Genomic DNA, 125,111 nt, shown 5'->3' on the forward strand with positions numbered 1-125,111 from the left:
GGTAGAAAGCATGGACTAGCAATCTGTGGAGGTAGCGTACAGACGGGTGTCGGATGTGTGAGTTCTTGTCAGCCCCGGTGGAGTGTCTGTTTCCAGTGATCAACTTCCAAAGCTCTGTGGGAAGGTTCTCACACTTGGGAAGGGAGTGGTCTTCTAGGTCTTGGAACCCCATGACCCTCCCAATGTCTTTGAAGTTCATGTTGTACTCTCTTCCATTGACCTTGAACCTGATTTTTCCCCATCTTTGTCTCACATGCGCCGTATCGTGGTAAGTGACCACAAGAGAGGAGAGGAACTGACAAGTGACATCTTTGTAGAAAGGATAAGCCATAGTGAGGAGCTTCGGCATCTTCAAATGTCCCAGCATTGCCTCAATATCATAGTCTAGACCCAACTCATTCAGCAAGTCGAGGTCGGCGAACCTGGTTGGAGCCCAGGTGGCTCCATTCTTCAGATGATCATATAGCTCCTCTACAGATGGAGTTTTTGCTCTGTCTCGATCAACAGCAACCCCTTTGCCCTTTGACATCTTGGCTTTCTTCGTAGGTGCCGGCTCATCATCACTCTCAGTTTCACCTTCTTCATGGGTGGGAACTGCTACACTTTTCCCTGCCCTCTTCTCGTGTTCTTTCGATTTCCTTGCAGCCAACGTCTGCTGTCGCACAGTCCTCTGCGTCCCTGAGCCGGTTGGCTCGCTGGTTAAAGCTTTTCCTCTTAGTGCAAACTCTTGACTTTCGGCTTCTTGTCTCTCAGCTTCCAACCTGCCCTTTGTCTTCTTAACCATTTTCACCTGAAAAGTTACAAACTTGGAAAGGGATAAGTAGATGGAAGTGAAGAAAAAGAAGACTTTGCAAGCGAACATTTTGCAAGAATGAACTTAACAAATGAATTTTTCAGTTTAAACTCAAGTTCAACACAATACAAAAATGTAACTTCTTAACGCATCTAGTGCACCCGCAAACACACCCAATTAAGGTCAAATTCGAAAAACCCTCAAATCCATGAACCCTAATTTTGCCAAAGTGCAAATTAAACTCAATTTCACAGTTAATTCAACAACCCAACATGATAGATAAACTTTCCCTAGTCTATTTCACCACAATCTAGCAAGAAAAGGACCAAATTTCGACTTTCAAATTCTAGGGTTCATGGACCTACGAATTTGAATTTTAAAACTCAATACCTTGCTCTGGATGAAAGGAAATGGTGAATGGGTGGTGAGGAATAGACTACAGGGGCGAAAGCTTGGATTTAGAAACAAGAAGTAGTTGATTTGAGTGAGAATTGAGAAAGTTTTGGGGATTTTGGTGTGGATGCGTTTGAGAGAGTTTGTGAGTTTGTGAGAGGAGGGGAGAGTGATAGAGTTGGAGTCGCAGGGTTGGGGTAGGTTTAAGGTCGTCCGGTTCGGTTTAGGGTGGTCTAGGGTCGGTTTACTTGAATCAAACCGGGGTTTAGAGTTAGGAAACTTACCTGGACCGGGTCGGGAGCGACGTGAAGGTGTCGCTGTGAAACCTCGCTCCGCGTCAGTTTTTGAGTGTCCGTTCCGTCGAAAACGCGAGCGACGTGAGGGTGTCGCTCCCATAACGTCGCTCCCAGCTGGAGCGACCCTTCGACCTCGCTCCGAGACCTCGCTCTGAGGCGATTTTTCTCGAGCCCACGACGAAACCGCGAGCGACTTCTAGGTGTCGCTCTCGAAACCTCGCTCCCAGCTGGAGCGACTTTGAGGTTTCGCTGTGAGACCTCGCTCCCACACACGACTCCTGCTCAAAAATGAATCGATCAGGTACCTGCATACAACTTCTCTCTCTTTTTTTTTTTTTTTATGCAATAAGATGAAAAATGAAAACACCAATGCAACATATACAAGGATACGCATGGGACTTCCTCCCAAGTGAGCTTGTTTTAAGTCCCGAGCTTGACTTTGCCTCCTTTTTAGATTAGGCCGGGGTAGGATCAGACAGTGGAGTTGAAACCCCATCTTCCTCTGGTGCAGTAGCCATGTAGAGCTTAACCCTTTGTCCATTGACTGTGAAGTCTCTTCCATCAGTGCTCCACAAAACTATTGCTCCATATGGTCTAACCTCCTTGACCTTGAAAGGACCGGACCACCTTGACTTAAGCTTTCCTGGAAACAACTTCAGCCTAGAGTTGTAGAGAAGAACTTGGTCTCCTTCTTTAAACTCTCTCTTCAGGATGTTCTTGTCATGGAAAGCCTTAGTCTTCTCCTTGTAGATTCTTGAGTTCTCAAAAGCATCCATTCTTATCTCATCAAGCTCGTGTAGCTGAAAGAGCCTTTTCTCCTTGGCACTCTTGATGTCAAAGTTCAGCAACTTTATTGCCCATAGTGCCTTGTACTCAAGCTCCACTGGCAGATGGCAAGCTTTCCCATACACTAGGTTGAAAGGTGTGGTGCCCAGTGGTGTCTTGTACGCTGTCCTATAAGCCCAAAGTGCATCGTCAAGCTTATTGGACCAATCCTTCCTTGTAATCCCCACAATCTTCTCCAGAATAGATTTGATCTCCCTGTTAGAAATCTCAACTTGGCCACTTGTTTGGGGATGATAAGGAGTTGCCACCTTGTGCTTCACACCGTTCTTCTTGAGAAGTCCCTCAAGCAGTTTGTTAATGAAGTGGGAACCTCCATCACTGATTACAACTCTTGGGACTCCAAACCTTGGGAAGATGATGCTCTTGAACATCTTGATTACAACTCTAGCATCATTGGTGGGGCTTGCAATGGCTTCCACCCATTTGGAGACATAATCAACAGCCACAAGGATATATTTGTTGCCAAAAGATGATGGAAATGGTCCCATGAAGTCAATACCCCAGACATCAAACACTTCAACTTCAAGGATTGGATTTTGAGGCATCTCATTCCTCTTGGTGATGTTTCCTCTTCTTTGGCAAGAATCACACTTCGAAACAAAGGCTTGTGTATCCTTGAACATGTGTGGCCACCAGAATCCAGCTTGTAATACTTTTGCAACTGTCTTGAAGGTGGCAAAGTGTCCTCCATAGGATGATCCATGACACTGTGCAAGGATCCCATCAATCTCCTCATTTGCAACCACTCTCCTATAAAGCTGATCTTTGCAGAGAATGTAGAGGTAGGGCTCGTCCCAGTAATATCTTTTCACATCCTTGTAGAACTTCTTCTTGGCATAGCCTACAAGATTCAAAGGTTCTCTTCCTGTGGCTAGGTAGTTAACCAAATCAGCATACCAAGGTTCTTTCTCCTCTGTTGCTTTGACCTCTTCCAGCTTCCTACCAGTCTCACAAACTGCTATCACTGCTTCGATAGCCATGATCTGCTCTTCAGGAAGTCCTTCGTCAATAGGGACACCAGACTCTATCCTCAACCTGGACAAATGATCAGCTACTCCATTCTCAACTCCAGGTTTGTCCTTGATCTCCATATCAAACTCTTGGAGCAAAAGGATCCACCTCAAAAGCCTGGGTTTTGCATCTTTCTTGGCCAGAAGGTGTCTCAAGGCAGCATGATCTGTGTAGACAATGACTTTAGACCCAACCAAGTAGCTCCTGAACTTCTCAAAGGCAAAAACAATTGCCAGCATCTCCTTCTCTGTTGTGGCATACCTCATTTGAGCATCATTGAGGGTTTGGCTGGCATAGTAGATCACATGGGTTTTGCCATTTTTCTTCTGCCCCAGAACAGCTCCCACAGCATAGTCACTGGCGTCACACATGATCTCAAAAGGGAGATCCCAATCAGGTGGCTGGACAATTGGGGCACTAACGAGTTCACCTTTCAGCTTCTTGAAAGCTTGTAGACATTCCACATCAAAACTGAAGGTAGCTTCCTTGCACAGCAGCCTGGTCAAAGGTCTAGTGATCATGGAGAAGTCCTTGATGAACCTCCTGTAGAATCCAGCATGACCAAGAAAACTCCGGATGTTTTTCACTGTCTTTGGTGGAGGCAGACCAACCATAACATCGATTTTGGCTTTATCCACCTCAATCCCCTTCTCTGAAATCTTGTGTCCTAGCACAATCCCTTCTTTGACCATGAAGTGACACTTCTCCCAATTCAGCACAAGGTTGGTGTCTTCACATCTCTGTAGGACCCTGCACAAATTTGACAAACAAGCAGAAAACGAAGATCCGTAGACAGAGAAATCATCCATGAATACCTCCACAACATCCTCAATCAGATCAGAGAAAATTGACATCATGCACCTTTGAAAGGTAGCTGGAGCATTACATAGACCAAATGGCATCCTTCGATATGCAAAGGTGCCATAGGGACATGTGAATGTCGTTTTCTCTTGATCATTGGGATGTATGGGGATTTGAAAAAATCCTGAGTATCCATCAAGGAAACAATAGAATGGGTGATTTGCAAGTTTCTCAAGCATCTGATCAATAAATGGTAGTGGAAAATGTTCCTTTCTAGATGCAGAGTTTAGTTTTCGGTAATCAATGCACATTCTATGACCTGTGATGGTTCTTGTTGGTATCAATTCATCCTTGTCATTCTTGATCACAGTGATACCACCTTTCTTTGGTACAACATGCACAGGTGATACCCATTTAGAATCTGAGATAGGGTAAATAACACCAGCATCTAGGAGTTTAAGAATCTCTTTCTTTACAACATCCTTCAGGTTAGGATTTAACCTTCTTTGATGCTCGATAGAAGTCATTGATTCATCCTCAAGATGTATCCTATGCATGCACAAAGAGGGTGATATCCCCTTGATGTCATCTAGTGAGTAACCTATTGCCTTTCTAAATCTTTTAAGTGTTTTCAAAAGTTCAGATAGCTCATTTTCAGTAAGTTCACTACTCACAATGACAGGGTAAGTTTCATTAGGACCAAGGAATGCATACCTTACACCATGGGGAAGAGGTTTAAGCTCCACTTTAGGTGCCTTAAGTTCACTCCAGTCATCCTGCTGGTTGTCCTCTTGTTGAGTGACTGAGACTTGTTGGTGAACCATCTGTGGAAGCTCCTCGTACTGGTCCTTACTGAAAAACGCCTGGTGTGAATCCAGCATCATCCCATAGGCAGTACTCTCCAGGTTCTCAATCACCTCAGCCTCTTTCTCTACAGTTAAAGCATGCTGTAGAGGGTCCTCTAGTGACAACTCTTCAAGGAGTTCATCAGCAAGGGCATCCATCTCTTCGATGTAGAACACTTGTCCTTGAACTGTTGGCCTCCTCATTACTTCCTTGATGTCGAAATGCAGAACGTGCCCTTTACCCAGATGGAGATCAATCTTGCCTTCTTTCACATTAACAACAGCTCCTGCTGTGGCTAAGAAAGGTCTTCCAAGGATTAAAGGATCTTGAGCTTCTTCACCCATTTCAAGCACCACAAAGTCTGTAGGGATCTCATAATTTCCAACCATCACTGGGAGGTCCTCTAAGATACCTACAGGGTACTTCACTGAACGATCAGCCAATACCAGAGAAAGTCTACACTTCTTGTACTGAGTGAAACCCAGCTTCTTAGCAACAGATAGGGGCATCAAGCTGACACTAGCTCCCAAATCGCAGAGACATCTATCAAATACCATAGGCCCAAGAGCGCAAGGTAATGTGAAGCATCCAGGATCTTCTAGCTTCTTTGGAATGACCAGCCTCTGAATGATAGCACTGCACTCATGAGTGAGAATCACCATGCCCTCCATCTCTTTCTTCTTTGCAGCTACAGCATCTTTGAGGAACTTGCTGTATTGAGGGATCAGCATGAAAGCATCTATAATGGGCATTGTGACTTGGACTTCACTCATTTGCTTGTCAAACAAAGCTTTGTACTTCTCTAGCAGCTGCCTCTTGAATCGACCTGGGAATGGAAGCTTGGGTTCATAAGCAGGAGGAACAAAAGAGTTTTCACTTGCAGGAGTGACGACTTCACCATCTTTAACTGTTTTCTTCTCTTCTCCAACCTTTCCTTTTCCTTTTGCTTCCACTATCTTTTCCAAGATCTCGTCATTGATCTTCTCATCAACAATCACCACTTCATCATCTATGGTGATGGCAACCCCCTCACTTTGTTTCTCAGCATCCTTGGTGAGAGTTCTCTGAGGTAACTCCTTACCACTCCTGAGAGTGATAGCTTTCATGGTTTCCTTGGGGTTTTGCTCAGATTTTCCAGGTAGAGAACCTTGTTGGCGATTTTGTTGAGTGTTCATGGCAGCAAACTGGTTCTCCAAAGCTCTGAACTTGTTGTTGAGCTCATTGTAGCTCCCATCAAAGTGGTGTCTCTTGGCTTGGGTTGCCGACAAAGTGCAGCTGCTCTTGGGTAGCTTTATCAGCAAGGAGGATGTCTATCTTATCCTGTAGAGCTTTCAACTCCTTCCTCGTTTGCTTATCCTCAGTTCTACTGCTTCTGTCGTGGTCTCCACTGTAGACTGCATCACTCTTAACCATGTTGTCAACCAGCTCCTCTGCATCCTCCTCAGTTCTCCCCAAGAAGAACCCATTACTAGCTGTATCCAGTCTGGCCCTGTACTTAGGGAGAGCACCACGGTAGAATGTGCTCAGCAAGCTCTCCTTAGAGAAACCATGGTGTGGGCATTGAGCTTGGTAGCCCTTGAATCTCTCCCAGGCTTCACTGAAACCTTCCAAGCCCTTCTGTTGAAAGCTGGAGATCTCTTTTCTCAGCTTAGCAGTTCTTGAAGTAGAGAAGAACTTCTCCAAGAATGCTTTCTTGCAGTCATCCCAAGTGGTAATGAAGTCGCTGGGTAGAGACTTCTCCCACTGACGTGCCTTATCCCCCAAAGAGAAAGGGAATAGCTTGAGTTTTAAGGCATCTTCGGACACACCATTGGTTTTTGACAACCCACAGTAGCTGTCGAACCTGTCCAAGTGATCAAATGGATCCTCTAGAGCCAAGCCATGATACTTGTTGTTCTCGATCACGTTGAGGAGTCCTGACTTGATCTCAAAGTTTTTGGCTGCCACAGCGGGTGCTCGGATTCCCAATCTATGACCATGAATGTTGGGACGGTCGTAAGTGCCAATGGGGCGAGCTGCTCGCTGTTGGTTAGGTGGACCATTGTTGTTAGCGCCATTGACGCCTGCATCTTCTTGATGAACGTCTCCCATGTCAGTGTTCAGTCTCTGCAATTGAGCCTGATGTTCTTCTTCTCTTCTCTTTCTAGCACACTCTCTCTCTAAAGCTCTGATGTCTGCTGCTCTTGGAACTAGGTTTGATGGACCCCTGCTCCTCAAGTTCATACACCTGTAGATTAAAGGGAGGTGAAGAAGAGTCAGTAACAAAAGAAAATAAAAATGACTTAGTCTCAAGCAATTGACTAAATCTCAATGTTCAAATCTACTCAGAATTTGGCAACGGCGCCAATTTGATGTTAGGAGTTTTCAAGGCTCCTAAGACAAATGTTGTAGTATAAAAGATTGTCGAACCAGTTCTGAGAGATATCAAAGCACCGAGAATGCAAGTAATCACTTAATCTAAGTGCAACCAATGATTTAGATGGGTTTTTAAACTATGACTAATTAACAGGAATAACTAAACGATACTTTCTTAACTATTGGAAAAGAGAACTCATGGATATAGGGATTAGACCTCGGGTGATCAAGTTTCGAACTAAAGATGGCAAACGATCAATCAATCTATTAACCTTAAGCTTAGACACAATCCTAAACAAACTCTATGTCTAGATGAATGTTCATTTACTTAACACAATTCAAACATCAAATGTCTTTGGTTGAATATATGAAAGCAATCATTACTAACAAGTCTATTAGCTATCTTAGCATCTCTAACAACAAATGTCTTTGGCAAAGTATGCTAAAAGCTTAGGAGAGTTGTCTCGGGCACTTCATCGAACACCTTTCGGGTGAGAAATGCCTAAGGATCAACAACTGAGTGGCCAACTCAGAAGATGCTTTATGTTCACTCTACTAGCAAGGAAATATGAATGATCTACACTAAAACATCCTAGTTCTAACCTAATCACCCTTAATCTCCCTAACCCATGAATTCAAAAGGTGATTACTCACTAATCTCCATGATTCCTCTTAAACCCATGGTGGATTTCAGATTAATCATGTAGAGAAACACAGAAAATAAATAAGAACACAGAATTTCAATAATAAACTGATCAATTGATTCAAAGAGATGACTTTCCAAAGGTTTTTGGTGGTTTTTTCTAAGAACAAAGATGATCTGCCTCCTGGTGGCTTACAGAGTAATAAAACATAGGTTTAGAAAATAAAAACGTGCATAATGAAATGACCAAAAGGCCCTTGAGAAATCACAATTTCGAGCAGAAATAGAACACGCAGCGACCTCAGCCCGTCGCTCCGACAAGTCGCTCCAGGCTTCGGGAGCGACCTCGCTGTGTCGCTGCGAGAGGTCGCTCCGGGCTCGTTCTCGCGTCTCTGGGTGATGAAAACGCGAGCGACTTCTCCCTGTCGCTCTGGTATGGTCGCTCCAAGCTTCGGGAGCGACTTCAGCACGTCGCTCTGGAAGGTCGCTCCGAGGTCAAAAATGTGTGTCTCCGGACGTGAAAACGCGAGCGACCCTGTGCAGTCGCTCTGGATGAGTCGCTCCAGGATGTGGTGCACAGCGACCTCATACCGTCGCTCCGAGAGGTCGCTCCAGGCAGTGCTCGTCCAAAGACCACTCTAATCACCTCCTTTTGAGCTCCAAATGCACCCAAATGTCTCCAGAAACTCCATGTGGTACTCAAATACCTGATAGAGACATATGTATGCAAAATGCAACCTAGACATGGCTAAATCCTAATCTATATGATGAAAATGCACATGAATAAATGGATAAGACAATGTAAATATGCAAGATATCAGTTTATCCACCTCTCTCTCTTTGTCGAGAGGAACAAGGGATTTTGTGTCTTTTCCGGTGAAATCGAGCTTCCCTTTTGGTGTAACCTCTTCGTCCGTCCCCTTGCACCAAATTTTCAAACACCACATGTTGGATAGATAGATATGCATCATAGAAAAAAAAGTTTGTAAAAATCACAAGACAAACTATGGAGAAATTCTAGATTGATGAAGAAGAAAAGGCAATTTTTTTTTTTTGATATTTTGACAAAGCAAATTGATCAAAACACATTTTTGGAAGTTGAAATATTTTCTTAACTGAAACTTCCTTAATTTTCGAAGAAACATGTTTTATTATCCATAAAATGCACATTATATACTGTGTAGAACCATAACAAAATCTTGTGTTTAGATTTCGCGTTCCCGAATTTTTAGAATACTTCATAAAAGTAAAAACTGCATTTGAAACAAAAGTACTTATCTTTACATTTAGTAGAATTCACATTTTCCATATTTAGAATCTATCTTATTAATTTAGAATCCTAATTTTATCTACTATTGAGAAGTCATAATAAGACCATTATATTAGTAGTATAACAAAATAAATTTATAGTAGATATCAATCAATTACAAAGATATTAACGTTTATATAATTTTGACAAAATAAATCTATTAATTATTTTAGTTCTTAAAAATCAGTACCAAACAGCAAAATTACAATCTCCTAACAAGATTTACGTATATTATATAAATATTGTTTCTGAAATATATAATTTACACCAACATTGATATCAACACTATTTATATAATTCCCTCACGTCGTAAATACTATAGTACTAGGTTAAGATCTGCGCCTTGCACGGAATGAACATTATATATATAAATTATTTTATATATTATATATTTATAACATATTATAAAATTTTAAATATATATTGAATAATTAAAAAGTCATTATCTACTATTTATATAATTAAATTGGTGCGAACATATAAATAAATTTTATAAATCGAAGAAATATTTTTCTATTTGATAAGATATATAATTAAATTTAAATGATAGTAACATATATATATGGTATATTTTAATATTAATATTTATTAGATGATGTTTTTGTTCATTTTTTTGTCATTTGTATTTGTTATAACAAAAAGTCTAAATTAGTGATAACAAAATTTTCACTGTGGGATTAATGGTTTAAGTAATTTATAATATTTTAAAAAATTAAGTTGTCAATATGTTTTCAAATTTTTTATCAAAAAAATGTTCAAAGTAAATTTCAAAATTAAGATATTTATGTATTTTTATATGGCATATAGTTTAATTTAAAATGATACATATATTTATATATCTTTTATTTTTGATACTTATTTAACGAGACTTTCAACTTATATTATTTTTTAATTATTTGTATCATGTCATAACAAAAGTTTTAAATCATAGATCACAAAATTTGAATGTGAAACTTTTAACAGTTTTAGTAATTTATACTCGTTTTTAAAAATTCAAAATATAATATATATTTAATTTTTTTTAATTTTTATTATATGGTTACTATGATTGTTTAATTTATTTTAATAGCTTAAAATTAAACAAATATAATTATAATACACACTTATTTTTATCAAATCTTTATTATTCAAAATCATTAATTGTCATATATACTTTAGCCACATTAGGCAATTCCGTCATCTTATTTAAAGAAATAATGAAGCACATTAATAATGCATTTATTATGGTTTAATAAAAAAGTTTATTATATATTTTGATGGACCAACATATTTCTCTAAGGATTTTAAGAATCATTCTAGTGATGACACATGACTATAAAAAAATATTGCAATATTTTTCAAATAATATATAGGAGATACAATTTTAATATCGTTATTAATAACTATTTTTGTAGCTCCATAATGTTTATAAGTACCAAAATAAATTAAACTATTTTGCATTTGCAATATGTAACACAACATCATACTTCTTTTCATGTCAATAAAAAATATAGCTCTAACAAAAAATAATCCGCGCAAGTGCGCATGTAAAAATTCTAGTTTTAATTAAAAGTAGATTGTTCGTTCTAAAAAAAGTAAATTGACTTATTTATTCTGAAATTCGTTTTCTACTAACTCACTTTTCGTAGAAGACGAATTCTACGTTAATAGAACATAATAAAACAATTATTTATCAAGCTTTTCAACAAAAAAATATGTTATTCTATATGGGTGTTTTATTAATTTTTTATATTTTTAATCATTTTTTTATTTATAAAACTATTTATTTATTTAATTTTTAGAAATATAAAAGGTAAAATGGAAATAAAATGGACAAAAATAGTTTTATACCAAAAGAACAATCATCCTAAATTTTTGTTTCGTTTTGACAATTTTCCCAAAAAACTATCATAATTATACTATTTTGTTCTTTGAAAATTTATAACTACCACGAAGACACATCATGATCACAACAAATACAATACAAATATTTTTCATTTCGTCATTTCTTAATTATAAAATGTGGATATATAATCTTTATAAAACGATAAATGGATATGTGATTCAGTTCGACTCGTTGAAAGTTGAAACTAATTAAGGCATCAGTGGAATCAACTGTAAACTTCCGACAGAAAAAAATCAATGGAAGTTCTTCTTTCTTAGTATTCAAAGTTTTGTTAGGGAAAAATTATTAAATTTTTTGTGTCTCCTATTCTTACCACTAAGTTTGATCAATCTCATATATATATAATAATATGTGTACATAACGTCTTAAATATTCGAACATTCCTGTGGTGGATATTAAGTTTTCTCCAACTTAAAAAAAAACAAAAGAAAAGTTTAATCCAACTTTTGCATCATAGCTGACTTGTTTTATAGATCATGAAGACGACTAATTATCTGCCGTGGACGTGAAAAAACCTCAAACCATTTAGGATCAAGCTTAGTGGCATGAATTTACATGAATTTTTATATATACTCGGCCATAATATTTTGGCTTCACAAAGCATGTTTAATCTGCGTTTTGCTCGAATGACGTGTACGTATTTACGCAATACTAATATTGATGATTAGTGTTATATTATATAGTCACCTAGTTTGAATAATTTAGATACAGCTTGCGCGTTTGGTTTTCTTCTATCTAAATTAGGCGTGCATGTATGAGTAATTGTATATATATATTTATAAATTGGCCGATCGACAAATATCTGAGACCAACCAAATTGATCTTCATTGTTTGTAAGAGTCAAATGACAGATAACCTAATGATTTTAAATGTCAAGACTCTTAACTTCCTGCAAAGCACCTACTAATCTCCCACTATATCCACTTGCTAATTTAAAATTACGATAATAATGTGCAAAATCGTAGAAATACAGCTTTTTTTGTTTCCTTTTTCTTTTTGTAGAAATACAGGTAAAGTAAGAAAAAAATGTAAAAAATGTATACATGTGTACAAATGAAGAATTTTAATTAAGTAGCCTGGGGATCCGAATTAGATTAGATAGTTCTTTTATTATAAAACCCTCCCGCGTAGCTGAATATATAGACGAACAAACATTTATCAGATACTCTGATACTCACCGCGGCGAGGCGGAAGTGATCAATAGAGTTATACAGTAGAACAATTTTTGTCTGTGTTGAAAAATGAATTGCATAAGACGGCGAGTAATATCACCGTGGCGGTTCTCTGTAAACATCTTTTTCCACTGTTTACAATTACCAGCAGCTGTTGTCGTATCTTCTACTTTTTATGATACAACTATGCTTTTATTGAAAGCCTGTTACAAAAAAAAACTATGCTTTTATTACAAAAACTCGTAGATTTTTTTCTGGAGTAAAATGTTAAATTTTATACGATTTTTTGTTTGAGAGAAATTACATAGAAATAAATAGTATAAAATGAACAATGACTATCACAACACCGAAAACAAAGAACCACATCGAAAATATAATTTTTCTGCCACAGTTCCTAATGAAAAAATAATGAGAGGTTTCTAGAGGATGGTTCCCTCTCTGCGCCATCAACCACCACTACTAGAAATCTGCTCCACCCTCCACCTCCGCCGCTGGACTCTTCTGATCCATCCTGGAGCTTCATAACTTCCTTCCTTATTAATTGTTGCAACTGGTTCTCCCTCTACTCGATGTACTGTTGCTCAAGATACTACTTTCTTGATGGTTAAAGAAACTTTTGATACTAAAATGGTTGATTTATTTCTCCCATATCCCTCATGCTTGGCTAAAGATGATATACCACCTATTGAAACATACACCACTACTATTGATGGATCTGTAGTTAACCCTAAAACTAAAGATTCTACTGTTGTTGTTCCATAGCTCTTTACTTCTCATGCGAAAGGTGGGAATCTCTTTATTGTCCAACCTAACATTCGTCTCCGTTGAATACAAATACTACTTCTTCGATTCTATAGTCAACCTCCTCTGTAGGGACAATGACCGCTATAGAGGCGTTTCATCATGTGTAACATCCCAAATTGTGATATATGGAAGGGATTAAGAGAATTGATTTGGCTATTTATGTCACCAAAGTTGACTTACCTTTTCCGTCACACATCCGTTTAGAACTCCAGAGTTAAGCGTGCTTGAGCTGGAGTAGTGGAAAGTTTGGTGACCGATCATGAAATGATTCACAGTACCGTGTGAGTGAGACTAAAGCACGTGAAAAGGTCATGTGGTGATTGCATGATCAGTAAATAAGATTTTTGGGCCTTCGAAAAATTAACGCACCGACCGTTGGAACGCGATGGGGCCCACGGGCTGAGTGAGCGGTCGTGGGTGGCCATTAGCTGTGGACAGGCGGGGCATTATAAGTGGTATCAGAGCGAGTTTAGCCATCTTGGTTCTGATCTGAGAGGTGTCTTGAGACATGTCATGGGGCACAACAAGGACGTTGCATTCTTTGAGAGGGCATGAATTGTAATATCCCGAGTTGTGATATTTGGAATGGCTTAAGAGAATTGAATTGACTACCTATGTTATTAAAGTTGACTTACATTTTTCGTCACACATCTGTTTAGAACTTTAGAGTTAAGCATGCTTAAGCTAGAGTAGTGAAAGGATGGGGTGACATATCGGGAAGTGATTCGTGATACCGTGTGAGTGAGACTAAAGCACATGGAAAAGTCATGTGGTGATTGTATGATCAGTAAAAAAGATTTTTGGACCTTGGAAAATTAACGCATCGTCCGTTGGAACAGAGTGGAGCCCACGGGCTGAGTGAATGGGCGTGGGTGTCCCATTAGTCGTGGGCAGGCGGGAGCTATACTGTATTTGATAATATTGTAGTTCCTTAAGGCATTAGTGTACTAAACAGGAAAGGGAACAAGATATATTTCTGCGGGTCAAACAAGGCGGGGCTACAGGTACTTACTCAAATTCTCAGCCCTACATGCAAACCAAATGAGGAAAAATCAGAAACTAAAACCAGAGTAGACAACTTGAAAATGTGCGTACAACTTAAGGATAGTAAAATTAAAGGAATGAAAAGGAATGAGTAGGAATAATTGTTCCTCCTCAAAAATAATGAGGAATAATTTTGCTTTGTTATTCTCTATAAAAAAAAAGAATGATAAGGAATAGAAAGGAAAATTAATTCCTTATAAATGATATATTTTTATGGGAACCATACGGAATTGAATGTTCCTTCTCATTCCCTTGGTCACCAATCACACTTACTTTTTAACATACAGTATGAAAATTCAAAATGATTATATGGACATGTAAGGCCCAACAATGTTCGTTAGCCCATTTACATTTTTATCGTGAGAAGTTTCTCCGCACACTTGCACGGAATATTTTACATTTGTAATTGTAAATTTATAAGCTAATGTGTTCATCCACTTGACCTTTCAGCAAATTTTCATCTGCAGTAGCCAGATCATCAAATTTGTCTCTCAAAGTATTAAAGTTAGCTTGCATAGTAGCAAACCGGATCTGAAGATGAACTATTTCAAACACCTCTTTCTAGCTCTGCGATGATATGATTCCTCTTCAAATTATGTGACTGAAACGGTCAAAGAGAAACTAAGATATATTCATTAAAGAGAAAAATCATGTGCCTAAAAAATATTTTGGATAAATACGATTGCAAGATAAATCATGCTGCTTTTTTTTTTTGTCAACTGAATCATGTTGCTTACTTTTCGCTTTTGTTGTGTTTTCAAGACAAATGATGTTGACAATTGAAAAAGGTTTCATGTATTGTTTTTTTCACAAATCAGAATTCAGACATTTGAATCCAATTATATTTTCTGACAAAAATAATAAATAAATAAAAATTGGATCTAAATGTCTGAATTATGATTTATGAGAAAACAGTACATGAAATATTTCTCAATTATATAAGCTTTTGCTCTTTTTTTTGGTATTTTTGTTGTTATATTTGTTCCTTAGGTAGATTCATATATGGTTTTCATGTGATATGACAATGTAATGAAGCATCCATGCTCTGTTTAGCCAAAACTATATATCTATTCATCGCAATTGCTGAACACACGGTATCTTGATTCTACGGTTATAATAAACTTACATAACTTATCTTTTAAAGAAGCATGCAGTTATTTCGGGATGGGGACAATTTGATGAAATTCCAATGAAGAATTTTCACCAAAAAGTTATCTCATGTCGAAATAAAATTAGTTCGTGGAGAAAGCAAAATCCTACAAATTCTGCTATATTGATAAAGAAGTTAAGAGATAAGATAGACTTGGCACAAGATGATGAATTTACTACAACAGAAGAATTGGAAGAATTGAGAAGACAACTGATTTTGGCATTCCGAGAAGAAAATACTTTTTGGGAACAAAAAAGCAGAGATCAATGGTATAGATATGGGGACAAGAACACAAAATTTCATCATGCCATTACAAAACAACAAAGAGCCCAGAATCGAATAATAAGTATCAAAGACAAACATGGGAAGTTCGTAGAGAGTGAAATCAAGGTGGAGAACATAGCTGTTCAATACTTTCGAGACCTCTTCTCTACCTCTTCGCCGATAGAGCTTGACACCTCCCTCCGTTTTATCTCGGAAAAGGTGTCCAGTACCGACAATAGGTTACTTTTAAAGGAACCGTCGGAACATGAGATTATAAGAGCTCTCTTCGACATCAACCCGGATAAAGCACCCGGTCCAGATGGTATGACTAGTAAATTATTTCAGAAATTTTGGCGGGAGATGCGGCAAGACATTATTAGACTTGTCCGAGATTTCTTTGCGACAGGTAGCTTCGACCCATTGTTGAACCAGACGAATATTTGTCTCATCCCGAAAAAGAAAAAACCTCGAGACATGACCGAGTTCCGACCTATTAGTCTTTGTAATGTTAGTTACAAGATTATTTCTAAGCTTCTATGCAAGAGACTCAAGAGAGTTATCCCTCATTTGATCTCGGAGACAAAATCTGCTTTTGTGGCAAAACGTTTGATTACTGACAACATTCTGATAGCACAAGAAAACTTTCACGCCCTACGGATGAACCAACGATAGGGAAGACTTCATGGCTATTAAGACAGATATGAACAAAGCTTATGATAGAGTGGAGTGGAGCTTCCTAGCCGCTTTGATGCTAAAGATGGGCTTTGATGAAAGACTGGTTGACCTCATTATGTGTTGTGTCACGTCGGTCATATATCAAGTCTTAGTCAATGGACAATCGAGAGGGTGAATCCTACCTAGGAGAGGATTGAGACAAGGAGACCCCCTCTCACCCTTTTTGTTTATCATGTGTACGGAGGCATTGATCTCACTTTTAAATGGAGCGGAAGCAGATAAGAAGATTTTAGGTCTCCGTGTTGCTAGGGCAAGCCCACGGATCTCTCATCTTCTTTTTGCCGATGATAGTCTTTTTTCTGTAAGGCGGAACTAATCCAATGCAAGGAGATCATGGACATTCTAGACATATATGGGAAGGCATCAGGACAACGACTAAATACGTCCACATCATCGATGTTCTTTGGAAAATGAGTCGAGTATTCTCGGAAGCAAGATATTAAAAATGTCTTAGGTTTCTCTTCAGAAGGCGATATGGGGATGTATCTTGGATTACCGGAACAAATCAGTGGCTCGAAGATGAAAGTGTTGTCATTTGTACAAGATCGATTCAATGGGCGAGTCAACACTTGGTCATCGAGACTCCTTTCTAAAGGAGGAAAAGAAGTTCAAGTCAAATATGTGGCTCAAGCAGCACCGACATTTGTGATGTCGTGTTACTTGCTCCCACAAGGCATTACTGATAAATTAAGGAGTACGACGTCTAATTTTTGGTGGATCTCTAAACAGAACAGTAGAGGCCTACATTGGATAGCATGGGACGAGATCTGTATCCCTAAAGATTCGGGGGGACTAGGCTTTCGAGATCTTCATGACTTCAATATAGCTCTTCTTGCAAAACAATTGTGGAGACTAATTCATATCCAAACTCCTTACTAGCACGTGTTTTAAAAGGGAGATACTACAATCACACCTCTCCATTAGAAGATCGGCGTACATACTCACCATCATATGGATGGCGTAGTATTATGGCAGCAAAACCTCTACTCATATCGGGTCTACGGAAAACAATTGGTACGGGTCGAGACACGAGGGTTTGGAGTGAGCCTTGGGTTCCAGATGAAGTGGCTCGACCACCTAGACCTGCTGACCACATTGTATACCCCAACTTCTTGTTCAGTCCTTTATTAGGAATGATACCAAGGAGTGGGATACACAGCTTTTACGGGAGTTCTTTCACCCAGATGATGTCCCTTTGATACTTGGGCTAAAACCCTCTCGCTCTCATGCTCCGGATGGATATGTTTGGAATCACACAAAATCAGGAGTGTATTCTGTTAAAACCGGTTATGACCTTCTCTGATCGATCAAGTTGAGTCTTTCACATGAAGACGTTATAGAACCAAGTATCACAGGCCTACAGAGCCATGTGTGGAAGCTAAAGGCCCCGAGCAAGATGAAACATTTTTTGTGGCAGGCTATCACGGGATGTGTGGCGACGGCAGAGAGGCTCATGTATAGACACCTGGGCACCGATAGGAGTTGTCCTAGATGTGTTGGCCTAGTGGAGTCGATTAATCATCTTCTTTTTGAATGCCCTCCAGCCTTTCAGGTTTGGGATTTATCGGACTATCCTTCCCTTCCGGCTTACTTCCCGAGTACATCCATATATCAAAACATGAACTTCCCATTTTGGAAGAAAAAGAGGTGGCTCCGCTGAGACCACAATTCGATACCTTCCCATGGATCTGTTGGTACATTTGAAAGGCGAGGAACGACAAACTCTTCAATGGGAACGATGTATCCCCAATAGACACTCTAGGACACGCGACTCTTGAGACAGAATATTGGAGAAAAACCAACGAGCAGGAGGAAGCAATTGAGGATCAAGACGTTCCCCATGCTTCGGAGGTTGAGACAGTGCCCTCTTGGATGCCTTAAATCCCTACCTGCCAAATTGATGCATCATGGATCAATAATGGCAGCGTCAGTGGCTTAGGGTGGAGTCTTAAAGATCAAATGGGCTCAGAATATTTCGGATTACGGGCGTGTCACAGGAGCCTCTCATCTTTGCGTGCTGAGATGGAAGGCTTACTTTGGGCAGCCTCTTGTATGAGAGACAGAAGGATAACCTCGATACAATTTGAGACTGACTGCTCGGACTTAGTGGAAATGACTACAAACCCCATAGATTGGCAAGCCTTCACGACAGAGATCGAGGCGTTCCAGAGGCTACATAAGGACTTCGAGGATGTGAGTCTATCTCATATTCCTCGGAGTCGGAATGGCCGAGCAGACGCGTTAGCAAAGGAGGCAAGGATCAAAAGCTATATTTTCTCCCATATAGATCAGACCCGGGTAGATGGAGATACTCCTCGGAAAACCGGCTCGTCTATTCTCCACTTGATCTAGTTTAGATGGGTAGACGATTAAAAAAAAAAAAGAAGCATGCAGTTTTATGATTATTATGTGCAAGATTGCATGATTGCATCATCCGTTATCCTGATTTGTGAACTTTTTTTTATATATGCATTTACATTCCGGGATAAACCAAAATGATGCTGGGAAAAAGGTATAGAATTTCAAACACTTTAACAAGAAGTTCTTCTCTTATTATTCACCCAAAGCTTTAGCAAAATAATTCAAGTCTAAAGCTAATCACTCTCACAATCCGTTATTGATTCAACAACATATCCATCAATATATATATAGGACTAGATAACTCCTAATCCTAATAGAAATAACATTTTCAATATTTCCTAATCCATTTAGACAAACATAAAAAGTTAGGATTAGGATAACTTGTGTCTCAAGCTAACTCCAAACTTAAACCAACAGAAGGTAACTAACTAACTATCACCAGCGACTTTGTTCAAACATTTCTAATCGTTGGATGCGATTTAGGGTTAAAGGCTTCTAGATCATAGTTATAACATACGACGTTTTCCAATAGCTCGTAGTCACATAATTCGAAGGAGCTATTAATGAATTTTTGAGAATATTTCCAGATATAAGTTCTTTGAATGCATCACATAAAGTTCTCCTTCAACTTATTGATATAGGCTTTCATGTACATGAAGAGATCTCTTCAAATTCCAGAAGAATATCACCCTTTAAGACTGTTCCTTCATCCCCTTTTTCTCATTTGAAACTCTGTGAGATTTACATCACGAGTGTCCTTTTTCTCAGGCTTGAAACAACGGTTGATTCGTGAAAGCTTTGTGGAGGGTCTGGAAAAGCTTCCTTGATGAGGTTTTCACTGGTCGCAAACATTTAAGCCATAGCTCGTTTATATAGTTCCATCATTCAGAGAAACCAAAGTTTTCTTCTCCTAAAATCTGAATGCTTGTTCATCTCTCATCCAGGCACAAGTCGCAATGCTTCCATCTCCTTCGTCCCCACAATCCCCATCGTCGGCGTGATCATTAATTATCACCACATATGAATTTTATAACCATATTGCCTAAACGGCTAAACCTACAAACAAAATAAAAACAAATCTCAAAACCCTTTTTCATCGAGTTCGAATCACCACAAAGGTTAATTCACGCAAAATCCCTCTCCCCCAAGCCTCACGATTTGATTCGATCAGTTTAACAAAAAATTAAAATCCCTTTTGACTCTAGTCAAAACTGAAACCCAGACGTAGGAAAAAAAGAAACAAAATTTATTTGAAGTTTTTGCTGGGTGATGTTTTGAATGAAAAGGATTATGTTACAGGTAGAGAAAAACAAAGTATATATCCATGATTTTGAAGGTTAATCGATTGGTGACCATTTTGGAAACAAGAGGAAGGAATAGGAAAAAAAAAACATAAAGAATAAAATTGAAGGAACTAAAAAGAATGGTTGTTCCATCTCAAATTTGACAAGGAATAATTTTGTTCTTTACGAATGGTGATTTTTTTTAGGAACATTAGGGAATGTGTTTGCTTTTCGTGAGCTTTTTTCTTTGTTTGATTCAGTTTAGTAATCACGTACTGTAACTTTCATTTCTTTCTAGCCAATAGTGCTGGAAAGCGGACCGAATATGTCCGGCTTAATTCCTTGTACCTTGTTCACCATTCATACCTGATACCTGTTATACTAGATTTTGATACGCGCTTTAGCGCGAGATAATTTTTCAAGGAAAACTTTATATAATCGCATTTTCTCTTAATATAAGGTAGGTCTGAGTATAAAATCTGTAATCTTAAGGTCGAACCGAACCCAAACCCAAAAATTTGATTCATACCCGATTTGAAATGGGGAAATTACCATAAATAGCACATTCATAATACCACTTTTCATGTTTACACTAACCACTTTTACCATCACTTTTAATGAAGGATAAAAGACAATTATACACTTAGGGTTAACTAATCTAGACTTAGGATTTAGAGTTGAGAAGTGGGGTAGGATTTTTGGAATGTGAAATTTAGGATTCTAATAAATATATAAATAAATACTTTAAAAATATATAAAAATTTGTAAAAAATAGTTTCAAACAAAATTTTCGTTTTTCAAAAAGAAATTTGAAAAAAAAAACATTCGAAAAAAAACTTTCAAAAAAAAATTTATACAAAAATTCGAATTTGAAAAAAGTATAATTCGAAAACATAAAAAAAAATTTTACTTTTTTATTATTTTATTTTTTTCATTTTATTTTTATTTTTTATTTATTTTTTTATTTTTATTTTTTTATTTTTTTATTTAAATAATGATTTATTATATATATATAAATAACAAGGGCATAAGAGTCTTTTGCCACTTAATGAACAATGTATTTTTGAAAATGTCTCTTTAGTAGTGGTAAAAATAAAATGTGGTACCATGAAAGTGGTAAACATGTAATTTCCCCTTTGAAATGTAAGAAATGTCATAATGGATTTTCTTATGGTGGTACAAAATATATACAAACTCTAAGTGTTATAATCAAACTCGAATAGATAACCTGAAAAACCAAAAAACTTAAGAAAATATGAAAAACCGATCAAAATGTCCAAATTAATCACAAATATAAATAGGTACTTCAAATATTCATTTCTATATTGAAATAATATCTAACATATTTGAATTTTAAATAATTGACTTAAATAGCTAATTATATCTAAATATTCATGTTAATAATAGCAAACTATTAATATTTATTTTATCAAATAATTTTAGTACTCAATCTATAAGAATTATTATTATATATATTAATAAATAAATATTATTGATTAGTTACTTAAATTTAGTATTAGGCCCTGTTCGTTTGTACATCTCGAAGATGCATCCAGATGGTCCATATAGATGTCTTAACCAGATGCTCCATCTGAGTGTTGTTCGTTTCTTCATTTTGTTCATGCATCCAGATAAATCATCTGAATGCAACTATGTTCGTTTGCTTTTCATTTTTTAACTTTCATCTGCATCCAGGTGGACTTGTTAATAAAGTGACTAAAATATATTTTTTTACGTTTCGGCGGAATAATAGAATTTTACGATTTTGGCAGAAAATATTTTTGCGGTTTTTGAGGAAATGTGTTTTTCGCGAAAACGTGCATTTTTATGGTTTCGGCGGAAAAATAAGTTTTTGCGGTTTGAACGGAAAAAGTGTGTTTTGAAGTTTTAGAGGGAAAAGTGTTTTTGACGGGAAAAGTTTTTTTTCATGATTTTGCAGGAAAATTTTTTTTTTTGCGATTTTGGCGGGAAAAGCATTTTTGCGGTTTTGGCGGGAAAAGAAATTTTTTCCGGTTATGACGGGAAAATACATTTTTCCGGTTATGGCGGGAAAATGCGTTTTTCCGGTTTTGTCGGGAAATGCGTTTTTCCGGTTTTGGCGGGGAAATGCGTTTTTCCGGTTTTAGCGGGAAATGCGTTTTTCCGGTTTTGGTGGGAAAATGCGTTTTTTCGGTTTTGGCGAGAAAATGCGTTTTGCGGTTTTAGCGAGAACATGCGTTTTTCTGGTTTTAGCGGGAAAATTTCATTTTCCGGTTTTGGCGAAAAAAATTCCGTTTTCCGGTTTTGGCGGGAAAATTATGTTTTTCGGTTTTGGCGAGAAAATGCGTTTTTAGTTTTTTCCGGTTTTGGTGGGGAAATTGCGTTTTCTGGTTTTGGCGAGAAAATGCTTTTTGCGATTTTGGCCGGAAAATATTTTATGGAGTTTTGGCGGGAATATGCGGTTTTTGGGTTTTGGCGGGAAAATACGTTTTTGTTTTGTTTTGACGGGAAAATGTGTTTTTCGGTTTTGGTCGAAAAGTGCGGTTTTACTGGTTTAGCCAAAAAATGTGTTTTTATGAAATTGTGTGTTTTTTGTTTTTTTTTTGCAGAAAAAACGCATCTTGCAGTTTTGGCGGGAAAGTGTGTTTTTCAGTTTTTGCGAGAAAATGCATTTTTGGATGTAGCATTATAATGCACAAAACGAACATCAATTTGCATCTTCACCCAGATGGATCACCTGGATGAGCAAACGAACAGGACCTTAATATAATTTGAATTGATTATTTTCTTTAAAACAATAGATTGGTTATTTAGTTACTTAGTTTTAGGCTAGAGTATATATTTAATAATAATTAAATTATGTATAAGTAAAAATAGTAAAAAAAAATCTTATTAAATGTAATGGTCTAACCTAAGTTATTTGTTAATAGATAAAAAAATGCTTCTATTTTCATAAATTAAAATATAAATAATTAAATTATGTATAATGCGCGGATGCTTTTAGATTATAAATAAATTTTGATATGAATTAGTATTTTGTAACTGTTGTGCATTATTATGTTACAAATTTTTATTATATCGAATAACAATTTTTTTTTAAAATTATATCATTTATGAGTTAATTTATTTAAGTTTTTTTTATATACACTCTTATGCAATTCTCTCTTAAACCTGAGTCTTTTATCCAGACCCAAAAACCAATTCGAAACGACCCGAATTCGAGGTTCGGTTGAGGAAAAAGTACATACTGTGTATTTTTTGGACCTACGGATCTCTATTCGAGTGCGGGTCCTATCCGAGAATCGATTGGGTAACTAAAGTACCCAAAATATATTGTGCTGTTAGGTATACAATAGAAACTCTATAAATTAATACTTTATAAATTCTTAAAAACTATATTTATGTATATTTTAATATGAATAATAGTCCAATGCAAATTAAATATGATGAATGTTGAAAAATATAAAATATACAACACCAAATGTAAATAATATATATAACAATTATTCATTAAAATTTTGATACACACAAAAAAATAAAAATACACTTATGCCGATACGTGATTCATATTCCAACAGTTTGAAAACCAAAATAAAATTACTCAATATATAATATAATTTTTTTTTTTAAATTCCATATAAATAATTATTTCATACTGAAATTTTAAAATATAGACCACTATTTGTACAGTATAAATATTTATTTTTGTGTACATGCCATTGTCGGACTTAGATGCAAAGAAAAAAGGTTTTACGATCAAATATAAAATAGGAGGAAAAGAATGAGAGGACAATCCTCTCACCCTTCTTAGAAAGTGAAATCAAGATGCAACTCAGGCAACTTTTAGATTAGAAGGTATCGAAACTTGCTTCTCGTTTTATTACATTGTTCCACCCAAATATCATATGACAAAACCATTCTTGGAAGTCAAAACCCTTTAAGTTTCTTAGAGCACCACCTCCGATGGATGATTTTAGACTAGAATCCTTAGCAAAATAATGTTAAGATATTTGGTGGGGTTTACATTTTGTTAAGGATTGGATACTTAAAATTCTTAATTAAAGATTGGTTGTTAGTGAATCCTTACATTATTCGCGTATCCCACGACACGTGATGATCCGCGATTGGTTCCGTTTTTAATTCTTTTTTTTAAACGAATAAAAATAATAATAAAAAATTCTAAAAAGTTTACCAATAATTCCAAGCCACCGAGAACACCATTGAAGGTGCTCTTAGTAACTGATGGTATGAAAAATACACAGCAGAGTAGTTATGGCATTACAAAAAAGAGAGACTAACAATTAACAACTTTGTCACCCTCCTTAACAACTTGAGCATATATCACAAAGATAACGAACATGTCCCAAGACCCGAGCTCGAACAACAAAGTGTACAATCAAATTCCGAAAATCCAAACCAGACAACTATCGCAACACTTAAACCCACCTGTGTTACAAAATCAATATAATTCTAGTGAAAGAAACTATCACGACTTTGGTAACTAACCGGAGCAATTTCAGTGAGCAAAAATTAAGATCGGTATTAACAACCATACCTTGGTTTGATTTGGCACCGACAGAGCCAATTTTTAGGAGAAAATTTTATGTTTACCACATTCATGATACCGGTTTTCATCTTTATCACTACTAAAGGGACATTTTCAAAAATAATTTTTTCATTAAGTGACAAAAGACTCTTATATCCTTGTTAACTATATATAATAAATTATTATTTAAAGAAAAAAAAGAAAAAAAATAAAAAAATTAATTTTTTATGTTTTCGAATTACCTTATTCAAATTCTAACTTTTCTATAAATCTTTTTGGGAAATTACCACAAATAGCACATTCATAGTACATTCATAGTACTACTTTTCATGTTTACACTAACCACTTTTACCCTCACTTTTAATGAAGGATAAAAGAAAATTATACCCTTAGAGTTAACTAATCTAGACTTAGGGTTTAGAGTTGAGGAGTGGGGTAGGGTTTTTGGAATGTGAAATTTAGGATTCTAATAAATATATAAATAAATACTTAAAACATTTATAAAAAATTATAAAAAATAGTTTCAAACATAATTTTCGTTTTTCAAAAAGAAGTTTGAAAAAAATAAAAAAGAAAGAAAAAAAAGAATTTCAAAAAAAAGAAAATTTAATAAAAAAATTCGAATTTGAAAAAATATAATTCGAAAATGTAAAAAAATTTAGTTTTTTTATTTTTTTTATTTTTTTATTTTTTATTTAAATAATGATTTATTATATATATATAAATAACAAGGGCATAAGAGTCTTTTGCCACTTAATGAAGAAGGTATTTTTGAAAATATCTCTTTAGTGGTGGTAAAAATGGAAAGTGGTACCATAAAAGTGGTAAACATGTAATTTCCCCAATGTTTTTTTAATTTTATTTTTCAAAAAAAAATTATTTTTTTTGAAATTTTTTTTTGAAAAACGAAAATTATGTTTGAAACTATCTTTTAAATTTTTTTATATTTTTAAGTATTTATTTATATATTTATTAGAATCCTAAATTTTACATTCTAAAAACCCTACCCCACCCTTCAACTCTAAACCCTAAGTCTATATTAGTTAACCCTAGGGATATAACTGTCTTTTACCCTTCATTAAAAGTGAGGGTAAAAATGATTAGTGTAAACATGAAAAGTGGTACTATAAATGTGGTATTTGTGGCAATTTTCCAATTTTTAGTCGGCATCATTATTTTTTGTTGGAGAAATTGCCACAAATACCACATTCATATTACCACTTTTCATGTTTACACTAATCACTTTTACCCTCACTTTTAATGAAAGGTAAAAGATACTTATACCCTAAGGTTGATTAATCTAGACTTAGGGTTTAGAGTTGAGGGGTGAGGTAGGTTTTTGGAATGTGAAATTTAGGATTCTAATAAATATATAAATAAATACTTAAAATAGAATTTTTTTTACAAAATAGTTTCAAACGTAATTTTCGATTTTCAAAAAGAAATTTTGAAAAAATAAAAAACAATTTCGAAAAACAATTATAAAAAATTATAAAAAAGTTCGAATTTGAAAAAGTATAATTTGAAAACAATATTTTCTTATTTTATTTATTTTTTGTTTTTTATTTATTTAGATAATGATTTATTATATATATAGATAACAAACGTATAAGAGTCTTTTGACGTTTAATGAAGAATATATTTTTAAATATGTTTATTTAGTGATGGTAAAAATGAAAAGTGGTACCATGAAAGTGGTAAACATAAATTTTCTCTCATTGGAGAAATTGCAACAACTTCTGCTACGATTATAATCTCTTGAGTTTCCTTTTCTTGCTCTATCATTTGGCTCGACAACTGTTGGGCTGAGGAATCTGTGGAGATTATAATGTCTAAATGAGGCACTATGCGAGACACTTTGTATGTCTGAATGGCTGTGCGTAAGAAGAAAAAGTTTTTTTGTAAAGTTACCAAAAGATGGGATTTATAAGTGAGAACACCTTCATCTGGCGAAAGAGATAAGTCTGCGGGTCGGTGAAACAGAAAATGAGCTAGGGACTGGTCTATCGGGTTTGTATAAGTTTCTATGTCCATGAACCCCACGTACCTGGATGAGAACAAAAAAAAAGAGATATCAAAGACAAAATCTACACGATCTGATTACCAAAAAAAAAATCTACAGAACTTAAAGACGAGTTCACAACATGAGAAAAATGCTCTATACTATGAATTTACCGGGAATATTGCCGTGAAGAATGAAGCGGAAGAGTTGATTTCAGAGCCGGCCTGCGCAGAGTTACGGAACTTTTTTTGACTGATTGGGTCTGGAAAGGTTGTTTTTGGGAGAGATTCATGGTCCGCAGATTTTGCAGAAGATTCTATTTGATCCTCTCTTCAGTTTCTGTTTAGGGTTCGGTTTACACATCAAAACTTCTGTTGATATTCTCATGGCAAGCATGGTGATGATAATGATTTTGCATCCTTTGAAGATTTTCTTTCATTCTCTTTTCAATTTCTGGTTAGGGTTTGGTTGGTTCTCAGATTCTACAGATCTCAATCGTCTATAGCTGCCTAATTAAAAGGACTAGAGGCATTGCCCCCGTTCTTGCGCGGGGTTGTAGAGAGAGTTCTTGTTTCAACTCAATAGTTGTTAGGGTTATTATAGTTGTGAATTTTGCGTTTTAGGTTGATCACTATTTTTCAAGTTTTTTTATTGTTATAAGGTTAGAGTTGTGATGATAAATTGTGTATGCATTGTTCTCTACTTATGAAGTACTAAATTGTGTTAGTAATGTGATTGATATAGTTTGTGGTGTTATTTGTTGGGTCACTGAGACTTATTGTTTGTTTGTCTTTTTAATTTGTTTCTTGTACTGTTAAGAGTACATAAATTATATTAAGGCTGTTGAGAATACTTTTTGTTTCTCGATATTTTTTTCTCCAGTTTAATTGTGTAAGTTGTGTGTATTAAGTAATAATTTTTATTATCCTTAATATGTGTGTTATATGTTTTTTTATATATAAACTTGTTGCTTTTACTGAATCTTTAAAATAAATACCTGAAGATTTGTAGAAATAACTATAAAATGAGTGATAATTCTGAGTATTTGGGCTTTAATGGGTTTTAAACGAATTTATGTATTTCTTATAAGAAGACAACAACATTGACATGTTGACATTGGACATGTAAGCTATTTTCATAAGACAAGAGGAGTGAACAGGTGGAGATGTTGTTGTCGTCTTTGTGTCTGTCGAGATTGTGTCATGTATCTCCTGGTGTGGATGTCTTTGTTTCTCTTTTATTTGATAGGTAATATGAAAACAAAAATCATTTTAGTTGTATTTATCAGAGTTCGTAACTTACTCTACTTTATTTGTTTAGATAATTTCACTGATCTTGGTTGTCGTCTTCGTCTTCTTTGTAAGCATTTGCGAAAGTAAGTTTGTAAATTGTTAAATAGCTGGCCGTGTACTTTGTACTTGTTTAGCTGACTCGATGTATATGTCGTTGAGTTTTAGTTGAGGTGATTGGTTCGGTATATTTGTTTTGAAGTTTATTTGTAAGATTAGACAAAAAAGAGAGGTGATCATTAATGATTTATCTTTTTTTGGGATTCTAGTTTTTGGTGTTTTGATTGGTTGGGTTGTTGTGGTTTATTTTAAGCTGTAAAATAAAGGTTTGTGTAAAATTAGTTTGATAAGTAAGAGAGATAAGTAGACGACCACATATCTTGGGTAGGAAATATTTTTGATTATTGATGTTAGCACAATATAGACAGTAGTATAAAGGGAATTGTGTGTTGATTGTTTCTTACGGATCTATGAGAAGACGAATAACGATTCAAGTTGTTTCTTTGGTGAGGTCAGAGACGTGGGCAAAACGGAATTGCCCAACCACATCTGCGAGTTTAAATATCAGTTATGATATCGAAACATAATATAAACCAATATGCAATTTGATAATATACCTTGGAGTTCTAGGTTTGTGTTCACAATAACTTGGAGATTGTCGAACAGTCTAATAATGACTGGAGATTGATCTCATGAGCACCGGTGATGACTTCATCAATAATAGTTGGTTAGATGAAACGAATGAGGAATGGATGATCAATTATCTTGTACATGCTTGAGCACCTAGCAACCTCAAAATGATCGATTTTCACAATAGAACCGGCTTTCAAAGATAACATGTAATGATTAGCACGTCCGGCGGGAATAAACCCATGAATCACGGAATCTGAAAATAATATTATTCAACAAAGAATCAGGAAATCAATTAAAAACAATCATGTTAAAGAAGTGTGATAAAGAAGATTAACTTACCTTTTCATCAAGAAATAAAACCGTGATTCCCATAAACTCACTGTCTTTCTTGAAATTCAGAGAATCCCAGAAGCAGAGGAGGCCAGAGATTGTGCTCTGACTACTACGACCAATATGGAGAAACCCGAAGATTGAGTGATGGACGCCGGGAACGCTGGTTTGAGGAACTGGAGAGGCAGAGAGAGACATTTTCTGGAAGATGGTTAAAGTTAAGAGGAATCAATGAGTTTTGTGGAGATGCAGATTGGGTTCATCAAAGATGAAAATCATATATATAGGGTTTACAGAGGGGATACAAATCAGGAACATTTATGATCAAGCGATATAAGATGGAGAGATGAAGAGTTCACCGGTGAAAAATAGATTACGAACAGGCACACAACGCAACTCTGTAACTCAAACTTGTCTGAGACAATGATGAAAAGAACCCTAACTCATGTTAAACGATGACGGTTTACAATATGAGAAAACTATAATTGTTGCAAACTTGAGTTTTTTTCATATTACGTGATGAATCTCATTTAAAAATAAAACTCATTATACACTTGTAGGCCCGACCCTCAGAGGAAGCCGAAGAAAGCAAGGGTTCCGACTTTCATAAATATATATTAGTTGCGGCCATCAATGTACAAAGTATCTTTTAGTTTAGTGGTATAAATATTGGTATTTATATCTCAATAATCCGGGTTTGAGTCATGGGTTTGACACTTTTTCACAGTTTTTAATATCCACAAAAAGCTAACATGGCGCGCTGAAGAGTGAGCAAAGTATCTCGTTATAATGTAGATTTTTCCAAATCTAATGCTCGTTTGGCATTAATAGCTTCGTCCTGGTTTGATTAAGTTGATTCATCCTAACCTAATGATTTCGATCTGTTATTTTGGGCCTTTACTGAGCCTGATTTATATGATAAATCCTACTCCAACAGATATAAATGTTTGAAAATGATATGTGAGTAACACTGGTGAACATTGTTAACATTCTAAACTGTTCAAAATGATAGATTTTGTCATGTTTTTGGTCTGGTGAATTCGGCAGTGCTTCAAAAAATAACATGTTATGTTATTTGTATGTTTCTTCTGATAAAAAGATCGATTTTTGGATTAAAAGAGGAATATTCTTAACAAAAGTTTATTTTCATGAATGAAGATGATTGGCAAATTTTCCTAATCTTGTTTGTTTTGATTGATTCACCTTAAGTTTCATTTTTATATGACTTTTCGTTTATTCTTAATATCACTTGTATGTTTTTTCACTAGATGATTTGATGTCATTTTATTTTTCATTTCCTATACAAATATGACCTAAATATGGAAATTCAAAACTTATGTCATCAATATTATATCCAAAATCTCTTTTTGGTTTCTGAAAAATATGTGGGACACAAGAGGGACCAAAATACGAAACTTTATCATGCATTAACTAAGTAAAACATATCCAAAATAGAATTATTGGTCTACAAAACAATGCGGGGGACTGGGTGTCGAACAGAGGCAGAGATTGGAAGTTTGCCAGTTAAATATTTTTGTGAGAACCGAAATTTGCACTGTCGATTTCCGTCTGAATTAGGAAACTAGGAAAACCCTAATTTCCCAGAGGTCCTGGATATCTGCTAATACCACACGCTAAGCAATAAGAACACGAGATAACAACGACAAAATATAAAAATCGTAAAAAGAGAGCAAAGAGAAGTCTTATTCTGAATTTACGTATGAGCGTTTACAACAAGGTATAAGCCGGCTCGAGAGCTGTCGGCGAGATTCATAGTTCTAGCAACCCTAAGACGGCTAAACCTAATTGAGTCGCAGCTCGAAATAACAAAAACGGAAAGTTACCTATTTGCTCTGAAAAAGTCTCCCTCCATGTCTCTCGCCTAGGACTCCTTATATACTCGCTCCTAGGTCGGTTTACGCTTTTCTTCTTCTGCCCTTAAGCCGTCATAGCATAAAAATGGAGATATTCTATTTTTTTCGATCTTCGTAATTATCTTCAGAATTTTGTATTTATCCGCGAAAACTTGACATTTATCTTTCCTTGCGAACCAAGCGTAAACCATCATGCGGCTTATGGGCTGTTGATTAAGAAATCGTAAGTTGGGCCTCAAGTTATGTCTTAGGTCCCTTTGGGCCGTCTTCTAACTTGAAGTGTTTATTACGGCTTCTTTCGATAAAGAACAAACTTTCCGCGGTTTTTACCGCAAAGTTTGATTGATGACTGAGAATGGCGGAAAACATGAAATGGGTTCGCTACGGTCTTCGGGAGATAGCATCAAAGGATAGACGAGAATGCATGGACTAGTGTCATATCGACGTTTCGGAAGAGCTCGGTCGCTACGTAGCGACCGAGCTTGGCTCGAGCTCGGTAGCTACGTAGCGACCGGATAGTGTGCATGTGCGGTAGTCGCGTAGTGACTGAGCTTGGTATGTCCGTGTTCCGATCGTCATACTCGAACCTATCCGTAGCTGGTTTGGGTACGTTTCCGTTGCCTTGGGACAGCTCGTGTTTAGTGGTTCGATTGATATTTGAACAAGATTTTACCGCAAGGCTCTTCGTAAAGATTTCTTTACGAAGATTACTTGTTTAAAAAACGTTCATGCCGATTTTTACGGACTTTCAGACATTGATTCTGTTGTGACCGATTTTGACCCCAATAATTTTCAAGACCTTTTCAAAACAACTGATCCAGCATAATTTTATGAGTTTCTGTGTAAGGTACAAACCTTGATAACGAAAGATCAATGACAAATTCTGCATTGAGAACACGAGGAGGGGTGAGACTAGCTTTCTATAAAATGCATTCGTAAAAAGCACCCAGACCAGATGGAACGATATCCTTATTCTTTCGGCATTTGTGGTCTGTTTTTAAAAATAAATGGTAAAAAGGATTAATAATTTTCTCAGAATGGGAAATTTGATAAGCAATGACAAATATTAGTTTGAACGGCGGGACCAATTCGTATGACTTAGGTAAGCCTAATCAATCTTTACAATATTGGATATAAAATAATATCAAAATATTGTGTCAAATATTTTGCCATATTTAGTTTCAAAAACACAACTGGCATTTGTTTCCAAAATATTGACTGCATATAATTGGAACTCAAACCCTTTGGATCCTATTTAATCATTACCATTTTGGATGGTGAAGTATCACCTCCGATCCATCTCTTGTTAAAAAGGATTAATTAAAATAGTGGGAACATGACTTTCCATCTCAATATGGACTAGTCCACAGATTTTTGGTCTCGACGGCAAAGAAGAAAAATATCAAGGTAATTACCATGCCTTACAAGTCAGTGATTTGATTAACCCTCGTGACTAATACTTGGAAGATGGACATGATAAATTTTCACTAATTGATATAGAAAACTTGGGATGCACCATTGAGCCAAAACATGTTCTCAATGGACTGAATGTTAACCGCTAATGGCCTTTGCATGTAATAGGGATGGGCATAAAATCCAAAACCTGTGGTCTGAATCAAACCCAAACTAAAAAACCGGACCCATTATCTGATCCGAAATATAAAAAATATTCAAACAGATCTTGTAGGGTGGTACAAAACGTATCTGAACACAAAGTGTTATTAACCAAACGGGTAACCCAAAAATCATAAATTAATAGCTGATATGTATATATATATATAAGTATTTAAATAATCAGTTCAGTGTTTATGTTGATACGATGTATAAGAATAAATATTTGAATTTAAATGAATACCTTAAATGCATAATCAGTTATAAATAAGTTTTTCATAATTTGCTCGTTTAAATAATTAGTCTACTCTTTCTATAAGGTAATATGCATATTGTTTACAAACAATATTTGTTTTCGTGCAAGATTTAACATTTTATTTTTATTTTATCAGTTTGATGTGTGTTGAATTAATTTCTATTCAATTTAAGTTTTTTTTTTATGTTTTTCTTTAAATTTTTGTTTTTTTATTTTGGATATATCCGAACCTAACCAATATAACCCGAATCCGAACAATATAGGATTTTTTTATAGATTTTAGGATGCAATAAAAATTTGAACTGAACCAGAAGTTTTATTATCCGAACCCGATTCATACCAATAAAATATTAGAATGAAACCTAAAAAAGTAAACCCGAAAATATGAAAATCCAAAATACCCGATTTGAACCCAAACGCTGAGGCCTTATCATGGAAAGTTTGATTCCCTCATGATGTAACAGCATCTACGCCTCCACAATCTTGATGTCTGTCTCTATAATATTTCCTTTTCTTTGTTTTCATTATTCTCTCATTAAATAATTGTTAATGTTCTAGTTTGCCTTTGTATATTATAGATAATTATCCTAAGTCGTTTGTAACTTTGAGAATGAATCACTATATATAGGGATTTGCCATTGGCATTAAGATACACAGATTTTTTTATTAATAAGAACCAGAAAGCTTTCTATTTTCCTTAACTTTCGATTTGATTAACTTAATCGACGTAAGAAGGTAACAAACGCTAGATCAAGATGTCATCGTTGTTACCCGCCATCTGGTTGGTATCAGAGCAAAACATCACTTCCACCACCATATCGCGCACACACAAATAAACACAAGCAGAGATCAAGCAACAAACTTTAACTCAGATGCAAGAACTGATAACCCATCCAACCCTAGCTATACAAGCATTGGTAGCCAACCGTGACACAGCTCCAACAGCTAAGCACAATCACAATGTTGACTCCGATGATTATAAGAAACAAACCTGTTGGCAGTTACTGGTAGAAACCAAGGTGGAGCACAAAACGTTCAGAATAACATGGAACAATGGGAGCATAGTTTCAAATTCGAAATCCCAGAGATTCATGGTAGTCAAGTTGCAGACAAACTACTCAATTGGATCACCACGGTCGACGATTTCTTAGAATTCAAACACGTCCCTCTTGAGCGTTGTGTCCTAGTGTTAGCAATGAGATTCCTAAATAGAGCAGTCGCTTGGTGATCTCAACTAAAAGCTTCAAAACTTCGCTTGGAAAATTTTAAGATTGATTTGTGGGACAAATTGAAGAAGCATATAATGAAAACGTTTATACCTTACAACTATGATGCTCTAAGGCTCCAAAATTTATAAAATCTACGACAAGGTAGCCGTTTAAGAGAATATTCCACTAAACTCCTCCTACTCTTAAACTGTATTGATCTAGAAGATACGAAATTCAGATTAAACACGTTAAATCTATTTCATCCTTTAAATGTTGCAGAAGCTCATCAACAAGCATTAACCGTTAAATCTCAAACAAGTTCAACTTTTCCATTTGGATTAATTCACGGCAACCACGTAGTCAAACATCCACCGTTAATACAACATCATCAGAGACAGCCACAGTTCCACCTTAGATAGCCGTAGTACCAAACAAACCTAACTGCACAAATAGAGCTGGAACCCTTCGTTGTTTCCCTTGTGGTGAACCGGGTCACCTGAAATCTGTGTGACAAAAACGTAATTGATGGGAGAACTCTTGCTCGATGAATTTAGTCGCGATGTGGAACTTGAGTTTCAAGATGAAAATCAAACACCAATATATGATGAGTCAGCGGGGAATTATAAGCTGATTCAAGGGTCTCTTTGATGTTACGGCGATCTAACACTACATGCACTGCCTAAACATACTCATTTACGCTCTATTTTGAATCTCGTTGTACAGCTGCAGGAAGAGTTTGCAAATTCATTGTTTACAGGGAGCTGAGAGAACGTAATTGCCACATATGTCGCTCGAAAGTTAAAACTACAGGACAAAGAACACCCACATTCCTATCACCCTGCATGGCTTCACCAAAATAACAAATTTTGTTAAATAAGTGCTCATTTGGTTCTTCTCAGGTTTCATCGATACATACAAAGTTTCAGCAATACAAACGTGGACACAAGCTACAACACTTTCAGAGAATCAAAGTTATCATGGTTTGGCATCTTTTTCCCGTTATTTTGTTCCACACTTCAGCTCTATTATGGCCCCACTTACAGATTGCATTCGAACAGGTACATTTACTTGGACAATACCCGAAACAAACGCTTTCAACGTCATCAAGGACAAGCTCAGTTCAACACCTATTATTTTACTGTATATCACTCACATTTACTGTTATAACATCCATATATGTTTGGATGAGAAAATTATTAAATTGAATATTCTTAATAGTAACTATATAATTTAGAATTGATGAGATCATTGAGAAAACTTATGTTCTGTTTTTTGTTTATTATACAATTTAATCATATATTGTTAAAGATAATTAGAAAGCAGTTGTTTTACTAGTTCTTGTCTCGGGTTGTGATCGGTTTCTCTGTTTTGTTATCATCCTCTTGACTTTAATGATGATGTATGTTAAAGGTCTGATTTGGGTTGTTTTCTCAGCTAGTTAGGGATTTGATTTTGTTTTCGATCAGAAGGTTGGAGTTCGGCTCAAAGTGTATGATAATTCTGTTGAGTTATATTGTTTTCATCTTGCCGCTTCCTCATCCCTTGTTCCATTTGATCTTCTTCTAGATAGAGTTTTTGTATTCCTTTTCAGTTCATCCTTCTTTAGCAATGGCAATGTAATATTGGTTTGGTAGTGCTTGAGAAAAATTTTATTTATTCAATCTTATCGACTTTTTGGATATACATCTCCAATGCCATTCTATTTTTTCTTCTATAATTTTCTCTATTATCAGCTTGCCCTATGGCCCCAGTTCTGCATCCAGAAATGACCCCAGTTCTACATCCAGATATGATGGTTAGTGATCTTATTAATGTTGAATCAAAGGAGTGGGATGTTGGGCTACTAGAACAGTATGTAGATCACGTGGACATACCGATGATCTAGAGTTTGGCCATAAGCCTACTTATCGTCGTGATACATTATGTTGGCGTTATACTAAGAACGGTCAATACATAGTTAAATCTGGTTACTAGGTGGCTCGAAATATACTGAAAAATGATGAAGAAAAGGATGTTTTGGAGCCCAGTATAACCAAACTTCAAGCATTTCCTTGGAAAATAAAAGCACCTCAGAAGATATGACACCTTATTTGGCAACTGATGACATGACATATGGCGGTCAAGAGGAATCTGGTCTGCTGAAACACAAGACAATAATTATTGTCCAAGATGGGGAGAACCAGAAGAAAATGTTACTCATGCAATCTTTGAATGTCAACCGGTTTTACAAGTTTGGTCTCTCTCAACAACTCCCATCTAGCCTTGACAGATTCCCGCTATCGAGCATATATGCCAATATGGATTACTTTTGTTTGGAGGAAACATCATATTGGAACCAGAATTGGATATGGATCCTTATCCTAGATAATTTTGTATATCTAGAAGGCTTGAAACGATAAACTATTTAGAGGAATAGATAGGGACTCTTTGGAACTTGTCAGATATGCAGAACGTGAGTGTCAGGTTTGGTCTAATGCAAATGAGGCAATACCAACGTCTCCACAGGTGCAACTTATTATGAAACCATAAGTCTTCAGCTTGGGTAATATTTATAAGGTGGATGGGTCATGGACCTCTATAGCGCAATCTAATGGATGTAAATGGGGTTTGGAAGGATTGTTCAGGGAAGATCCAACTTATGGGGACACAAAACGTGAGACGGCGAGAGGTTGCTTTGCATACAAAACTAGAAGCAATGAGTTGGGCTATGGAAAGCATGCTCCAACATTCGACTTGCCAGCATTTTGGGAGGGATTGCAAAGATCTAATTGCAATGATAAAGGAATCACAAGCTTGGTCAAACTTCGCAACGGAATTGGAGGTGATTCAGACTCTTTATGTATACTTTTTGGACTTCAAGATATCTTATACTTTAAGAGAGCAAAACAAAATTGTTGATTCTTTAGCTAGGACTACTCGATCTTTTAATATAGATCTTTGTTTCATTAGTTGTTGTTTTTTCCGACTTGGATATCTATGATACTTCAAGTTTGAGTAACAAAATAGTCGATTGTTGTCAAAAAAATATATATACATATAGTGATTCTATTATAAGATAAGTTTTCTGAGTAAAAAAGTAATTCTATATTATATTTTAAAATAGAATAACATCATTAGAGTAAAAATTATTTTGTAATAGAATTACTTTATTTTAAAGCAAATTATAAAAACAAATTGAGTGACATTTTTTAATGGTCTTATGTTTTAACTTCTTTGTTCAGTGCTTTTCAGCTTTTTTGTCTTTTTGGAAAATGTTTTCAAATTATTGATGACTATTTTAACATTTTGAGTTTTGATCTTTATAGTTATAACCTGACAAATCTGTTTTGGTTTTACTTATGCGATTTTATTGTTGTTTTGTTATGTTTTATCAAGTTTTTTCGGTTCTGAAAAAAAAAGTGTCATCGTCTTGACTTTTTTTGTTAAATGTATTGATTGTGATCTATCTTTGTAATTTTCTTGAAAACGCTGTGTTATTAATTTTCAAAATTCATTAGAAACAAAAAAAACTTGGAGTGTGTAAATTGTGATATTAATATGCTAATTTAAAGAAAAAAAATAAAAATAAAAGGAAACGAAAAGAACGTTGAGAAGACCAATAAAGAAAGGATGGGCCCAACAAAACAGAGGCAATGAGTGCCCTTTAACACGTATCGTGTCTCCAGCTGTTCCCCCACACTCTTTCGAAAAACGCACCGACGATGGCATTTCCGTCATTATTCTAACGGTCACACGACCCCAACGTGGCTCGCTTTTTCCTAGTATTATTTTTTTAAAATTCCCAAACACTCCTTTCTCCTTGTTATATTTCATTCTCGTCTCTTCACTCTCTTTCTCTATACAGTCATCATGGCTTCTCCCATTACCATCATCACACTCATCTTCCTCTTCCTCCTTTATTCAGCAGAAGCCAAACGCACCTACATCGTCCGCGTTAAACACTCGGATAAACCGGAATCTTTCTCAACTCATCACGATTGGTACACCTCGCAACTTCAATCCATCTCCACCGATCCACAGTCACAGTCACAATCGGAATCTGAATCCCCTCTCCTCTACACGTACACAACCTCCTTCAATGGCTTCTCCGCTTTCCTGGACACCGACGAAGCGGAATCCCTCCTCAGGTCCGAGTCAATCCTGGATGTGTTCGAGGATCCTGTGTACACGCTTGACACGACACGAACTCCGGAGTTCCTGGGTCTCAACTCCGAGTTTGGTGTTGCTTCAGGGTACAGTGGCCACGCCTCTAACGGTGTGATAATTGGAGTGTTGGATACTGGTGTGTGGCCTGAATCCAAGAGTTATGACGATTACGGGATGCCAGAGATTCCGTCCAAGTGGAAAGGAGAGTGTGAATCTGGACCCGACTTCGATCCGAAGTTGTGTAACAAGAAGCTGGTCGGAGCTAGAAGCTTCTCCAAAGGCTTTCAGATGTCTTCAGGCGGCGGTTTCTCGACCAAGCGTGAGTCTGTTTCTCCCCGTGACGTCGACGGACATGGAACTCATACTTCCAGTACAGCCGCTGGATCCGCCGTTACGAACGCCAGTTTCCTCGGTTACGCCGCCGGTACGGCGAGAGGGATGGCGACGGGAGCTCGTGTGGCCACTTACAAGGTCTGTTGGAGTAGCGGCTGTTTCGGATCTGACATCCTCGCCGCCATGGATCGAGCCATTCTAGACGGCGTCGATGTGCTTTCTCTCTCCCTCGGCGGCGGATCAGCTCCTTACTACCGTGACACCATCGCGATCGGATCCTTTTCCGCTATGGAGAAAGGCGTCTTCGTCTCTTGCTCAGCCGGAAACAGCGGCCCCACTAGATCTTCAGTTGCCAACGTCGCGCCGTGGGTCATGACTGTCGGAGCCGGGACTCTAGATCGTGACTTCCCTGCCTACGCGAATCTCGGGAACGGGAAACGCCTCGTCGGAGTTTCCCTTTACAGCGGAGAAGGGATGGGGACGAAACCGCTGGAACTGGTTTACAACAAAGGGAACAGCAGCTCCAGTAATCTCTGCCTCCCTGCCTCCCTCGATCCCACCACCGTGCGTGGCAAAATCGTTGTCTGTGACAGAGGAGTGAACGCTCGTGTTGAGAAAGGAGCTGTTGTCAGAGACGCTGGAGGTTTGGGGATGATAATGGCCAACACTGCGGCCAGTGGTGAGGAGCTTGTTGCCGACAGTCATTTGCTTCCCGCCATTGCTGTCGGGAAGAAGACAGGTGATCTCCTCAGAGAATACATCAAATCGGATTCGAATCCAACCGCTCTTCTTGTTTTTAAAGGAACGGTTCTTGATGTTCGTCCTTCTCCTGTTGTTGCTGCGTTTAGCTCTAGAGGTCCAAACACTGTAACTCCAGAGATCTTGAAACCTGACGTCATTGGTCCTGGAGTTAACATTTTGGCTGGTTGGTCTGATGCTATTGGTCCTACTGGTCTTGACAAGGACTCGAGGAGGACCCAGTTCAACATCATGTCAGGTAGGTACTTCACGGCCTTTGCGTTTCAATTACTGATTATCTATCTATATGGCCATGAAGAAAAGATCAACATACATATTTTATTTATTGATATTATCAAGAGGGAGTTTTGGAAATTTATTTTGTTTTTTTAACATGGAAAGGGGTTTGATGTTTGTTAGGTACGTCCATGTCATGCCCACACATCAGTGGTTTAGCCGGTCTTTTGAAAGCAGCTCACCCTGAGTGGAGTCCAAGCGCCATCAAGTCAGCGCTCATGACCACAGCTTACAATCTTGACAACACCAACTCTCCTCTCCGTGATGCTGCAGATAACAGCCTCTCCAACCCACACGCTCACGGCTCGGGCCACGTAGATCCTCAAAAGGCTCTCTCGCCGGGTCTTGTCTACGACATCTCCACTGAGGAATACATCAGGTTCTTGTGCTCTCTCGACTACACTGTAGATCACATTGTGGCGATTGTGAAGCGACCAAGTGTTAACTGCTCCAAGAAGTTCTCTAATCCTGGGCAGCTCAACTACCCAAGTTTCTCGGTTTTGTTTGGTGGCAAAAGGGTTGTGCGCTACACCAGGGAGGTAACCAACGTGGGTGCACCCAACTCGGTTTACAAGGTGGTAGTTAATGGAGCTCCTAGTGTTGGGATATCGGTTAAACCATCGAAGCTTTCGTTCCGAAGCGTGGGAGAGAAGAAGAGGTACACTGTCACGTTTGTAAGCAAAAAGGGAGTGAGTTTGACGAACAAGGCTGAGTTTGGATCCATCACTTGGAGCAATCCGCAACACCAAGTAAGAAGTCCCGTGGCATTCTCATGGAACCGGTTTTGATTACAAAACACACAAATCGAACATCCCTAGCGATGTTTTCTACTTTTAAGTTTAATCACCGTTGGGGGAAATTTCAGTTCCTAAAATTGGCTGGGTTTCTGCTAAACAAAAACACATCCTGAGCCATAAGCAATGTGAATCGTTCATGTTTTGTTTGATTTGGTTTGAGTGTATTGTGGGATGTGTAGAAGAAAAAAACGTTGTCAAGGAAAAAAACGTTGATGTTATAATTTATGTATTCCGCGTATTATTGTTTTTCAACTGTTCTTATGTAATTGTCAACTGTCAAGCAACAAGAAAAGTAATGTGACATCCATCATTAGTGGAGACATGAGTGGAGAACATGCGCTCAATAAATGATCACATGAAGCCAACATGTGCAGTAACTGTAATGATGATGTATTAAAAACTCTTCTAACGGTGGCAACGTCAATGATGACGGAAATGTTATATAGTATTTCATCTGTTTCGCAATACATCATGTTTTGGTTTAATGCACAAAAATTAAGAAATTTTTTCTTTCTAAAAGTAATTTTAAAAATATAATTTAAAAATCATTCAACCAATTACAAAAATTTAAACTCTAATTACTAAACTATTATCCAAATATAAACTCTTAATCATGAAATGTCTATGATTGCATAGAAGAAGTTAATGATAATCCTGACCATACCCCACCTTCTAAATATTAAACTCTTAATTTTAGTTACTAAACCCAAACTCAAATATAAACCTTAAACTCAAATGTTAAAATCAAAAAAATACATAATATTATGTAACGATCATAGTATAATTTTTATAAGTTCAAAACAAGTAATGATATTGAGAAGTTAAAAAAATTACAAACTATATTTCTAAACAAAATATTTATTTTTTTATTAACCGTCAAATAGAATGGAGCTTGCTAAAACAGTATAGTAATAGAATATATCACACAGTAAAATATAAATACGGATTGTTTTACATTCTATACATATAGAATAGAACACAATAACAAAAATTGTTCATCTTCTTCGATCAACTTTAGGTAATTCACAGAGACAAAAGAAAAGTACTGTAACAACGAAGCAGCGGCGTGAGATGAAGCGTCGATGTGAAGGAAAATATGTTTGGGTTGCTCCCTCACTGTTTGGATCTGTAATAATGTTTTTTCTCAATCAATTTCAGAATTGGGAACAATGGTGGCGGTGGACGATTTCAGAAGGAATAAACTTAGAAAAGACCGACGATCCGACGCTGACGACGATATAGAACAAAACGGTGGATTCGAAGAGATGGAGCAAACCATCGACGGTAACCACGATTTACTTTTGGGGGTTAATAATAATTTTTTTAAGCAGGTTGCGCTGGTTGATGCAAGTGATATTACAGTAATAATAATAATAATATGTATATATGACGGCGTGTATATATTTAGTAGGTTAAATAGCTAGTATGTGAATTATGTTTTTTTGTGTGGCTATATGCCCAATTTTCCGTTATTATATACCGTTTATGAACAATTATTTAGTGGCTGAAAGAAAATGAGAGGTTCCTTACTAATTAAGGGAAGTAAGTTTTTTTAGAAAAGAAAAAAAAAAGGATATGGTTAAGAGAGAATATAAGAAGATAAAAAAGAGGGTATTGACTTGCACACAAGAGTCCTCCTATTTTACAAGAAATCAATCTCCCACACGAATTGGCATGTTACTAAATTTCTCATATATTCCTTCATTTACTTTTTATTAACAAGTTATTTCAGATTTTAGGTTTTGGAGATTTTGACTCAAGAAACATTCTATGATTTATTATTCAGTTCCCCCCACGCGTCAAGTATTTACTGGATACTAATAAGAGTATTTGCTATTTCGACGAACTTACAGTAATATATATACTCCAATAGTAAGAATATTTTGAGACTCAATACCAGCAAAAAAGGTATTATGTTGAGACGTGGTGCTTAAAAGTCAAACCGTACGTTGCCAAACATTTGAAAAACTGACCAGTTATGGACCATTTCTTCTTGTTCTTTTTTTGCTTTCTTTAAAGTCAAGAAAGTGAATGAGAAAGGTAACCCATGCATGATATACGACTATATATATATGATAGAAAATCCAAAACTTTAGTTTGTTCGTAAAATTATTAAGGAAAATGAAAGCTGTGGTGAGTAAATTGCATTTTTCTTCGACGGAGGAGGTGATGGTGGTGAGACGAAGGCCACACGTGGTTAACGGCGGTGGCTTCGTGGTCACAGATTGTAGAGAGAAGACTATTTTCAAGGTTGACGGTTGTGGAGTTCTTGGCACCAGAGGAGAGTTAGTTCTTAGAGATGGTGATGGTGCTGATTTGCTTCTCATCCATAAAAAGGTAACTTTTTATTATTATTATTATGCCAAATTTGTGATGCTGAACTTTCAACTTTTTCCCATGAAATCTCGATTATAGACCAACCCAAATGATTAATTTATGTCTTTAAGTGAATTTAATGATTGAATAGATTATAAGCTTTTGAAAGACAGGTAATGTAGACTTATAGACAGTTATGCAAGACAGCAAGAGCTTAACAAACAATGACTAGTGAAAATATATTTGTGTTTTATGAAGCCGATGTGTGTTTTCTTTTTTGCTAAATTGTAAATGTCATTACTAGTAATGAAGGTTCGGTTACAAAATGAATCTGAAACCACAGTCTGCTGAGACAGCCATTTGATTTTAAGGAGTCGCAAAAAATTTTAAAAAACTCCTAAAAACCTAGATTATTAAGTCCAAGCTTCTATCAATAAAATGCTTGAAGTTAATATGACATAATAGAACAAGAGACAACAATATGAGACTCCCTGTCCGAAGCGCTTCTTGCTATAACTGGAGCAATCGTGAAGAAGTAAGAGAAAAGCTTGAAGGAGAGTTCAGTCGAGCATTCACCGAAGTGGCTCCAATCAGCTGCAACGGAGGTGTCTGGTTCCCACCCCAGAACACTACTGGAGGAGGACGTCAACCAAACAAACCCAAGCTTTCTCGACAGTAGATAAAAGTACCAACCCAAATCGATGCTGCTGACAATGGATACTCGGGTTACAGGTCAAGCGTAGGCGGTACAAATTGGCTCCCCAACCGGCCAGATGTGTGTTTTCTCAGCCATTAGTTATAGGTCTTAGACCATTTCCAATGGCTTACTCTATTTTTTACTCTAAAATAGAGTAACTTTATAATAGAGTTTGAGTTTGCTCCAATGGTACTCTATTTTAGAGTAAACCTATTTTTCACTCTATTACCATTGGAGCATTTTTTACTAACTCTATTTTAAAGTGGAAAATAGAATGGGATTAGAAATGCTCTGACATACATATGGACTATTTCTATATTTTCCACGTACATAACGTCCCAATAGGAAAACAACTTTTTATATAGATAAAACTGATGTCATTAAAAAACAAATTAATCTACTTTTTGTAGAATGTGATAGATTTAAGTCTATGAAAATGGAGTTCAAAATAAATAAAATAGCAATATACTACATGAATTGCTTTAACATTGAACCCAAAAATTGTAGTATAATATTAATTAAGGGACCTATCAAAAACTTTTTTTTTGGTTACTAGACACGCATTTGTGCGCCATCCCTCTTAACAGATATACACGAATCGATATATTAAAGAAGTGGTGCGTCAAGTTAAAGCAACCCTCTTAATAGATATTCCACTAGATGGAAAAAGTTGATTTGGAGTTGTGTTGTGGAATCTTGTTGTACTTTTTTTACAAGTCTCATGTGTTTGATGGTGTAGGGAGGAATGGTGCAGGCTCTAAGCATTCATAACAAGTGGAGAGGCTATAGTTACGACTATCAAGGAAGCCCTAAACCGGTTTTCACATTGAGAGATCCTAAGCAATCTTGTTTCTCCATAACCGGTTCCATCCGCATCTTGGTCCAACCGGGGAACTGCTACTTTGATGTGAGAGGGTCTTTCCCGGATAGGGATTGTAGCATCGTGGATTCAACCGGAAGTGCGATCGCTCAGGTAAAAGAATGGAGTGGAAACAAAGATATATACTCGGTGGTGACAAAAGCTAATGTTGATAAAGCTTTCGTTTTCGGAGTAATCGCGGTTCTTGACTATATCTATGGTGAATCTACAAGTTGTTGATCGGTTCATCACTGGCATCATCTGCAACTTACTCTTTTCTATACTCAATCTGTGTAATGTGCATGGTGTTCCATGTACGGTGGTTTGAAGACTATTATGTCGTTTTTATTAAATAGTTACTCGACTCTGTAAATATTTTTACATATTTTGTTTTGTAATAGTTCAAAAATCATTACTAAGGTGTTATATAGATTATTACTCGTATAATTAAACTTTTGTACTCTTAGCCCTGTGTTGTTGGTGATTGGAACTTAATTTGACAACCATACATGCCAAATAATATGAAGATGATCTGAGAAAGCAAAGGTTCAAACGGAAACCACAAGATTCATAACACTCATGGAAACAAGTTTTATCTGAGATGTGAATGTTCTTAGAAAGATTTGAAAGCAAAAGGAAGAGAATGCAAAGTCTGATTGATTCAAAGTTATCAGTCGCGTTCGCTAATGGCAGTTAAATGCTCCTCGATCTCCTCTGTTTCAAGGGAACGGAAGATGGGGTTATCAGCTCTCACAACTCCAACCTGCGAAACCAAAACAAGGCCATGAACATGACTTTCACAAGCTTTAACAAACATACATTGACATGATGCAGCTCTTCTATTCCTGAATACAAAAAGGAGTGAGGAACTGATACCTCAATCTCAGTTGCCTTGAAGTCTTCTTGAAGAACAGATTGCAGAGCGGATATGGCAGTCTACAAAAGAATTGAGAATAACTCAAAAGTCAAATATAATTAACCAAATCTAGATAGCAACAGATGCTGTGTTTCCCCATCTAAAACTCTAAAAAGAGGAGGACCAGCAGTGAATTTACTACCTGCACTGTTTCGTCATAAGTGAAGGCAGGGTTTTCTTTCATTTTCTTCTCCAGGAAATTGATTGCTTCTTGCTCTTTCATACCTGCACTAGTTGCCTGCATCATACCAAGTCTATTATTCCACCAGGGAAGAAAAACATCTAACATGATGTAACATATCTACCATCTAATGTAACTAAAATAATATAAACATTGATAGCTTATCTCACTCAGTACAATCTATTGTCAGATACAATGAATTATAGATGAGTTACAGTAATCATGTAGATAGGAGTAGTCTAGATATCAATATGCCTGAAGAGTGGCATTACCTTGTGACCGTAAAAGTGACCAGCTGGGTCGCACTTGTAAAGCAGGGGTCCTCTCTCTTCGTCCATACCCAGCACCATGGCAACTAAAGGAAAACAAGAATGAGTCCTAAATCTCTAGTTAGATATGATGCAAAGAGATTGGAAACTTACCTACACCAAGAGGTCTCATGTAAGCATGTTGAGTGTAAACCTGTGACTTGTCTGCAATCCTGTCAGCACAAACGTTCATGGTTAGTAAAATTTTAGTTACACATAGAGAGGAAAAGGGAGAGTATACCATTTAGCAAGGATGTCGGCAGGCATCTCGTATCCGTATTGGAACCTAAACTCAGCTGCCTCATTCCTTGCTTGCGTGACCAAAGACCTTGAATCAGCTGCAACATTCCATTATAGTTTAGACAAAACACTCAAAAGAGAAGCCCGTAGAGATGGATGGATGGATACAAACCTGTCATGCCAGTGGCTAACAAGCCAAGGTACTTGGTGACAGGGAAAAGGTGAGATACGCTTGACTGATCTAGAAGCTTGTCCTGCAAACAAACACAAATCGAAAGATCCCCAAATCATCTGGTGCCGTAGATCTACGACCTAAGCAAGCTCTTCGCAGTTGAAAGAAACAAAACGAAAGGGGAACTTACGGGAACTTTCTTCTGGGTAACGACGCATACTGAATCTTTTCCTCGAACACCGATGGATGTGATTCCAGCTGCTTTCACGGCTTTGAATGCATATTCGACTTGGAAGAGACGCCCTTCCGGCGAGAATATTGTGATGTGGCGATCGTATCCTCCGCCGCTTCCTCTGCTCATCTTTCTTCTCGACCTTCGATTCACTAAAACCCTTTGCGATCTATTGAAGACTGAGGAGGAATACAAGAAAACTTTGCCTTCAAGACAGAAACATGTATACCCGAACTTTTCCCAATTTCCTAAACTACCCTTGAAGTAAAACAATTTGCATTTTTGACACTTTTTTTTTATCTCTTTTTTTTTTTTTTTTAGAGAAAATTAAACTCTAAGGTAGTTTACAAATTTCTATTAATACTTTGGGTCACTTTCAGCTACTAGGGCAGTTTCTTCTAACAAGCTCTCTTTTCTCCACTTGTTTCTAACTAATTTAGTCCATCTCTAACTACTAGTCAAAAAGACCCAACAAGTAGAAGGGCGGGAACCGCTCACCACCGCACATCTCCCTCACCATCGGACGGCCCATAATGTTTCTGCCATATATGACAAGACAGATATCTGTCAAAATTTTCAATCTTTAGATTAACAATTTGACTTTTCATTTGTGCGGTCCAGATTTTACCAAGTTCCCCACATCTTCATCTTCCTCGTTTTCTTTCTATTTTTCTTTTTTGAGGAAGAACAATCTCACCACAATCAGCACTTTTGTATCTATTTGGCCACAAATATCAACTTCTAAACTCGTGGTTAGTTTTTTTTTTTTTTTTTTTTTTTTTGACAGCAAGAAAATTTACAGACTCATTTAGACTCTGTAAACCAATGTGGTAACTCCGCATCCATGTGTACGACGAAAGACGGTTGTGTCCGAGCACTACGTGCCAAGCGATCCGCCTTTATGTTTTCCGTCCTTGGAACATGAACAATCTCTGAGTTGGTAAAGCTTCTTCTCAAAAACTTAATGTCATCCAGGTAGCTTTCAAATGCCGGCCATTCTTCTGGTTCCGAAACCATCTTCACCAATTGAGAACAATCCGTTGCAAATGTGACCCGGTACTGTCGTAAGTTCTTCATACACTCCATTGCCCAAATTAGAGCCTCCAACTCCGCATGAAGAGGTGAAAGACTTGCCCTTACATTCCTTGCCCCTAACAAACCCTCAAACTCCGGAAGCGTGCTGAACCAGCCTTGTCCTGAGAAAGAATCCTTGTCTTTCCAAGAACCGTCAATGAAACACCATCTTCCTGTAGTCTGTGAGTTAACTCTGAACTGCGCTTCAGGGGCCATCCTGGAATCATTAACAATTTGTGCATCCGCCCAAAGTGTTGATTCCAATTCAGCTAAGTTTAGCGTTTCTCTCGGGTCAACATCAATATTACTAAAAACTTTATTATTCCGACCCTTCCAAATGTACCATAGAATCCATGCAAACTGATGATCCTCCATTTTTGGATTAACTCTCCAAAACAGATGATCCATATTAGTAAATATCGAGCCCAAGGGAAAATATTTGGGTTCGATGGAATCTTAGATAGTGCCCACACTTGTCGTGCCGGAGGACATTCAAAAAACACATGATTTATTGATTCCTCCGGATCACCACACCTTGCACATCTTGTATCTCTTTGTATTCCACGTGATTTTAATTTTTTGGTCACTGCTATACAACCTGTCAACAACTGCCATAGAAAATGCCTTAACTTTGGAGGACACTTCACTTTCCAGCAGAATGCCTTAAGAATATCCATGTTGGGTCCATAAAATTCTGGTTGTTTCTCCTTATCAGGATATATCCTTTCAATTTGATACCCTGATTGTACCGTGTATCTTCCATTTTCAGTGAAATGCCATCCATTTCTATCCTCCAACAGATTTCTACTCAGAGCGAGACTTTCAATCATTTTTGCATCATTGGGTTCCACCAAAGTCCTAATTGTCTGTAAATTCCATGTTCGGGATTCCTGATGAATGAGGGAATCCAATGTGAGGTCCGGGTAGCTATCGTGAAAATTTTTGTTTGCTGGTCTCGGGCGGGTGGATGGGAGCCAGAGGTCATTCCATACTGAGATAGATGACCCTGTTCCAACCCTTTTAATTAGTCCTTTACAAACCAGAGATCTAGCAGAGATAATACTCCTCCAGCCATACGACGGGGAATATGAGCGAATCGGTTCCAGGGGTGAAGCATTCATGTAGTACCGTCCTTTGAAGATTCGCGAGAAAAGAGAATTTGGCTTCTCAATCAGCCTCCACAGCTGCTTTCCCAACATTGCTGTATTAAAATCCGTCAAATCCTTGAAACCTAGCCCACCATTATCCTTATGGGCACAAAATGTATCCCATGATTTCCAATACATACCCCTTGTACTTCCTCCTGGGCTCCACCAGAACTGAGCTACTGCACTCGTTAACGTCTTCACTATAGCTTTCGGTAATCGATACACCGACATCACATGATTTGGCAAAGCCGTGATAACCGACTTAATAATCACCTCTTTTCCCCCTTTTGTAAAAAATCGAAGAGTCCAGCCATTCACCCTATTATTCAGACGATCTTGTACAAAACCAAACACTTGAACCTTAGATCCCCCTAAACTTTCTGGCAAACCTAAATAAGAACCCATACCTCCTAGGTTCTGAATCCCCAAAATATCTCTCAACTCTTGCCTATTGGATTCCTCAATTTTATGTCCAAATTGAATTGAAGATTTCTGAAAGTTGATTTGTTGTCCTGATACAGTCTCATACTCCTTTAGTATCCTAAGAATAGTCTGACACTCTTATTTGTTTGTCTTACAGAAGAACAAACTATCATCTGCAAATAGCAAATGAGAAACTGGTGGACACGCTCTTGCTACCTTCATACCAGTTAAATGTTTCTCCCGCTCCGCTTTTTTTATATTCGTGATTAAAGCCTCAGTATACATAATAAATAAATAAAGAGATAATGGATCTCCTTGACGTAATCCCCGCTGAGGTATTATAAGGCCTCTCGGTTGCCCATTAAGAAGAACTCTATATTGAACTGAAGATATACATCCTCGCATTAATTTAACCCAATGAGAATCAAATCCCATTTTTTGAAGAAGAGCCTCGATAAAATCCCACTCTACCCGATCATATGCCTTACTCATATCCGTTTTAATTGCCATAAACTTATTTTGACAGGATTTGTTGGTTCGCAAACCATGGAACATTTCCTGTGCAATAAGAATATTATCCGATATTAACCTTCCTGCCACAAAAGCCGATTGTGTTTCTGAAATTAGATGGAGAAGACAATTCTTCAACCTTTGGCACAACACTTTCGAGATAATCTTATAACCAACGTTACATAGACTTATCGGTCTCAGTTCCGTCATCCTTGTAGGTCTTTCTATTTTTGGTATCATGCAGATATTAGTTATGTTCAACCGTGAATCCATATTTCCTGTAACCAAGAAATTATTTACCAACTCAACCACATCCTTTTTAATGACATTCCAGGAGTGCGGAAAGAAGAGAGCCATCATTCCATCTGGGCCTGGCGCCTTCTCTGGATGCATCATGAATAAAGCTTGACGGACTTCTTCCTCCGTTGCTACTCGCAGTAGCATAAGATTCATCTGTGGGGAAATTGATGGTCCTATCTCCTCCAAAAAACTATCAAACTCCACTGGGTTAGTTGAACTAAACAAACCATCAAAGTAATCTACCGCCACCTTTTCCACACCATTTTCTTCTGTAACCCAATTACCCGCCTCATCATAGAGACCCACTATTTTATTTCGGATCTGACGTTGCTTTGTCAAAGCATGATAAAACTTAGTATTAAGATCCCCAGATGAATGCCACATATTCCTACTCTTCTGATGCCAGTATTCCTCCTCATCCTTATATGCCTCTTGTAATTTCTTGGAAATGTCAATAATATCCTCTTGTGTTCTATTGTCATCTGTTTGTACTTCTTCCAGTGCCTTTTGGAGATCCTGAATTTTGTCCTTTCCATATGGTTGGTTGTTTTTTCGCCTTGAAGATATTTCATGCCGACAATTATTAATCTTAGTAATAAAATCTGCTGATGATCCTTCCTGATTTTCTGTCCAACCCGATACAATTGATTCCATGAGTCCCTCTTGGCCAATCCATCGCTTATCAAACCTGAACTGTCCTCTTCTCCTTCTTGTTAATTTATCTTCTAAAAAAGCTACCACAGGTCGATGATCTGAGCCCACCAGCCGCAAATATTCTGTATAAGAGTATGGGAAAAGTGTATGCCATTTCTCATTAGCCAAGGCTCTATCCAGTCGGCATCTGACTGTAAAAGCTCCTTTCCCTTTACCTCTTCGTCCTTGCCATGACATTTTGTTACCACGAGCTGGGAATTCCAATAAACCACTGTTCCTTATCATATTATTAAAAGGAATAAAAGAGGTTGCACTTCGTAAAGGCCCTCCATCCTTTTCATGATTCCCGGTAATTTCATTTAGATCACCAATTATAAACCAAGGATCAGACCTTGCGAGTCCATACCTAGTCAATCTTTCCCATACATGTTCTCTTAGCTCTTGAACCGGATCTCCATAAACAAAGGTAAGGAAAACTTGTTTTCCATTGCTCACTGCTTCAATATCAATCATTCTATTGCTAGAGTAAAGAATCTTTACTTGATACTCATTGTTATAAAAAAGAGCTAAACCATCACTCCTCCCATTCGGATCCACCGTAACCAGGCTATCGTATCCAAAGTGAGATTGAAATTTCTGAACAAATTCAAAATCCTGTTTCGTTTCCAATAAAAACAAAAAGTCTGGTTTATGTTTTTGCCGTATTTCCCGTAAATAACTTATGGTCCAATGACTTCCAAGTCCTCTGCAATTCCAGCTTAGTATTTTCATATAAAAAAATATATTTTCAAGCGGAAAGGCTTAGGTGTGATGCCACCCAGAAACCAACCAATGCTACACCTCCACACACACCTGCCAAACCCTCGCTCACATTGTCGCAATCCCACATGCTGATTCCAATTAGTATACCATTGTATCCATAACCAAACCTCACCACGAATCCATTCCGGCCACATATGTTTATTATTTAAACCAGCCAAGTTCAATTTATATTTCAATAACCATAAACTCCAATACCTCCAGGACTCTCTAATAAGAGAAACCGCTTTCAAACTAAAGCTTAAAGATTTCAAACTAACAACAACAAAATTTCCTGACCAGACAATGATATTAAATTATATTATCAACTCTCCCACACCAAGCCTCATCTTAGTATACGTATAATGCTTCTCCCTGGAGTTCACTTCAAGATATGAGAATCCAAATAAATCTATCATTTGTTCATACCACTTTGATACCAAGAATATTATATCCTCTACTACCATCTCCAACACCCTAACTGATCTGTTTATTTTTACACTCCATACCAAAATAATATTAAGAAAAAAACAAGCAGTAGTGGTATTGTTGTATCTGTCTCTGATCCATCTTTCCCACGAATTCCAGAATATACCTCCATACAAACCAAGCATCCCTAAATTTCCCAAATAAACCTGCAAAGTAACCGTGAAGAGACTCACCCGATGAGCCAAAAAACAAAACAAAAGCAGTTCCCTTTTGTTCTCTTGCAGAAACAAAAGCAATTCCTTTTCATTCCCCTGATACACTCTTTGCCAATCCACTAAACCCCACCAAACCGTGCCTCCCGCCCCAGAATCCCAGCGTCGTGAGATCCTGAAAAGCCAAGATCGCCTCATGTGTCGCCATTTCCCTTGTAAAGCCGACCCTATAATATCCATTCGACGCCCCTTAAACCTTGAACCACTTAGAACTTGCGATCTCGCTTTAATGAGAGCGAGATCTCGTGATTGGAGGATGCGTGAAGGGAACTCCCTTAACCGGAACGATATTGAAGATCCCTTTGATTCTCCTCGCCTTATCGGATGAAACTTTCCTAAACTCCAAAGATTCGTTCGAGAGTCGACCCCTTTTAGCTTCCATCCACCAAAGAAAACGTCATAGGGATGTAGATCTGCCTTCTGATTGTACCTTAAAACCTTCCAATTGCCCCGTAGTAACCATTGATCTCCGGGATCCCAACCTTGCAAATCCATGAAGCCCTAGTAAATCGCTATTGCCATCGCCGTATAGGAGATTTTTTTTTTAAAACATCTGATTTTTTTTTGCGTGGTTAGTTTAAAAAATTTAATTAACAAATTAATCCATGTTAACGTTTAGGTCAAGTAATTTTTTATTCTTGCAGGGTCCACCATGTCGACTCACTGCATGGTAATACCTGGCGCCTGGTCTTCCGGCGACGGTGGTTGGAACTTCGCCATCGATAAGGACAAGATGTCCAGGATTGTCCCTGTACGCGCTGGTATGACATTGTCAGAGTTAGAATCCAACGTTACGAAGGAGTTCTTTACTTCAACGGAGACCGTGTATCTCCCTGTATTGAGTTACTGGCCTCCTAACACGAAAGAGCTTGTCACCGGACTAACAACACCGCCAGTTATTATGACAAACGACGGTTCTCTTCGCTTTTTCTTTCTCCACCTGGATGCTCACCTAGGAATGAATATGTTTGTCATCTTCCAAGCCAAACCCGTCACCCAGCCAGCTAGTCAAGTGGATGAGAATCCATTACCCTTTACCACACCAAATCAACCTATAAAACACGACCTCAACCAGTTTCGACCCCCTTCTACGGCCTCATCCAAAATCCCTTCATTCTCTCTTTTTGGAGACGATGACCTCCTACACGATCCCCCACCTCGTGTTCCTGTTGATGCCAGTAACTCCCTACATTCTCCTACTACCTTCCCCTCTTCCCCAAAATGCCCCAAAATAACCCGATTTTCCCTTCATGAAGAAACTCTTTCTTGCGGAGATGAGATGCTTGAACAAATGTTCAAGGAAGACCCCGACAACATCCCTGACAGTTGGGTACTTGATGACGGCGAGGAGACTGCCTCAGAAAGCTCTCAACCTCAAGACACTGATGGAGTCCCGCCTGCTCGATATGACCATGATTTTTGGGATCCTTTGTTAGAGGAACACCTTGGCGGGTTTGATGCAGTTGAGGTTATGGCTGGGATAAAAGTTCCAAAAACAGCCCCCCTCCCAACGCCTTCCGTCATCCACTGTACGACTGGAAACGGCAATGCCTTCGATCATACAGTCCGTTTATCGGGCGAAGATCCAACTGACTGGAAGAAAGATCTTGATTTTCTCGGTGTACATCAGAGAGAACGTACGGGTGGACAATCATCCCGTACATCGACAGATACTCCACAACCCGACTCGTCCACGCGTACACCTAATCCGATGTCCCATGGTTCTACATCCCAGGCCCCCCCCACTCCCCCAGTTCGCGAGACGCGGCCCCTATCTGAGATTAGCGACGAGGAATTCGACGTCCCCCCTATGTTTGATGATATCGCATACCAGGCTGATGATGTCCCTGACCTCAATTTTGACGACCCTAACGGCGAACCAACTGTGGGGAAGCTATATGCGTCCAAGCAAGACTGTCAAATTGCATGTGCTATCTACGCAATAAAGGAACGTTTTCACTTTAGGCAAACCCGCACCACAAGGCATTCATTTGTTCTTAGCTGCCATGATACTCATTGTGATTGGAGGATCTTAGCACAAGAACTCACCAATTGTGGTTACTACACCATCAAAAAGGCTAACCTTGTACACATCTGCCCCTTCGACACACGTGACCTTTACAAAAGAAGAGCCACCTCAAAAGTCATCGCTCATGTTTACCGTTCCCGATATAGTGAACCAACCCTTGGTCCCAAATCAGCCCCGCTGCAACAGATGGTCTTGGAAGATCTTCGAGTCTCTGCCTCATACATGAAATGCCACAGGGCTAAGGGAAAAGCAACTGAATCCATCACGGGCAACGCTGAGGATTCCTATCTGGAGCTCGCCTCATACCTTGAGAGACTGAAAGCCACTAACCCAGGTACCGTAACTACCATCGAGACAGAATTAAATGATTTCGGCCAGACTCGTTTTCTTTATGCCTTCCTCTCTTTTGGAGCGTCCATTCGGGGTTTCCGTCGTGTACGCCCTGTCCTCATTGTCGACGGTACACATCTATCCGGAAAATACAAGGGGGTCTTACTCACGGCCAGCGGGCAAGATGCCAACTTCCAGGTATCTTCTTCTGCTTTCTGTATCGGAAAAATTACCATGGCTTCGCGGCCGTGTACAAGTTAAATCCCTTTTGTTCATGTGTACCCTTTTCCTGTACGTGTACACGTTCTATTTATACCAGAACGTGTACATTTATTAACACTTTATTTTCATCACGTTTCCAGGTTTTTCCTTTGGCTTACGCCGTCGTTGATGGGGAGACTGACGAATCATGGCACTGGTTCCCAGCAAAAGTTGAAAAGATTATTGCGGATTCCAACGCTCTCACTATCATTTCAGATCGTAAAAACTCCCTCCTCAAAGCTAAGCAGATCGTATTCCCAAAGGCACACCACGAGGCCTGCATTGTTCACATCATGCGGAATGTTGTCTCACGATTCAAAAACAAGGGTCTGGCCAAAATGGTGTGCACCGCAGCTTTTTCTTACAGACGCAAAGATTTCAATGACAACTTCGGCAAAATAAGACAAGCTAGTGCAGCGTGCGCAAAATACCTCGAACAAATTGAGACTGCTAAATGGAGCAGAACATATTTCCCGGGGAACCGATACAACCTCCTCACTAGCAACGTTGCCGAACAACTCAATAATGCACTATCCAAGTCGAGGGCTTCACCTGTTGTTGAGTTGTTCATGTTCGTCCAAAGGATGTTGACTCGTTGGTTTTCAGCTAGGAGAACCAAATCAGCAAAACACAGGGGGGCTGTAACACCGGAAGTTGAGGATGTAATGCAGACACACATTAGGCTAACTAAAGGCAGCAAAATCTCAAATATTACTAGTTGGAGCTATCAAGTCAAAGGTGTTTTTGGTCACACCAACACTGTTTCTCTCGATAACAAAGTTTGCACATGCCAAGTATTCCAACACCTTAAAATCCCTTGCGGACATGCTCTGTTGGCCGCTGATTCCATCGGTTATCCACATTCCCAACTTTTTGGAGACTGCTACAAAACACAAACATGGAAAGAAACATATGCCGGCGTCATTTACCCCGATGCTCTTCTAGGGGATCACCCTCTGCCTCCAGCTATTGAACGCCTCTCCCTACAGCCTCCCAAGACCCGTCGCCCCTCTGGGCGTCCTAAGGACAAACGCTGCCCTTCCACAGGAGAAATACATGTTACCAAACTCATACATTTTTCTTTTTATCGTTTCAACACAACACCCAACTGATTTGAAATTCGTAATCTCATCTCCTCAGGTTCCAAAGAAAACCAAACTCAACAGGTGTGGTCGGTGTGATGTCTCTGGTCACAACAGGACCAATTGCAAGGTCCCCATATAACCGGGGTGAATTCTATATCCACAAGGTTCCGCTTGTGGATAGCGCCTTCACCTTTCATCAGCTCACTTCTCAGTTGTTTTTGGATTTTTTGGTTTTGTTGCATGTCTAAACATTAATGAACATGTATGAGCTGTTCTGAAGACGCTTTAACTATTTTTGGATTTTTTGGTTTTGTTGCATGTCTACACCCCAACAGTTTGCTACAACGATAAGCTCGGGATAAATTTTAAACAACCGTCTGCGTATACACATGTACACGTCCATACATACTTACACGCACAAATACATCCTCTGTCCGTTCGTACATTAATTTTACTTTCAGTACACGTTTACAAGTTATAGTGTTCACACTAACGTCAAACGGTTCCTCCCACGCATCCACATACAGAAGCGCTTGTGTACATGTGTACCTCCGATGTAAACATGTACACGTTTGTTGTTCCTAGCTCGTACGTACACCTGTAAACCTCAGGTGTCCTTAACTAGCACAAATACATCCTACGCCTAACACAGACGTCGCAGAATTCAATACATTAAATTTACTTCAAGTACACGTTTACAAGTTATAGTGTTCACACTAAGGCCAAACGGTTCCACATACAGGGACACTTTTGTACATGCATACATACGCTAGGTGTACATCGCATACTACAGGTGTACATGTGTTCACTCGTGTTTCAGGCCGCCCCAAATGTGCAATCTTTAACAGACTTACTCAATCTAAATGTATACCAACTTGAATCGTGTACATATCCCATGTGTACAGCGCATACTATATGTGTACATGTGTGCACTCGTTTTCCATACAGCCCCAAATGTACATTTTTTACCATACAGACTTACTAAATCTAAATGTATACCAACTTGAATCGTGTACATACGCCAGGTGTACATCGCATACTACAGGTGTACATGTGTGCACTCGTTTTTCATGAAGCCCCAAATGTACATTCTTTAACATACATTATTACGGAATCTAAATGTATCACAACTTGTTCGCGTTCGACAACCAAAAAACAACAATAACTACATAAATAAGATTTGTTTTCCTAAACGTCCAACCATAGCCGATAATACAAAAAACTTGCTGACATAACATGTTTTGCAACACAGAGAGCCGATAGTAAATTAAACATCCTGACAACACAACAAGGGCCCTAACCAAAAAAAACCTCCAACCCTTTCTGCAATGTCACAACAAAATAAACCTTCCCTCCGGAATCATCACAAGTACAAAGGCATTACCCAGTCTTTATAAATCTCCATCGCATACTATTTCCGGAATATGTCCACCAGATCATTAGTAAGCCCAGCCATCGTTGGTTCCTCATTGCCCGTCGCGTGCATTTCCAGGAACTTAATGGCCAAAGGCCCACAGTCCCCGCTGCGCCAGTTTTCATACAAACCAACTACCCTCTCAACATGGAAGGGCACAAGCTCATGTTCTCCAACCGCTTGCGGTGGACACACTTTCTTCGCAAGGTAAGGCAGGATTCCCGCCACAGGTTCCATCAGCAAAGCTACTTGGTCCTCACTCTTCAAACGGGGGTTCGGATCAAATACCAATATATCCCACGTCGCAAGTCATATGCAAAGCCCCACCCAATGATCCCCTCCCCAAATCATTGGGGCGTAAAGCGTGTCCACGTCAACCCCCCACTTCTTCCCCTCTCTTGTAAGGAACTTCGTTAGCTTGGCATCAGTTGCTATCCGGGTTTTGCGTCTCGCCGCTTTGAATGACCTCTCCTTCACTTGCAAGTGTGCTGAAAACCATGGCGCAACCAACATCGCCCGGTTTCGTCTTAAGGCCTCTCCATGCAATCTCCCAACGTAATCCGCCAGCACATCCATATGCTAACCAAAGCAAACATTATTTACAACCATCAAACCCAACAAACAGAGTTAATACTACCACTAAACACATAGACAACGGAAACAAACTTACCGTGCTACTAACCCATTTGCAAGGCGTAGCCAGATTTATGAAAAACTCGTTGTCCAGATCATATCCATCCGCATTTGTATGCATCCTGCAAGAAACGCACCAGTACCAATTAAAATATAAGGTGGTCTGTTTATGTAACAACAAATTAAAATAACGTTGCAACGCTTACACTTTTAGGTTGGCAAGCAACAATCGTTCGAAGTAGGCGTAGTCGCAATCTTCAACAGTCGGGACAATGGCCGGTACAATGTATTGATCCTTTGCCAGCAACACTGCCGCCAGTTCACCTTCTTGTTCAACTGGCTCATGCCTTTCAGTCCGCCCCCCATCAGATGTATCACTAACAACCAAAACATTCGTGTTTGGACCCACCCCTGTTATCTCCGCATCCTCCGAATCACCCACCTGCTATCACCCACAAGAAAAGAGATTCATTAGCCCGCACGTGTACTCATAAAGGTCCTATATATACACAGGTTCGTGGGCGCAAAACTCAACCTGACTATCGCTTTCATCGTTCTCGTTTTCAATCTTTTCTTCACCTTTGCCCTCCTCCACACTCATGAGATCACCCTTCTCTTCACTCATGGTCTCACCCTTCTCCTTTTCAATCTTTTCTTCACCTTTGTCCGTCTGCGGGAAAAACACAGAAATACTCACTCCATCGTACATGTGTACAACCTAATATGTACACATAGAGGATTGCGCAAATCAAACTATGCGAAACAAGCGAATAAATACCTTCTCCTCTGTCACATGGTCCTCAACCAAAACCTAAACAACATCGACATCAAGTACGTTAAGTACAGCGAGTGACGAAGAACGTACAGTTACAGTCTGCCAAAATCACTTAGGCACAAGAATGGTACCTCAGCTATGCCTGCCTCATCCTTTTCTCCAGCTCCCTCAGACTCGTCCGCCTGCCGGGAAAACACAAAAAAACTCAGTAGACAGTCCATGTGTACACTAAAATAGATACACATCCACGATATTGTACATGTGTACAAAACCAAATATATGTAACATATGTACACTGCAGACATTTGCACACATCAATTACATAAGTATAAAACAAGCCAACGAGACTTTAAAATATACGCAACGAGTTAAAAATACCTTATCCTCTGTCTCGGTGTCCACTTTTTTTACCTCACCCACACCAGCCACGGTCACATGGTCCTCAAACAAAACCTGAACATGATCGACATCAAGTACGTTAGTACAGCACCAGTACATGCACTTGCTATTGTACACGTGTACGTTAGTACAGCACCAGTACATGCACTTGCTATTGTAACCCTAGTACATCTGTACATATAAATTATGAAGTACAGGCGAAAACACAAAATGATGTGTCAGTGGTGTTCAGACAACAAAAGGATTACTACCTTCTGTCTCTATCACCACCTCAGACCCTAGAGGTGGCTCCCCCATGCCCTCAGCTACATCGTGGTTCTCCTCCTGAACAAAGAAACAAACAAGTTACCATCCAAACCACGTGTACATACACCTCTGTGCATATGAGAGGACTGCACTCAATAAACAGAATAATACCTTATCCTCTGTCTCTATCAACACCTCAGCCCCGCAAGGTGGCTCCACCGTGTCCTCGGCTACATGGGGGTTCTCCTCCTGCACACAGAAACACAACAAAATTTTACCATCCACCCCACGTGTACATAAACCTCTGTACACCCCTTTCAAAAAGCCAACATACCTTATTCTCAGCTTCTGTTGCCATCAGAGTTTCCTCACCACCCCTAAGAGACGAAACATCAAGCACCTCCGTAGGGGTCCCCTAATACAATAGTTAACCACCATCAATAACAGTGCCCTACATAGATCATCGGATAGGACCCACTCATACAATAGTTAACAGCCAAAGCAATCACTTTACTACCTCTGATTGCCTATCACCAGCCTTGACTCCGGTGGCTGCCAACACTATAGCATCCAAAGCGGACATAGCCTGAAAACACCATTCATGACATCAAATCCAATTCCAAAAAAGGATTGAAACAACAATCAAAATGTTACAAGTAACTTACACTAGCATCCAGCCCGTCGCCAGACCCTCCTTGCTCTCTCGGCTCCCACCACCAACGCTGCTATCCTGCACAGCATCTCAAAAACATAAGTGCTGAATTCGTTTAAAATGCACAAAATCGCGTAACAAACCTCTTCCTCACTGTGCACAAAGAACGTTTGGCTGTGCACGGCCCGATATACAACTTTGTCCCCAGCCCCTGGTTCAACCCATTGCAAAGGTACACCGTCGCCCGGTGGCAACCTAACTAACAAAGACGGCCTGTCCTCTGATATAGACCGAGAACTCTGTTCAGGTGTTTTAACGTCTCCTTCGCCCTCCATGTCGCCGGCGCTAATAACTGGAACATCATCCTCCGCACTGTCATCCTCGTCCTCTGCCACCGGGCACCGTCTTACAGTCCCTTCCCTTCCCTGTAAGGTTATCCTCTTGGTCCTACTCTTAATACTCCCTTGTTTTTTGATTGAGCTCTTACCCTTAACAAAGGTCTTCCATTTCTCAAACTTCCTACCTTGTCTCTCAACCACGTTCTTGAGCTTCTGAACTTCTAACACCAGTTCTTGGACATGCGCCTCCATCCTCTTATACTGCTGTGCATCCACCATAGCTCCACGTCTAAAATAACCGCTAACACGTCTTTGTTTTAGAACGGGTGCTTCCGTCACTTCGATGTTCGCTGCGCCCTTCCGCTTCTTAGCATTCACTTTCACACCGTGCTTGTAAATTGGATCACCTCCATCGCCTCCGCCCCAATCACCTTTGCTAAACGCATACCCGCTTTTTATCATCCCAAGCATGTTCTCCACCTTTTTGTCATACTTCTCATCATCCCAGGCTGCCCACCTTTCGTCGTGCGTACCATTGATCTCCATCATCGGCTGCACAACCAACTGAAACAACGAAAACATATAAGACCCAATAAATATTAAAATATCCATGCGTACATACTACTTTTACTAATGTACATAACTCTAATGCATTACATGTACACTTTTTATTTCAGTACAAGTGTACATTAACTACTTACATCTAAGAACAAGAAACATGTACATATAACAAAACTCCTTACCCCCGCCTCATGCTCCGCTTTGCGCAAATGAACCACAGTCAACCCTGCATGCTGTGGCAACACTTGCCCTGGGAAAGTGAGCAATGTCGTGCTATCATCGCCATGTGCTTGTTTCAGCAACTGGGGGATAAGTTCGAACGCCACCAACTGCAACGCCAGCGGAAAACCCAGAATCCTAAGAGTCTTCTGCCTCAGCTTCTTACAGAAATCTCCATTTGGATCCTCGCACTTACCCATCACTTTAGGACCTGGCTTCATCGTTCTAATCGCCCAAGCAAACGACTCCCTACCCCACTGAAAGGCAAAGAAGTTCTTGATATTCTTCACAAGATTAACATGTTTCAGACTCGGCTTCTGTATCTGAGATGTAGGCACTAGCACCCCGTCTACAATTATTATCAAACACAACCTCAACTTGCGCGAAGCCGGCATCCCCGTGTCGCCAAAAACCATTGCCACAAGGTCTGCTATTGTCGCATCCCTGTCTGGGCCAATCAACCTTTCCCAGTACGCATAGTTCTCCTCCGTAACCGGCAACTCGTAGTCGATGCTGTACCCCTCTTCGAACTCGTCACAGGGCAACCCAGTAACCTCACCAAACTCCACCAAAGAGAATCTGAAGGGGTTTCCACCAAACACCGGCCACAACTCATATTTCTTCTTCGTTAGCACCTGCCTTGTCAGCATCCCGTGTATCACTTTGCCCATCAGCACCCTACGGACAGGAAACCTAAATAGGGTTCCAAAGCAAGATCTCAGGAGCATCGCCATCTCCTTGGTACCGTTTAGTGCGTCTCTAACGCACAGCAGAAAATCTATAGTAGAGTACATGTTGATTCTCTCGCATGGGAAACGATCCGTTGCAAATAACCTCTCCGGTAGACCGGCCGGTACAACATCTTCATCGTCTGTTCCAATCAAGAAAAAAAAATCCACTCGATTGAGACACAAATCAACACCAACACTAAATCAAACTAAGAGGGGGGGGGGGGGGGATGCGCATCACTAACCAACGACAATCTCTTTACCACGAAGACTCCGCCGTGGAGACATCTTGTTTATCGTCGCCGTAACTGGCCGTCGTTTTTTTGGCTCGCTATCGCCGCTTCGGTTTCTCGCTCTCCGGTCTCGGTAAAAGCAAAGTTGAAAGTGAATAATTATCCTTACAGATCCGTCTATAATATGCGTCCCTGGGCCCACTACATCGATTTTAAATTTTGAAATTTGAACAATCGAACTAAGAAAAAAGAAAAGGAACGGGCCGGTTAGGTTTTTTTTGAGGGCAAGTTGGGTCTTTTCACATGAAAACTGCCCCAGTAGCGGCAAGTGCCTTTTTATGACATAGAAACACGTAAACTGCCCTAGAGTGAAAATAACTCTTTTTTTATCCTAACTAGTTGATGTCCCGCACCTTGTGCGGATTAATATATCTAATACATCTAACAATTTTTAATTCTAATTTTTTTTGTAAATAATAATAATTAAATTAGATGAAAATTGGAGTTGTTGACGCATACCACGGTGGAATCTTCGACTGGGGTGAAGTCGTAACAATGTAGCGGGCGCGGGTCACAACAAAATACAATCGTTCCATTTGACTTCTTGTTCAGCAATCGGAAATCAAGACAAACTGGGCACTACGGTGAGACGTGAAACACCTGATCCCATTCCAACTTTGATACGTGGAATCGTCTTGCGCCATATGTACTGAGATTGTTCGGGAGACATGGTCTAAGCCCGGTGAAAGAATGAAATGCAAATTGAATCTTTCTTAAGAAGAGGTACGAAGTGACTGAAAGAAGAGGAGTCACTTTATTAAAATGAAAAAGAACATTGTAACAACTCAGTTGTTCAAACCCGATAACGCTTTTTTTTATTGTATTATTTTGTTTCATATTTTTATTTATGTGATGTATATTTTGGATCAAAATCTTTTTTATAGTAATAACTAAAGAAAATTTTGTATGTGAAATTACCATATTTTGTATTTGGACTGAAAAGAAATCGTGTGGTACTAAAAGGATTATTAAAAAAAATCACAAATATAAAACATTAGCAAATAACAATAGTTTAGGAGTGTTCAATCTGGTAAAACTAAACCGAACCAAACCAAAATAGTGAAAATAGTCTCGATTTGGAAGTACTGAGGATTTTTTTTTTGATCGAAGGAAGTACTGAGGATGTTATGTTTAGAAAACATCAAGTATATGAATATGGTTCAATATATTAAGGAATCAAACCGAATAAACAAAAGATACCGATTAATTCGGATATATTAGTATACTTATATATAAATTTTATAATAATTTGTATTTGATCAATATTTTCAGTAAAAATCAGAGAAATTGGCTATAATATTAGTCATTAAAATTATAAAATGAGAGAAAAGTAATGATGATATTATCGGTAGATATTGTTAATATCTATTTATTAATTCCTAAATATCATGATAATTATATATTAAAATATATTATTTAAAAATATTAGTATATATATATATATATTGGTAAAATATTTATAGATATCAAAATAAATAAATTATATAATAAAATTAATTAAACTAATGATTTATCCTATAACTATGCAAAATATGAAAAATAAGCAAATTAACTAAAGAAACTGATTAATTCTGATATATTAGTATACTTATATATGAATTTTATAATAATTTGTATTTGATCAATATTTTTAGTAAAAATCAGAGAAATTAGCTATAGTATTAGTCATTAAAATTATAAAAGAGAGAAAAGTAATGATGATATTATCGGTATATATTATTAATATCTATTTATTAATTAAATGTCCTAAATACCATGCTTATTATATATTAAAATATATTTTTTAAAAATATTAGTATATATATCAGTAAAATAGGTTCATATTTATCATGATTTTAAATATCATGATAAATATATAGATATCAAAATAAAAAATAATAATATTAATATTAATTAAACTAATGATTTATCCTAAAATCATGGAAAATATGGCAAGTAAGCAAATTAACTAAAATCATGGAGAAGATGACAAATAATCCAAATCATAATTATATATTAAAAATATATTTTTCAAAAATATTAGTATATATATATATATTGGTAAAATATGAAAATGCTTATTAATTATTTTAAATATCATGATAAATATATAGATATCAAAATAAATAATTTAAATAATAATATTAATTAAACTAATTATTTATCCTATAACTATGGAAAAGATGAAAAATAAGAAAATCAACTAAAGAAACTGATTAATTCAGATATATTAGTATACTTATATATAAATTTTATAATAATCTGTATTTGATCAATATTTTCAGTAAAAATCATAGAAATTAGCTATAATATTAGTCATTAAAAGTATAAATGAGAGAAAAGTAATGATGATATACCGGTATATATTATTAATATATATTTATTAATTAAATGTCCTAAATATCATGTTTATTATATATTAAAATATTTTTTAAAAAAATATTAGTATATATATCGGTAAAATAGGTTCATGTTTATCATGATTTTAAATATCATGATAAATATATAGATATCAAAATTAAAAAAAATTAATAGTAATATTAATTAAACTAATGATTTATCCTAAAATCATGTAAAAGATGACAAGTAATCAAATTAACTAAAATCATGGAGAAGATAACAAGTAAGCAAATTGACTAAAATAATGGAGAATATGACAAATAAGCCAAATCACTTCATAAATAATAGTATAGATCATGACAATAAAAGATAATTGGAGCTTATTGAGCACCGGGACAAGATAACTTTACCACAACTATTGGGAAGATATCAAAGATGATGCGACGAAGGAGATTGCTAGTTTCGTTGAAACAAGACAAATGGATCACCAATTTAGCCACACTAACCTTTGCTTTATAGCGAAGGTATATCCTCCTGCTAGTATGAAGGAGTTTAGGCCCCTATAGCACTTTGTAATGTAGCTTATAATTAAGATCATTATTTATGTATTGGTTAACCGGCTTAAAGAACATGTGAGCAATATTATCTCTGAAAATAAAAATATTTTTATTGTAGGGAGAATGATTTCAGATAATATTGCGATAGCTCATGAAGTGTTTCACAGTCTTAAAGCTCGGAAAAGACAAGCTACTTCGTATATGGCGGTCAAGACATATATTACCAAGGCTTATGATAGGTAAAAGTGAGATTTCTTAGCTGCGACAATGAAATTTATGGGATTTGATAGTAGATGGATCGGCTGGACAATGAGTTGTGTTACTGCAGTGAAATACTCAATGCTAGTTAATGGTACACCAGAAGATTTTATTACACCAGCTCGTGGTCTGAGATAGGGATATCCGTTGTCCTCATACTTGTTCATACTTGTGCAGATGTTCTTTCACACCTGATGACAAGAGCGATGAGGAATAGATCTCTTTTGGAAGTGAGAATATTAAACAACGCACTAGTGGTCAACCACTTATTATTTGCAGATGATTCACTATTCTTCTCCTTGGCTAATGAGAAGGCAGCTAAGAGGCTTAAGCATATATTTGGGATCTATAAAGCAGTGTCAGGGAAGCTATCAATCTACCCAAATCATCTATCATTTTTTGGAGCAAAGGTCAATTCTATAGTAAAGACAAAAATGCGCCATCTGTTAGGTATATATAATGAAGGAGGAATTGGTAACTATTTGGGACTGCCAGAACAATGGAATGAGAAGAAATTGTGTGAAGTTATCATTGATGAAGATGTAGACAAGATTCTTGCTATTAAGATAAGTTCTACGGCACGTCAAGACTTATTGGGTTGGCATTACAATGAAGATGACATCTACACTGTGAAATCGGGTTATTGGTTAGGAATTCATTTACCAACAAATGCTGCACCAATACCGACTCATGGACTTGCAAAGTTGAAACACAAGATATGGAAGACAAAAGCTCCTGCTAGGCTAAAACATTTCTTGTGGAGATTTCTATCTAAGATTCTTGCGACTGGTAATAACCTGAAGAGAAGGCATATCGTTCAAAATGATCAGTGCAGAAGATGTTGTTCTGCGGCAGAAACAGAGGATCATATTTTCTTTGAATGCCCCTATGCTAAGAAGATATGGCGAACATCCGGAGTTTCTAAACTCACTATTAACAACCCGAATTACACTGTTGAGAAAATATTGAAGCATGTCTGCAATGTTCTCTATCAACTCAGTTACAACATCTGCAGGATATACCTTTTTGGTTGCTATGGAGATTATGGAAGAGAAAAAACACTTTAATATTCCAGCAAAAAGAAACACATTGGAGAAGTCTACTGAGGTGTACAAAATAGGATGCGAGAGAATGGAAACAAATAGATAGCAATGTAGATAATGATCAAGCAGGACGAAGACAGAACTTCCAAGTACCTACTAGACTACATTGGCAAAGTCCACTCTTGGATGGACTAAATGTAACACGGATGGTGCTTTTAATCATCTACAAAATCAGAATACGGCTGGATGGGTTATTAGAGATGCAAATGGGACTTACACAGGATCATCTCAAGCCAGGGGAAAATGAAGTCATGATGCTTTGGAATGTGAATTACAAGCTATTCTAATGGCTATTCAGCATTGATGGAGTTTGGGCGATCGACGAATCATCATGGAAAATGATTGTCAAAAAGCAATAGATATTTTAAATAACAAGAGCCTTCACTCTGCATATTACATTTGGAAAAGATATTTTTTTTGGTGGGCAAACATGTTCTAAGATGTCAAGTTTCAGTAGACTAATAGAAATGCAAATAAGGTGGCAGATCGTCTAGCAAAGCGACTTGAGAATGGATTTGATTTTACATTTCACTTTTATGTACCACAATAATTGCACGATCTGTTGCACTATGATACATTCAAGTTAGCTTAATAAAATTTGATGTTATTAAAAAAAGAGATAATTGGATCAAAACCCACAAAAAGTAGGAAATTAGGTAAATACCTATAACAATAAAAAAATGGAGTTTCCATCCCACTATATAAAAGAGACTAATTTAGGATGTTATAAAGGATGCCACATGAGCAAAATATTCTCAGTCATTCATTCTGCCACGTCACTGGCAACCCAGACCAAGAAATCGTAATTGCAGCCCAGCCCGTTAAACGTCTTCGCGCACGAAATTGCTGTCTCCGTCTCTTTGCTGTTGGGCCAGATAAAAAAAATTCCAAGCCCATCCCATTACCCGTTATCGCCTTTCGCTGAAGCCCATCCAATTCCATGATGTCTTGCGCTGAAGCTTCCTCATCCTCGCAGTTAACCCTAACGCCGTCTCCCCCATTTCTCTTTCACGCATGGCGATTCTCTTCGTCTCCCCCAAATCTCCCCGCAAAACGCCTCCGATGAAAGGGCTTGAACTTCAATGTTCTCCCTTAAAGCCTCCAATCAAGATCATGACGGACTTTCCACATCCCCCTCCGCCTTATATCTATCTTCCTATTTATACCCTTATCTCTCTTACCTCAGATCATACCTTTAAATCTCTTACCTCAGATCGTTAGCTCTATACCCTAATCATGTCGAAAGAGACCGCAATCCGCACCGGCGAATCTTCTCCTCCCCTCCTCTTCCGACAAGTTTCACCCGGACCCGGCGATTCGACCCTGCAGTTTCGGCTCCTTCATTTCTGGGATGCTCGGAAGAATGTCAAAGGAGGACCAGGGATCCTTCTTGGGATCGAGATGCTGATGATCGATGCGGAGGTATGACTTCTTTTTTAATTAGATTGGCGTCCATTAGGTTGAGATGTTAGCGTATATTGGGAAACAAAACCTTGATTGATTCGTTAAACACATGATTGATAAAAATAAAAACTTGATAAAAAAAAATATAAACTTGATTGATTCGTTTGAATTGTATTAGCGTATCTTCGATTCATTAGAGGGATTTGTCAAAAACTAGGTTGTTAAAAAAAAAAAAATTGATTCGTAAGAAACTTGATTGATTAAAATTAAAATCTTGATTTCTTTTCGGAAAAAACTTTGATTGATTCGTTTTATGTTAGCATATGCTGGAAAACAAAAACTGGATTGATTAAAAAAACAACTTGATTGATACGTAAAAAACTTGGTTGAAGAAACAAAAACTTGATCTTCTTTTTGGGGAAAAAATTTGATTGATTCGTTTGAATTGTATTAGCGTATCTTCGATTCATTAGAGGGATTTGTTACTGTTGCTACATCACTCTGAAAAACCACTTGATTTAGCTTATCTTGGATTGGTTTTCCTCTTTCATTATTCACTTGAGAATTGTTTGATTGAGATCAGATTAGTATATAATATGGGTTCGTGTAATACAATAACTGTAAAGTTTGTTTTTGTTGGCGCTTATAATATTAATCACTCTGGGAAAAAATGATTGATTCGTTTGAACTGGAGATTTTCTCTGTTGCTTTAGACGCTTATAATCTTAAACACTCTGAAAAATACAATGTTTAGCTTATGTTAGATTATATATTAGCGTATCTTTGAGTGGTTTCCCTCTTTCATTATTCACTTGGGAGTGCTTTGATAGAGATGAGATAAATATTTGGACGCTTTTTATTTGAACGGTTTTTAATTTTATTAGAACGCTTTCAACTGACTTGATATTGTATCTATTTTCTGTAGGGTACTTTGGCTCAGGGGTTCATCGGTCAGAACCATCGCAACCAGTATGAGAAAGAGCTCCAGCGTGGGAGCATCTACACGCTGACAAACTACTATGCATCCAACAACAAGGTGATGTACCATGTTGCTGATCAAAGGCTGGTCATTTGCATCTCACACGCTTCTGCCCTGTCGAAGGATGAAGAAGACATTGAAGGCATCTTGAGACAGCAGTTCAGGGTCCGTTCCTTCTCAGAATCTGAAGCCAACTGCGATCTCAGAGGCGATCTTCACGGTACGGTTTAAATATTTTGTTAACATGTTCAACCATTCCAATCGATTAACTTTGATTGGTGTGTAACTGTTTGTTGTAGATGTAGTTGGCCACCTTAAGCTGGTTGATGGCCAGGCTCTCCATGAGCGTCCGGTTTTGTGCACCAATGATGACTCAGCTTCTCGGAAAGTGATGGTCCATCTGCAGCTTAAAGAGTAAGCTATTGTAGTTCTACCAATATAGAAATTTTATTTTCTAATTTATGCTTCTTACGTAAATTAAAAATCAATGCTTTGTTAACTGCAGCGGTCCAGTGATGAACGTCTATCTATGGGACGAGGCCGCTGAAAGTTTCTGCCTCAAGTTTGACGGAAGTGCAGCCACTCCAACTGTTCTATTAGTCACAACGGTCAATCCTAAGAGGCTCGGTGGTAATCTCTCACACTCAAAATACGAATTCCTCATCACTCACACTCATTTAGATAAACCTACCACTAACTGTTTCTTTATGGACAGGGAAATTGTGCCTAAGTTCAATGTCCTCTTCAAGAGTGTTTTTGGATGAAGAGGTTGACCCCACCAAGGAATACTTGGCCTGGTTAGTTATTTATTTTTTAATAAAAAATCTATAGCTTAGACTATTATGTGTTTAACAGCTTTGATGATCGCCTGTTTTGAAATTCTTTGCAAGGTTGGCCACAAACCCTTCTGTAACTTCTTTGGTGAACCCTGTTGAGGTTGTCAAAGCTGAGACTCTCACAATAGGTGAGATTGCCGCCTTCCTCAAGCATCAGCCTGCTCAGGTAATCCCATTCCGTCATTACAATCAAACGCTTTTCCCAATATAGTTGCTGACAATCCTTAGGATGTGATTTCAGGTTGCCTACTTTGACTGCATTGCCACAATTGATGATGTCAAGCTTGGAACTGAGTGGTACTACATTGCTTGCAAGGATTGCCAGACCAAGTTAAACCGTGGGCCTACAACGTTGCTTTGTCCAAAATGCGGGAATGAAGATGCTACTGCAGTAGCCAAGTAAGTTTCTCTCCTCAAATATGTTTTCAAGCGACAATGTGTATACTAATCATTTGGTTTTAACCAGCTATCGGTGGAGCTGTCTGTCTATGATAATGATGAGCATTGCACGTTCATCATTCTCGGAGATGCTGGGAAGGATCTCACAGGCAGGAAAGCAACAGAGTTGATCGACGCTTATGTTCAGGTAATGGTTGTTCTGATGATACAATGTTAATTTCTATTGTCTTGACACTTATTTAAATCATAGCGTCTTCGAAGTTGATGAATGGTGGAGATGCGGCTGAGCTTGAAGTTCCACTGCCACAGTGTTTCATTGATACAATAGGCCAGACAAAGAAATTCAGGATCAAGGTGACTGACTACAACTTCACTTCTACCAAACTGTCCTTAACAGCTACCAAGATAGTCTCAGCAGCAGAGTTACCACCAAAGAATCCCCCACTCCAGACGCCACCAGTAACTGAAGTGGAGAACACAGAGTTGGCTGAGAGTAGTGGTGGTGGTGCTTCAGCTATAGACGACCAGAAGAAAGCAAAGCGTACCAAGCGTAGTGGCTAGATCACATGCAGAATGGGTACTCCATCAGTGGCTGGTACAGACTGCCCAGTCAGGATGATTCTCTAATAACAGTCTACTTATCTCTCTTTAAACAGTTTGTTTTTGCTTCTTGCTGAGACAGTTTAGTATTGGAGTTGGTTTGGTTTTCTTATTTGAGTTGTTTGTTTTTATTCACAGCTTCGTTATGAAGTTTAAGAATGATCAGTATTATCATATTAAAGTGGTTTGATTTTCATTCCTAACTTATTTAAGTTGTTTGGTCAGCATGCATTTTGCATACGTATACGTACTTAGGAACCTAATGCATGCATGGATTGTTTAATGTCCATACTAAATTGTTATATTATTCTTCTCGTGGGCAACATTTTAATCTAATTAAGAAAACTGTAATATTAGCTGACATTTCATATACGTATGGCATATTTTAAATGTCAGTTATGAGTCAAATAGTATCTACTGCATTTACTGACAATTAAATTTAATATATTCTGCCATTAAGTCAAATGAATGACGACATTTAACATATTAGATGCAAAATAACATCAACTATTCTAATCTCAAAAACACAAGTCCATCGCCCCTTACTTTGCAGAAATTCACGAGCCACTCATCAGATTCATTCCTATCAATCCGTGGAAGTTCTGTCTTTTCAAAAAGTAATCCGTGTAAGTGATTTTTTTTTTTAAAGGAGTTGATTAGAAAGTGCAAAGGTTATTTTTTTGATATTCTTCATTTTGTTAAAGGAACAGTTCTCTCTCAACACCATGGTCAAACCACCCTCCAAAGATCCTCCAATTCTAGGAGGTATTTTGAATTTATAAATTCTTTTTTGAATTAACACTTTATTATTATTGATATATTAATTTAATACTTTAATCCAAATCTCTAATAATAACAAATATAAACATTATTAGTATTGAAATATTTCATCAATATAAATGTAGATTTTCCTATTATCTAGAAGATGTTTTTTATTTTATAATTCTAATTATGTAAAAAACTACATGTGTTTTGGTATAGGTATTATTATAGAAACGTGTTGTTCGAGAAAAAAATATTGTCTTACAGAACAAAATATAGCAGAGTTATTTTGCTAATTTTGTAGTCTTTAGAAATAAACAATAATGAAGGTGATGTCTTGAAGTGAAATATTTAAAAAGTAAATAACTAAATATTTTCAGACTTACAACAGAAATCCTACAACAAAAATTCATATTTATATTTCACATTTTCAAAATAAAACATCATCAGAACTTATTATTCGACCAATACTAAATTTTAATGAATAATAAATAACTATTTTAACATAATGTTGACAATTACTCCTTAAATTATTAGTATCCATATATTTCATCAATATAATTGTTTGCAAATGTAGATTTTCCTATTACGTAGAAGATGTTTTTAATTTTATAATTCTAATTTACATCCTATTAATTTATCAAGTTCTGTACGTAATACAATTATTTAATATATTTGTGTACTCTTTATAATCATAACTTTATATTTTAATATAATCTTCTTTCCAATATCAGAGTCATCAAGTTCAAACACAACGAAGCGTAAACGTGGACGGCCGCTAGGAGTACGGAACAAAGTAAAAGGTTTGCACAAAATTTAATCACTCAATCCATCAATGTTCTATATAATTTACTTATTAAAAACCCCAAACATAATAGCGACATGTCTCGACTACTTGGTCCAACTTTTATGATTTCATTTATTTATTCTTATTCCTCCCAAACAGCTCCAGCTGCGGCAATGATGCCAGAACATTTTGCCCCACAATACTTTGACTGTGAGTTATCCAGCTATATCACACTAAAAACAAATTCTATATTAATATATTTATGATGGTTTTGTGATTATACTAAGTTGACACAAATATTTTACTAACAATGCTTTTATGCGTAAACATTTTACCCTCCATAGGTGGCTGCGACATTTGCGCATTATAAGGTACAAACATTCAAAATGATAACATTTTTCTCTATGTTAAATATACCATCTGATTATTAACACATAATTTAAATATTAGTACATGCAGTGGCAAGAACAAATGCCCGTGCCATGCGAAGGGCAATATTACTATCAAAGCGTACATCAAGAAGGATAGAAGGTAAGCATCAAATAATACAACTACAGCTTCACAATAAAAAAAAAAAAATATATGTGGAGTAACCAACAACAAGTTTTTTTTATAGGACCCAGCGCAGCTACGCCCGCACGAAATCATTGAATCGGCAGAGCTAAAGGAAAAGGTACATATTTTCCTACTTTAGATACATTATATGTTTACCTATTAAACCCCCAGTAGATTTAAAGTAAATTAAAGTGGACAATTCTCATAAATATAAAATTTTTGGATTTTATTCACAAAAATTGACCCCACAAGGAAAATCACCAAAATGTCATCAAGAGTAATGGAGTCTCCTATGTCTCTCATGTCTCTTACATACTTTGTCTAATACCCTAAATATTTATTAAAAAAATTAAAAAAATTATCTTAAACCATTATTTTAAGATAACATGTTCTCAAATTCGAATTTTAAATATTTTTCCTTCCGAAATTTAAAATTTTCCAAATAAAAAAAAATTATTCCTCCAAATTTTAGTCACCTAATTTGATAATAGTTTAACAAATTATTTTAAAAATTAATTTCCCACCTATTGATATTTATCAATTAATTTACATAATTTTAAACTTCGATCCCAAATACTGACCTCTTGATTCTTAACAATAAGTTTCAAATTAGGTTACCCCATGAATATATTTGTATGCTTACTTTCTAATGAAACATTTTTCCTGTAATTTAAATATGAAGATAGGTACAAAAACAATTTTATTAAGGAGTCGTTTAGAGAAATCTGTTGAACACAAAATTAAAAAAAAAAACTATTTTTTTGGGTCAACTAACCACTTACCTGATAAGGGAGTTGCCACTTATTCCCAATAACTATTAAATCATCTAATAGTCGTGTCTCGACAATTTAAATTTTACAGCCCCTTCAGATGCGTCGTCCTCCTCTGAAGCAACAAACAACCCAATTTTAGAATGTCCATCGTGTGGTGCTTTGGTCTGGCAATCCGAGAGCAACGGAAGAGACCCTAGAACGAAGGAGTTACGCTTTACCATTTGTTGCAACCAAGGACAGATAAAACTTCCTCCTATGAGACAACCTCCACCCGTGTTAGAAAAGCTACTGCAACATAAACAATTCCGCGAGACAATCCTAGTCTACAATGCCCTCCTAGCTTTTACATCTATTGGAGCGAATATAGATTACAGTGTTGTTTTCTGCAGGGGGCCATTTACATTCCGTATTCAAGGGAAAACTTACCACCGTATCGGATCCCTCATTCCTAACCCAGGTTTACCACCCAAGTACCTGCAGCTCTATATTTTTGATACGGTAAATGAAGTTAAGAATCGGCTGGAAGCTTTAGGCCAAACAACCTCTGAAGGAAAAGCAACCGAAGCCACATTAAAAGTCCTAATAGAAATGGTGGATGCCAACAATTGCCTTGCAAAAGTTTTTAGGAGGGTTCGAGATCGGTACGAGGCAAACTCTGAAGAAGATTTTACGATCAGTCTCATATTTGATAAAGGGAAAGGCAAACAATATGACTTACCCCAATCATCTGAGGTTGTTGGACTAATTGTCGGCGAAATGTCAGACACTATATGTGAGAGAGATATAGTCGTCAAGTTTCAGTCAACTAATTTGACGGAGATACGAGATGATCATCCACTATACATGAGCCTCCAGTACCCACTTTTGTTTCCTTATGGTGAGTATGGTTTCAATACCGAAATTCCGTTGCATTTAGAGGAAGGAAGCTCGAGGACAAGAAAATTTGTCAGTATATGGCAATTTTATGCCTCTCAAATACAAACTCGGTTAAAAGAAGGAATGACACTCATTAAGTCTGGGCGCCTCCTCCACCAATATGTTGTCGATGTATATTCTTCGATCGAGGAAGATCGTCTTCGATGGCATAGGAACAATCAAGACGTTCTAAGGGCTGAATTATACAGTAATGTTTGTGATGCAGTCGGAAAAGGTGACACCGATGCAAGGACGGTTAGTAAGAGGTTTATTCTACCACCGAGTTTTACTGGTGGGCCCCGTTATCTGATTGAGAAATATCATGACGCAATGGCGATATGCAGACAGTTTGGGAATCCAGATTTATTCATCAGAATGACGGCAAACCCAAATTGGAAAGAGATAAAAGACCATCTAGCAGCATACGGCGGTGATAGCCCGAATGACAGACCAGATATTGAGTGCCGAGTTTTCAAAATGAAACTAGACCAGCTGCTAGATGATTTTAAGAAGGGGTACATTCTTCGCCCCATACACAGCAGGTATTCTCTTTAATTGGAAATTTAATTCACATTTATCATCATATAAGTAATTCAACTCTTTTTATACCAGCTCTTCATAGGATTGAGTTCCAAAAAAGAGGTCTTCCCCATGCACATATTTTGTTGTGGTTTGGAGACCACTCAAGGACACCCAGCCCTGAAGAAATCAACAAGATTATTTCGGCCGAGCTTCCGGACAAGCAGAAAGACCCCGAAGCGTATGAATTGGTTGCAAAGCACATGATCCATGGGCCATGTGGACTCGATAGACCTCGATCACCATGTATGGAGAATCATGTATGTGCGAAGAAATTTCCCCGCCCATTTACTGAGTCTACATCAATTGATAAGTCCGGGTACATAATATATCGTCGCCGGAAGAACGAAAATGCTAATGTTTTAAAGGATGGAATTCTTTTAGACAATGCTTCTGTCATCCCTTATAACATAGAAATCCTGAAGAAGTATGCAGCTCATATAAACGTGGAATGGTGCAATAGGACATCCGCTATCAAGTACCTTTTCAAATACATCACAAAAGGAGTTGACAGGGCGACAGTTCTGGTTGAGAAAGGCCCCGACCCATCGACTTCCGAGAATGGAAGCGACCCCCAGACATCCGAGAAAGGAAGGAAAAGGTCAAGAAAGCAAGGAATGAGATAAAAGAGTATCAAGACTGTCGATACTTATCCGCTTGCGAATCCATGTGGAGGACTTTCGCTTATTCTATACATAAACGCCAACCATCCGTCATGAAGTTGGTTGTCCATCTGGAAGGTGAACATAATATCACTATCAAAGATACGGATAATTTAGGAAGAGTTATACAGAAGCCAGGCATTGAAAAGACTATGTTCAACGAGTGGATGGTTTTATGCAGAACATCCGCGTTCGCCCGCACCTTAACGTATGTCCAGATTCCTGAGTTCTTCACATGGAACAATAGCTCAAAAGTCTGGCCAGAGAGAAAGAGAGGAACTTCAATTGGTCGAGTTCTTACTGTACATCCCGCTTCAGGGGATCGTTACTATTTGAGGATACTGATAAACAAAGTGAAGGGCCCAAGAAGTTATACAGAGCTTAGAACCTTCAACGGTGTCACATATCCCGATTTCAAAAGCACCTGTTGCGCACGAGGTCTTCTTGCTAACGATGCTGAATGGCACGAAAGTATGGCCGAACTCAACACATGGGGTACACCTTCTCAGCTAAGAGAAATGTTTGTCACGTTACTTATCTTCTGTCATGTTGCTAACCCTAGAGAATTGTGGGATAAGTGCTGGAAATCCCTGAGTGAGGACATCCTCTACAAGAAACGTAAGGAATTCAAACACCCGCAGCTAGAAATAGATGATGCTAAGCTCGAGCAGTATACATTACTTGAACTTGAGAAGGCTTTGCAGAACCAAGAACACACCCTTACTGATTTTCCAGGAATGCCTACTCCTGATCCTCTCCTACTTAAAGAGCTAGGTAATACTTTGTGGCAACAAGAGCTACAGTATAATGTCGCCGAGGAGAAGAGTAGACATGATACCCAGTACACGTTGCTCAACCGTGAACAATTGGACGTCTATCAGGCTATTATCGAGTCAACTCAGGAAGACTACGGGAAGCTATTTTTTGTCTACGGGGCTGGAGGCACAGGCAAAACATTTTTATACCAGACAATCATTTCAAAACTGCGGTCAGAGAAAAAGATAGTCCTTCCCGTTGCTTCATCTGGAATAGCAGCGCTACTACTACCAGGCGGCAAGACTGCCCACTCCCGTTTCAATATCCCAATCGATCTAAGGCCACATCCACCTGCCACATTACACCTGGAACTATGCTCGCAGAGTTAATAGAAAAGGCAGCTCTAATCATATGGGATGAGGCACCTATGACACACAGGCATGCTTTCGAAGCCCTCGATAAGTCCTTAAGAGACATTCTTTCTTTACATGATCCCAAAGCCAAAACTCTCTCATTCGGCAGAAAAACTGTTCTTTTAGAAGGTGATTTCCGACAGATCTTACCAGTCATCCCACAAGGCACCAGAGCTGAAATTGTCTCTGCCTCCATAATTCATTCATACTTATGGGAATCATGCCACAAATTCACCCTTCAGAAGAATATGCGCCTCAGCAAAGATGAGAAAGAGTTCTCCAACTATGTCATGAGGGTTGGCGATGGGAACCCCCTACCTACTGAGGTCAATGAATTTGATGAAGATGAAGAAGATCAGCTCATTTCTATTGACCAAACGTTGGTCGAGGAGGTCAGCTCAGATCCTCACAAACAAATTCTCGAAGCTACTTACGGGTGAACTGACCAGTGGAAAGGAACCAAGCAAGACTATACAGAAAGGGCTATCTTCACACCAAGGAACGAAACGGTGGATGAGATCAATGAATACATGATATCTGAAGCTGACAGTGTTTCAAAGGAATATCTCAGTTCCGATAGCTTCGGTATAATAGACACCGACTCTGCGAACAACGAGACATTGTACCCAGTAGAGTATTCAAACTCACTGAGCTTTCGAGGCCTGCCTGCACATAAGCTTACATTGAAAGTGGGTGCCCCTTTCATGCTCCTAAGGAATTTAAATCAAAAGAAGGGGTTATGCAACGGAACACGTCTGATTGTCACTTACCTAGGTGAGCGTGTTATTAGAGGTGAAATAGTTACAGGCTCCCATATTGGACATAAAGTGGACCTTCCAAGAATCATACTATCGGAATCAGTAACTAAACATCCGTTCACCCTAGAAAGGCGGCAATTTCCGATCAGGCTATGTTACGCAATGACAATTAACAAAAGTCAGGGTCAGAGTTTGAAAGGTGTCGTACTGTATTTGCCACAGCCCGTTTTCACCCATGGGCAGCTCTATGTTGGTCTTTCCCGAGTTACTACCAAGTCAGGCCTCAAAATTATACAAGGAAAGGATCAAAAGATAGGAAGGGTCAAAAACATTGTCTACAAAGAAATATACAACGGTTTACCAGGTAATCAAATATTATTTGCAACCCAATTCACAACATTATCCAAAAATACTCAACTCCTTTCTCTCTCTCCTCCAGAATCACGATCCGATGATCACCCAGAGCAGGCTACCCGGAATCTTCAACAACTTTCTATACCATAAGATGCAATCTACCAGTAAGTCTTCCGATCCAAAACTCTTCAAACCCAATAATGAACTTGTGCTAACAAAATTGTTTTTATCTATAGGTCCGCCCGCAATAGAAAGTGGCAGCTCTACAAGACCATTCACAATAAACCTACCAGCCATCGTCTACGTCTTATCTTATTTTATTTCTTTTTCGTTACCTACCAAATACTATTTCCTTCGAACAATTACTTATTTCAACTGTCCAACTATTTTCTTTTGCATTTTCTATTATTTCAGACAATTTTTTATTTCAACTGTTTTCTATAACAATGTGCGAACGCCAAAGTTCCCTTTAATCTTAAAATAGTTCGACCAAGATAACAAACCCCCCTCATTTCACACACAGCCCCTGTAAATTTCCTTAAAAAAAAACAAAATTCTACTATCAAACTCAGCCAACAAATTTACTACTACCAGCTTTAATTATGGCCCGGCCTACTTAAACTTTTAAAAAAACCATGTCAATACTTAAAAAAAAAAACACACCCTAACTGTGTTCACATCAAAAAAAATATTAAACAAAATTGTGCAATAAAAAAATAATTCTCATTCTTATCTGTGTAGCACATGCACCACAAGATCAAAGCAATTGGGGCAACACCCTCGGACCTCATCCAATAATCGTTAGGATCCTTAGGGTCTGGCCCATCACAAATCACAAAAATAAAGATGCTTTCCTAGGAACAACTTTCATCTGTCTTGACATCCAGGTTTGTCTAAAATTCATATTTTTAATTATTCTAACTATATTTCAAATGATTGCTTCTAACCACTAAACAGGGACAAAAAATGGAGGGGAGGGTGCCTATTTCTACGTCTGACACAATGTACCAACGCTTCGAGAAAGGGAAAATTTATCACATTACATATTTTAATCTCCTCCCCAATAACCAACGTTACAGGCTTACTGATCAACCATACATAATCAATATCAAAGAAACAACAACTATTACACTGATTCAAGAAAACATTCCACCGATTCCTTCATACATATTCCGGCCCCAACGCTACCCCCAGTTGATCAGCTTAGCAAGTGAAACCAACTTCCTCCTAGGTAAAAAAAAACCAATAACTCTCTCATATACAAATAAATCCTAATTTTTCCCAACAACCAAATTATTCCTACAGATGTTGTTGGCCGCATTTGCCTCATCCAAGGAAGTGATTATATAACCACTACACAGATTCAAAAATCATCATTGGATTGCGTTTAGACAGGTACTAACTTTTTATTAAATAACAATTGGTTTACAACTAAACAAAATCTAATACACTAACTATTTGTAGATCAAAATTGGTACATCTAACTTTATGGGACAAGGAGGCGTCTAATTTCAGGGAGTTAAATCGCATATCAACAAGGAAAAACAAAGTCATAATCATCACAAGTATCATTCCACGGATACATGAAGGTAATAAACTAAACATAAACTTTCCAAAAACCTAAATGCTAACAAATATTTTACTTTTTCAGGAAAACTATCACTCACAGCAACACCTGGAACACGCTTCTACTTTAACAACGAAATTGATATCATTCAACGCTTCCAAAAGAGGAATAAACTGCTATTTTAAGCCTCATAGCAAACGCCACCAGTCAACTTTTAAAACATTTACGTTACCGCTTCCTACGTCAATTAAATTGTCACACACAAATATTATTTTCTAATTCAAATATTGAATTCCTCAAAACTATTTATTATACATACTTACTGTTGTTTTTTTAAAAAAAAATGATCACCGTTTCGAACTTCTCCCCTGTATAAAAACACAAAACTTAACTTATCCTTTCAGAAACCTCAAAACACACAATTTTAATTGACCTAATTTTTATTAAACATGTAATCCGCGTGCAGCGCGGACGCCGGCCCTAGAATAGTATAAAGACATAGGAAATTATCTTTGTATCCCGATGAAAATTTTCTCTTGCTCTTTACCTGAAATAACAATCGCTATTGCGTAAAAATATTTTCTTTCCACCATTGGTGAGCTCCTTCACACCTTCTTCTTCTCAATAATTTCTTCTAGTTTTAAAGTAAAACTTCATCTTTTTTCCTTCAGGAGAGATGCACAAATTGAGCAAATATAGAAAATGGCTACTAAGAAACTTTTTTTTTATCTGTACGTTGTTGTCTTGAATGGCTCAACAACAGTCCTCTCTGGATTTTCTATTCATCTAACTATCTGATCTGATTGAAGAGAACCTGGAAACATTTTCAAAAGCTCAGATTTCTCACACCAAGCTATCTGGTCAAGAAGCTCTAGTCCTACCTGAACAAAAGGAAAGAGAAGCAGAAGCAAGGCAACAAGCTCTAGCCCATGTTCAGAAACGCGGCCGCTAAAACGCTACTCGGAGGCCAAGTGTTTCCAATTGGACCAATTAGGTATAAGAACTCGGCTCATTAATATTCGGCCGCTTAATGACATTAAGCGGGATTAGTCGGATTAACTACCTATTAATTTTTAATTTTACAAAGTTTTGGTCCAACTTAAATGGGCCCAGACTTAATCAAGATCGAATGAGCGAATCTCGTTGAGAGAACAAACTTATTTATAGTGTATGTGTACGTTCATTACTTTCCCATTCACCGATGTTGGATCTTTTAGAAATCGATTTGTGTCTTTCAATTAATATTTGAGTTTAATTGGCTTTTTACTTCTCTACCATGTTTAATCATTTGTGAATTAGTGATGGGCTTTCGATGGACTATATATTTATGTAGCAATTTCTTCTTTTGGTTTAAAATGAAACTAGATTTAGATCCGCGCAACCGCGCGGATGTTTATTTTCAATTTTCTATACATAAATTATTGTTTTAGAACATAAGTGGTATATATTTTTAATGTTAATCATATACTTAAATATTTATATAACTATTTCAAATATAATAATTTTATATTTTACATGTTATAATTAATTAATTGTTTAAACCTTATATATTTGCCACTTCTTATTATATATTTATCTTATTGTATTTGCATTTAGTTATTAAGCAAATTAATATATTCATGAAAAAATATATTTAAAAATTATTTTGTATTTAATTTATGCTAAATTCTGACCAGTCTTTCAAAAATGGATTTTTTTTACCAATATTTTTATGCTTATTCATTTTAGATAATTTATTATTGTATATACAAAAGACTAAGATATGTTAATTTTTAGACATGTATTATATAGTTTGTTAATTTTAAGTCGTTCTATCATCATATTATATTTTAAATAAATAGTTTATATTTATGAAATAAAATTTATAAATTTATCAATTAAATATAATTTTATCATATTTATTTTAGTATAATAATTATATTTTAACATGATCATGACTATAAAGTAGATAAAATAGGATATAATTTATTTATTTTCATTTTTAAATGATAACTTAAAATACATTAAGTTATTGTTTAAATATTTTAACACAGATTTATTAGAATTTTTTAAATACAATATATAAATATATATTATATTTAAAATGAAAATATATTATGATTAAAGTAGTTACAAAGATTTTATATTATTAACTTTAAGGAAATACATGTTAATTTTTATACATGTATTTTATAGTTTGATAATGTTAACTCATCTTACCAACATATTAGATTTTATTTTTGAGCATAAATATTTTATAATTACGAAAATAAAATAATAAAATATATAAATAAATAAAATTTAATATGATTGATTATGATTATATAATATATAAAATATTATAGATTTTTTTTATTTTTCATTTTATATAACTGAGTATATTAATGTATAATAATATTTTAAACTAATTTCGAAATTAGTGAAAAATATTTAAATATAATTTCGAAAATATAGATCTTGTAAAAATCTTTTTAAACAGATTTGTTAGAATTTTAAAATAAATATATTTATATTTAAAATGAAAAAATATCAAAAGATATTATGATTAAAATATTTTAAAATTCTATTTATTATTAGTCTGAATTAAAATGTAATATAAATTTCTATGAATAGATCCATTAGGTCTATTTTTAAGAAAATAACACATGAATCAAGGTTGTGACTTCTGTTTTAATATATAAGATGACAAAATGATTTAAAAAAAAACTGTAACTTGAAATTTTGCTATTATTTTTTTTTATAATAAATATGAGATAGGTAATTGTGATAAATCAACAAAATTTTATAAAATTTAATTCAATATTTTAAAAAGTCTCAAATAATAATGTATTTATGCTATATATATAATTTAAATATTAAATTAAATAAAATAATAATAAAATTAATCTTCGAGTACTCTTCGAGTTATTTCCGATTTATTGTTAACTCGCTAGCTCCGTACTTACCGCCCGACTCGCGCCTAGCGCAATTTCGAACATGGGCTCTAGCCCTGCCTGTGCAAAAGGAAACTATAGAGTGGAGTTTAGAAGATTATTTGAATTGCCTCTTTTACAATAACTAGATCCTTTCTCCGCGCTACACGTGGATAATATATTTAAATTTGTTACATTTATCATTTTTATTTGTATGTGAATTTTTGTATATTAAATTATATATAACAAATTTTACTTTTTGTTTTTTTTTATATCTTTAGTTTGAAGTTAGTATTTCTATTATATGTAACACAATTAACTAATAAAATATGAAGAATCAAACCCGAGATTTTAGATTTATGTAAAAAAAATATATAATTATGTATAGAACATAAATTATCTTAATTTAAAAGATCCGAATCTCATCTCTAATAAATTCACGAATAGAAAAAGTACTACAATAACTTAAAATATAAAACCCCATTTTCAAAAAAAAAGCATACTTAATAATATTTTTTTACGTGTAATAGTTGAAAACTAACAATTGAATATCGATCTAGAATATTATTTTAATATATCTAATGGTAAAATATTAATTGTAATAAACAAATTTTGAATTTTGTAATATTACATGAATTAGAAGTCTTTAAAATCTAAAATCTATTTTATTAACATAATATATTTTTTATTCATTTATTATTTTGACGTTACAAAATATTGCTTTAGTTCTATTTGTATATATTTTTTTAATAATTTAGTTTCTTTTTAAGTAATTTTAAAATTATCAATAATATAATATATTTAAAATAATTTATTTAAATATTATGATGTCTCATTTTTATGTGTGTTTGCGTTGAGCATATTTAATTTGTAGTTTGTATATTTAATAATACCTTGTTGCGTGTTGTTCTATGGTTTTAATTAATGTGTTGTTATTTCATTTTTATACTACTAACATGATTTTTTAGTGATCAGTGATAATGTATTTTTAACGTTATGATTTATATTTTATCGGATATTTTCTAACTCTTCATGCTGGCACCTTTTTTTAGAATCATTTTAATTAGATAATAAGTTTAAAGATGTAAATAAAACTGTGTATGTTGTAAATTTAGACATTTTAGTGTAACTGAGCACTATCAATTATGAAAATTATATTATGATTTTATTTTACTAAATCTTTCTTTTTGTATATATTTTTTGTTTTATTTTGTATGTTTACAATTTTATTGCCTTATTCTTTAATTGCAGAGAATTGTTATTTCCAATTTTTGTTTCATATACCTTAAACGTCTTCGGTTGATTTTTGTTTGTTTTCTTTCTCCAGTTACAATGTACAGTTCAACCGTTTTTTTTTGGATCAAACTACTAATATCATCAGATAGAAAAGCTTAAACTTCAAGAATGAAGTGAGTATTTGTGCTAGAGAAAACTGATTTAGCCACTAATATTGTGAAATATTATAATATTAGAAGGTATGTAAACTCTCTATGTTGTCATATGGTAGACATAATTAAATTGTTGTCAATTGATTCTATATTTGTGATAACTGAAAATACATATTTACGTCTTCCTTACATCACCCTTAATTGGTTTACGGTTCGACCATTTCTAATATACTGAGAGTAAGATAATATTAGATGTTGATTATCTCATTCGAATTAGTAATGCACAAAATAAGAGAAATTCAAGGTGAGACCACTTTACAATTTTATCCTCATATCTATATAGAGTTAGTTTATAGATTACTCTATCTGTTTCAAAATGTAATCAGTTTTAATTTAAATCTGTAATATTTAAAAGTTATTACTTTAGAAAACTATCATTTAATATATAAATTTAATCAATTACACAATAATTTACATAATTTAATTGGCCACGCAATATCTAATAAATATAAAGTTACATTGAAATATAAAAACAATTTATATAGTGAAACAAAATATATTTTTAAACCACTATATTAAAAAACAAAGGGAATATTCAAATTATATTAAAACATTAAAACAATAAGAATCAGAAAAGTTGAAATCTCAACGTCGATCATTTACATCAGCCATGCCTTAGACCATCTCCAATGTATTCCTCTATTTTTTCTCTAAAATAGAGGAATTTTATAATAGAGATGAATTTGTCTCCGATGTATTTTCTATTTTCTCTCCTGAAAAAGAATATTGTTGATATATTATTTTCTAAGTTTACAATAATACTTTTTATTTGTGAAAGTTGAAAACCAACCCAATTTATTTTAGTATTTTATAAAATTATGATATTATTTTACACTAAATATTTCTTTACAAAATATTATGTAAATAAAAAGTATAATTATATTTTTATAAATAATATATTTCACAAAAAAAAATTTGGTTATAACTGTTTAAGTAAAAAAGCTAAAAGATCATTTTGTAAAAACAAAATGAGGAGGTGACATGGCAAAAATATAGTTTCTCATTGGCCGATTATTTTCACCTATGTGGACATCTATCTGAGGCTTATATCCTCTAGTTTTAATTAAAATCTGTAATATTGAAAAATTATTACTTTAGAAAACTGTCATTTAATATATAAATTTAATCAATTACACAGTAATTTACATAATTTAGTTGGCCACACAATATACAATAAGTATAAAGTTACATTGAAATATAAAAATAATTTATATAGTGAAACAAAAATTACTTTTAAACTATTATATTATAAAGCAAAGGGAATATTCAAATTATATTGAAACATTAGAACAGTAAGAATCAGAAAAGTTGAAATCTCAATGTCGATCATTTACATCAGCCATGCCTTAGACCATCTCCAATGTATTCCTCTATTTTTTCATAATAGAGATGAATTTTTCTTCGATATATTTTTCTCTTTTTTCTCCTGAAAATAATATTCTTGATATATTCTTTTCTAAGTTTACAAATAATACTTTTTATTTGTGAAAGTTGAAAACCAACCCAATTTATTTTAGTATTTTATAAAATTATGATATTATTTACATTAAATATTTCTTTACATAATATTATGTAAATTAAAAATATAATTATATTTATATAAATAATATATTTCACAAAAAAATATTTTCGGTTATAATTGTTTTAGTAAAAAGTTAAAGGATCATTTTGAAAAAACAAATAGAGGAGGTGATATGGTAAAAATATAGTTTTTCATTGGCCCATTATTTTCGCCTACGTGGACACTCTATCTAACGCTTATATCCTCCTTTCTGTTATATTTAGTTTTAATTCTATCATTTTACTTTATTTCAATATTATTTATATATTTACATTTATTATTAAAATCTAAATTACTAAAAAGAATTTAAAATTAGACTTTTTATTTTATTAATTTTTGGTCTAGCAAATTTTAAATTTGTACTACTCAAAATTTGTTATTTTACTATTATAAGAATATTAAAATGATTTAAGCTTAGTTTAATCTGGATATATTTATTACCGCATTTATTTAAGTTTAGGTAAATAAATTTTAAATTAACAGTCGTTTTAAATTTTTTTTTGTTATTTTTTTTGGCTTGAGACCCGTTAAATTTATAACTTTTAAGGGTATTAGGACATTTGATCTTTTGATTTCTTTCGTTCCTCTCCATCTAAGTTGATGTATTTGCATTATATATATAATTAATTTGGATAATGTCATAATTTTATTTGTATAACAATGCTATTTTCTCAGAATGGGTTGGTGATCAAAATAATTACTAACAAAGTATAAAATTTTGCATTGTAGTTGTCTTTGTATATCACATGCTAATACATGATATATAACTGGAGTTTTTTCTCATATACGAAATAGGCTTGCATGATCATCAGATCATCATTTTTACAAATGCTTCTTGTTTTTATGTTTATTGTCCTCAACCTTGAAGAGCAAAGCATTAACATATGTTTTATTTTTATGCTTACTCAAGTGTTCTTAAGTATGTTAATTAAGTACTTCCTAATAGTTTAGTCACTCTTGTGTCTTTTGTTTTTTCATAAACCGTCTGCTCACATCTCGGTCATCCAACCTCCAACTTTACATGAAATATGTATATAACATTAAATTTTTACTATAGTGGGCATATTCATTCATGCTAAAATGAGGAAGGTGACTGACTTCATCTTGTTTAAATATAATTGTTCTTCCTTTCTTCTACCACAATTTAAACCATGTAAGAGACGAACTTATAAAGATTATATAACAACCAAAATCTAATAAGCCATGTATCAAACTAAAATCAGAAAGAAAAACAATAATAATATAACTTCTAATAGCATACTAAAAATTTGATCATCATCTTTCTACCTTATTTTCAAAAGAATGTAAAAGCTATCTTCACTCTTGGAGTTGATGTTTATGTGCTTCAAGGGATTGAAGGATGGCTAGCAGAGCAAGTAGAAAGAGGAAGTGATGCTCCTGTAGATACCCTTGAAAAGTCAAAATCAGTACCTAAGATTAAACGTTTGCAAGCAATTAATAAGGTGTATGAATAATAAGATCTTTGTGGTCCATGAACGCTTTAAACAATTGGACAATATTTTTGCAGGAATAGTTTATTGAAATACAATGAATCAGAGGACATTGGATTTGCATAATGGTCTACTACAGCAAGCCCTTAAAACCATCTAAGAAGCGTTAACAGAAATCAACTCGGAAAGGAACTTACTGGTTTACATTGTCAGAGAACTTCTGATAGTGCGGATAGCAGTAATCTACTTCTAGACAACAGGCTCAATCTCCCTTCTCATCCCTCTTGTCTCCTCACCTCGCCACAAACCACCGCGTGAACACGGTACCACAAGAATTTCCACCACCGCATCCGTTGTTGTCTTTCTTAACTTGAGTCCCATCTTGATCTCTGCTGTGATGGCTATTATCCAACTATATTTGAAAATCATGTTCACATCACTCTTCTCTAAGCATTTTCGATTCAAAGCTTATGTTCATCAAAGTAAGAGTTTGGTGGCGTATTTGAGAGCTTCTCTAATGGCATCGTTTTCATAACGAATCCTATAATTCTCTTCCTTGAGTGCACAATTATCAGCTCTCTTGAGCTGAGCCTGCAAGAAGAAACGATGGAGAAGCAAAACTAAGGACTACTCTTTAATTTATTTTTTGGAGAAAAGACAGCGAGGAAGAGAGAAAGTAAAAAGTAGAAAACCTTCGTTTGTGTTCATCGGTTCTGAAACCAAATCTTGATCCGTCTTGGAGCTAAACCCAATTATATGCTAAGTTGCTCATCTGGATGCTGATACGCTCTGTAAACAAAACCATAAGAGAACAGAAAGAAAGAGATGGAGAAAACAACTGAGTAGAGAAGAAGAGAGAATACTATTCAAGCCATTGGAGCTGGTGAGGTGTGTGGCGAATCCAACAAAAAAAAAAGAACACAATTCCAATCTACAATACAAATTAAAGAAACATGATTTCTGAGAGAACCATTCAAATGCTTGCGTTCGTAAATGCAAAACATGATTTAATAACGGGAAAAGTTCAGCAGACGTTTTGTTGAGGAGATAAGGTGAGAAAGAGGAACCGATTGACTAAAACTGGAATATAATTGAAGTTGTCTGAAAATATAGAAGAGGAGTTCAGAATGGAAGACGAAACGGAGAATGGAAGACGAAACGGAAGGAGAGGGGTTGTCAATGGAAGAAAAGAAAAGAGGATGTGTCCTCTGATCTATCAATTCCTTATGTTTTAATTAGATGATTATTTTTGATGATGTCGATAGCTTAATATCAAAGGATATCTGGCTTTTAGTATTGTGATTATATGTTATTTGTTTATTGCATCTCTTTTGCAATCTTTCTTGTTGTTTTAATTGCTGGAATGTACTGTTAGCAGACATTTTCATCAATGCTCTTATTCTTTAACATACACCAATTTGCCCCACCAACTATAAAATGTACTCTTTTTGCTTGTCGACTCTTTACAACATATGTATTCATTATGGTGCTGTGTTGCAACTATATAGAGAGCGGAAACATCACTTTCCTCTCAGTAGTTTAAAAAACACAAAGGACTCGAGTTGATTATTTATCCCCGGACAGAAGCGAATTCAGTAGTTTAAAACATTACAAAAGCTTTTATTGTTTTGTTACAAAGTATTGTGCTTATGTTGAAATAGCATAGAGATGGACACATCTGCGAATCGAAAAGCTGACTACACAACTTCAATTTCCTGTCACCTTCTTGGCAAAGCTGCTTATGTCAAATGCATCATTGGCATTCTTTGTTATGACCCCCTGCACATACATTCTTTATTAGTTATGACCGACCTCCGCATACAAACCTTAAAAAGTATAATCTTTGGAGACACAAACCTTCTCGGTTATGATTCCTGCAATCAGCTCAGCTGGAGTCACATCAAAAGCTGGGTTCCAAACCGAGATCCCTGGTGCAGCAATGCGCTCACCAAGCCCTCCATGGGTGTTCAGCAACTCCTTTGCTGTTCTTTCTTCTATCACTATCTCTTTCCCGGACGAAAGAGAAAGATCAACTGAGGTGAGAGGTGCAGCAACATAAAACGGTATCCCGTGATGTTTTGCGCATAGGGCGAGACTGTAAGTCCCAATCTTGTTAGCAGTATCACCTGGAAATATAGTTATATTAATTGGTTTTCAGATTTATGAAGAGAAAATCAGATTATCTTAAGTGCACCATTTGAAGCCACACGGTCTGCTCCCACAATGACACCATCTACACGACCATCTTTCATGAGTGCAGCTGCAGCTGAGTCTGCAATGAGCGTTGCAGGGATCTTTTCATGCACCAACTCAAACGCTGTAAGCCTCGATCCCTGTCAATTGTCATTCAACAACATTTCAAGCAATCGAGGCAAGCTAATATTCATGAATAATCGATCCTACTTTACTTTACAATCTTATTGCAGATGCCAAACTATGGTCCGGAACAACTTACGAATTCTCACAAGTATTTAAGTAGAAAGAACTTAAACTTAGGAGTTTTACTTGATTGAATGGACGAGTTTCTGTGCAGTATGCTCTTTCTAAGACTCCTTGAGTGTGGAGTGCACGGATAACACCCAGGGCAGTTCCATATCCGGCAGTAGCAAGGCTACAAACAAAAGGGAACTGTCAGTTAGGTGATGAACATCCACAAACTCTATTTGGTTCGATCAACAGAACCATACCTGCCGGTGTTGCAATGGGTCAGAACAGAAAGCTTGTCAGGATTTTTGGCTTGCTGCCTCAGTAAGCTTGAACCAAAGGTCCCTATTGCTTTGTTTGACGCGACATCATCTTCGAGCATATTCTCAGCAGCTTCAATATATGCCTAAGGAGAACAAGGCATAGGTAGTGAAGTGAATTTACAAAAGCAAAAAAAAGGCTCAGCTCTGTGCAGATAAATGATACAGAAAAAAAGCCAAAAATGTATATGCAAAGATGAAGCTATCATTATTCCTCAGTCCAAATCAAGTTCTCTAAGCTATTAAAACAGGAAGCTATCATCCAAGAGAAAGCAACCATTCCCAAGTCCAAATTGAGTTCTCTAAGCTAACATTTCTCAGCCAACAACCGAATAAGAAGAAAAACAAAACCTTTGGCTCTTAGGAAATTACCTTGAAAATGGAGTTCGGTTCAGCGGCAGAAGAAGCCAAGGCATTAGCTATAACTTGTTTAAGTTTCAAGGCAGCATCTGCAAGATTAACAGCTGTTGGCCGGCTGAAGAAGAAACATAAGACAAAGCAAAGGACTTGAGAATCATCACAAGGAACCAAAGATGCAAAACTTTAATCTAAATTCAGCACCTTGACACCAAATAATCCAACTTGTTCTCAAGGAAAGCAACAGCTTCTGCCGATGATCCATCGAAGCCACTAAAGTTGGAAACTTCAACAGCCAAAGAGAGAGCTGCAGCAATGGCTATCGCAGGAGCACCACGTACCACCATCTCCTGTATCGCACTCCTAATGAACCATTGAAACTATTAAACACGTTTGCGAATCTAATCAACCAAAAGTTGTTTTTTTTTTACCATCCATCTGCAGCATCACGGATCTCTAAGTAAGTAGTCTCCAAAGGAAGCTTCCTCTGCTCCGAGTTCAGATGATAGTTGAGATTAGAAGAAACGTTCGTTTGTGAAATTTGTGTAGAAGTGTGAAGGAAGTGGTTATAAGAGGAACCTGATCGAGTAACTGGAGAGAGCCAGGCTTGTAGCAGATAGACTTGAGGGTGGTGTCTCCTTCGCCGGACATGATTTACTGCTTGCAGATGAGGCCGTTGCGATCTTTGAATTTAATGACAAGTGAAGTGATTGGCCTCGGAATAAAGACTCTTGTGTGGGGTGTGAGAAATGAGAATCAGATTCCTATAGCAACAAGGCGGCGTGAAACGAGCCGGCTTCTTTTATACCTACCATTTACCAAAACTAATCCATTTTTGAATTTAAGGAAAAAACATTTGCCAAAATTCAGTTTTTTTTTTACCAGCATAATTTGTATACGCAATTCTCATATATTTTAAAATGTTTGTTACAAAACAGTTCAAATTGACAAATATATAAATTTTAATTTTCTTTTTAATTTTTCTTCTTAATATTCATCATATATATGCAAATTTTAAAGTTATTCAAAAATTGGTGAGTTTTATAAAACTTTTGAAGTTTCAAAAATATTAAATCATAAATTAACCCTTAACATAAATTCCTAAACAGTAGGCTTAAACCTAAATTATAAATTTTAAACCTTAAGCCATTGATGTCTAATACACAATTTTTATACTATAAAACAGAAATCAAGACAACTATATGAACTGCATGTGTTATTAATTTTTTTTCTATATTTTTTCTTAGAAGACGAATATTTAAGATCAAAAGTGAATTATCTTTATGTATTTTATTATGAAAAATTTCGTCCTTTAGGCATGTGTCCTTTTGTTTTGTGGTGGCTCTATTCTTCCGATGATTATTCATTCTCTGACTCATTTTTTTGGTTTTTGTGCTGGTGCTTGATCCCGATCATTTGTTCCGAGAATTGTTTTGTTTCATATTTTATCTTTTTATTTTTTTCTGACATCTACTAGTTCTAGCCAAGACATTCTATGGTAAGATGAGGTAGGTTAGTCTTCTTTGTTGATCTTTTTTTAGCTTCAAACCTTTATTAAGTTAGTGTTACTATGCTAAGATGAGATAGGTTATGTTATTAAATATGTAAAATATATATTTTTTTTCATTTTTTTATTTATTCATCTTGAATTTTAGTAAACAATAAAATAAATTATCAAATTTCATACGATAATAGTTAGTGCGAAAATGATTAGATAGTTCACGATTAGAAAGTACTTGACCAAATTGTAATAATCTAAAAGAAAAAGGACCTAGAATGTAAAAAAAACATGGATGACATGTGTCGCAAAAACTCCCTGCCACTTGTCAGAAGAAGGACAAAAAAACCAACTTTATATATACAGATTGCCAAAACAAAACAAAGAATAAAGTAAAAAAAGAATAAGCTTTTGTCGTTCAGTTAGAAGAATAAACATTTTCAACTATCTCTTTCTTCAATTTTCTTTTCAAGGAAAATAAGATCCGACTATCAATATGGAGAAATATGCAGAGGATCTAATCAAATGGTGTCTCACCGGAGTTATCAGCTCGTAAAGGAGAAGCATGTCGACACCCAGGAGTTGGCCGCCTTTCTTAACAGTTCTTGCTTCCCAGAATCCGAGGAGACAGACCTCAGCGATGTTTGAACATCATTCAGCTTTCAAATCGGTGAGTAGAGTAAACGAATTAGCCATTGCTTGATTTGATTCTTCACAGAGAAAAACTCTTGGAATTTCGTTTTGACAATGATAACAATGTTTTTGGATTCAGGATTTTAATTGGATTCGGGATTAGGGTTTCTATGTGATGATAAAAGTCTTGGCTTTTCAGTGATCCTATGCGGCTGCGGCTTGATCCCCAATAAGGAAACGTCTAGTGGAAAAATATGCAGCAATCATTGAAGGATGGAGCAAAACGATTCAGTAGCTGATGAAAAGGTTTCTATTCTGGTTTTCAGTGATCCTCTTAGTTTCCCCGCTTGCTTTAGTTATAGGTGGAAATAGTTCTGATTGTGTATCATGATGGCTTATACTTGCAGTTGGGAAATTGAGCGTTGAGACCCAGTGGTGTTCTCAGTTTTGACAGTCCTGTTCTTGCCCATGATTTGCTTCTTCTTTATAGGGAGACCCAATGGCGTTCTCAGTTTTGACGGTCCTGGTCCGTTGCATTGTACCCAGTCTGTGTTGTACCGAGTATTGGTCTTCATCTAAATTCCATTTTAATCTCCACAAAGGACTGTGAAAGTTGCTATCCAAGAGGTTTGCTTATTCTTTACTCTAACTTTTCTACACAATGAATACTGTTTTTTCTGTTTATTTCTTTGATTTTAGCTTCAAGTATCGAACATAAAATTATGAAGATTGATCGACGTTGAAGCCTCTTTAGACTTTTTTTAATGATTGCATTTTTTTTCTCACATAACACAATTATGGCAAAAATAAACAGATGAGGTGACTTCAAGCTCTTGGGATTCAAGTTGCTCACTATCCTGGAAATCAAGTGATGCTCGCTTATCCTGAACTCATTGATGCTGCAGTGATCTCGTAAGTCTTTTGTACCTGAAACAATTTTAAGTTAGCATTTTGGTTTAGCTTGGTTGTGATTTACGTCATAAAGCCCAAAACGGTTTTGACGAGCAAACATTGTTTTTTAGGATTTGCAAGAAAATGAAGCCAGGATCAGATCGTGCAGAATTGGTTAAAACAGCAAAGTTAATCGTATGGAATGATATTATTAGATCTTCTTAAGAAAAACCTTTTGCGGGTAAAGTTTTTGTTTTCGGTGGCGATTTCAGACAGATATTTTCGGTTATACCTGGAGGAGGTAGAGCAGAGACTGTTTTGGCGACTGAATTGGTCATATCTTTGGGAGCACTGCATAGTTTTAAAGCTAGCAAAAAACATGAAATTGCTTGCTGGTCTTGCTGATGATGCAGCAAAAGACCTCGAGTCTTTCTCAGAATGGATTTTGGATATTGGAGATGGAAAAATAAATTTGCCTAACGACGGTCAAGTTGAGATAGACATCCCTTTGGATATGCTGATAAAAAAAACAGTGGAGAAGAAGATTCTACTGAAACTATCGCAAAAGAGGTTTATGGACAATCTTTTCGGACGTCAACATATAAGGATTTGTATAGACATCGTCGAGCCATTACGATTCCCACAAATGATGAACTGGATAAAATAAATGATTACATGCTTTCACAGTTGCCAGGTAACATGTTTTTTTCATTAACTCTTTATGTTCCACTAACTATTTATTGCAAGTAAAGAAAATAATTTTACATATGATGCTTTCACGTGAAGAGAAGGTTTACCTTAGCTCTGACAGCATTATTCCATCCGATGTTGACATAGAAGAAAATGTGGTATATCCTACATAGTTTTGAATAGTGTTAAAGTCGCTGCATTGCCTAGACACTGTTTAAAGCTCAAAGTTGGTGCTCCTATCATGTGTCTTCGTAACATGGATGCTGCAGATGGCTTATGTAATGGTACTAAGCTAATTGTTACTCAGATATTTCCCAATGTGATACAATGTAAAATTATAACGGGAAACGATATTGCCGGAGAGGATGTTTGGATCCCGAGAATGTTTGTCACACCACCTGACACAAAGTTTCCTTTTCGAATGCGTCAAAGACAGTTTCCAGCTACGTTGGCTTTCGCGATGACCATCAATAAAAGTCAAGGTTAAACGCTGCAAAAATGTTGGTTTGTTTCTACCTAGACCAGTGTTCTCTCATGGCCAATTATACGTTGCACTTTCTAGAGTGAGGTCGATGTCTGGATTAAAAATTCTAATAACAGATAAACAAGGGAAGCCCCATACAAAAACAATGAATGTTGTCTACAAACAAGTTTTTTAAAAATATTTCATAGTCAACAGTAAGTAATCTTGACCTATGTTGTATTCGCTAAAAAATTAAAATTGATAAATTCTTAGATTTATTTATTTCTTCTATTAATAGATAAATAACAGAGACAAAAGATCGATTGTAGTTGACTACCAACCAGTTTTCAGACTATTTCGATAATGATATGTGAATTTAATATTATTTTATATTCAATAAAATTTAGAAATTTAGAAATCTATCAAATTATATTATAATGAACTACTGCTTACAAAATTTAATTTTTTTTTTGCAGGTTTCTATTGGCTTTTTTTTAAATAGAGAATTATACTTCTTAATTTATATTACTTATGAACTATATTTCAAAATTTTATCATATTTTTTAATATGTCATTTTTTTAACAATCAGATGCCACCGGTCTCAGGTCAATCAACATCTTGTAGCAGAAGTTATGCCCGTTTTACTGCAGAGTGGTCAGTCTGCCTTGCAACAGGAAGCTGCCGAGAAGAGGAAGCCACGTCGATCGATGCAGCACTCTGCACGTCGATCGATGGAGATCCCAGATCGTGGGCCTTGTATATTTTATGACTGCGTGAAGCCCAGAAGCCATAAATTACCAGAATGCCCTTGGACGACCAGAAATCCTATTTATGTTATTTCTAAGCCATTGTTGACGGCTACAAATTTTCTAGACTTATTTACGCTTTCATTTCCATTGTTTCTTTGAGAGGAGAGAAGGAAGTAACTCCTATCAGAGTCCTCCTAGAACTCCATTGGTTTTCTTAATCATTTCTATTTCAGTTTTACATCTCTTTTATCTATGATTTATGTGACTAACTTCATGTCTGAATAGATCCACCTGTTAGGTTTAGGGTTCAGATAGGTTTGTGGGATTAGCCCCAAACTATAGATCTGCCTTGTTGTGATATTCATGATAGATTTGTATTCATTGCTTGTTTTAGAGTAATTAACTAGAACTTGATCATAGGATTGCATACTCAAGCACCCTTGTTATCCCATCCGGACATCTATCTATCATATTAGGATTGCTAGAGAGGGCTAACCGCCAATTTAGTATCTTAATAGGGCATATCATACTCGCGCATAGGCCTGGCTAGAACCCGTCGATCGATGTCCTCAACTGACTATCGGTCGACGTAGGCAAAGGTGTATCGGTCGATGTCCCAATAGGACCATCGATCGACACTCTTTCGTAGTCAACATACTAACCGTTGAGACACGAGATCTAGCTTGTTAACCAGTGAAACATGCGACAACTGATCACTGAGTTAAGCGGTTGAGCTCTAACATATCTTGCATGCAACAAATAGGTACCTATAGGAATTATAATCTCCAACACCTGAATAGAAACCCTAGATCTATCAACCATCCTTCCATCCAACTACTCCTTGCCAAGCTGAACAATTACCTTATTCATCTTGTTTATTGTTTTATTTATTACTTGCTTTATTTACTGCTTTAAAACCTATTAGCCTAGCTTAATCATATAACTATTAGATCTAATCGGTTCCTTAGCTCCTTGTGGATTCGATCCCTAAGTACTATAACTCGACCTCTTTTGATGAGAGTAACACTCTTTAGGGTAATTTGAGTGATATCAAATTTGGCGCCGTTGCCGGGGAGCTTTGATCGCCATTAGATCTTGTTTAGTTAGATTTAGTCTAGGTTTTGTTACTGTTCGAAAAACTCATAAAAAATTTTCTTCTATTTCAGGTACATAACTCCTAGTACCAGAAAACAATGAAGAGAAGATTTCTAGGTCCTTCAAGGAAGGATCCTGCTGGTTTATGCACGATCCGTAAGTCTACGAGGGATGTATCGATCGACACCCTACAAGCAGCATCGATCGATAGCGTGAACCAAGCGTTGAACGACACTATTCATCATGTATCGGGAAATACTATTCATCCGGGTACTGTTCATCATGTTACTGTTCATCCGGGTACTGTTCACCGTAATACTATTCATCGAGGCACTGTTCATCCAGGTACTGTTCATCATAATACTATTCATCCTAGTACTGTTCATCGTGATACTATTCATCGCGACACTATTCACCAACCGTCGATCGACACTATTCAAAATCCATCGATCGACACTATTCATGTCCCGTCGATCGACACTGTTCATCCCGTGTCGGTCGACATTATTCATATCCCGTCGATCGACACTGTTCATCCAGTGTCGGTCGACACTATTCATATTCCGTCGATCGACACTGTTCATCCCGTCTCGGTCGACACTATTCATCTTCCGTCGATCGACACTGTTCATATTCTGTCGCTCGACACTGTTCACCCGAACACTGTTCATCGCGATATTGTTCATCCGAGCACTGTTCATCATGACACTGTTTATCGAAACACTATTCATCGCGGCACTGTTCCTCCAATGACGAACACCACTTACGGAGAGACAGAGAAGGTCGAAGTGCTCATACTTAAGATCGACAAGAAAGGTATTTGGCGAGACGAAGAAGGTCGCCCTTGCAGCCTCATAGGACAATTAATTAATGCAGATGGTAGTGTAATCCCTGATGTAATTGATGTGGCTGAGACGAATACCTTTAATCTGACAAGTCAATGGTATGATTGGGGAAGTGAGGATCCATTTTACGGTTTTCCTCATGAGGATCCCAAAGATCTTATCAAGAGACTTGAGGAGTTAGCTTCAGCAAACAAGTACGATGAAATATCTGCAGACCACATTATCTGCAAGATCTTCCCATATTGTTTATCTAGAGATGCTTTTAGCTGGTTCAGTAAGCTGCAACCAAGATCTCTAACCTGCTGGGAAGACATCGAAGAAGCCTTCATAGAAAATTTTTCAGCGAGGCTGTAGAAACTCGAAGTAAAAGGCTTGATTACATGATTAAAGAACGGGAGAAAGGAATAATGATTAGTAAGAGTCAGATTATTGACTTCATCTACAACGAGGAGAATGGAGATATTGGAACACCGACAACTCATGTCAAGCAGCCAGACATTCAGGTTCACCATGCAGATGAGAGTAAACAGAATGACGAACTGAACAGAGAAAAGCTGGTCAACCATGATACAGTTGAGGATGATGAATATCATGTATCAGGAGAGCAGAGCAAAGTAGAAGAAGCTGATACAAAAGATCCAACTTCAGCATCGATCGACAGTAGTAACTCAGAATCGATCGATAGCCGCACTTCAGAAACGATCGATACAAATATTTATCATCGATCGATACCTTCTACAATCCCTGATGCTACCACTGTGTATGTTAGGACTGGACGACCAAAGGCAATTAGTGACTATAACAATCCTGAGGACGCGTATGCTAAAAGGTCTGCATCGCGTCGTTCAGCACTTCAGAATACTGTCCTTGAGCGGCACCCTGCATATATCTCTCTTGTGGGTCAACATTCTTTCCATGGTTTTCCTCATGAAGATCCCACTAGCCACCTGGAGACATTTGTAGATCTAGCCTCGACCATTAAATGCAATGGAGTCTCTGAAGACTATTATTTATGCAAATTATTCACATACTCTCTTGCTGGGGATGCAGCTCATTGGTTCAAGAAGCTACCACCAGAATCTCTCAATGCTTGGAATGACATTGCAAACGCTTTCGTCAACAAGTTTCTCTATGATGCTGCAGCAAGTCTAGATATTGAGATGAGATCTATGATGGAATATATGGTGGAAGATGATGAACAACGTGTGCCTGGAGAGCTGAGCAGAATAGAAGAAGTCGATATTAGTGACATGAGCTCAGAACCGATCGACACTCCGACCTTAACATCGATCGGCATCCCAACCGTAACATCGATCGACCCCAGCCTTCAAACATCGATCGACACAAACTCCTGTCGTCAATCGATACCACTCGAAATCCCTGAAAAATTGAGCTGTCCTCAGGACATTGTAGACTCGACACTGAAGAGCATCAATGTATCAAGTTGTTATCCTGACCAAAAAGTAGAAAAAGAAATCACCATGGAAGATTTCTTGGAACTAGAAGAATTCTTGGAGTTAGAGGATGGACAACAGCTTGGAGATTTGGATTCGAGTGAAGAAGTAACTATGGAAGACTTCTTGGAGCTGGAGGAATAGCTTGGGGATTTAGACCAGAACCCGAAGCAGAAGTTTGATGATCAGCACACTTCGGAAAAATGTCTGGAAAAATTCCTTAAAGGCTGACGACATCGACCGACATAAACCTGATAAGATCGATCGACACCCACCCTACGACATCGATCTACAGTCACCGTCTAACATCGATCAACATACACCCGACTGTATCGATCGACGCCCGCCCAATTGTATCGATCGACGCCCGCCCAATTGTATCGATCGACACTCATGTTTGGATGAACTATCTGGATACCCAATTGAACCAGGAACGATTGAGGAGATAATGCACATGTCTAAGACATCACACATTGATGTCCCCGAACATCGAAGACCAGCTATGCGCAGAAGAAGCTGTTGGGATTTGCAAAAGAGTGAAGAGGATACATGATCTTGTGAAGATTATGGTTCCATGTGCTGTGTTTGAAGTTGAATCTCCTATCCCACCAGATAAAGGTGTGTATCTGAGTTCTTACATTGAGGTATTGAATGATCAACATCATGTAGAAGCTTATCAGAGAGGGCTGCGATATAGAGATGAAGTAGATGAAGGCCCAGCAGGAGCACCATCGAGCGACATCAGCAAATCGGAATTGATCGACACTAACACTTCATCATTGATCGATACCGATCAGATACCATCGATCGACACCAGACGCGAATCAGAGCAGAATGAGTATGAATTGTGTGGAAATATTTTTTATGGAGATACCACCACACATTCAGACAAGTCTGGGGGAAAGAAGTGGAGGAACTGGAAGAAGAAAAAAAGAATCAATGAAGGTTCTCAGTTATCATTGATTCCTCACTTCTCAGATGATGCCAGGAAGTCCAGAGTGAGATTACACAAGTCTGTGGGAAAGAAGGGGAGAAATTGAAAGAAGTGGAAACGAACCAAAGGAGGTTCTCAATTACCATTGACTCCTTACTTCTCAGATAGTATCAGAAAATCAAGAATGCGCAGTAAATGCTTCTCACATCCATATGCAAAACTTAAAGCACTCCTTATTGCTGAAATGATAGACAAAGGAGAAGGGCCTATGGAGGAGGCTTTCACACAAGAATGATAAAGCTTCAAAGAGTAGACATTGAGACTTGATTTGGAGCAAGTTCTCATTCTCATCCGGACCGAATCAGATCTCCAGAAGTCAAGCTAATGACTAAAATAAGCGCTGAGTGGGAGGCAACCCACTGTTCAGTTTGTTTTAAATATGGTTTAATTTTCATTTATTACTGATTTTTCTTGTTTTCTAATGATTTCAGGTAAAAAAAAAATTATTAGTTAATTGGTTTTATTAGTTATATATTACTAACTTTTAGACTTTTAGTGTTTTATTTATGTTAGGTACAAGGAAAAGATCCGAAGAAGACGAGTTTCCATAGAAATCGACGATGGCTAGCTAACATCGATCGACAGAGTATCAAGGGTATCAATCGCCACTTAACTGTGTTGGTCAATATTCACATCAAAGTAAGATGTTTAGAATAGGGACCCAAGTAAACGATTGCCATGATATCGACCGACGAGAACAAGTCGATATCGATCGACATTGCTACATCTTCCACGACCGATGACAACACGTTTACATCGATCGACATCCATTCTGGTCAGGTATATCATTCTAACTTGTTAAATTGAGTACTTATGATTTATTTACACCATAACTCCGACTGGATATACACTGGTCACAGCGTTATCTAAGTCTGGGGGAGGTTCTACTGATATTGTGTTTTAGTTATGAAAAAAAAAAACAGATCCATGTAGACGATTGCTCAGATCATCGACCGATGAGACCATCTCGATATCGATCGACAACCCTTCATCAACAACGATCGATTGTCACTTCATTGTATCGATCGATACTGAGCAGGTTATCGTTCTTACTTGTTAAATTTTGTACTTCTGCTTCATCAAAATCTGTTTTTATTGAGTCAAGAAGGGGATAATGAACTTATTTGATTCATGTTTGTTATTTAACCACTCTTTAGCACCATTCTAGACTTACTGATTGCAAATAGTACTAAAAATACTAAAGTGGATCAACCTGTCAACTATGTTCACACTTGCTGAGATTGTTTGAAGGAACCGAAGCTGACCTCCAGCCTAATTTGACTTAACTATTTGTCTTGGGGCTTGGTATACACTGGATCGGATTCCTCCTTCAGGTCTGAAAGGTAAAAGTCTGAGTGATTTTGGTTTCCTTATCTCCTCCCTTTGGCATCCTAATAAAATAAAATAAAAGATTGAGATGATTTCTTGCGGTTTAGAGGGGTAGGTACATTACCGATGACCCCATTATTCTACTCTAATAGAATGATCACACATTGTTGGAAGTGAGGGGTAGGTACATTACCGATGACCCCACTATTCGCCTACACTTTGTCAAGAAAAGAAAAAGAAAAAAAAATAATAAAAAAATTGAAAAGAAGGTGAATAAGATGGACTGCATCAGCATCTTTGTTCATTGGAATTGAGATAAAAAAGATTCAGAGAAGGGAGATATAGAGTAAAAGAAACCAGAACAAGACTACCTGTTTACTCAGATACATGTTGGGGTAAGAGTCCATGTGTCTTGTGATCGATACTCCCAAGGTAAAGCATACACATTTATTTATGTTAAGAAATGAGGTTGGTAGAGGGGAATGTCAGACATGATTTGCTAAGATGTTGGATAGGTGAATTTGGTTGCTAAGCTAGGATATTGTATAATGTGCTTCTCTGATTAGGACTTCTTAGATGTGGATTGCAATATTGTAGAGGTGATGATTCTAAGTTTTAAATCATGTGAGTCGCTGCTGTTTTCAAAACCTCTTTCAGAGAGACTGCCCGTCTGTTTTGCTTGAGTACAACCAAAAGGGTAAGTCTGGGGGAGTTGATAGACCATATATTTTACCCATTTTTAATCATGGTCTATAAGTGTTTTAAAGTGTTTTAAGATGCAATTATTATGTTTTGGAGTCTATTTAGAGTATTTACAGGTTCAGGGACGTTTAGGAGAAATATGGTGATTTTTGAGTCTTTTGGAGCCTTTGGAGGTGCAGAGTTGCACAGACGCGTCAGAGGTTTAGTTATGGATGGAGACCTTCCGACTGTTAGATTGAGCCCATATTTTGACACAAGATATAGCTTTGAGTTAGCTTTCCGATTCCACCGGTCTCAGGTCAATCAGCATCTTGTAGCAGATGTTATGCCTGTTTTACTGAAGAGTGGTCAGTCTGCCTCGCAAGAGGAAGCTGCCGAGAAGAAGAAGCCACGTCGATCGATGCAGCACTCTGCACGTCGATCGATGGAGACCCAGATCGTGGGCCTTGTATATTTTATGACTGCGTGAAGCCCAGAAGCCATAAATTACCAGAATGCCCTTGGACGACCAGAAATCCTATTTATGTTATTTCTAAGCCATTGTTGACAGCTACAAATTTTCTAGACTTCTTTACGCTTTCATTTCCATTGTTTTTCTGAGAGGAGAGAAGGAAGTAACTCCTATCAGAGTCCTCCTAGAACTCCATTGGTTTTCTTAATCATTTATATTTCAGTTTTTACATCTATTTTATCTATGATTTCTGTGACTAACTTCATGTCTGAATAGATCCACCTGTTAGGTTTAGGGTTCAGATAGGTTTGTGGGATTAGCCCCAAACTATAGATCTGCCTTGTTGTGATATTCATGATAGATTTGTATTTATTGCTTGTTTTAGAGTAATTAACTAGAATTTGATCATAGGATTGCATACTCAAGCACCCTTGTTATCCCATCCTGACATCTATCTATCATATTAGGACTGCTAGAGAGGGCTAACCGCCAATTTAGTATCTTAATAGGGCATATCATACTCGCGCATAGGCCTGGCTAGAACCCGTCGATCGATGTCCTCAACTGACTATCGGTCGACGTAGACAAAGGTGTATCGGTGGATGTCCCAATAGGACCATCGATCGACACTCTTTCGTAGTCAACATACTAACCGTTGAGACACGAGATCTAGCTTGTTAACCAGTGAAACATGCCACAGCTGATCACTAAGTTAAGCGGTTGAGCTCTAACATATCTTGCATGCAACAAATAGGTACCTATAGGAATTATAATCTCCAACACCTGAATAGAAACCCTAGATCTATCAACCATCCTTCCATCAAACTACTCCTTGCCAAGCTGAACAATTACCTTGTTCATCTTGTTTATTGCTTTATTTATTACTTGCTTTATTTACTGCTTTAAAACCTATTAACCTAACTTAATCATATAACTATTAGATCTAATCGGTTCCCTAGCTCCTTGTGGATTCGATCCCTAAGTACTATAACTCGACCTCTTTTGATGAGAGTAACACTCTTTAGGGTAATTTGAGTGATATCACAATGCATCAATTTATAAAGAAAAACAATGTAAGAATCAGGCGTTTTCTTATTATAGCGAAAGCAAAAATACGCATCAGCATGACAACCAGTCTCATCATATATATCCCGCAATATGGTTAGAGAGCTTTGGAATAAGACACTTGATCGTGTCACACAATAACAGTGTCTAAATGTGTATGGAAGAAATCAGTTTAGATTTGTTGAGTGGTAGACATGATCACCCGGAAACCATGACAGAGGCAATCAAAAAAATAATTTCAATTTGACAGAAGGTTGTTTTGTAAAATCTACTTGTCTAAGTTAAGAAACTAAATCAGGAGGATTTATCTCTATGTGTATTTAAATGGTTGTACCGTGTCTCAGATAACAACAGTAAATTGGCTGCAGTAAAGAGCAATAATTTGTTTTATAAGAAACCACTCCTGGGACAAAGTCTTTTTGAAATAAGAATGCAAGTAGAAGAAAAGTGAAAAAAAAAACAACAACAAACGGAATCTAATACCTAGCAAAATCTTAAACAATTTATTCAAACTCAAGTGAAGACAAAATCCTAAGCAGTAGCGGTGGTGGACGTTGGAGTTGGCTCACGATGCTGGGACATAGGCTTTACGGGATTTGTTCTCTGCTGGATCATCCTTGGGAAGTGGTGGACCAGCAGAAGATAATCCAATATAATAGGTTCATCATTCAAGTTATCTGTAGCGCCCGAGGCTCCATCCATCAACACACAAGCATTCATTGCAGGATTTGTAGGACGGGCACCCCTAGTCACACCATTAAAGAGCTCATTTGTAACTGCTCCTGCTCCGGGCCAATCTTCCTGCGAATGAATCACAAAAGAGTGATCACCTAGAGCAAAAATATGATAATAGAATTAGCTAATGATAAACCATAATACGCTGAATTTTCTGAGTTTAATGGCCATGACTTCCGCAATGATATCTAAGACAGATCAGTGAAAATTAACAAATAAACATTGCGAATCAACCTAATCTAATCAAACCAGTATGGAGGAAAAGTTTTGAAACAGGCCTGGTAAGTGGGTGTTTGTATTTGCAAGCAACATATGTCTGCTCATGATTTTGGAACATAAACAGCTCTGTAGGAATATGATTGATGGCTTGTGCAATCTCGACAAAGGTGGTTTACTCCGTGAAACTATCGAGATGGGTTGCTGTTGTCAGCTTGACGAACTGGTTACTCTTCGTAACATAGAAGAAACAGCCTCCCTATCTCTCTAAGTAAGTGTGGGAATATGTTCATGTTGTGAACGCTAATAGATCCTTGAATCAAGCAGTGACTGCCTTTTATTTTAAAAGAATCAAGCTTTAGCAAAGAACAAATTTCTTAAACAGTATAACATATATGATACATACAATGGAGAGCAATACCTACTCATCTACCAGAATCCTATCAACCTCATAAGTTCTTCACATGCCTAACTTCCCAAAAACGAAAAAGCCGTGTGAAAACAGTCGCCCTACACCAACCAGCCTTCAATTGAGAGAGAAGAAGTTGAGAATTCACCATAGTCGTAGCTGTTTCTAGATAGAGCATGGAAAGAGAGATGATTGAGAGATAACAAGGTTCTCGGGGTCCTCACTTTTGGTTTGTATATGTACTGAAAGAAATTGTTCAGAAAACGCAGGGATGCTGAACGGTTATGGATGGTGCACAAAACGTCGCTTTAAGCTTCTGTGGAATTTCATTGTGCAGGTCGCGCCGCAAGAGGAAGACGGATGAGGAAAACCTAATCCCATGTGGTTTCTAACATGTATGCTCAATTTTGGGCTTAAATTTTGGGTTTCATTTGCAAAAGTAATAAAAGCCTAGAGGATTAAGAAATCCGGCAGGAGAAAAAAAATCGAAAGTAGCTTGGTATTCTGACACGTGTCACGAACTGCTTCACCCTATGTGGTGATGTGGCAGCAGAAGAAGGGAGAAAAGTCTCATTTATTGTTATAGATAGATGAGTGCAATAATAAGATTTTTAATTGTCTAGATAGAAATATTAGAGATACTTTACAATTGAAAAATACAGGCAACACTATAGAATGAAGCACATATGATAATAAAACAGCTTCACACTCAAACCGTTTCCGCATAAATAGGAAGTTGACTACCAAATTCTATGCAGGGAAAGGAGATGGTATTTCATGGATGGATCATGGAAATATAAGGATCAGTTTCCGGGACAAGGATGATATAGTATTCTAGAAGGATTTGTGAGATTGATAGGAGCATGGAATGCACACAGTATTTTCACTCCTTTACTTGCGGAATTTGAAGCTCTTATTTGAGCTACAAATGTATGGAAAACTTGCGGTAGTCTTTTGTGACTTTTACGACAGATTATTCTGAGATGATGAAGATGGTTTCGGAAGTAAAATAATAATTTTCATTTGCATCATATATTCAAAATGTAAAACGCCTAAGGAAAGTCTCAATATTTTCAAATTGGAGTATGTACCCCATATTCAAAAAAACATAAAATAGATGATCTTACACGAAATGCACGTAGTCAGCTGTTTCATCTTATCAGCATAGACATATATATATATATATATATATGGTCACATGTCTGACTAGCATAGTCTATTTACGCTAATGACAAAGGTACGCAATTGTTTTTTTTTACATCAAAAAGCTATTTTATCACTCAAACTAGAGGTGGACTGAGAATCTAGACCAGGACAGAACAACCAATAAACAATAAATCTCTATGAAGCTCTTGAAGTCCTGGCTAAGGCATCCACCATCTTGTTTTGGGCTCTTGGTATGTGGAAGATCTTGAAGTTATGGTAGCGTCCTTTTATAGCTTCGAATTCCGCAAGTTCCATGGAGAAGGTTGGCCACGTGCTTGGGTCCTTTACCATTGAAATTACATCCTTGTAGTCAGTTCCAAAGGATTGGCATGAAGTATGTTGGGACATGTTCTCCATCGCCCATATGAGCGCATCCAATTCCGAGTGTAATGGAGACCGTTGTCTCACATTATTTCTCAACCCTAAGAGTTGATATTTTTCCAGTTTCATCCAGACACACCCATCCCTAGCCACTGTAGTATGACTCTGCCGACCAAGACCCATCTACCAGGCATATACTTAGTAAGCATAAGGCTCGCATTCCCTAGTTCTGTTCTGGTGCAGGCGCGTCTTCCACTGTCATAGAGTTCGCCTCAAACCAAGCATTACATTCACTCTGGGTGTGACTAATTAGTTCCATCGGATCACATGTTAAACCTCTGAATAACTTATCATTTTGCGCCTTCCATAAGTACCAGACTATCAATGGATATGTGTCTTTGTCTAACTCTGGATCCTCAATTTTACTCTTTCTCTAGAAAAGATAGTCCAAATTGGTATAAACACTTGAGCTTGCAAAAATATCAGGGCATGATGTTGTCGATGCATGAGCCCAAGCTTGCAGGACAGGTGGACATTCAGATATTGCATGATTCACAGTATCATCCTCTTCTCCGTACCTCGGACAATAATTATCACATCGCATATGGCGGCGTGTCAGATCTCCCATCACTGCTTAATACCATGAGGTCATTTGCCAAATTAAATGTTTCATTTTCAGGGAAATCTTCCAAACATGAGCTTGCAGTTTTATTATACTGGGTTCAAACATCATGACCTCAGGATCATGATATAGGAGATTCCTTGCAACCCAATATCAAGATTTCACGTTGTACAGTCCACTCTTTGTGTAGCCCCAGCTATATCTATCTTCCTTATGTGATTGACTTATGGCCATACTCCGAATTAGGGAGACATCCTCCTGTGCAACCAACTGCTCTAGTAATCCAACATTACATCTTCTGGGATTGCCATGGGTATGGTCAGACACAATCATTCGTGGGTGCACCATTAGGGCAGCTGGTCTAGTCGGCCATACAGAAGCAGTTGGGATCCATGGATCATTCAAACCTGAATTTGGCACCCCGAGTGAACCACCCTTCTTATTCCCAATAAGAGAAGTGGATGTGCCTCCATTAAGCTTGACCATACATAAGACGGGGCAACTGAGCATGTGGTTTGTTGAATCGAGCATGTACGGTGATATCTTCTTTTTTGAAGCCGCGCAAGAAGAGATTTTGGGAATTGAATCAATCTCCACAGTTGTTTTGCTAATAGAGCAAAGTTAAATTCATGGATTAATCTAAATCCCATTCCACCCTCCTCTTTTGGATAGCACAATTTTTCCCATCTTGCCCTATGCATTCCTCGTTTTGGTGGATTCGTACTCCACCAGTAGCATGCAATAGCACTAGCTAATTTGTCACATATTTCCAGTGAGAGTAAAAAACTTGACATAACATATGTTGGGAGAGCTAAAGCTATAGCTTTGATGAGAATTTCTTTCCCAGCCTTTGTCAACCATCTCCCAGACCATCCATTGATTCTATGATTAAGTTTATCTTTGAAGAACACAAATAGCTTACATTTTGACCCACTTATATCCTCTGGAATGCCAAGACAGGTTCCCATACCGCTTTCGTTATCAATACCAGGAGTGTCTTTAGTTTGCTGCTTGATAGTTTTCGGCACTCTCTTTCCAATAGAAGCAAAGACTTCTCAAAATTTATACATTGGCCTGATGCTTTCCCATAAGACTTTACTACTTTCATGACTTCATCACATTCACGGGGTTCCGCCTTACAGAAGAACATGCTATCATCAACAAATAACAAGTGGGACACCGAGGGGCTAGCATGTGCTACCAGCATCCCGGTTATCTTTCATTGATTATTTGCATGATTTAGAAGGCTAACGAACGCTTCCGTACATAAGATGAAAATGAAAGGAAACAAAGGATATCCCTGGCGTAAGCCTCTGTGAGAAACAATGTTTTCTCTGGGTTGGCCATTCCTAAGTAGTGATATTTTACTAACGAGACACTGCGCATGATCCACTTGATCCAATTTTCTGAAAAACCCCATTTTTTCCATTACTCTTTGGATAAAGATTCATTACATCCGATCATATGCCTTACTCATATCAGTCATAATAGACATCCTCTTATGTCATCCACCTGGCTTTGTGCGCAAAGTATGAAACATTTCCTGCATAATCATAATGTTATCAGTAATCTGCTTTCCCGCCACAAAGGTTGATTGTGTTTCTGATATCCTTTCAGGTACCTTTTTCAAACTCTGGCAAAGGACCTTAGAGATGATCTTGTAACTCACATTGCATAGGCTAATCGGGCGAAATTGAGCCATTTCAGTATGCTTTTTTTTTTTTGGAATGAGGCATATTTATCATTCAGTCCCGCAGCTATTATATCTTGAAATAAGAACTCATTGACCATACAAGTCAAATCACTCTTGACTATATCTCAAAGTTTTTGATAAAAAGTGTGCTCATACCATCAGGCCTATACTCTTTCTCTGGATGCATAGCAAATAGCGCAAGTTTGATCTCCCATTCCGTGACCGGTGCTGTGCGGACTTGGTTTGTATCAGCAGTATTCGTCGACGAGATATTTCCCTAGAGCTTCATCTATTTATGTCAGTGTTGAAGTCTCAAATAAACTCCTGAAATAACTAGTAGCAATGGCTACCATTTCTTTTTCATCTTCAATCATATCTCTAGAACTATTTATTAGTCTAGTGATTTAATTCCTGGCTCGTCTTTGTTTTGTCAGATTGTAAAAAAAATTAGAATTCATATCCCGTTCTCTTAGCCATAGAATCATGTTCTTATGTTTTCAGAACAATTCTGCTCCTTTAAAATCGTCAAAAAATTCTTTTAAAGTTGATGTTATTTCCTCTGTTGTCACATTATCATCCGCATACATTACATCAATTTTTTCTTTTAGTTATTCAGCATCCTTCTCTAAATTTAAATTATTTTATCTTTTCCACAAATAATTCAGGATGGATGGAATTCTCCGGAATTGCCAACGGACGGATACAAAAATCATGGCTCATATTACTAGTTGTAGGAAAAGCTTTGAGTAAAAGAACACAATTGTTACCTTGTCTTGGGAGTTTCTCTTCTCCTGTCTTCATGGAATGGGGCTCCCGCAGCAGTTCTTACACTGGTTGTCTTCTTGTATCTGTAAGACAAGTTTCATGGTTGGTTACAATGGGACAGTAAATGGATACTTCAAAGGAACTAGAGGATTGAGGCAAGGAGACCCGCTATCCCCCTACCTCTTTGTGATAGCTATGAATTGCCTATCTCATATGCTGAATAGTGTTGCAACTCAAACAAGGTTCAAATATCACAGCAACTGCAAGAAGATAAAGTTATCTCACCTGTCATTTGCTGATGATCTTTTAATCTTCACTGAGGGGAACATAGAGTCAGTTCAATGTGTTCTCCAGGTCCTTAAAGAGTTTGAGATGAGGTCGGGGCTCGCTGTAAGCTTGCAGAAAACAAGCTTCTTTGCTTCAGGATTGTCAGACGCAGAGATTAATACCATTCAGGCTTCTACTGGAATGGCTTGCGGCAACCTACCTTTCAGACATCTCGGAGTCCCAATGAACTCGAGGAAGCTTTCACTCTCAAGCTGTGAACCCTTACTGCATCAAATAAAAACACGTTTCTCATCATGGTCAACAAAAACTCTTTCTTTCTCAGGAAGATTGATGCTCATAAACACGGTAATTTCAGGTATTACCACATTTTGGTGCTCATCATTTGTGCTCCCGAAAGCGTGTATAGCCAAGATCAACTCGATGTGTGGCACTTTCCTGTGGAGAGGAAATATTGAAGAAAGTAACAACGCAAGGGTGGCATGGGCGTCGGTTGTAAACACGAAGGAACAAGGGGGGCTTGGAGTGAAGGATCTCAGAACTTGGAACAAAGCCTGTTGTATGCGATTAATCTGGCTCCTTTTCTTCAGACCAGACTCGGTCTGGGTATCCTGGTTTAAAGAAGTAATCCTCAAAGGTTCAGTGAGCAATTTTTGGACAACGAAACCATCTCAAAAATTCTCTTGGCTTGCAAATAAGCTGTTGAAGCTAGGAAAAGAGGCTTACCCTTTAATTCATGTGCGTATTCAAAATGGAGAATCTGCAAGATTCTGGTCGGATAACTGGAGCCCCTTTGGGAGTCTCCAAGAGTACTTGGAAGGAGGAAGATCGCGACTTGGCATACCAAAAGCAGCAACACTGGCATCGCTTTATCGGAATGGGGTTTGGCAAATACCATCAGCTAGAACAGAGCATCAACTACAGGTTCTCTCCTTCATTACTACGATTCAATTCACAGAGGAGTCAGATTCTTTTGAATGGGAAATCAATGGCAAGGTTAGCGAAAAATATAGTACTGGTCAAGTTTATCACTACCTGCGAGGAGATATTGATACTGTTGACTGGGCAAAAGCTGTTTGGACATCAAGAAATATCCCAAGGCACAGTTTCCATGTTTGGCTAGTGGTGCTCAACAGGATTCCAACTAGAGATCGGATGCTGGGTTGGGGCCTTCAAGTCCCTTCTCTTTGCCTCCTATGCAATACTAATGATGAGTCGCGTGATCATCTCTATTGGGAATGTGATTTCGCTTTCCAGCTATGGAGTCTCGTTGCGGGAAGATGCGGGATCCATCCGCAGAGGCGATGGGAGAGCTCTCTAGAACAGATGATTTCTCTCCCCCCTCCTCCATCAACTACTCGATCTCTTACACTTCTGGGATGGCAAGCCACAGTCTACTGGATTTGGCAAGAGAGAAACCAACGACTGCATGTGAATCAATTCTGCTCCATTGATTGTCTCTTCAGGTTAATTGATCACCAAATCAGAAACAAAATACAGAGCTTCCGGGAGTCCAATGCGAGACGATCGTCGGCAATGATGCAGCTATGGTTTCGTTAACTTCGAACTGGGTCTCCATCGATTTCTCTCATTTGATTCACTTCTTCCTCACGACTTCCCCACCATTTCCTTTACTTCTTATCATTCTGGGCTTCATAGAGTATGGGCTTCATAACTAAGGGTTTTGGGTTATTATTATATGAGTTACTGGGCTAGTCTCTTCTACTAGGACTCTTGGAGCCTTTGTAAAACATTTTATCTTCTTTTGCAATTTAAATTAAGAAAGCCTGTTACAAAAAAAAGAACACAATTGTTATTTGGCAATGGACTCTAGTTGTATATATTTTGGGAATGGACTTAGTTGTATATCTTCGCTTAGATTTTTTCCTATCTATTCAACCGACAACATGCATATATATCTGTCGACATTTTGTCACATCGATCTCGCATTTATTTAACCATCATACTAATTGCGTTAGCTAAATATTACTAATATCAAGAACATCGTTTCAATCGATATTAACAACATAATATTAAAAAGTTCCAAAAATTAACTAAGAACTTCAGCCTAAACAAAACACAACCAAGATACGAATATATATATAGCAGAATAAATCTTCTCCCTTGGATTCTCTTCTTCCTTTAGTATCCTGTCGGGAACTCGCATCTTCCGTACTCTGCATATTCACATTACATTAAACTAATCAGCTTCTTTAACAAAAAAGACTGAAGAAGAAGAAGAAAAAAAAGGCTTATACATATAACTAAAATAATCCAAGTTGAAACCCCAAAAGAATCATAGGATTCTCTTTAAACCCAACCCATAAATAAAGAAACTAACTATTTCCTGGATCACATGCGCATAGACAGCACGTCGTGTACCAATCACTACTAGTAATAGAAGTTCACGTGGGAACACACTTCTCGCGATATTTGACCAATTATAGACCATTCAAAATGCGCTACCCTAAGTGGTGTGAGATAGCATGAAACCCCATAGCTACTCTTAAATTGCGCTGGAATATAGATAAATAAAAAAAGAACAAAGTTAAAATACGCACTTGGTGGTTGGGTAACGACGTAAGCAGCGCCGCCGAAGTAACAGCTACCTCCGGCACGCCCTTTCTTCTGGTAATAACTATTGAAAGCAAAAGAAGCGTGCGCCTCGAGTGTATCTGGACTGTAACACGGGGCACCACGCTGGATCGGACGGCAATCAGCACCTCCGTCACCACAAGCGTAATCTAAACCACCCTGTAGCCGATCCTTCCCCGCATCACCATTAGCCACACACCACGTGCTCCCCGTCAAGCTCTTCGACACACCACCACCGTTGTTCGGAGGCGTAACTTGCTGATCTCCGGTGGCCGGAGTATTATGACCACCGTCGCGGTAATGCTTCAACCCTTCCTGCGTGAAAGGAATGTCGTAGACTTTTTTCTCGTCGGGGAAGAAGAGACCGTAGTTTCTCTCCGACGTAGGTCCGAACTTCTTGTTCTCGTTGAAGAGAGCGAAGAGATAGACAGTGAGATCTGCTTTGGGACGTAACGGAGTTCCACCTCCGGTTAAAACCCGACGGATTAAGTTTCCGTTGTACGACGCTGCGTTTGCCACGCTGGCTCCGACTTCGTTTTCGTCTCCTTTTGACGGCCATCCAGTCTCCGTCACGATAATCTCAATATCGTCGTACTTCAACGCCGACATAGCTGCGAAGACGGCGTCGATCTGTGCGTCGAAGAGGTTGAAGTATCTCAATCCGTTACCCGAATCAACCATTCCTGGATTCTCTCTAAGCAAAGCGTAGTCTAGAGGAATCACATCTGAGTTTCCTTCGTACGCGAAGAAAGGATAAACATTTATCATGAGCCTCGAACCGGTTTCGCGTAAGAAATCCAACATCGGTTTAATGACAAGATCGACGAGTTCTGGTCGGAAAGATCCGGAGGAAGAAGGGTAAGAGTTTTGAAGCGCGCTTAAGGCTAAAGGAGAAGAGATTTTAATGGAGGAGTGGAGGTTGTAGCTGACGAGAGCTTTGTGAATGTTTCTCATTGCTGGGATTAGGTACTTGGTTGTGTTGTGTGGATCTACGAAGACTTCGTTTCCTACCGCGATTGATTCGATCTGCGTCGAAGGATGGTAAGCTGCTACATTGCGTTTAACCCATGTAGCGGCGAAGGAAGGGCGTTTGGCGGCTGAGAAAAGCATTTCGTTTGGCAGATCTACTGTGACCCGGATTCCAGATCCGGATAAAGCTTTTAGAACAGCCGGGTCGGCGTCAAAGATTTTGACCCGGTCTATTCCTTGGGATTTAAGCAGTTGTACTACTTTGAATGCTGATGGGAGCTCGTCAGAGATTCGGCCATAGTTGACGCCAATGGAACCAGCCTCTGCAAAAGGAAGATAGAACAAAATAAGTGAGAATGAGAACGTTTGCGCAAGCTTTCTTAAGAAAAGTTAAGTAACATTACCTGAGAGTGAAATGGCCGAGAGAATAAGGACTAGGAAGTGGAACGCTCTGAGATAGTCCATACTCTTGCTTCTGAAGCGAAGAGAAGAACTGAGAGGGGAAGATAAATAGGAGCCACACAAAGAGATGGAGAGAAAGAGATCAGGGTTACCAGAGAGAGTGGTGTCGTGAGGAGTGAGTGACACTACTATAGCTACTTCTAGTAAAGTGGTGGGTGGTAAATAGCCTATGACTGGGTCTTAATGGAAATTAAGTCAAGATTATAATTTTTTTTTGGTGCACATGCCATATTATTTGCATCACCTTCTCCACTTCCGCATCTTTCACATAACACAGTGTATGATTGGAGTTTACAGCTAATTATGTCGAGAATTGATGGTTTCTTTTATGAATGTGAATTATTTTTTTGTTTAAACGAATCATTAAAACGTTTACGAGTGTATTATTGTTTTCTCCTCTTGTTTCAAAGAGAATGAGTACTATTTAGAGGTAATGTCTACTTGACTTTTTATCCACTGGATAGGTAGGTATGCATAGTACTGTGATATAGATATTGTGATATATTGCACAAAAAAAAAGATATTATGATAGACATAGAGCGCTGTGCGTACTCGACTTGTAGCTACTAAATACTTAATAATATAGATGTTTTTTTGCTTTTCGAAAAAAAAATTAAAAACTTCAAATTTAGAGTTTTAGAACATCTCTAAAAAGAAACTATATTTTGATGTTTCTAAAACTCTATATTTGAAGTTTAAAATAGTTCTTCTACAAAATCAAAATTTCAAACTCAACATTAAAATTATTTGTACTTTGTAATATAGTTCTTATATTTGTCATAACTGATTTGAATTCATAAAACTTTTGTAAATAACTAGCACATATATTCATATATTACAACAATATTAATTAACAAAATATTATATTAAAAACAAATATTTTTTTAAAAAAACAACTTAATTAATATTAAACTTCAAACAAAATACCATATTATTCCATAAAATGATTTACGTCATGCATATATGATCCACTAGTGCATTTCGAAGTAAAAAGGGCTCTCCTCATTTTTACTTTGTAGATTACAAGCTAAAAGGTATTGAAATCGGATGATATTAATACTTGTAAATACATTAGATCTGAACAAGAAATAAAAAAAGAAACATAAATATTACTAAAAGACTAATTTTTATCGATGATATTAATACTCGTGAATATATTTGATATGCAAAAGAAATAATTGTACTAAAAAGACATAAAAACAACAACAACCATCTTCAGTTAAACAAAAAAAAATTGGACAATATTTGAAAATTTTGAAGGCTCCAGATCAAACTTACCTAACTATTAGTGTTGTTGTAATATTTAAATTTGTGTAATAGTTATGTATTCATCTAATTTTTTTAAAAAAGTTTGTTAAGTTTCTTTTGTATATTATTGTTGTCTAAATCTAGTTTAAAATATTTAAAATATTATTTAAAATATTATTTAAAATTTTATTTAATTTTAAGTGTAAAACTTAAATTTTGTAAACAAAATTTAAATATTTATGAGATATGGATTAAAACAATAAACGAGAAATATTTATGAATAATATATGTGATGTGTAATTATAATGAACAAAATGCAAATAAAAATATGAAACTTCAAATTTGAAGTTTTGAATAGTAAAACTTCAAATATAGAATTTCTCTCTTCAAAACTTCAAATTTTAATTTTTGAAGTTCCTTCTTAGAGAGCAAAAAACTTCATATTTTAAGTTATATAGTATCTTTTGGAGATGCTTTTAAGAAATGAAACTTCATTACTCAAAACTCTAAATTTGAAGTTTCATTTTTTTATTTGCATTTTGGTCCTTATAATTAATTCTACCTCACAATTATGATTCTTAAGTATTTTCTCATTTAAAGTTTTAATTTTTAAACTTTTGTATATTTTAAATATTTTAAATTTATTTTCATAAATTTTAATTTTACACATAATTTAAAAAATAAAATAAAATAAGATTTATAATATTATAGAAGTAGAATTATACAACAAGAATATTACAAAAGAAACTTACTAGAATTTTTTGAAGAAGTTACCTAAAGACATAATTATTACACAAATTGAAATATTACAACACTAATAGTCTAGTAAATTTTCTCTGGAACTTCTAAAATATTGTCCAAACAAATTTTGTGTAACCTAAAATGGAGCATTAAGAAAATGATTTTATGTAATAATATGGTATTTTACTTGTAGTTTAATATTTAATTATGTATTTCTATTTATAATTTTATATTTTAGTATAAGCTTTTATTAATTAATATTACGATAATATTTTTATCATGTACTACTTATCTATAAAAGTTTTATGGATTTATATTAATTATGACAAATATAAAGAATATAGTGTAAATTACAAATAATTTTGAAGTTAGATTTGAAGTTTTTCTTTTCGAGAAAAACACTTTAACACTTTGAATATAGAATTTGCAAAACTCTATAATATAGAGTCTTATTGGAGATGTTCTTGCTCCATATTCGGTTTGAAAATGTAAGTACTTGCTATCAGGTTATAAGTATTTAAATTTTATTAATTGTAAATACAAATCAATATCAAGCTTCGTTTCCTTTGTAACTACTTCACTCGTTTATTTACCACTCATTTTTCATATAATAATTATACTTAATATTTATTAAATAGAGATTTATTATTGGGTTCACCCCTTAGGGTGAAACTCTAGGTTCATCAACCAATAAGGTTTCGTTATTTCATATTCGATATCTTTTAGAAAAAGAAACAAAATATTATCAAGTTATATTATATTTTTAAAATAAAAATGAAACAAATAAATAATAAAAATAGTTGTTACAAAAAATGATTTTTTTAAAAAAAAATTAATGTCGTCAGAAAAACATTAAACCCTAAATCTTAAACCCTAAATCCTAAACTGTAAACCCTTTGATAAATTCTAAATTTTAAATAAAAAAACTAAATACTAAAACCCTAAACCCTTGAGTGTTTAAGTGTTAAGTATTTTTGACTTAGAGTTTAGGATTTATACAAGGGTTTAGGGTTTACCCAAGAGTTTAGGACTTAGGATTTAAGGATTAGGATTTAGGGTTTAGGATTTAGTGTTTTGCTGACGACATTAAAATTTTTTTTTTTGTAACTACTACTATTTTTTTAATTTTTTTAAAACATAATATAACTTGATAATATTTTATTTCTTTTAAAAAATATCAAATATGAAATAACACAATCCTATTGATTGGTGAACCTAGAGGTTCAATTGCATGAGATAAACCCAAAAATTAAGATATACTCTCTATGTTTCTGAAAGTAAGATTTTCTAAAGTGTTCACGCTTATTAAGAATTCAATAAATATTTATAATTTAGTTTTTTTTTTACTTTATTAATTGTTTCCTTAATATGCATGAATACTCTAGAAAATTTTTCTTTTGGGAAGAGAGAGAGTAATAAAAATGATTCTAATAATTTTTCACCAATAAAATTTAATCAATTCAAATATTTTCATTTAATATTTTTAAGAGTATAAAAAACATCTTAAACATACATATATATATGTACATATATTTAGAACTTTAATGGATAGAACACCTATTGGAGGTGCTCTGAATATCCAAAAATTAGCTGATACTTGCCAAATGCATATCCCTAATATACATTCATGAACTTTCTTTAGATATACAGTAAATTTGTGAGCTAAAGAATAAATTTGTGATTTTTGAGCTCCGCGTTTGTTTGTATATGAATATAAAGTAAGAAGATAGCAAATAAAATTTAAGTACAGATCAATAATGGAGTTTTACATTTTGCACGCCGATCGGATCATGTTTGGTAAGTTTGCTGGCTTTTCATCAGCGAGATATGAAAGAGAATGAATGACGATGTGAGTTGAATCTCGAGATACACACACACTTGCCATTTATTTCAAGCTGACTAACTAATTTGTTTCATTCCCAAGGTTCTCGTTTACACAATTGGTATTAGCAGCAAGGATATATACTCCTTCTGTTTTTTTTTTATCGTAAGTAGTTTAAGCAAAATTTGTTTGTTCAAAATATAAGTAGCTTTTATAATTTTAAATAACTTTTATTTTTATTGGGTATAGTGTTACCAATCAAATAATATATACTTATTTATTATTGGTTTAACTACACTTAATTTATATATCAAATGCTATTTTTGAAAAAATTAATAATTTTCTTAATATTTGTCCATTCATCTAAAACTACTTACAATAAAAAACAGAGGGAGTAGAATACAATTTTCTGCAGGCAAAAGTGAAGCAAATCCAAATTATTTCAATTTCAGACGGCAATCAATATCTCATTTTTGTTCACGGATTATATATGTCTTTTTTTCTCTCTTATTTCAGTGTGCATATTTTCTTTGATTGTAACTGTAATGGTTGGTTTTCTTAAGTGATGATTGTTTGGATGGTTTTTAGTTTTTGATTTTTGGTATCTAGTTTTCAGTTTTTGAATTTTGATTTTTAGTTTTTAGTTTTTGATTTTTGTGTAGATTTTTGTTTTTTTTTGAAAAAACTTGAATGGTAATATCAAATTTTGGTTTTTAGTTTTTAGTTTTTGTTTTGTAAATTAATAACATGAAATATATCAAACTAAAAATAACTATATTGGAAATAGTAAAACAAAATATAATATCACCAAAAATACATAATTTTTTTATAAAATTCAAAATATAAAAAAATATTATTAAAAAATATTAACAGCTAGAATTTTAAAATACAGACAATAAATTACACACGCATAAATGTGTAATACTTATAATTGAAAATATAATTAACTTACTATAAGTTTTTAGTACAAATAAAGTAGTGTAATAAACAATTATTCTGAAAGAAAACTGACAGAAAATAAACAACTATTTACTACTAATCTAGCAAAAAATATTAAAAGGTATATCAATACAATTAAATTTATACATAACTTTTTGTATTGACTAAATTTAAAAATTAAATTTCTTTTTTATTAATCAATTTTAAATTTTATTAAGTTATTTTGTAGTTTAATAAATTAAATTAAAAATGTGGACATCGGTTCATTATTAGATAAAATATTATTCAACTGTAATAGTTTTAGTAAAATTAAGATGTGTTATAAATATTATTCTTCTTATATAGATTATTTTGTAGTTTTAGAATTTAAATGATAGACAATTTTTTTGTTGATTCTTAGTAATTTGGAATAGTTATTATATTATCACTAATCTCTTTTATTTATTTATACTATATTAATGCATAATTATAGAAATATTAATATTAAAAAAAAAAACAAAAAGTCACGTACATTGCTTAAGAAAACCAAGAAAATATAGTTTTTAGTTTTTGCTAAAAATTAGGTAGTTATTTCAAAATCTGGTTTTCCTAAATTTTAAAAAATATATATTTTTTAAAAATCTTGATTGGTAAAAAAATAGATTTTAGAAAATTAAAAATCAAAAACCAAAAACCATTTTAGAAACCGCAAACAAACAGCCTCTTAATCTAATTTCTGGTTGGAATAATATTAAGGTGCATACTGTATTTATGTTTTTGGCAAATATAATGATCATATCTAGGCATATTAATCTAGAATTGAGAAACTGAGTATAAACAATCAAAACCGAAATCTTTTATAAATATCAGACTATACCTTTAAAATAAAAAAAATTAAAACCAAAAATGAATATTTTTTAAATATAAAATAAATATTTAGAATATTAATTTTATTTATTTATTAAATGACCAAATACCTTAGAAATATTATTGAACTATCCAATATTTTTCATCTGATACTTAAAATAAATAATTTAAAACTATATATGATTTTGATCGATGTTATTCAATTTACCCAAAATTAGAACTGAATTGAATCCATTGTTTTGGATATTAAATAGTTTTTAATTTATATCTGAACCGAACCAAACTGAAAACTAATCGAAGTAAAATCGAATGGGAATTTTATGAGTATCTAAATAGTTTCTAATTAAAAAGAAAAACCAAAACTGAGATATTCGATTCAATACCAAATCGAACACCAAACGCTGATGCACAACATTGCACCTCGTTGTTGAGTTCAAAGCGACATATTGGAAACATTATTTATCTCTTTGTATGAAATAAGATAATTGGACAAATGCAGCTACAACTTAAACGACAACGCTTTGACCAAAAGAAAAAAATAAACGACAACGCGTTTTCAATTTTCAAGAAAACAAATTACTTGTAAATATGCAAAGATTCCTGCCTACGAAATTTAGCAAAATAATAGTCATTGAGTTTGCTAAATTTTGAAGGTATCGAGATAGTGGGTAAAAACGTGGACCCCCAATGTCAGAAAATTAGCCGTTTGCAGACCTCGATGCCTCGTGGCTTGGACTCACGTAGTCTATCTGTTCATGTGGATCCCATTCACCTCACTTGTCTTTGTCTTTTTTCTCACGTGTGTGCTCGTGGCACGTGCGTAGAATGTGAAGCCCATACAAAGTTACACAGGTAACCCAGCCCAACAAAAACCGGTTTTTACATAAAACCCGGTTACTAACTGTTTCCGGTTATGGTTGTTTTCTTTGGCTAAAATTTAGGATTCTGATTTATTTGCAAACGATCATGTACAACTGTGATTACAAGTTAAAAGTTAAATTTTTTTTTATAACCGAATATCCTGGTCCCACCGTGGTGATCCAGACTAGAGACCGAATCTTTTAGCGGTGCGGACACATACCTGTGGGTGGGTCATGACCAGACAACGGTCATAAACTCAAAAGAAGAAGGAAAAATCGATTGCTTTATTGATAGAATGAGATTTATACTAGTTGTAGTCAAAGACAATCAATAGAAATGAATTAAAAAGAGACATAGAAAATACTTCCTCCGTTTTTAATATAAGTCGTTTTAGAGAAATTTTTATGTTTCAAATTATATGACGTTTTCGGTTTTCTATGTAAAATTTATTAATACTTAATGTTATATGACCAATGATAATATAACTTCTATTTTATTATTAGTTTATTTGTGGTTAGGTAAATAATTAATGATGTTTTTGTTTAGAAAATATAAAAAATTAATGATTTTTAATCTATGTGCACGATTCTAAAACGACTTACATTAAAAAAACGGAGAGAGTAGATAATTGACCAGATCTAGTCAAAGCACAGAAAATTATGTGGACTGGTCGAATGAACCCTTTGGCTGCCACTGTCCAGATTCATTGTATCCTGCAGTATGTCCCGCGGTAAGGAGCAGTACGCGTCCAGTAAGGTCCATATGGTCGGATGGATGATTCTCACGGACTGATCTAGACCAAATGGAGGCTAAGTCATCTGAAAGCTTTAATATCCTTGCCTTAGAGAAATTTGGATGATCAAAGTTCATGAACTGATCGAAGTGTCGGATCAGTCCATCAGTAAGGTCGCCGGTACGGGCCAAACATACCAAAAATGAGAAGACACAGACTGATTCGGAATCCACTCGATCGAATTTGATTCTGGCTTGACCTTTGGTCTTAGAATGGCGAACATGTCGGGAAAGACGAGCTCCAGTTCGGTCAATTCGGTCGTCTGGTCGTGGGTCTTGCTGAAGCTCTATTCCGTACGTCCGTGGATCGATACAATGGACAATACGTACGGTACAGTTGGGTTGATCGGATGGATCAGTACGGACGATCTGATCAGCATGATCCAAATGGAAATTATGATCTGCATGGACGAAATGATCAGATAGACTAACACAGGCAGTAAGATTGGCATGATCCGACATGAAAACCTTGGTTTGGTCGAGATGGTAAACAAGAAGGCCACCTTGGGCAGTGTCCATGATCCAAGCATGACGGTGCTCCATCCAGGGCGTATCATACTCTCCCTCTTCAAAAGAATTTGTCCTCAAATCCATTTTACCTGAATAAAAAAAATGAATCATATAAATTTTTTTTTAAAAACAAGTAAAATTCAATGAATGATACATTTGGAGAGAAACTTCCTTGGAGTTTTGAACTTGTTTCCCTTAAGTATTTACAGTTCCATGTTCCAAGATCACAAGTGTTGTGTCGACCTTCTCTGCTTGCTTCCATCTGAAACTGATCATTTATATCCAGCACTTTCAAAACAACTAGAGAAACCACATCGAATATTGCTTTTGGATATGACGAGAGTTTGACTAAGAAAACACCTTTGGTTCATTGAGGATTGTCAATTCCAACAGTTTTCCATGTGGTGAACACTTTGTTGCCTTATTTGTTGGGTTTTCTACAGTTTCTTTGCTAATTGATGAAGGCTGGGCTGTCTTTGGTATAGCCGGCTTTAGTGGATGTATCATAACTTCATAATTCCATGGCCATTTCTCCTGATTTTGGTCTTTATGGAAAGCTGAGAGATCCATCTTGAATCCTATTATCGGTTTTGGCTCAGACAGCTTCTTTCTTGGGTCTTAATCTCCTTTTGAAATCTGGTACTCGCAGATAGACGGACTGAAGGACCTCTGGTTTGAAAAATTTATAACTTCTTCCTCCGTGAAGCTTTTCATGTGATTCGAAGCCATTCTTATGGTTTTGAAAGCATTTTCACTAATTGAGAACAATCCGTTGCAAACGTAACCTAAAACTATCGTAAGTTCCTCATACATTCCATTGCCCATAGTAGCGCTTCCATCTCCGCATGAAGAGGGGAGTGACTAGCCCTAACATTCGTCGCCCCCATCAACCCATCAAAACCCGCTAGAGTACTGAACCAACCTTGTCCACGGAAAATATCATTCTCTTTCCAAAAACCATCTGTGAAACACCATCTTCCTGGTATTGAGGGTTGAGTCGCTGCCTCTATATGTGGTGATGTCCTCTGTGCATTCAATATATGTGTCCTAGCCCAAAGTGTAGATTTTTTTTCTGCCAATTTAAGTGTGTCCATGAGATCAATGTCCATATTACTGAAGACTTTGTTATTTCGTCCTTTCCGAAATGATGTGACTTACATTGTGTTGAATTGTTTCAACGGGTTAAAAAAAATGGGAACCACATTTGATGAGATGTTATTGGTTGATGAAATCTGTCAATTTTTTATTATTTCAACCTTGTTATTTTAAATCAATTATTTTATAAGAAAAACTAACTTTATAGAAAATATAAACTTCTACCAAAATTCATTATTTTATGTTCTACAATTAGAAACTTGATTATTTGATTTGGACACAGAAAAATATATTTTCTGTAATATTTCCCAAATACTTGTTTATTTAAATAAACCTTTTTGTTTTCCAACATTGAAAATTTTATTATTTATTATTTAAATTATTAAAATTCCAAAGTTATCAATTTCAACATTTTTAAAATAATTTAAATTTTTTAAGACTTCATTATACTTATTTAGAAATCTATTTTAAATAATATAGATCTGTTAACTTTCACGATGATCATTTATTGTTTTGGCATTTTATCTGTATTTTCTTTACCTAGCCTACATGTATATGCAAGGTGGACTGAACTTGTACTCTTTGTGGCCTAGCTGGATTTTATAAAATCTGAAGTTTACAAAAAGACATATAAATATAACGAGGTCATAAAATTAATTTCAATAGTTTGAGTCTCAAAGTTAATATGTAGAATAACTACGATGCGGTGCAATGCAGTTTTAATTATTGCAATCAAAACATAAGAGTCTTTTTCTGAATGTTAAATTTTATTCATAAAAAAAATCTTTTTACATCAAGTGCTTCATAAGATTGAAAACTCTACTCCTTTCCTACTACTGAATATGTGATCTATGATCTATTTACACTTTTGTGCCAAACCAAAATTATAAAATATCTACTACTCCTTTACCTCCTTTTGATCTCACCAAGCTGAACTTGTTTCGAATCCCCTTGTCAATAAACTTCTTCAAGGCTAGCACAGGCAGTGGCTGTTCCCCATGCCATCTCTTATTTTGCTCCCTCCAAACCGCATAAATCGTTGCTTGGAAAGCATATCTGACACAAAAAATCATCTTCTTGTCCCACGTTGAATCTGTGAGCATCGATACTATTGTATTCCAATTGTTGGTATATGCACTTTGCAGCATCCCTTTCGTAAGATATTCTCAAATATGTGACGAGAAAGCACATTCAAAGAATAGATGTCTCTTTTTTCTGAGTCATTATTGCATAGTACACATGTTGTGTCAACGCCATGACTCCAACAAGAGACCCGATCCATGGTTGACAATCTGTCCAGCATTGCAGTCCAAGCCATAAATGTATATTTTGGAGTTGCCTGCGAGAACTAGATACCCTTTGCCCAATTACATTGTGCCTTAGTCTCTCTCAGAATCAACCATGTTTTCTGTGTCGAGAACGTAGGTTTGATGCCATTGTTTCTCCTCCACGTATCAATATCATCCCCTGTATTTCTATGTTTTTCTTCAGTAGAACCCAGAGAACCCTTTCAATATCATTTAGTCGATCTGAGCGATACCTTCTTCTTCTCGGATAAAGAATGACTTCCTCTACCATAGCATCTCTCCTTATACCCATATCTATTATACTTCTCTCTCCCAACCAATCCGACAGTGCCCCCAATTCAGACCATCTATGAAACCAAAAGGAAGCGTGATGCCCATTCCCCACAGCCTTCATATGAAATGTTTTCGCAACATATCGAAGCTTCAACATCTTTTTCCACATCCAAGACCCTATTTGAGTTTTCACACTGACCTCCTAGAAGCTTTTCTTCTTTAGCAAGTAAGCTTTTATCCATTTGCCCCAAAGTGATTTTCCAGATAACATCCTCCAAATAAGCTTTAACCCATAAACCAGACTCACCTCCTTAAGCGCTCTGATTCCTAATCCACCTTCACTGTGAGGCTTACATATATCTTTCCATGCCACCTTTGCACCCCTAGCCTTTAACTCTGGGCCTGTCCAGAGAAATGCCGAACAAATCTTCTTAATATCTTTTAGGCACTTTCTCGGATGTCTGAATACAGCAGCCCAGACGTTAACTATACTCATCAGTACCAACTTGATCAGCTGTAATCTCCTTGCATATGATAGGAAACGGCTTATCCAGCTATTTATTCGACCTCGAATCTTCTCTATAAGCGGAATATAGTCTTTTTTTTCTCATTGCTTGTTTCATCAATGGGAGCCCCAAGTATTGAACAGGTAGATCTCCCACAGCAAAAGGGAAATTTGTCAATATTCTACTCTTCTCTATCTCTGATACTCCAGCCATGTACACATTAGATTTCTCTAGACCGATACTAATCCCCGACCACACTTCAAACTCATCAAAAACCAAGAGTGCACCTTCAATAGATTCTTTAGAGCCTTCAACAAAAACCATTAAGTCATCTGCGAAGCAAAGATGAGAAAGAGAAAGAGCTTGACATCGCGTATGAAACCGAAACTTCTTCTCCTGTGCAACTTTGGCTATATTCCAGGTCAACACATTCATACACATAATAAACAAATATGGAGAAAGGGAGCAACCATGTCTCAGTCCTCTTTCACTTTGAAAATAACCCACCAGATCACCATTGACTTGCACCGAGAACAAAGGAGTTGTGATGCATAACTTGATCCAATGAATAATTTTTTCAGGGAATCACAGAGCCATCGAACTGTTTAATAGGAATGATCATTGTACGGAGTCAAAATCCTTTGAAATATCTATCTTCATCACACATCTTGGAGAGATCGATTCTTTGTGATAGTCTTTAACCAGCTCTGATGCCAAAAAGTACATTTTTCATTAACAAGCGTCCCTTCTCAAACGCTGACTGATTCTCAGAGATTATCCTAGACAAGATTAGCTTCAGACGGTTCACAAGGATTTTTGAAACCACCTTGGATAAGATGTTGCAACAAGCTTTAGTACTGTAATCTTTCATCTCCATAAAATATGTTTTCTTTGGAATAAGAGCGAGAATGGTCGAGTTAATTCCTTTAGGAAGGAATCCAAACTTGAAGACTGACTGAACCGCTATAGTAAAGTCATGAGCTATCACAGACCAAACAGTTTTGAAAAAGTCACAAGGGTATCCATCAGGCCCAGTGACTTGTTTGATGGCATTGAAAACAACACCTTTCTAATCTCCTCTGCTGTAACTTCAGCTTCCAAAACTTGAAAATCTTATGTTGTACATTCGAAGTCCAACAGATCCTTTAACTCTTTCACAGAAACTCCCTGAAAGCTTGCTGGAACCTTGTTGAGAAACTCAGAAAAAAACCCGCTCTGCCTCTATTTTAATCTCCGCGTGGTTTGTAACAACTCTCCCATCCAAGCATCTAATTTCCCGAATGGTGTTTTGCGCTTGTCTTGTTCTGATGGAATTGTGAAAAGTTTTATTATTCGGATCTCCCACTTCCAATCAGTGAAGTTTAGCCATCTGCTTAAGAAAATCCTCCTCCAGTTCTGCAACGTGTAACCACTTTTCATAAGCCTCAGCTTCCTCCTGAATTGTCTCCATATTAGGACGATAATGTTTTCTTCTGTTTCACACATAGAGTAGCATGCACTTCATTTTCTCTTTTAGTAAGATTCCCAAGCTTTTCTCTTCCTAACTCTCTGACCAACGGTTTCAGATTCTTCCACTTCTTTGAGAAACGATACATTGCTGAAGTAGAATGAAATAGTTTCCCAGTTGAGTCCATGAACTCTTTCACCATTGGCATGAAGTTTGGTAACTTTCCTATAGCATTGACGTACTTAAAAGGTCACCTTATTTTTTCCACAGGTTGAA

At 36.5% G+C, this 125,111-nt stretch overlaps 6 protein-coding genes, 5 long non-coding RNA genes and 1 other non-coding gene across 14 annotated transcripts; 8 read left to right on the plus strand and 4 right to left on the minus strand.

The window, feature by feature from the left end:
- Positions 1 to 6,529: 6,529 nt before the first annotated feature.
- Positions 6,530 to 6,636, plus strand: LOC117127063. Its single transcript, XR_004449821.1, has one exon. It is a non-coding gene; the product is annotated as a small nucleolar RNA R71 (small nucleolar RNA).
- Positions 6,637 to 8,810: 2,174 nt separating this feature from the next.
- LOC117126925 lies at positions 8,811 to 12,676 on the plus strand. The gene is made up of 2 exons (XR_004449674.1): positions 8,811 to 9,621; positions 10,649 to 12,676. It is a non-coding gene; the product is annotated as an uncharacterized LOC117126925 (long non-coding RNA).
- Positions 12,677 to 37,512: 24,836 nt separating this feature from the next.
- Positions 37,513 to 40,296, plus strand: LOC103828506 (subtilisin-like protease SBT1.8). Its single transcript, XM_009104106.3, has 2 exons — positions 37,513 to 39,195; positions 39,357 to 40,296. The coding sequence occupies exons 1-2, from the start codon at positions 37,569 to 37,571 to the stop codon at positions 40,019 to 40,021; spliced, it is 2,292 nt and encodes a 763-aa protein (XP_009102354.1). The 5' UTR covers positions 37,513 to 37,568; the 3' UTR covers positions 40,022 to 40,296.
- A 236-nt stretch (positions 40,297 to 40,532) lies between these two features.
- On the plus strand, positions 40,533 to 44,332 carry LOC103828509 (protein LURP-one-related 6). Its single transcript, XM_009104108.3, has 2 exons — positions 40,533 to 42,367; positions 43,783 to 44,332. Exons 1-2 carry the CDS (start codon positions 42,152 to 42,154, stop codon positions 44,140 to 44,142), a joined length of 576 nt encoding a protein of 191 aa, XP_009102356.1. The 5' UTR covers positions 40,533 to 42,151; the 3' UTR covers positions 44,143 to 44,332.
- A 61-nt stretch (positions 44,333 to 44,393) lies between these two features.
- Positions 44,394 to 46,171, minus strand: LOC103828507 (proteasome subunit alpha type-6-B). The gene is made up of 8 exons (XM_009104107.3): positions 45,910 to 46,171; positions 45,720 to 45,801; positions 45,549 to 45,645; positions 45,422 to 45,480; positions 45,272 to 45,354; positions 44,961 to 45,056; positions 44,779 to 44,838; positions 44,394 to 44,665 (listed from the first exon to the last, which is right to left on the minus strand). The coding sequence occupies exons 1-8, from the start codon at positions 46,078 to 46,080 to the stop codon at positions 44,573 to 44,575; spliced, it is 741 nt and encodes a 246-aa protein (XP_009102355.1). The 5' UTR covers positions 46,081 to 46,171; the 3' UTR covers positions 44,394 to 44,572.
- A 16,169-nt stretch (positions 46,172 to 62,340) lies between these two features.
- Positions 62,341 to 72,818, plus strand: LOC117126924. Of its 2 annotated transcripts, none has more exons than XM_033276280.1 (9): positions 62,341 to 67,181; positions 68,089 to 68,362; positions 68,442 to 68,556; positions 68,648 to 68,772; positions 68,858 to 68,939; positions 69,033 to 69,144; positions 69,220 to 69,377; positions 69,445 to 69,564; positions 69,628 to 72,818. In XM_033276280.1, exons 1-8 carry the CDS (start codon positions 66,996 to 66,998, stop codon positions 69,545 to 69,547), a joined length of 1,155 nt encoding a protein of 384 aa, XP_033132171.1. In that variant the 5' UTR covers positions 62,341 to 66,995; the 3' UTR covers positions 69,548 to 69,564; positions 69,628 to 72,818. The 2 variants fall into 2 exon arrangements, with proteins under 2 accessions (XP_033132171.1, XP_033132172.1); XM_033276281.1 differs by having other exon boundaries at positions 69,639 to 72,818.
- Positions 72,819 to 76,552: 3,734 nt separating this feature from the next.
- LOC117126918 lies at positions 76,553 to 77,949 on the plus strand. The gene is made up of 2 exons (XR_004449664.1): positions 76,553 to 77,455; positions 77,528 to 77,949. It is a non-coding gene; the product is annotated as an uncharacterized LOC117126918 (long non-coding RNA).
- A 4,542-nt stretch (positions 77,950 to 82,491) lies between these two features.
- Positions 82,492 to 87,450, minus strand: LOC108869090. Of its 2 annotated transcripts, XR_004449624.1 has the most exons (3): positions 86,902 to 87,450; positions 86,407 to 86,800; positions 82,492 to 86,189 (listed from the first exon to the last, which is right to left on the minus strand). It is a non-coding gene; the product is annotated as an uncharacterized LOC108869090 (long non-coding RNA). The 2 variants fall into 2 exon arrangements; XR_004449623.1 differs by having other exon boundaries at positions 86,407 to 87,450.
- A 264-nt stretch (positions 87,451 to 87,714) lies between these two features.
- On the minus strand, positions 87,715 to 90,139 carry LOC103828510 (methylthioribose-1-phosphate isomerase). The gene is made up of 9 exons (XM_009104109.3): positions 89,890 to 90,139; positions 89,742 to 89,797; positions 89,515 to 89,673; positions 89,326 to 89,428; positions 88,897 to 89,039; positions 88,715 to 88,820; positions 88,404 to 88,542; positions 88,067 to 88,335; positions 87,715 to 87,988 (listed from the first exon to the last, which is right to left on the minus strand). Exons 1-9 carry the CDS (start codon positions 89,959 to 89,961, stop codon positions 87,917 to 87,919), a joined length of 1,119 nt encoding a protein of 372 aa, XP_009102357.1. The 5' UTR covers positions 89,962 to 90,139; the 3' UTR covers positions 87,715 to 87,916.
- A 246-nt stretch (positions 90,140 to 90,385) lies between these two features.
- LOC108869098 lies at positions 90,386 to 93,328 on the plus strand. The gene is made up of 2 exons (XR_004449468.1): positions 90,386 to 92,068; positions 92,256 to 93,328. It is a non-coding gene; the product is annotated as an uncharacterized LOC108869098 (long non-coding RNA).
- Positions 93,329 to 110,375: 17,047 nt separating this feature from the next.
- LOC103828512 (glucan endo-1,3-beta-glucosidase 12) lies at positions 110,376 to 112,668 on the minus strand. Its single transcript, XM_009104111.3, has 3 exons — positions 112,391 to 112,668; positions 110,984 to 112,309; positions 110,376 to 110,599 (listed from the first exon to the last, which is right to left on the minus strand). The coding sequence occupies exons 1-3, from the start codon at positions 112,449 to 112,451 to the stop codon at positions 110,565 to 110,567; spliced, it is 1,422 nt and encodes a 473-aa protein (XP_009102359.1). The 5' UTR covers positions 112,452 to 112,668; the 3' UTR covers positions 110,376 to 110,564.
- LOC117126510 lies at positions 112,666 to 117,289 on the plus strand. Its single transcript, XR_004449126.1, has 2 exons — positions 112,666 to 112,878; positions 112,913 to 117,289. It is a non-coding gene; the product is annotated as an uncharacterized LOC117126510 (long non-coding RNA).
- The last annotated feature ends 7,822 nt before the right edge of the window (positions 117,290 to 125,111 follow it).

The sequence above is a fragment of the Brassica rapa genome, chromosome A07 (assembly GCF_000309985.2).
Source record: "Brassica rapa cultivar Chiifu-401-42 chromosome A07, CAAS_Brap_v3.01, whole genome shotgun sequence".
Classification (NCBI taxonomy): domain Eukaryota; kingdom Viridiplantae; phylum Streptophyta; class Magnoliopsida; order Brassicales; family Brassicaceae; genus Brassica; species Brassica rapa.

Excerpts from the sequence above, each read along its gene's own strand:
- LOC117126924 (XM_033276280.1), top strand. The coding sequence starts at position 66,996 with ATGTCGAAAGAGACCGCAATCCGCACCGGCGAATCTTCTCCTCCCCTC. Across the intron at positions 68,773-68,857 it reads CAATCCTAAGAGGCTCGGTG|GGAAATTGTGCCTAAGTTCA; the intron begins GTAATCTCTCAC and ends CTTTATGGACAG. Across the intron at positions 68,940-69,032 it reads ACCAAGGAATACTTGGCCTG|GTTGGCCACAAACCCTTCTG; the intron begins GTTAGTTATTTA and ends ATTCTTTGCAAG.
- LOC103828507 (XM_009104107.3), bottom strand. The coding sequence starts at position 46,080 with ATGAGCAGAGGAAGCGGCGGAGGATACGATCGCCACATCACAATATTC. Across the intron at positions 45,802-45,909 it reads TTACCCAGAAGAAAGTTCCC|GACAAGCTTCTAGATCAGTC; the intron begins GTAAGTTCCCCT and ends GTTTGTTTGCAG. Across the intron at positions 45,646-45,719 it reads GTTAGCCACTGGCATGACAG|CTGATTCAAGGTCTTTGGTC; the intron begins GTTTGTATCCAT and ends GGAATGTTGCAG.
- LOC103828506 (XM_009104106.3), top strand. The coding sequence starts at position 37,569 with ATGGCTTCTCCCATTACCATCATCACACTCATCTTCCTCTTCCTCCTT. Across the intron at positions 39,196-39,356 it reads CCAGTTCAACATCATGTCAG|GTACGTCCATGTCATGCCCA; the intron begins GTAGGTACTTCA and ends GATGTTTGTTAG.
- LOC103828512 (XM_009104111.3), bottom strand. The coding sequence starts at position 112,451 with ATGGACTATCTCAGAGCGTTCCACTTCCTAGTCCTTATTCTCTCGGCC. Across the intron at positions 112,310-112,390 it reads CTCGGCCATTTCACTCTCAG|AGGCTGGTTCCATTGGCGTC; the intron begins GTAATGTTACTT and ends TTCCTTTTGCAG. Across the intron at positions 110,600-110,983 it reads CGTCGTTACCCAACCACCAA|AGTACGGAAGATGCGAGTTC; the intron begins GTGCGTATTTTA and ends GTGAATATGCAG.
- LOC103828510 (XM_009104109.3), bottom strand. The coding sequence starts at position 89,961 with ATGTCCGGCGAAGGAGACACCACCCTCAAGTCTATCTGCTACAAGCCT. Across the intron at positions 89,429-89,514 it reads TTGGATTATTTGGTGTCAAG|CCGGCCAACAGCTGTTAATC; the intron begins GTGCTGAATTTA and ends TTTCTTCTTCAG. Across the intron at positions 87,989-88,066 it reads CAGGAATCATAACCGAGAAG|GGGGTCATAACAAAGAATGC; the intron begins GTTTGTGTCTCC and ends ATGTATGTGCAG.
- LOC103828509 (XM_009104108.3), top strand. The coding sequence starts at position 42,152 with ATGAAAGCTGTGGTGAGTAAATTGCATTTTTCTTCGACGGAGGAGGTG. Across the intron at positions 42,368-43,782 it reads TGCTTCTCATCCATAAAAAG|GGAGGAATGGTGCAGGCTCT; the intron begins GTAACTTTTTAT and ends TTGATGGTGTAG.